Source organism: Vicugna pacos, chromosome X, assembly GCF_048564905.1.
Source record: "Vicugna pacos chromosome X, VicPac4, whole genome shotgun sequence".
Classification (NCBI taxonomy): domain Eukaryota; kingdom Metazoa; phylum Chordata; class Mammalia; order Artiodactyla; family Camelidae; genus Vicugna; species Vicugna pacos.
The window spans coordinates 17,387,158-17,531,336 of record NC_133023.1 but is presented as its reverse complement, the minus strand read 5'-3'; the positions used below and the strand labels follow the sequence as shown (position 1 = coordinate 17,531,336).

At 41.3% G+C, this 144,179-nt stretch overlaps 1 protein-coding gene across 1 annotated transcript; it reads right to left on the bottom strand.

The window, feature by feature from the left end:
* Nucleotides 1-49,910: 49,910 nt before the first annotated feature.
* On the bottom strand, nucleotides 49,911-99,678 carry PTCHD1 (patched domain containing 1). The gene is made up of 3 exons (XM_072956445.1): nucleotides 99,128-99,678; nucleotides 62,980-63,640; nucleotides 49,911-51,565 (listed from the first exon to the last, which is right to left on the bottom strand). Exons 1-3 carry the CDS (start codon nucleotides 99,476-99,478, stop codon nucleotides 49,911-49,913), a joined length of 2,667 nt encoding a protein of 888 aa, XP_072812546.1. The 5' UTR covers nucleotides 99,479-99,678.
* Between the last annotated feature and the right edge of the window lie 44,501 nt (nucleotides 99,679-144,179).

The following is a 144,179-nucleotide window of genomic DNA, read 5'->3' as shown; positions in this document are numbered from 1 at the left end:
GATGTGTATGTTCTCTGAAATCTCTGTCTCTTAGCTGAGTTCAGCTAGTGTGTTAACATATTTCTTGAATGCCAGGAGCCAAAAACAACAAGCAAATAAGAAAAACCAAATCCCAAACTAAACAATATAAATGAAAACATCTCTCCAAGCCTTTACACATTGGCTTTGTTCTGTGATTCTCTTTCCACACTTAACCTGGCTTGCACTGAGCCTAGGGATTGGCCCAAGGTGAAAAATTAGAGTCTTCTCAGTTCTTTTCTGAGCATGCATCTTGCCCTGGGCATGTGCGCAACTTACTAAATTCCCCCATATACACAGGAAAAAAGGCAGTATATGTCCTAATTTCCAAAAAAAAAATTCTCTCACACCTTTGCTCCTGGTACTTACGCAGTTTATTATATATTTCAACATTAATCTTTAGTCCTAGGTGTCAGTGGGTTGTTAGTTCGACTTCCAGTGTTTCTGAGCAGTACCTTCTACTTTTCTGGCCTTAGTCTAAGTTACGTGAAAGGGAGATAAATACCTTGTATCAGTCCTTTGGATAACCCCCAGACAGATTAGAACAGACATACACAATAATTCGTAAATAGGGTCTGCTTTGTTTTCTCTTTGACCAGGAACCAGAGTCCCACACTGAACATGGGCTAAGACTCCTGCTATGCCAGAGATGGCTGGGGGTAAGGATAAGTAAAAACTCCACAAAGCTTTCTTGGCTCTTTTGATACTACCTTTTTTCCTGATTCAGTGTCTACTTAATTGCTATAAACCTTTGACTGTTTTACAAAGTCCTGAGATAATTATTTTTCATAGTTTCTGCTTGTTTTCTGATGTTTCTATTGAGGAATAAGAGATTGGAGCTGCCTACTCTGCCATTTTTTTTCTCTAAATTTTATCATGAAGTTCCTTTTAAGAGAAACTGCCCACTCATTACCCCTAGAGAAGGGATATTCTTACACAGATCAGATGACTCCACCCTTTTGACCATAGTTGTTGGGACTGTGGAATGTGTACCTGGTTCATTGTTTGGCTTGAAAATATTTTGTTAGTAAAATAGATTACCTCTCTTGGGAATCTGAACTGAGAAAATGAAGCAAATAGAATCAGGAGCTGAGGCTAAAAGTATCTGTATGGGGAGGGCTCATGATTTATAATCAGCAGCCGGGGGGCCTCATGGCAGATTTTGAGGAAGCAGATATTTAGGAAATAGATACTGAGAGCTACAGAGAAGCCATAAATAAGAGAACATGTGGCTGGTGAGAGATGAGATAACAGCTAATCCCCAGATTTCCCTTGGCTCCCACTGTCTTTCCATTTCCAGTGTTGTGTATCCTTACAACAAACTTCAGTTATCAAAGTTCCTTGTATGATTTCTGGTTTTCTCACAACCTATAGAGCTCAGTTGGAACATGGCACCATCCTCAAAGGCTTCCATAACTACTCAGACTTTTATGAAATGCGTGTGAGTCATCTCCCTAACATGGCTTATATTTCTCTTACAAGGCCACCAACATTAATAATAAAAAGGGAAACATCAGAGCAAATGTCTCCAATGAAACCAACTCATGTGAAAAATAGTTCCAAACACCAGATATGACTGGATTCATTCATCCTTAAAAAATAAGCAATTGCCCTCTGTGTTTTCTCTTTTGCCAAGTTCAAAGCCCAGTAGAAATTTGAGTTTATCTTTGGACCATGTAAACTCCTCTTTTCCTTACAGTGGAATACCACAGTGGGAAGGCTCTATGTGAAAAGATGGTGGATGCATCTCAGGCAAGCTTCTCCAAGAAGAGTTACAACTGTATTTACTCAAAGGAGGCATGAAGAAGCACACAAGAAGGGAGACAACTGCCTTCTAATAGGATAGTGAAGACAGAAGGCAAAATAGGCACTAAGTCAGACAATTGTTCTGTGTTTGTTTTTTGAGTAGAAGAGGGAAATGTGCTCAGAGCAGCTGTATAGTGAGGATGAGTAATTATACTGTCTACAGAAAGCCCCTGCTATTGCTGCTATAAGAAGCTTCTCAAATAGATGAGACACCAGAACCCAGTCTGCCTGCTTACATGCCGAGTCAAAAAAAAAAAAAAAAAAAAGGAAAATCCCTTGGGGAGATTTGAGCACTCAGTTGATTCTGGTGGAAGTACTGCTGATTGAAAAGTGGCAGGTGGCAGGTGGTATGTTCTTATTGGAATAAATACCTTTTGAGTCTGTCGGCAGGCACCTCAGGGGCTCATGTTTGATTCAAGCTAAATGGACACAAGGGGTATTTTTCCTCTTATTTTATTACCAGAAATACAAATTTAGGTAAGTGACATGGAGTAGTGTTTCTTTATCATTTTTCCAACTCATTTCTTTTTTTAACAAGCATTAAAAATCTCATGCCCTCCATTAATGTTGTTTGAAATTTCTAAGTAAATTAAAATGTGATTTAAAATAAATCAATATAATGAGACAAAGGAATACTTCATTTTCAAACTAAGGACTGATCCTTTTAAAGTCACTAAACAAGATAACAAAGTTACCAAGTTTCAAGTTGAACTTGAAAGTCAGTTTATCAAGTTATCAAGTTACTTAAGTTTCTTGAATGCTTTAAACATATTCTGTAGCTTTCACGTTTATCTCTTGTGCCTCTCTCTATATATACATAGGGATGGAGAGATATATCACATATATATCACACCTCTCTCTAGAGAGAGAGAGATAAAAGAGCACAAAATAGTTGTTAATACACTGTGAAACAAGACTTTCACATCTAAGTTAGTTATCAGTACAGAGTTATGATTCTATATTGAATCATAGAGAAGATGATGTAAGTACCAGAAAAAAGGCATAAGCAAGTACTATTGGAAGAGAATGATAATGGTAAGTTATTTATGCCAGAAAGGGCTTCTCAAGTTGGATTAGAGTTATCCTGAGCCTTGAAAAATGAGTAGGAATTAGATAAGGGGAGATGGGGTAGAGTTGTTCAGTGTTTGAGGATCCTGTTTTTTTTTCAGAGAACACCGTGACTCTGAAGACCCTGAATATAGTATCTCCTCGTCCCAGTGTTTAGCCTCCAAAACTTTATTGAGATCCCCGTGAAACCCTCTCTTTAATGCCAGCTGGTAATGTTGGGATCTCACAGGAGGACAACTAATTGTTTTGGGTAGGCCAAGGCATAACCAGTGACATATATGAAAGAATGTGAATAGAGTGATTGCAAAGAGGAACCAACTGTCTAGGAAAAATGGTAACTAGCCCGTGGCTGAACTTCATGATAGAGTTGACTGTGGGCAGTGATGTTGAATTCCTGTCTTGCTATTACATGGGAAAGTAAGGTAATGTGCCTTCTAAGATGGCTTGTAGTATCTTTGTCTCACTGAGATATTGGGTCCTAAATAGAATGGATAGACATTTTAAAATCTTAGCCTTTCATATATAATCACTGCCTAATATGCCAAGAATAACCAACAAGCTGCCTCAATTCAATGGGCAAAACTTGGTGAGAAGCAGACAGTTTTAAGGACTCTTAGATAGAGTTTTTATTCAGAAATAAAATAGAACAAGAAAAGAAAGAGCTGTTACTGAGGCGAAGGCCTGAAATGCAGCACAAGCTCCTTTTAACTGTGCCTGTCAGCCACTTTGCTCCCCCCCCACCTTGCCCACCCTGTTTTTATTTTCTTCCCCTGCTTTGCATTCAGAGCCAAGTGTGGAGTGTGTTGAAAGCTCATGTGCCCTGAAGCTCTTTTCTCTGGAAATGGTACAGAACTGGCTACTTAATATTGTTTCCCTCCACTATTTTTCTCTTTTGAACTGAGTCAAGTGTCCTACAAGTCTGTTTGGGCTCCATTTCCACCTCCATTGCTTCATGGGTATATCATTTACCCTCTTTTCAGTCTAAGAGGTTCTAACCTTGAGGGAACTCAAAAAAGCCCTTAAGATGTTTTCTTTGTCAAATTTCAGTTGACTTCAGCCTGATTTTGGCTACTAACTAAATCATTCAAGCATCATCAGGATTGGCCTACTCCTTAGCTTTCCTTCTTGTCCTACCTCTAGTCCTGGGACCCCACAGTTATCTCTGTCCATGCTATTCCTTGCCTAGAGCATTATAGATAAAAGCATCAAAAGATAACCAAGGCTTTATACTTAGAATCCTTAAAATCTTTTTATGACTTCTAAACAACAGCAGGGTAAAATTAATACTCCTTAGCATGGCCAAAGGATCTTTTATGTGACTGTAGCATACTTTTTTATAATTTGGTGTGGTGGGTAACTTGCCTACACGAGATATATATATACTTCCACACCACTAGGTCTTGGCTCACACTAGAAACTCTGCCCCAAAGACCCTTTCCTAACCTACTTTTACAACCTTCAAGGTCCAATTAAATATGTCACTACCCTGTACATTCGACTTATACCCCACTCCCAAATAAGTTTTTCTTAAGAGTTGTTTCAGTCAAGCTAGGCCAGGTTATACTGCAGTAACAAATGGCTTCGACATCTCAGTGACTTAAGTTTATTTCTCATTTGTGTTACATGTCCATCTCAAGTCAGCTGTGCCTCTCCTCCTAATCATCTTCACTCTGAGGCCCAGGCTGGCAGAGTAGCCTTTATCTGGGTTACTGCTGTCAGTTGGCATAGGGAAAAGCTATGGCTGTTAGCTCAGAAATGGAGCATGTCCATGTATAACTGAAAAATTGTGCCGTATACCAGAAACAGACACATTATATACTGACTATAACTCAATAAAAAATAAAAAGAAAAAAAGAAATGGAGCATGTCAATTTTGCACATATTCCATTGGCCACAAGAAATCTCTATGTCATTAGTCGTTGGAATGAGGAAGCATACTACATGCCCAGAGAAGAGCAGCTGGTACTTTTTAAATTGAAGTATAACTGGCATGTAACATATATTAGTTTTAGGTGTACAACATTTGATATTTGTATCCACTGTCAAATGATCACCACAGTAAGTCTAGTTACCATCCATCACCATATAAAATTACAGATTTGTTTTCTTGTGATGAGAGCTTTTAAGGTTTACTTTCTTGGCAACTTTCAAATATGCACACCAATATTATTGGCTATAGTTACCTTGATATACAATATATCCCCATGACATACTCATTTTATAACTGGAAGGTTGTACCTCATGACTCCTTTCACCCATTTTGCTCACCCCCAACCCCTCTCCCCTCTGGCAACCACCATTCTTTTATTTATAAGTTTTGTTTTGTAATATGTTTGTTCATCTGTCTTCTTTTGTAGATTCCACATATAAGTGAAATCATTCAGTATTTGTCTTACTCTGCCTGACTTATATCACTTAGCATAATTCCCTCAAGGTCCATCCATGTTTTTGCAAATGGCAAGATTTCATTATTTTTTTTATGGCTGATTAATTCCATTATAAATACAGATATAGGTTTATTTATTTATTTATAGCTACATCTATATCTACATACACACACCACTTAGGTTTTTTCCATATCTTGGCCACTATAATAATGTAGAATGTAGGGGTGCATATATTGAATTATATCTAATTAGTGTTTTTGTTTCTTTGGCTAAATGCCCAGAAGTGGAATTTCTGGATTGTATGGTAGCTCTATTTTAATTTTTTGAAGAACCTCCATACTATTTTCCATAGTGGCTGCATCAATTTCTATTCCCACTGGCGGTGCACAAGGGTTCTCTTTTGTCCACTTCTTTGCTACAACTTGTTATTTCTTGCCTCTTTGATGATAGCCATTCTAAGAGGTGTGAGGTGATATCTCATTTTGGTTTTGATTTGCATTTCCCTGATGATTAGTGATGTTGAACATCTTTTCATGTGCCTGTCGGCCATCTGTGAGTCTTATTTGGGAAAATGTCTATTCAGATTCACTGCCCATTTTTCAGTCAGATTGTTTATGTTTTCTGCTGTTGAGTTGTAGGAGTTCTTTATATATTTGGATATTAGCCCTCTTATTGGATATATGATTTGCAGATATTTTCTCCCATTCCATAAGTTGCTTTTTCACTTTGTGGATGGTTTCCTTTGCTGTGCAGAAGCTTTTTAGTTTTGTGTAGTCCCAACTGTTTATTTTTGCTTTTGTTGCCTTTGCTTTTAGAGTCAGATTCAAAAAATCATCACTAAGACTGATGTCATGGAGCTTTTACCCTGTGTTTTCTTCTAGGAGTTTTACAGTTTCAGGTCTTACGTTCAAGTCTTTAATCCATTTTGAGTTAATTTTTGTGTATGGTGTAAGATAGTAGTCTAGTTTCATTCTTTTGCATGTGGCTGTCCAGTTTTCCCAGCACCATTTATTGAAGAGACTGTCCTTTCTTCTTGTATTTCTTGCCTCCTTTGTAATAAATGAATTGATCGCACAGGCATACCTCATTTTATTGCAATTGATTTTGATTTTTAAAATTTTTTTCAGACATTGATTTCTTTCTACAAATTCAAGGTCTGTAGCAACCCTGCATTGATCAAGTCTGTCAGCACCATTTTTTCCAATGGCATTTGCTCAATTTGTGTTTCTATATCACATTTTATTAATTCTCATGATATTTCAAGCTTTTTAGTTGTTATTACATTTGCTATGGTGATATGTGATCAGTGATCTTTGATGTTACTGCTATGATTTGCTGAAGGTTTAGATGATAGTTAGCATTTTTAGCAATGAAGTATTTTTATATAAGGTATGTGCATTTTTTAAACATAATGGTTTTGCACATGTAATGGACTACAGTGGAATGTGTACCTAACTTTTATATGCACTGAGAAACCACAAAATTTGTGAGACTCTCCTTATTCTGATAATTTGCTTTACTTTAGTGGTCTGGGAACCTAATCTGCAGTATCTCCAAGATATCCCTGTATATGCATGGGTTTATTTCTGGGCTGCCTGTTCTTTTCCATTGATCTCTGTGTCTATTTTTATGCCAGTACCATATTGTTTTGATTACTATAGTTTTATAGTATAGTTTCAAATCAGGGTGCATGATGCCTCCAGGTTTGTCTTTCTCAAGGTTACTTTGGCTATTCAGTATATTTTGTGGCTCCATTCAAATTAATTATTCTATTTCTGTGAAAAATGCATTGGAATTTAGATAGGAATTGCATTGAATCTATAGATTGCTTTCGGTAATATGGACATTTTAACAATATTAATTCTCCAGTCTATGAGCATGGGATATCTTTCCATTTATTTGTCTCTTCTTTGATTTCTTTTATCAGTGTCATAGTTTTCAATGTACAGGTCTTTCACATCCTTAGTTAAATTTATTCCCAGATATTTTATTCTTTTTGATGCAGTTGAAAATGGGATTGTTTTCTTAATTTCCCTTTCTACTAGTTCATTGTTAGTGTGTAGAAACACAACAGATTTTTGCGTATTGTTTTTGTACCATGCAACTGCTTTTGTTTGTTTATTAGTTCTAACAGTTTTTGTGTGTGTGTGCAGTCTTTCGGGTTTTTTATATATAAAATTATGTATTCTGCAAATAGTGACAGTTTGCTTCTTTTTTTCCAACTTGGATGCCTTTTACTTCTTTTCTTGCCTAATTGATGTGGCTAAGACTTCCAGTACTACGTTTAATAAAAATGATGAGAGTCGGCATCCTTGTCTTGTTCCTGATCTTAGAGGAAAAGCTTTCAGCTTTTCACCATTGAGTATGATGTTAGGGGAGGGCTTGTCATATATAACTTTTCTTATGCTGAGATATGTTCCCTCTATACCCACTTTGTTGAGTGTTTTTTTTTTAACATTTTTTATTGATTTATAATCATTTTACAATGTTGTGTCAAATTCCAGTGTTCAGCACAATTTTTCAGTCATTCATGGACATATACACACTGTTGAGTGTTTTTTATCATGATGGATGTTGAATTTTGTCAAATGCTTTTTCTGCCTCTATTGAGATGATCATGATTTTTATGTTTTACTTTGTTAATGTGGTATATCATGTTCATTGATATACAGATATTGAAACATACTAGCATCTTTGGAATAAATCCCACTTGATCATGTTATATAATGTCTTTGACATATTGTTGAATTTGATTTACTAATACTTTGTTGAGGATTTTTGTATCTGTGTTCATCAGGAATATGGCTGGTAATTTTGTTTTTTTGTTGTGTTCTTACCTGATTTTGATATCAGGGTGATGCTGGCCTCACAAAATAGACTTGGAAGCATTCCCTTCTCCTCAATTTTTTTGAAGTGTTTGAGAAGGATAGATATTAAATCTTCTTTCAGTATTTGGTATAATTCACCAGTGAAGCCATCTGGGCCTGGACTTTTATTTGTTGGGAGGTTTTTGATTCCTGATTTAATCTTACTAGTAATCAGCCTATTCATCTTTTCTATTTCTTCACGATTCATTTTTGAAATATTGTATGTTTCTAGAAATTTATCCATTTATTCTTGGTTGTCCAATTTGTTGCTGTATAATTTTTCATAGTAGTTTCTTATGATGCTTTGTATTTCTTTAGTGTCAGTTGCAACTTCTCCTCCATTACTGATTTTATTTATTTGAGTCCTCTCCTCTTTTTTTTCTTGGTGAGTCTAGCTAAAGTTTTACCACTTTCACTCATTCTTTTCAAAGAACCAACTCTTTTTTTTCCTAGCAGCAAATTCTTTACTATTCTAAGAAATCTGCAGCCATGGGAATTATAAGGTGATATATCTTAAAATTCCACTGGAAAACATTTTATTGACTAGCATAAGGGGAGAGGGCCAGGTTGAAGAAATCTGAGAACACTGATTACTTTTTAATTTACTGAAGTAAAAAATGGTAATGTTAGTCAGAATTTGATGGCCAAGTTGAGTAAGAAGCTTCAGAAAGATGAGCTAACATTTTCAAATAGAGTCAAGTATTGGATTTATTTCCTGACTAAAATTCCAGTGTCATTAAGAGCTGTGTACTGGCTGCCTCAAAAATTATAAAATACAACCTTTTCATTGTTTAAAGTGGCAGAGGACATGGAGTGCATAACATTGGGATTAAACAGATTTGTTTGCAAATCATAGATGCCTTTCCTTTTTTTGTATATATATATTTTTTATTGAAATATAGGCAGTCTACAATGTTGTGTCAATTTCTGATGTACACCATAATACTTCAGTCATTGATGAACATACATATTTTCATTTTCATATTTTTCACCATAAATTACTACAAGATATTGAATATAGTTCTATGTGCTTCCTCTGATAGATACAGTATGAAGTTGTTGTTTATCCATTTTATATGTATTAGTTAGTATCTGCAAATCTTGAACTCACAATTTATTCCTTCCCACTCCTTCCCCCCCAATAACCATGTTTGTTTTCTGTGTCTATAAGTCTGTTTCTGTTTTGTAAGTAAGTTCATTTATCTTAGAATTTTTTTAAATTTTAATTTAAATTTAGAATATATTTTTATTGAAGTACAGTTTACAATGTTGTATCAATTTCTGGTGTATAGCACAATACTTCAGTCATATAGGAACATACATACATTCATTCTCATATTCTTCTTCACCATAGGTTACTAAAAGATATTGAGTATGGTTCTCTGTGCTATACAGTATAAATTTGTTGTTTATCTGTTTTATATATAGTAGTTAGTATCTGCAAGTCTCAAACTCTCAATTTATCCCTTCCCACCTCCTTACCCCCCAGTAACCATAAGTTTATTTTCTATGTCTGTGAGTCTGTTTCTGTTTTGTAAATAAGTTCATTTGTCTTTTTTTAGATTCCACATATAAGAGATATCATAATGATATTTTTCTTTCTTTTTCTGGCTTACTTCACTTAGAATGACATTCTCCAGGGACATCCATGTTGCTGCAAATGGCATTATTTTATTATATTTTATGGCTGAGTAGTATTCCATTGTATAAATATACCACCACTTCTTTATCTGGTCATCTGTTGATGGACATTTAGGCTGTTTCCATGTCTTGGCTAATGTAAATAGTGCTGCTATGAACATTGGGGTGCAGGTGTCTTTTTGAAGTAGGGTTCCTTCTGGATATATGCCCAGGAGCAGGATTCCTGGGTCATATGGTAAGTCTATTCCTAGTCTTTTGAGGAATCTCCATACTGTTTTCCACAGTGGCTGCACCAACCTGCATTCCCACCCGCAGTGTAGGAGGGTTCCCTTTTCTCCACAGCCTCTCCAGCATTTACTGTTTGTGGACTTTGGAATGATGGCTATTCTGACTGGTATGAGGTGATACCTCATTGTAGTTGCCTTTCCTTTTTAATGAAATCTTGAACAACTTATTCTCCTGGAGCCTAGATTTTACGTATCTATGAACTCTTTTTTTATTGAAGTAGAGTTGATTTACAACATTGTGTTAGTTTCTGGTTTATAGCATAGTGATTCAGTTATATATATCTATATATATATTCTTTTTTCGTATTCTTTTTTGTTATAAGTTATTACAAGATAGTTAATGTACTCCCTTGTGCTATACATAGGACCTTATTGTTTATCTATTTTGTATATAGTAGTTTATATCTGCTAATCCCAAACTTCTAATTTATCCCTCCCCTCTTTCCTCTTTGGTAACTGTAAGTTTGTTTTTATGTCTGTAGTCTGCTTCTGTTTTGTAAATAAGTTCATTTGTGTAATTTTTTTTGATTCCACATATAAGTGATATCATATGATATTTGTCTCTCTGACTTCACTTAGTGTGATCATCTCTGGGCCCACCTATGTTACTGCAGATGGCATTATTTCATTCTTTTTTTATGGCTGAGTAGTGTTCTAGTGTGTGTGTGTGTGTGTGTGTGTGTGTGTGTGTGTGTATCACAATTTCATAACCTAAATGTCCATTGGCAGATGATTGGATAAAGAAGAACCAACTCTTAATTTCACTGATCTTTTCTGTTGTCTTTTTAGTCTCTATTTCACTAATTTCTACTCTAACCTTTGTTATTTCCTTCCTTCTACTAACTTTGGGCTTCATTCATTTTTCTTTTTCTAGTTCCTTTAGGTGTTAAGTTATATTGTTTATTTGAGATTTTTCTGTTTTCCTGAGTTAGGCCTGTATTACTCTGAACCTCCCTTTCAGAACTCCTTTTGCAACATCCCACAGATTTTGGTATGTTGTATTTCCATTTTCATTTGTCTTAAGGTATTTTTTTTTGTCTTAAGGTATTTGATTTCTTCTTTGATGTCTTTGTTGATCCATTGGTTGTTCAGTAGCATGTTGTTTAATTTCCATATTAATTGTGATTTTTCCAGTCCTATTTTTATTGATTTCTAGTTTCAAGCCATTGTGGTCAGATAAGATGCTTTATATGATTTCAGTCTTCTTAAATTTATTGAGATTTGTTTTGTGGCCTAACATTTGATCTGTCCTGGAGAACTCCCTTGAGGAGAATGTGTTATTCTGCTGCTTTCTAATGGAATGTTCTGGATGTATCTATCAGTATTCCAAAGGAAGGGATCTCATTCAGCACCTAGTTTCAGGCTGATTGGAAGCCAGATACTCATGTGACAGCTTTCAAAGTATGTGAATATATACAGTCCTATGGGACCACAGTTGTAAACTCTGTTGGCCTCCAGACCAGGAGACCTGGAGGTGACCTTTGGGTGACAGTTGCAAAAGTTGGGGCTCCAGATGAGTGTATAAGCTCCTTCTGTGTGAGGTACTGGTAAGCTGTAGCATGGCTGAGGGAGAATGCAAAGATGGCATCCCCTTGCCTACATTCCCTGAGAGCACCTCTGTAGCCTCTAGACGTGTGGCAGACCTGAAGTCTGCTCCTGAGGCTGAAGCTCCAAGACAAGTAAATAGGCCTTTTGCATAGAAACTGGGGATGTGTTTCAGTTTGTTGTCTGTGCAGTGTCCTGAGGATGGTAACCTGCTTAGAACTGTCTCTTTGATTGTCACAGTCTTCTGGGACACAGGAATGCAAGCCCCCCTGGCCACCAGAGCCAGACAGTTAAAGAGTGTCCCCTGCATGCACTGCATGTACCTACCAGCTTTATCAAGGCAGAGGGAGAGCATAGGATTGGTGCTCACCAGCTGGTTTTAACAAGGCAGTGGGAGAGCTCAGGGCCATGGTATGCTTGTTGGCTTTAGCAGGGCAGCGGGAGAGTGCAGGGAGGAGGGGAGTTTATGATCTTGGACCTGAAATGAGCAGCTGGCGTTTTGAATATTAATATAATCAACTCAACACTTCCCCACAACACTTTGACCATGTCACTGTTATATTTGTTATATATTGTTATTATTTGTATATCTTGTCCCTCTGACTTATGAATTCATTAAGAGCAGGGAATGCATTTTATTCATTTGTTTATTTCCGTAGTTTACAGTGTACCATCAAGGCACATAAGAACTGCTTAATTATTGATTGTTGACTTGCTGGATAGATAAATGAATAAATAATTTTTGGCTTGAATCTAGTTGGGACATTTGGGGAAAAAAAACCTACCTTATTTTAAATTGCTCAGTGTCTTGGGAAAGTATATTTTTGGTGAAATATCCTTATGTGTCTTTTGGACCTTATGCCTCTGAATTATTTTCACAAAATATGAAATCTTTGGGAGCCAGTTGGCATCATCATTAGTCACTGGAAATCATCCATTTGACACCAGCAACAACATAGGCATGCCACATTTCTCACAAGGGCTCTAAGTTAGTGAAACACCCAGCAGTGAGAATACATCATTGTCCTTTCTGTTCTGAGATGACACAGATAATGCTCTTCCCTTCTCCTGTTTAGATATGAAGGAACAGTCTTATACAAGTGAGCCTTTGAATATTGAATCACATTTGTCAATAGGACAGGGCTAGCCTCACACAAGTGACTGTATAAATGATGTTGCTTCAAGTGACTCCAAGAAGCCCTTCCTGCTCCCAGGTAATCTTTCCTATAGTGTTTCAGGGTCCCAAATTTCCCTGTAAGAACTACTACCATGTTGAATTCAGTGTTGAGTAGTTCCACCTTGTTTCTGCCCTTTTCTCTGTGCCCCTCCTTAGAGGCAGCAGTTATAGCTTGGCTCTTTTCTCCTATTTCCTAGCCCAGGCACCAGGCATTTTTATAATTTAATTTGGTTTGAGAAATGTAATTCATGCAACAAAAAAAATCTGTGTAGTGTATACTGGGTGTTAGGCACCGTGCCTTTTCTTTGTAAGTTTGTAATCTAGAGGGGATGGCAGACAGGTAAACCAAGAATTAAAGTGTGATGTGATAAATGCTATGATAGAGGCATTCCTGGAGTGCACAGACATCTGTAAGGTGGAGGTGGTTAGGAGAAGATGATAGAATCTTGAACGATAATTGGGTGTTGTGTAATTTGGCTGTAGATATTTGAGACTGAGGAAATAAAACCTGGAATGATGATTCTAGAAAATGGTACTAGACAGGTGGAGCAGGGCCAGGTCATGGACAGTCTTGTTTAAGACATTAATGGATGCAGTGGGGCTTTAGATTTGAGTTTTAGGATATTAATTTCAGATGAAAGAATAGAGCAGTGAGTTTAAGTGGAGAGAGGGCATTTCTGGTGGTGAAATGTGATGAGGACTATAACCATAGCAATTGGCACTTTGAAGTCATTGTGATAGAAGGAAGTAGAAATAGTAGGATCTGACTGCTTTCATGTGGTGGCTGGGCTGAAGGGAAGGAGGGAAACAGAAGAGTCTAGGAAAACTGGCAGGTTTTGCATTTGGGTAAATAGATAGTAGTGTGTCTTCTACCCAGATGAAGCAGAGTATCAGGTTAAGGGGGCTGAAGGGTAACAGAGATTAGAGTGAGAGATGAAAAGACAGTTTTTAAAATATTGAATTTAAGGAGCTTATATGACACTTAAATGGTGATATGATGATGTCTAATAGGTAACTGAGTTAACAGGTTTAGAATTCAGTAAACTTATAGTAAAGAAAGGAAGTTGACAACTACTAGTATCTAAATTTCAATTAAATTCAATGGAGAGAGGGACAGAAAGATTGAGAGGCAGTAAGGGGAGGAGGGAGGGAGAGAAGAAGGGCGAGAAGGAAGGATAGAGAGAGAGAGAAAATGAGAAATAGAGCTATGATCTGAAAAGAGAAAACAAGAGTCCTGTATTAGCCAGGGTTTTAGTTACAAGTAAAAGGAATTGAGATTGAACCCTAGTTGATTTAACTAGAATCTCCAGGTAGGCAGGAGGACCAAGCATGGAGGTTTCATAACCAGGATAAATGCTCCAGTTCCTGCCATATGATTGGTACGCTGCAGATCCCATTGCTGCTAGTGTCATAGATTTCACCAACTCTTAGCCACTTTTACCAGGATAGATTTAGTAAGGTTCCTGCTTTGTTCTGTTATTAGTTTTTATATGAGGGAGGGTTCTGACATGAAAGAGATGGCATGCTCAAAGGGGTCACAAAAGAAAATTTGAAGAAGGGACTACGTATTTTCAAAGGAACAAGAAGGGATAATGAAGCACCCAGGACCTAGCAACAGAAGGAAGACTTTACCACCCCTAGGTCTGAAGAGGGAAGGAAGGGAGCTTTATAAGAACGCAGCAAGATCTAGTATATGGCAGAGAGGCTGTGGCCTTACCTAGAGGAATGCAGCCATTGCCCAACTGCATATCAGCAAGGAAGAAGCAGAGGGAATAGTTACCTCAGCCTCACTCTCCTCTGGCCCTCTTATCTCTTGCCAGTGTGTTTCATTGGCCAAACACAATGGGGAGGAAGCTGGCAAGGGAAGCCCAAGGGATGTGGTTTGGTGTCTAGAGGTCAGCTTCCTGATCAGAGAGCAGGGTGGAAGATGGATCCAGAGAGGTAAATAGGAATACCCAGCACAGCTTCCAATTCAAATCATGTTTGGCAGAGCCTAGATTATGTGACCATGGCTCGGTTTCTAGGGAACTTGGAGAAGCAAGCCACTGACATTTTCAAAATGCATATTTGGAATTAGGCTATATTCTAATGATAGGGGAGAAAGATCAGCCATAAAGAATAATAACTGTCCCCTCAGTGGTCAAGGATAATGCCCTGGGAAAAACATTCATGATAGAGGCATGTAAAGAGCACACTTCGAAGGCAAGTAAAATAGTGGGACTAAACAGGATGGAAGGAAAACCAGAGAATTCCAGAGTCTGATAAGCAGAATCACCAGTGTCAGAGGCTCAGAGGGGTTGATTGAAACAAGAGCTGTTTCTTTTCAGCTATGTTTGTTTTTTGTATTTTCTCTTTGTTAAAAATGTTTAACTTGTCATTCTGTTCACCCATTCTTCTCCAAGTTCTTTGAGCATCTTTATGGTCATTACCTTGAACTCTTTATCGGGTCGATTGTTTATCTCCACTTCACTTAGTTTGTTTTCTCTAGTCTTAATCCTTCATTTGGAACATATTTCTCTGTCATTTCATTTTGCCTAATTTACTGTTTTTCTTTCTATGTATTTGGTAGTTTGGTTACATTCCCTGATCTTATAAAAGTTGCCTTTTTTAGAAGATGTCCTATGCATCCCAGCAGCTCATTCCCCTTTGGTCACCACAGCTATATGCTCTAGGAATGCCACCTGTGTGGGCTGCATGCACTCTTTTGGCACAGTGGGCTGACTTCTGTGGGCAGTCTGGTGGGCATAGCTGGCCTTTTGTCCAATTCGTTGCTAGGGCTTGCCTTGTATAGAGGCTGCTGTTTGCTGATGCATGGGGCTGGGGCATGAGGCAGCTGGACCCCAGCATGGGTCCTAGGGCTAGTGCTGGCTCATTTGTGGGCGGAGCCAGGTTTTGGGGTGTGTGGTTTCAGGGCCATTGGTCCCTAACCTAGTGTAGGCCTGCTGGTGCATGCGGCAGGTTCCTGACATGGCTGGCTGCAGAGTCTGTGGTGTCTCAAAGCTGGAGCCAGCCTGCTGTTGTGTTGGGTTGGATCTTGGGGCAACTAGCTGAGGGTTCAAGGTGTCTTAGAACTGGTCTTGGCCTGTTGGTGGTTGCGACTGGAGTCCAGGGGGTCCTGGGGCTGGTGCTGGCCTACTGGTGGATGGGCTGGGTCCTGACATGGCAGGCTGTAGGGCTGCAGTGGTCCTAGGGCTGGTGTTGGCTGGCTGGTGGGTGTGGCTGGGGCCTGGTGTATCCTGGGACTGGTGTTCACACACTTGTAGGCACAACCTTGTCTTCGGGTCTTTATCTGCAGGGCCCTGGGTGTCCCAGAGCTTATGATGACTTGCTGGTAAGTGAGGCTGGTTTCTGACACTGCTGGCTGTGGAGTCCAGGGTATCCTAAAATTGATTTTGGTCTACTGGTGGGTAGGGCCACATCCTAGGGTGGTTCACTGAGGGTCCCAAGGTGTCCTGGAGCTGGTGTATATCCACTGGTGGGTGGGGCCAGTTCCCTGGGGATTCCTGGGTTAGTGCCTGGCTGCTGGTGGGTGGGATGGGTACTGACATGGCAGATTGTGGGGCTGTGGTGGTCTTGGGTCTGATGTCTGCCTTCTGGTGGGTGCGGCTGTATCTTGTGGCTATTGCTGGCCCACTGGTGGGTGGGACCAGGTCTTGGGGTCTCTGGCCATAGGGCTCTGGGCATCCCAGAGTTGGTGTTGGTCTGCTGGTCAGTGAGGCCAAGTCCTGTGGCAGCTGGGAGCTCAGGGGTTCCTAAGGCAGCTGGCCTGCTGGTGGGTGGGGCAGTGTCCCTGCCTGGCAAGCTGCTTGGCTTGAGGCATGCTAGTATTGGTGCTGACAGGCTGGTGCATGTGGCCAGATATGGTGGTAATAAGCTGGAGGGAGGATTCCAAAATGGAATCTAGTACCACTATCCTCCCCAAAATGGCTTCTTCCAGTGTCTACTTCCCCAGGGTGAGCTCCAGTTGCCTCCTACCTCTCCAGGGGGCTCTCCAAGACAGGGAGATGGGTGTGACCCAGGGTCCTTTCAAATTACTGCTTCTTCCTTGGGTCTCGGAGTATGTGAGGTTTTGTGTGTGTCCTTTGTAAGAGTGGAGTCTCTATTTCCTGCATTCCTCTGGCTCTCCCAAAAATAAGCCCTCCTGGCCTTCAAAGCCAAATGTTTTAGGGGCTCATCTTCCAGTGCAGGTCCCCCAGGCTGGGAAGCCTAATGTGGAGCTCAGACCTCTCACTCCTTTGGGAGAAGCTTTGTAATTGCAATTATCCTCCTGTTTGTGGATTGCCCACTTGGAGTTATGGGTCTTGACTATATCCCATCTTTGCACCTCCTGACCACCTCATTGTGGTTTCTTCTTTATATCTAGTAGAAGATCTTTTCTACTAGACTTCAGTTATTTCTCATCAGTAGTTGCTCTGTGCCTGTGCTGTGGGAAGAGATAAGCTCAGGGTTTTCCTACTCCACCATCTAGGCCACACCCTATGAAACTCACTTTTAAGAAATGAATCTGTATGTAAATGATACCATACAATATTTGCCTTTCTCTGTCTGGCTTGTTTCACTTAACATAATGCCCTCCAGGTGGATCCATGTTATCATAAATGGCAGAATTTTCTTTTTTAAGGCTGAATAATATTCTGTTGTATCATATACCATATTTCCTTTAGACATTCATCTGTTGAAGGATATTTAGGTTGTTTCCATATCTTGGCTATTGTGAACAATGCTGCAATGAACATGGGAGCACAGATATCTCTTTGACATACTGATTTCATTTCCTTTGCGTGTATATTAAGGAGTGGGATTGTGAAATCATATGGTATTTTTATTTTTAATTTTTTGAGGACGTTCTATACTGTTTTCCATAATGGCTGTACCTATTTATATTCCCACAACAGGGTATAAAGGATTCCTTTTTGTCCACATTTTTACCAACATTTGTTATGTCTTGTCTTTTTGGTATTGACCATTCTAACAAGTGTGAGGTGATACCTCATTGTGGTTCTGATCTACATTTTCCTGATAATCAGTGATGTGAGCATGTGGTGCCTGTTGGCCATTTTTATGTCTTTTTTGAAAAAAATGTCTATTTGGGTCCTTTGCCCATTTGAAAATCGGAGTATTTGCTTTTTTGCTATTGAATTGCATGATTTCTTTATATATTTTGGATATTAACCTTTTATAACATATATGGTTTGCAAATACTTTCTTCCATTCAGTAGATTACCTTTTCAATTAATAGATTGTTTCTTTCCTTGTGCATAAGTTCTTTAGTGTGATGTACTCTCACTTGTTTGTTTTAGCTTTTGTTACCTGTGCTTTTTATGTTTTATCCAAGATATCATTGCCAAGATCAATGTCAGGGAGCTTTTCTCGTATGTTTTCTTCTAGGAATTTTATGGTCTCAGGTTTTACATTAAGTCTTTAATCTATTTCTGATTAATTTTTGTAAGTGGTGTAAGATGGGGTCCAGTTTCATTCTTCGGCATGTGAATATCCAGTTTGCCCAACATCATTTGTTAAAGATGCTCTGCTTTTCCCATTGTGTATTCTTGAAGTGCTTGTCAAAAGTGAATTGACCATATATGCATGGATTTATTTCTGGGCTCTCTATTCTGTTCCACTTGTCTATGTGCCTTGTTTTATGTCAATACCATACTATTTTGATTACTATATCATTATAATATCATTTTAAATCAGGAAGCATGCTCCTCTACAAATGAGTACAACCATCAGTACTGGGTAGATCTGTGGTTTTTCTGATCGAGACTTTCATTGCTTCAGTATGGCTGACCTAAACCTGGGAAGGAGGTGGATGGGTAGGGAATAGGGTATGTAAGTTAAGATTATTTGGTATCAGTTGAAATCAAGATATATGACAGCTCCTAATCAGTAGTAATTATATGTGGTTGATTAAAGATGTCTTGAAATTTTTCGAATCTTTTCCATTCAAGAGTTGGAGTCTGTGACCCTTGAGTTTAGGCAGTTTCTATGACTGATTGGCCAATCAGTATGGTGGCAGTGACACTGTGCAAGTTTCAGTTCCAGGCTTTAGGAACCTGACAGTTTCCATGTTGTGCCTCTTGGAACACTGTCTCTGGGCACTCTAAGCTACCATGTATGAAGTCCAACAACCCTGAGACTACCAGTCTGGAAAGGCTGCATGTGGGCACTCTGGTTGATAGTTCCAGCTGAATCCAGCCTTGAAGGCATCCTGCAAAGGGGCCAGATAGATGAGTGAAGGTATCCTGAACTCTGCAGACCAGCCTACTTGCCAGTTGAATATCACCATATGCCCTATGTTGACACCACATGAAGCAGAAGACTCACCCAGATGAGCCCTGCTTGAATTTGTGACCCAAATTTGTGACTCAAAAATTTCGAGTCATTTTTTTAAAAAGTTACTGTTTTAGACTGTTAAATTGTGGGATAATTTTTTATATAGCAATAGATAACTAAAATAGAGAATTGAAATAGCATGTCCCAGACTGTTAAAGGGTGAAACTCATTTTAAAGTGAAATTTATTAACAATTTTGACATTAAAAAGCCATCTGAATTTGTTAATTAAAAATACTTAATCCCCAAAGCTACTATAATTTCACAGTTGCTTTAAAATAAATCTGCATTTTGTTATCAAAACAGCATTTACATATATTGGAAAAAATACTAGTTTCTATATGTATGAGACATGTGAAAGTATTTAGATTTGTGAAGCTTTGTACTTATTCCTCAGAACACCAAAGATCTATGGCCCATTGGTCTTAGAGACCAAACTAATTCTACTTGTCTTAATAGATGTAAAAAAAATTGGACATGATTCAGGAGCTAGTGGGACCAGCCCTTTGAAGTCCACTGATGATTTATCCTTGAAAAATTTTCTCTGTAGACCTGAGTTCAAATATGGACTGCAAAAATATTGGTATCTAGGCAATGGGTAAAAAAACATATATGTATATTAATTTCTCACATACACTTTTATTTCATGATGTTCAGAAATTAATACTGATTATTTTCATTATATATTTCCAGAATATTATTTTATGAATTATTATTCCAGGAATTATTTTCTGAATACCCTACTTGACCAATAAATTTATTATAGGTACTTGTAAATTCTCATAGTATCATTTGACCTTTGACCCTTATTTGGATCAAATTTGCTTTAAAATGTCTCATACTGAAGAATGAGAAGTCTTATATAGAAAAGTAAGTTAAGGAAAATATTAAGGTTTTTTTCTTAAAGATAAAATGTCTGATTTTAAGCTAGTTCAGCATTGCAGTTGCATCCAGTATCAATGTAATTTCTTTTACATTACTCGGTATTATGTATCTGGTATATTTTCAGAGCAGCTTGAAAAGCAATTGAGTAGACTATGTAAGTGTTCTTTCTAGTGAGCATTACCTGGTACAAATGGATTATGTAATACGACTGTTTACCTCTGTGGAATTCAGTGTGTGATAGATAAATCTACTAAATTTACTCCTGGCCTGCCATAACCCAAAGGATGTACGCTTAAATCTAGGGGGAAAAAAAAGCAATATCCGAGACTAAATCTACTGATGTTGAACCCTTACTTACAAGATAAATATAGCTACACATATGAACCTATCTGAAAATAAAAGGAGAAAAGCTTATAAAATAATTTTGGGACATTTGACTATCCATTGGAAGGAAAAAGTTGATTTCTTTCTTATACCGTTAACAATAGTAAGTTTCAGAAAGATTAAATATTTAAATGTGAAATTATATGCACCATATAATTATTAGAGGAAAAATAATAAAAATCGTTTTGAGTTTTTGAAGGGGTGAAGGATTTTCTTAGTTTTATCACATTAAAGAAAAATTGAATCAGTTTGACCTTATAGTAGTAATAATGGTAGTAATAATAATAATAATCATTGACGTGACAACACTAAAACAAAATTAAAAAACCCATAACAAAGATGTCACAGGGTTAGGAACATATCCTTATTATGTAAAGATGTTTTAGAAATCAATAAAACAGTTAAATGCTTAAATAGAACAATGGACAAAGGATCTAAAGAGGCAAGTTTCAAAAGAAGAAATTCATGTAGAGGCCAATAAACAAGAGAAGACACTTAATTTCACAATAATTAGAGAATTACAAATTAAAATGACAATATGGTGGTATTTTGTCCAGCTACCATATGTATGTCAAAGATGAGAAAGATTGCTGATAGCCAGAGTGGATGAAGATTCGAGGAAACAGGCCATTGTCTGCACTCTGGAGGCAGTCTAAATTGACTAACCTTTCTGGAAGACAAGCTTGTGTTAAAATGTGTTTACCGTTTTTGACTCAAGAATTCACTTCTAGGTAGTCTAAAGAAATAATCATATAAATATCCCAGAGATGTTTTATTTAAGTGTTGTGTATAATAGCAAAATTGGCATGAACCCAAATGTCCATCCATACAGTAGAAAAATAGCTGTTTAATAAAAGACAAGCTAAGTGTCCACTGATAGATGAATGGGCAAAGAAATTATATCTGTTTATAGTGGAATATTAGTCAGCCTTGAGAAAGGAGATCCTGACATTTGCAGCAATGTAGATGAACCCGCAGGACATTATGCTAAGTGAAATACTCCCTCCCACTCCCCCGTTTTTCCACTTCTTTTTTCCTACCCTTTTAGACAGTAGCATTATAACAAGAACAAGAATACTTCCTCTCAAGGACCTCTGGACAACACCTTGTTTTGCATATTCAGAGAAGCAAAATGAATAAATTACCCACACCAACTTCAATTTAAGGCAGCTGTAATGATAGCAAGCCTCATCTGAAATATTGGTGAGCAGAGGCCTTTGGCAGGTTAGCCTTTGCTGCAGGGAAGATCTGTGAATATCTGCCGTTAGAGAAAGGAGGTCACCAAAATCTTGGCCTTGCCAAGTCCCTCTGTCTCCCTTCCCTCTCCTCTCTATCAATAATTAGAATGCTGCTTTTTACTTGGAGGTGTAAGGTCTATGCAGTGGTTCTAAGTCAGGGATACATATCAGAACTTTGGGAAGATTTTTAGAAATAAAGATGCCTGGGAAGTACCTCTAGGAGATCTGTTTGGATCACTGGAATCTATTTCATTTGAAACATTCCTTTGGTGATTCTCATGGTCAGCCAGCACTGGCAGTCATTGGAAGCCATAGCTCATTGCATAAATATGCAAAGCTTTAAAGACCTGCATACTCATTAGGCCCCTAGAGATGTCTTTCAGGACTCATTTCTTTATAAATCATATAAAATACATTTTTGGTCTTTTCTCCAGTTAGCAGTGAGCTCTCCCTTCTCTGACTGCTTATAATAATTCTTGTATGTCCTACATTACTCAGACGGTACCCTGATCTGACATTATGTTACTGGTTCATGTATTCAACAAATAGTTATGTAGCACTTTCTACATTCCAGGCTCTCTTACAGGGTTCAGTTATTATTTATTGTTCCTGATTGTGTGTTGCATCCATCCCTATGTGTTCATCTCAAACCACTATAATAAAGAATTTACATATGTCTGCCCATCCCACTATTGCTGAGTTCAGTGATTGTGTCTTATTTATATTTGTGTTTCTAGTGCTTAGTACTTCCCTTGGCATTTAGTGAGTGCTCAGTGAATGTTAGCTTATGTTATTATCCTTGAGGGAGTGGAGAGAACAGATGGTGTGTTCTAGGACTAACAGGTCATTGATACCTATTCAGTGTGGCTAGTATATAGCAGGCATGGGAGGAGGTGGTGAGTGTTGAGGCTGAATAGGCAGGCAAGGCCGGATCATGAAGGGTCTTAAATGTTATGCTAAGAAGTTTTGATTTTATATACAGTGGTGAGTGCTGTGATCTGAATGTTTGCTCCCCGCCCTCAATTCATACATTGAAAACCTAATGCCCAAGGTGGTTGTCTTAGGAGGTGGAGCCTATTGGAGGCAATTAGAAATGATTAGTTGCTTTTTTTAAACTCTTAAATACGTATTTTTATTGAAGTATTGTCAGTTTACAATGTTGTGTCAATTTTTGGTGTACAGCACAATGCTTCAGTCATACAGGAACATACATATGTTCATTTTCATATTCTTTTTCACCATAGGTTACTACAAGATATTGAATATAGTTCCCTGTGCTATACAGTATGAACTTGTTGTTTATCTATTTTATATGTATTAATTAGTATCTGCAAATCTCGGAATGAGATTAGTATCTTTGAAGCCCCATAGAGATCCCATTTCCCTTTCCGCTTCAGGGCGCAGCGACAAGTCAGCAGTCTGCAAACCAGACCAGGGCCTTCACCAGAATCTGACTTGCTGGCGCTCTGATCTCAGACTCCCAGCCTCTGAGACTGTGCGAAGTGAGTTTCTATTGTTTATAAACCACTCAGTCTATGCTATTCTGTTATAGCAGGCCAAACAGACTAAGACAGCGAGACACTCAAAGTTTTACACACTAAAGAAGCATGATGAGAGTTAGCTGGGAAGTTAGGAGAAGAGCCGGATTCGGCCATGGTTGGTCAGTTAGGGCTTGTTGCAGTAATCTTGATGAGGTATGACACAGGCCTAAACACAGGCTCTGGTAGAGGGATAAAGGAAGAAAGGATCGAATAATTCCTGATGCATTTCCAGTGGTTTGCTGGAGCTAGTTTGTACTAGTTTGTGACAGCTGATTCTGTACCGCTCTTCCCAGTCCACGATCCGTGTCTTCACATTAGTAGCTTAAAATTGGCCGTGGTGGGAATATTTACTTTATGGAAATAGGCAAACACTACAAATCAAGGGTTTTGCTCTTTTTCCTGAAAGATATTTTGCCAACACATCACTGGATTTACCTCGGTTTAAAGGTCATTCCACCTAGAAAGCCTTACCTTATTGCCATGCCTGGGTAAGGTGCATCTTCCGTATGCTCTCATTGCATCCTACTCCATCCACGTTAGAATACTCAACACTCTGTATTTTAATAACCCATTTACTTATTTGCGTATCATGCTGGGTTGTAAGCTTTGTGATGGCAGCGATGTGTCTGCCATGTTCACAGCTGTACCCCATGCTCACCATATCAATAAGTGTTCAAAGATAATGATGTGTGGATGAATAATGTTTTATCTCAGTAGTTCGTGTGGCAGATATGTTTCTACAGCAATTCCAGAAGTGGTGTCTGTACATGGTTCATACTTTTTCTTCTTTAGGATAAGTTGAATGAGTCAGAATTACAATGTAATTATCAAAAAAGCCGTATATGTCCTCACCTCTTGAAAGAGAATGGAAAGAATAGATCATTTCTCTGATCATAACATAAAAGAAATATTTTAAAAGAAATTATTTTTCATTTTGTTTTAATTTTCCCCTTGTGGATATGAAGACTGCAGTTTTCTTGGCATTTCTAAGTGTAGCAGGGAAAGAAAGAGACTTTTGAAGATCTAAGCCAGCATTTTATAATAGCTGGGAAAGTATCCTTTCAGTATTTTGGTTTGGAGAAGAAACAAAGGGTATCAGGAAAAAACGGAGACTTTCTTTAACTTTTTCATATTGTTGACATTACACCTGTCAAAATAGATAACTTCCTGTCAGAATAGATATGTATACTTACATGCACCTATAAAACATATATAAAGCACAGTTATTAAACTAATGCTTGTGAGACATTTGTAACATAGCTGTGCTCCTTATCTACTGCTGCATAACATGGCCCTAGAACTTAGTGGCTTAAAATAGTGCACATTATTGGACTCAATTTCTGTGGGTCAGAAATCTAATAGCGTCTTAGCTGTGTGATTTTGACTTAGGATCTCTCTTGAGGTTGAGGTCAAGATGTTGACCTGAGCTACAGTCATCTGAAGCCTTGAAAAGAGCTGGAGGATGAACTTCCAGGGTAGCTCACTTGCATGCATGGCAGGTTAGTACTTGTTTTGTCAGGAGACTTCTCCATTGGGCTGCTTGAGTATGCTCATGACACGGCGTTTGATTTCCTCCAGAAAGAGTGATGTGAAAGAATGAGCAAAGAGAAAGCCACAGTACCTTTTATTGACCTAATCTACACCTTTTGTTGCCATATTCTCTTCCTTGGAAGCAAGTCACTAAATACAGCCTACACTCTAGAGAGAGGTTGTGGTTAAGCTCTGTCTACCCTTTGAATGAAAGAGTATCAAAGACTTTGTGGACATATTTTAAAACTACCATGATGGCAAAATGCTTATGTTGTGTTCTGAGTAAAAAACCAAATTGAAAATTACTCATGTAATATCAAAATTGGGTTAGAAAAATAGCATAAAAAATTAAAGAGAAGCAAATTATGAATAGACCAATAATCATGTAAGAGGTGTTTGAAAAGAGAATTAAAAACTAATGGCTAAGAAGGAAAAATAATTGTAACAGAGGACCTTAAATATAAAGAGTTCTTACAAAAAAGTAAAAAAAAAAATTACATGACTTAGGATAGCAATCAGGGCATGGGGAATGGACAGGATCCAGAGGTGTACGTGAAGTGCCAAGACAGCAGATCAGACTATAATAAGGAGATCCTGGAACGAAAGCAAATTGTGCACCAGCCAAAAAGCTGTATGTGCTTTCTTAAGGGCAAAGGCTTGTTTCAGAGCAAGCCAGATTAGGTTCTGCAGGAAAAAACAAGGTGACTTAATTAACTTACGTGGAAAACAGTGAGTGAGGCTGGAGGTACGGCCTAATTCTGGCGTTAATGATTTGTGATTAAATGAGATCTTTCTCCTAGATATTTGACCTGCCACACCTACCCTATCTTTATTTCATGTATGTATGACATAATGTTTTCATGCTTTCTTCTGCCGTATTGAGTATTGATTTTCTGCTCCAGCCACTTGGGACTATGGTAATCAAGTCTACCGCTTCCCAAAGCTGGACGTTCCCGGTTACAGGATGGAAATATTGTAGGTGAAGGGAAAAAGATAACTGCCCCATGAGGACTCAAATGAAACTAGAGACCACATCCCTGAGGTGTAAATTAGGAGCTGTTGGCAAACAATGGAGTAAAATGACTTAGGGAAATCAGTGCTTCTCAATAGTCAAAGCACTAGGTCCCAAAGATAGACAATGACACTTGATGCTTCTTCTGACAAACTGCTTTGCAGAGCTGAACATTTAGTGTGAGTCTGCTTTTGTGGAATCATGCAGAGAGCATAGCATATTCTTAACATATGCAGACTCTTCTAAGTGGCCCCTTAGGAAAAGAGAGAAGAAAAGTCTTTAGAAAGACAAGTTGAGTGGTGTCTTTCCCAATAAGCTATTGTATGTATTGAAAAGTAGCTTTGCAGTGTAGACATTGGCTACACCTCAGTGGAATGGATGCAGAATGTTTTGTTTTTCATGAGATTTGATAGTCTTAAAATATTTTCTCCTCAAATGCTGCGATGATGTATTCTAGTCCACTTCATATCTTTCTGATGAAGCCAAGATGCTTCCTAGAATTGTCTTCCCTCTATAACCATGGTTCTTTACCATCTCAAAATCCTTCCTCTGCCTTCGGGCCTGGCGCCAACCACCCTGTCCTTCATTTCTTTCACAGCCCGGCCAGAAGCTTACCTCTTCAAAAAGTCTTCTAAGATTAACCTCCTCTCTCTTCCATCACTGCCAAACTTAGAGTTCTAAGTCTCAAGTCTTTAGTTGATTGTATATTATTGATAACTGTGTTTTTAAAATTTAATTTAATTTTTAATTTTTAAAAATGTATTTTTATTGAAGTACAGTCAGTTTACAATGTTGTGTCAGTTTCAGGTGTACAGCACAATACTTCAGTCACATAGGAACATACATACATTCGTTCTCATATTCTTCACCATAGGTTACTACAAGATATTGAATGTGGTTCCCTGTGCTATAAGTATAAACTTGTTGTTTATCTATTTTATATATATTAGTTAGTATCTTCAAATCTCAAACTCCCAATTTATCCCTTTCCACTCCCTTCCCCCTCTGGTAACTGTAAGTTTGTTTTCTATGTCTATGAGTCTGTTTCTGTTTTGTAAATAAGTTCATTTGTCTTTTTTCTTTTTAATAATCCACATATAAGTGATATCATGTGGTATTTTTCTTTCTCTTTCTGGCTTACTTCACTTAGTGAGTTTTTTAAAAAATAATTTCCAAGCTGTGCCTTTTCTATAGTCCAGTGTTGCAATACAGTAGTAGTTGAGACTGTGGGCCTTGATCCTACATCCCAGCTCTTCCACTCATTAGCCATGTGACTTTGGGCAAGTAACTTCTCAGCATCTCAGTTTCCTTATCAGTAAAATGAGAATAATATTAGTGCCTATCTTGTAGGGTTGTTGTGAGTACTGGAAGATAATATATATCAAATGCTCAGAAACCACTGAGTAAATGTAAGTTATTAACATAAGAGAAGCTGCATTGGCAGGACTAGTATGTGTAGAGGAAAAGACATGATTTTGTTGAAACCCAGATCTGCAGTTTAGTAGTATAATGACCTTTGGCATGTTACTTAAGTTTTCTGAGCCTTAATTTCCTTACAGTAAATGGGAAAAATAATAAATTTACCAACTTCTGGGCTGAACGGCTTATGGAGTGAATGCAGGGCTGGTACTTAGAGGTGCTAACGAATGTTTGTTTCCTTCCTCCCTAACAGCAACAACAACAGCAACAACAGCAACACAACTATTGCTTATTTTAATCAAGCTCATATCTCCTTTCCTAATCACTTCCCATCCCTGCTGATCAATTAATTTAATGGAACTTTGGTAAAGAAAAAAATTAATTTACCTGTGTATCTAGCATCTTGGAGAGTGTACACTCAACTCCTTGAATTGTTCACTCTGCAACCAACGGGATTCACATTGCTTGCTTTTTTATCTAGGTTTGTTTACTCCTTCCTAGGGACCATTCACATTCCCAGGTAATATTCTTGCATCCACTGAATTTCCTGCCCTGAATTAAAGAATGGGAGTTTGTGAATTGGAGGCAGGAAGGTAGGTGGTTAAAATTGACCTGACCCAAGTGTAAACTGTTCCTTGGGGCTAAGGCATTAACCTAAATGTCTGTTTCTGGAACCTGATTGTAGTTGTGCCACTGTTTCCATATCCTCAGTGGATATGGTCGTTGTCTCTAGTTGCAAACCTGTAACACTCATGACAATGACAATGAGAGCAAATATTGCAGTTGATTTTTTTGGTCCTTATTATACCCCATGAAAAAAGGTAAGGAGTTTGGAACTTCATCTTAACACATAATGTAGACCTCAGTTTTGTGAAGAAACCTTTTGAGCCTGTGATCCATGGGCGGGCAGCATCAGCATCAATGGGAGCTTATTAGATATACAAATTCTTGCACTGCTCTCTAGACCTGCTGAAGAGTCCCTGGGGGTGAGGCCTACCCATCTGGTGTTTTAACAAACCCCCTAGGTCATTCTTATGCCAAAGTTTGTGAAGACCAACAATCCAGAATTTTGTCAAATTTGGGTGATTTGTAGCAAAATGCTTTTAAAAAGATCCAAACTCTATTTTTAGCCATGAAAACCTAAAGGTTGTTGGCTTAGTTTAAATTTATGTTGTTTAATTCTTGAAACTCTGAATCACTGATTCTCCACTTCAGATATTATTACAATCCTGGAGCTTTCAGTGACCTTGAAGGTAGTTATGGAATTATAAAAAATTAAACCTCAAAATAAAATTAATTTTAATAGTTAAATAAGCCACTCTGGAGCAGAATATGGAGCCACTGGAAACAGAACAAACAAAAGGATGGTGTAGCTTTGTAAGTTTGCGAATCACTGTCCTCAGTTTTGGCCAGGTATATTTTTGATTATATCACTAATTGTACATGTAAACGTGACTTGTGCTGTTGTTTTTGCTTTAAACCCCTGCTCAGTAGTAATCTGTAGAATTATAGTTCTTAATGTAGAAATGTTTCCTCACAAACCACACATGATAAATAAGTCTGAGTGGGACCACATAAATATGCAGTGTGCTGGACTTCCCTGGTGTAGATCCCTCTTGAATTAGCTTTCACTCCTTTGGTGCAACACACAATATCAGGTCAGCCTGCTGTAATGCAGCCCAAACAAAAACAGCCCAACAGCTGCCAAGCACACCTCTGTTGCAGAGGTGAATGATTCAGGCAGACTTCAGCATTTCATGAGGCCTGTTGTTTCCTATAAATTAACTGAGTGCTGTTAAATATTGCTGATAGCAAATAACTGTTCTGACCATGAGCCCCTCCATTTATCAAGCTTGAAAGGCAAGCAAAGATCTGGAGTGACATAGACAAGACAACATAGAGAAAATCCCCTAAAGGAAGTAATCTTTTATGGCCTTGTAACTTGTTGGCTTTCATATAGAGAGATACTGTTGGTGATCCACTCACTGCCCTAGGACAGGTCATTTGAGTAGTTTTTCCAGTGCTAGGGGCAGAGAGTTACAGACATAAATTATGTCTTGGACATTCACTGCCAGCTGGCTTAACTCCTTTCAGAGAGAAGTATTTTAGAAGCAAGGCCTGGTATGCATTGTGGGCACTGCAGAAATGACAGAGGCAGAGACCACAAGAGAGGTTGGCTTCCCCCTTCTTGCCAAGGAGGTATTCCTATGTCCGGTTTTATAGCTCCTTGCTTCTCAGTAACTTCATCTGTTGATGAAATGGGATACCTGTAGGTCCTCCAATTTTTGCTTGAAAAATAAGTAAGAGGATTAAAACGTCTAAGTGAGGCCATGCCTGATGAGAGAGCAGAAGAGCGGTAGGACATTGTCCCCTCTGTTGATGTGTGTGCTCCTGTCCTCCTTGCTGCTGAGAGGTGAAGCCTTAGGAGCAGGAAGGGGTGAGGATGACATTGAAGTAGAGAATAGTTGGAAGCCACAGATGAAAGTGATGGGTTCCCAGACAAGCCGTGCATTTTGGGAATTACTCTTCAAGGGTCCTCTCCTCCCTCCTTGGTTATGGTATAGAACTGTCCTATATTCTTGCATCCTTGGGCAGCTCTTTTCTGTGTGCTCCTGCTGCCCGGATCACTGGTGTGTGGAGTTGCCTGGTGTGCTGGATGTGTCAACCAGAGTCCTGTGGTAGCTATAGCCCCTGCTGACACTGTCTAGCCTGTGAGCCGCTATTGACTAAATTATCTAGCTTTAAAAAGTTGCTCATGTTGTTAAACAGGAAAGGAATATTTCTGAACTCAGGCCTGTACATACCATGCTCTCGCCTATTTCTTATCTTTCAAGACACAAAACACCCAGTCTGGGCTCCCATGATGCTTATAGTATGAGGAGAGCAATGAGGAGGGACAGAATGTGGATGGTGGCTTCTCCTTGTAGGGAAAGATTGCTCCACTATGGTCTTCTTTCTTCAGCCTAGTAACCACAAGTGTATTTCTGCCCAACTTTTCCTCAACCTTCAGAGTTTTGGTTCTGTTCTCCCAATTGCTTTTGGGGAAACTGACCCTAGCCTTGGCACTAGGGGTGAGATCTGTCACTTAGGCCTGAGCTCCTCAGAGTAACCCCATTTTTTGGTCATAGGTTTTGGTTCAGGGATAGAATTGTGACAGTACTAGCTCTCCCTGGGTAAGACACTTCTAGGCTTTTTAGAGCTAGATTGACTCTCTCCCTGTCTTGAAAGGGATGTAGCTCTGGGAGTCTCAAGAGCTGTCTTTTTTTTTTTTTTAACAGAGAAGTGACAGTGATCTTTATATTTTTGAAATGTTTGGTTTCAGTCTTACTATTTTTATTAAAATCCTTTTTAGGTGACTCAAAATATATCCAGTGACTGGTCTTTGTGGAGAATTTTCCTTATTTGTCTCTTAGCCTGTGTAATTACAACAGCAATTCGAGTACTGTAGTGTGCCTGGTCAGTAAAGGGGGAAGTAACACTGCCCCCATTATTATCCATATACTGCTGGATGATGGGGAACATATAATAAATACCCCTGGAACAACCTCATTGCCTGCTTTTCAACCTGAAGTCACCAGTACAACTACTATAATCACAGCAAAGGTACCTACAAGCACCACAGCAGACAACTCCACTACTTCAACTGAACCTATTACCATAAAGCAGCCCACTACCACCATGTCCCCTGAACCTACAACCAGCATAGTTTTGACTGAACCTATAAACACAACCACCACAACCTCCACTTCAACTGAAGTTACTATCATAATGGAAACAACCACCAGCATTTCAGCTGAATCATCCACTATAATGGATACTACCACCACCCTGACTGAATCTACCACTTCAACGGAGTGTAGTACCACCACAACAGTTATAACCATGTCAACAGAAATTATACCTAACATTACTCCAACAGACCTTACAACAAGAACCACTTCAACAGAACAAACAACTCCTGTACCCACAATTGAACCTACCACAACAGCCATCCTGACTTCTAATAAATCTGTAAATATTGACTCTTCAATTGATCCTGGAACCTATTTGACTACAGATACTTTAACCGAACTTATGAGCACAACAGAAGCCATCACTTCTACTGAACCTGAAAATACAACAATTTCTACTGAACCTCCTATTACATACGTAACAACATCTTCAGTCGAAATTACAACAAATGCAGTCGATACCACCTCACTCACTGAAGCTGAAAGCACTACAATTTCTATTGAACCTACTATAATACTTAGAGATATAATGACCACTTCAGCTGAAACTCAAACTTCCACTTCTACTAAACCCTCCACCTCAGTACCAGCGATCCTTTAACTGAACTTGAACCTCCCACCAATTCCATTGAGCCTACAACCAAAAAAGCCAATTAAACTGAATTTCCAAATACCACTAAATGTACAGATACAAAAGCAAGAACCAAAACTTCATTCATAAACACTCTTAATTTTTTCAGCAGCTACTATTAAAATAACAGTAGCACTTCAGCAGAATTTATAATGCTTCAAATGACTCTCTAACCCTGTGGCTTTAAGCACTTAAAATGAAGCTACATCCACAAGGGGAACCAATACTTCAGCTGAATTTACAACCACTACTATCCTACTACCAGGGCAGTCACTACCACTCCCACTTTATCTCAACTCTGTCTAGTCAGTACTTGAAGTAAACCTATAATTTTTACAACTTTGAATTTGCAACCACATCAGCCACTACTGCTTATTCAGTGAAACTCATCTTTTATAGAGCTGTCTTGAGACCAGAAAGGGGAAACAGCCTGAGGAGAAGGTTGATGCATGGGGGAAAGAACCTAGGACTTTAGTTTTACTGTTGAACTGCTGAATCAAACCTGCCCTGAAACATGCACACCCTAATGCTGGACTTTCAGATGACACAGCCTTTTATTGTTTAAGCTATTTTCAGTTGGTTTTTGGTTATTTGAAACCTAATTCATCCTAATAATACAGTGTGTTGAAATGGGATTTGAGGGGTATGGTTAAATTAAGGCAAATTTCCACCATGCGTCCAAATTAGCAGAGGAGATGTCTTGGGAGTAGTAGAATTCAGGGGTGGGTGGTGGAAGGCATTGCAGACATGAGTGAGGCTCTTGGATGCTATTATTGATGTGCGTATCTTCTTTTTCTGTTTAGGCATAAGTTCCCCTGTAGGCTGAACTTCTCCCATAGCACCTGTAGTTGAGCAGATACTCAATGACCGACATATACAATTGCAGGAAACCAATGCTGTGCTACTGAGAAAACATGTGCATCTCCTCCATTCTCTTCTCAGTTTATTTAGTAGTGTCACACAGAGGTCATATTTCCACAGTCCATCAGATTCTGAGTCATTGAGGTTTTTTAGTGAAGGGTAGATCTTTGGGATTATGAGTGATGACCCTTTGCAGGACACCGAAAACAGATAGTGCTACAGAGCAGAGGAAGGGCAGGCAGCACAAATTAAGCCTTCATTCTTGCTGTAGTTGCCTCCAAAATGTTTTGTCACTCCCTTGCCCTCTTTAATTCTTTTCTAAGCTATATTGACCCCTGCATCTTTCAGTGTCATTTGTACGATATGACTATATACTCATTCCTGAATGAGTGTGTATCAAGGAACTTCCACTTTCCATAAAATCAGTCAAGAACAAATAATACGCCGTTCACTCCTATAACATGCTCACAATACATACTTGCTGCCAGTAAGATGACTGAGATGTGTTTCTTTTGGGTGAGGGGGTCCCGTGTTACCCTTCACACCCTCTTCTCACTATGGGTTCCCTCACAATTCATGCTCACCATAACATAGGGCCAGTGGTTGATTTGAGTAGAATTGCCTTTTAAAATAATCTACTTACTATCTGTTGCTGAAACAAATGGTATAGTGGGTCTCCAAGTTAATGCTGCAATGAATGTAATCCAATTTATGGAATCACCAGGTTAGAAGCAAGCAATAATTTTAAGACTTTTACTATATAAAGTATCCAAAAATTCCCCATTTGGTTTGAACTCCTCATAAATTTATTTCTAGATAAGATAGACAATATACAAAATGTAGCAGAGAAAGCTTTACACAAGATTTAAATAAAATTGTTAATGATTCATTTGCTGTAGCATTTATTTTAACTTCTTATGTTATATTCATAGCTATATACACATGTATCAAAAATGATGGCAGACATGAAAGTTAACATTACTGCAATTAAATGAGCTAAATCTAGAGTTTTCCAGCAGTGCCAAAATTTTACAACTGCCTTTTTCCATGAGATGTGAGAATTTCTTTGATTTCAGAGAATTATTTCTCACCTTTCATCATCTGAAGCAACTTGTTATCTTAGTAGTAAATTAGAAGCTAGTATGGGCAAGAGAAATATTTAAATCCCACCTAATTTCCCACTGCATTTTGCCACATGGCTCATGGATTTGGAATATCCTCTGTGTTTTCTTTGGTGGGTGATTTGATGAAATTAGGTGATTTTTGTGTAGGAGGTTGGAATGTTTGATGGGTGAGTGGATGTAAGGCGTTTAAGAGGAATTGTGAATTAATAGTAGCATGAAATTATGTTTTGTGTAACAGCTAATAATCAAGTTCATTTCTTATAGAGGACCACTTTGCCAGAGATACTATTTTTTCACATGGACCAACTAAGATACAAAATTCATAATCAGCTCAACAAAGTTTTTTTTTTAACCTTCCTGTCAGTTGGGGGAAATAACCTTGCTCTGTAAAACCTCTCTCTTATAGTTGATATATGTTGTGATTCCATTTAACCAAGGGGGTCTTTGAAATAGCAGGCTCCCTAGTTCATTAAGGAATTTTTCTTGCAATCATTAGTGAAAAAACAGGTGGGCAGAACAGTTTAAACCCAAGAAAATTGTTGAATTAATTGAAAATTAATTTGAAATTAAGAAAAAAACCTTCTGGAATGACAATATAAATAATTAGGATTTCAACAGAAAAAAAATCTATTTAGGTTTTTTTTTTAATTGAAGTATAGTTGACTTACAATATGATACTAGTTTCAGGTGTATAAAATAGCAATTTAGTATTTTTTAGATGATATTCCATACAAAGTAACTATAAAATATTGACCTTATTCCCTGTACTGTACATTACATCCTTGTAACTTACTTATTTTATACCTAGTAGTTTGTACCTCTTAATCCCCTTTACCTTAAAAAAGGTATTTTATTAGTAAATAAATTTATTTATTTTTATTGAAGTACTGTCAGTTATACCATGTCAATTTCTGGTATACAGCACAATGTCCCAGTCATGCATATACATACATGTATTTGTTAAAAAATATATATTTTAAAATAATAATATGTATTTTTAATAGATATTCTTCCATCATTGTTCTAAGGTAGAAATGACAGCTCTAAACAGCCAAACACTTGATGATAAACAATATTGTAAAAAAATACTGTGTTAAGGAAACAATGAAGTTTATTTAGATACAGATTAGGCTCTCCACTCTTCCTCTTCCCACTCCCACCCCCTGTCTCATCTCCCTCTTGCCAATTCAGCTACTCTAATCCTGCAGTGATTCCTAAGTGACAGCCTGCCATCTTGAATCCTATCGCTGTCCCTGGAGTTCAGTTCAGTTTTGAGATGAAGCTGAGGGTTTAGAAATGTTGCCTTGGTGGCATGGGAGGGGATAAATTTGGGAGTTTGAGATTTGCAGATGTTAGCCACTACATAAAAAATAGATTTAAAAAGTTTTTTTATATAGCACAGGGAGCTATGTTCAATATCTTGTAATAACCTTTAATAGAAAAAATATTAAAATGAATATATGTATATATATGCATGACTGGGACATTGTGCTGTATATCAGAGATTGACACATTGTAACTGGCTGTACTTGAATTAAAAAGAAAAAGAAATGTTGCCTTGAGACTTAAAGACGTTGGGAATGTTAAAGCTGACCCATTCTTGCTACCTGGAAGCAAGAGTGAGTACTGGGGAAAGATATATCAGGCAGTATTCCTTATTGTTCAAAGGCCAGTGTTTCTTGTCTGATTATTTGTTCCACTAATAAGAATTACTATCTGGCTGCTGTGGACAAAGGACAAGAGAGATGTAGTAGAAAATGAAGTATTTCGTAGATCACAATTGCTCTAAAGGAAGATCTACCAAGGAATAATAAAGAAATACTTCTCTTGGAATACATCTTGAAGAAATGTTGGAACTTTATTGAAAAGTTCTTGTTGTTGACGTTGATATTTTATGCTGCTAGGCTTCAGAAGAGAGCAGAAAATTATGCAGAGGAGTTTAAAATCATAGCTTTGATCAGAGCCAAGGGGAAGCTACCATGAAGAGAAGCCCCAGAAAGATAAAGAATTGTGAACTGGATGGTTCCTTCCTTTGCAAGCCTTCCTTGAAAGGCCTTCTGAATGCTAGAACTTCCAAAGCAGCCGTGTAAAATAATTGGAACTTTGTGCTCTTTTATCATATAATAGACATAATTTAAAAGCTCTTTGTCGTAAAACATGGGAAGAGAAGAATTCAACTCTAATTTGTCACCTTAGCAGAAAAGAGGTGTGGGGAGAATTTCCTGAGGTGCAAAGAAATCTGAAGAGTACGTGAGAGGTGTCTTAGTAACCTGAACTAATGTAAGACCAGAGAAAGATAGAGGAAGTAGAATCATTTACTTGGAAAGTAGATCTTTCTTTCTTTCTGAATACAGAAGAAACAGTTCAGCATGAATCCAGAGCAGTACTTCTGTGGCTCTCAGGGAGTTTATAAAAATGTAGAACTTAATAGTTAAAGACACATAGAACAGTTGGAAGGCAATAATTATTTTCAAAGTTGAAGGTTATGGTGAATGCCAATTAGTGGCGTGCAACTGTTTGAGCCATTGCTTGGAAAGTGGTTGCTTCTTATAGCTATGGTTAACAGTGACTCTGTTAGAACATGACAGGGAGAGACAGGGAACCCTGACCTTGGGGTGAGGTGAAGCTAGATGTTGTGTGAACGGAACATGCCTCTCTGTTGAATTGCACATGCGACATTTTGTTCATGCATTAACTAAAATATCCAGAAGAAGGCTGTGGAGTAGTAAGCGTTCATTAACTTAAGTACTCATGACAGTCCCAGGCTCTTCTGCTTTTGGATATGAGTTTAGTTTGATTGTACTTATAGATGCATGGTACAAATGTTAGGGAGTAAGCTCTTGGAGTAGAGGTGGAATGGAATAGACACATTGTAGATGCTAGTGTGCAGGTGGAGTAAAGGAATGCCGAAGTCTTCAGAGATGCTTCTGCCAGCATCTTAATCCTGGACACACAGGGCTTCACAGCCTCTAAGGAAGATAACAATGAAGGGGAATTAGAGGGTGCCAAGAGGTCAGTCTCCACTGAGTAACCCCAAGACCCAAATCGGTACTGTCGTCCACCCACTCAGGTGCTGAACTAGTTACGGCATAACTTCTGACTTTAGGATCTGGATATGTTGTAGTGGTTAGCTCTTAGCCTTTCAAACCCCAAACAGTCGCTGGATGTTGGGTGGAGAGCTACAGGAGCAGTGTGCTGGAGATGGCTCATGCCAGCTTGTGAGACAGTTATTAAATTTTTAGGAGTTTGTGAGCTAGGTATTAAACTGTGAGTAATTTGAAATTGGCTATGCCCCCACTTCCCAAGAAAGCCCGTTGTTCAGGTTTCTCAGCATACCACTAGCTATGAAGCTTCTTGTATATACAAAGATAATCCTAGAATTGGAGCTCTTCTTGGTCCTAACACTGAAGACCTGGTTTTTCTGGAGTCTCCTGGTTTCTTAATTCTGTTCATCCTTCAGAGTGACCTAGCTTTCATAGCTCCTGGTAGATTGGGCCATGATCTTTATCTGTGTCAACCACCCTTATAGCCTGAGTTCTTCCATATCCTTAACCAGTTTTTAGTTTTCCCTTGGTGGTGTTACTCTGCTGGGGACCTTAACTAGTCCTTAGTTGCCTGCCATGATGTCTCAGAGAATTAAACAAGATTCTCTTCATTGTCTGTATATATGTTGAAGAATATTCCTCACTGTAGTGGACACTGCTGGTGCTCCGTCCATACCCTTTGGCGCTCATCATTTTAGTATATGCCAACAGAATCTGCAGAACGCCTGCACTTCTCTCCCCAAGGGCTCTTCAGGTCACGGGTGGGACTGGCTGGAGGTGCTGGCAAGTTAATGCCTCATGACAGACACTTATCCAATGTCTGATGGCGGTTGTAAGGTAAGTATACTTCAGCTCCCTCATTCCTCAGTTAGAACAACTCTGCCACATTTTCCACAGCCATCTTCCAGAAGTCTCCGGTGGGATTGAGCCCCAGTTGCCCATAGAGATAATTAATTCATTAGCATATCCCCTATTACCTTCCTTCCCTTTCTTACATCACTTTCCCCCTCCCCTGCTGGTGCTCCTGGGATTACCTCCTACATAAACTACCTACACGTGCATCCTTGTCTCTGGGTCTGATTCTGGAAAAGAACCAGCCTTAGACACTCATCACCCTCATTTTTATACCAACAACGGAATGGAAGGCACTTATGAACCACCTTCTGAAAATACCTGAATAAAAAGATATTTGGTTGGCAGATAATGTATTAATAAATGTTCAACTAGGCATCTCCTTTTTTGAATGCTCTGTGATGGCCAAACATTTTGCAGTGGTGCTTGCTGTTTTCCCTTTGCCATCATCAAAGTAACGCCAAAAGAGCACATGTAGATGGCTTTAGTCCTGTGCTTTATTTTTAATTCTGTGTAAATAAATACAAAATGACAAAAATATACATGTTTACTGGACATTGCATTTGATTGTGTGGCATTACATAGTGTGTCACAATATTTCAGCTTGTAATTGTATCTTTCACCTATTGGTGCACAATTCTGTAACTTCTAGAATACAATTCCCCTGGAACCTTTAGTGGAACCCCTGAGTGCTTAGACTTGCAAAAGTTTGTTTGGGGAGTATTTGAGCCACACTGGCTGAGGTCTAAGGATATTTTTGGAAACATCTAAAACAGTAAAAGAGTAAAGGATGGAGAGGATTTTCTTTTTGCATTCATGAGAAGCATGCAGGGATACAAATCTCAGAATACCACACTATAGTTTAAGCTTTGGATTCGGTATGTGTATCTAGAAAAATTATTCAACAGTAATGATTATTTCTAGAATTTGCTTTTTATCCTTGGAAGGTCAATTGCCAGGGCCTGTTAAGAACATTCAGTACTACTTTCAGGGTTTTTTCTTTTTCTTTTCTTTTTTTTTGTCATTTTTCTGTAATACAAGTCAACTGAAATGAAAAATTAAGTGGGCACCTTTGCCAACAACCTTATGTTTCTTGATTCATGTAAGTGCGGACAAATATGGCAGCCTGTCTGATCTTTTATTTGATGACCTTCAGTTCATGGGACTCAACATTCTTACAAATTCAACACCTGTGTTCCTGTTCAAGCTGTTGTGATAAGTATTTACTACACATTCTTTTAGGGCTCCCTCTCAGTGGATGCTTTTGAATTTGGTGACTTCAGCTATGACTCAAGGGAATTTTTGTTTTGATGTTGTGAATCAGTGATGCTCTCTGGAGAAATGCAGATTTTCCTGTAGGTGATGAAATGTCATCTCAGTGTAATGCCCTAGGGACGATAACACTTGCCCCCAAGAGGGAGAGGCCTGGCTTCTTGAGCCATGCCTTGGTGATAAGAAATTTTAGTTTTTCCACCTCTTACTCTTGTTTTTTTTTAATTCTAAGAAATGACTTTTCCATTTTATAGAGTAAAATCATTGCCCACCCCGCAGGTTTTGAATACAGACTGTCAGCACCCATGTCCCTGTATAAGACTATCTACCCATTCAAGTAGGACGCACAGATGAGAATATGCTGCAGTGAGTGTGTTTTTGTCAAACAAAAGTCTCATGTTTAAGATCTAACATGATTTTGTCCTATTGCCCTATTGATCTTTGCCAGCTAAAACTTACAGCTCTTTATCCCATTTTGGATTCCAGCAAAAGCTAAATACTTCATGAATTGCAAAACTCACCAACTTTGCTGAGGGGTGTGGTAAGAGAGTCTAATTTAAGATCCAGAATTATCATCTACAATCCATTTTTAAGTGAATTTCTTTTAAAAGAAATTCCATTTTTATCTTTTCTTATGGAAAAGAAAAGGACAGAAATAGAAAGTAAAATATTTCCCCCTATCAAAAATTATCCATGTATAGAAGGCATCCAGGTTGCCTGATGACGTCGATGGAGGAATATGGAGAGGAGCAGTGTTCCTTCTTCCAACCTTACTGGAGGTTTTAGCAGTGCCCTTTTATAGGCAGCAACTTGAGTGTTGGCCTATCTTCAAAGGAGATTTGGACTAAGATGGAATGATTTACTAAATATCTCCATAAATCTGGAATGTGCACATACTATTTTGCCATTGGGATGGAAACTTAACTAAGTATGTTGAAATATTAAAATGTACTCATTCATTTTCTCTTTTCCCTTGGCCCTTATTTTCTGGGCTATTTAGGGAAATGTCAGTGCTCGAGAGTAAAGCAAAGTGGGCAAAAATCCAAGGATTAAATTTAGTTTTTATGTATGTCTTCCTACCGTAAAATATTTCCAAGTTAGTTAACTAAATTAATTGAACATGCAGATATGAAATGGAATTGGGAGTGAAGGCCTGGTGTGATATGCTTACTTTTCTGACCTGGGTTTTTTATCTGCACTATAGTTTGGCTTCTGAAAAAGGAAGTCATTCTGACCTTTCTTCTATTTGTTAGAGAGTTATCACTGATGAGAGGGTGTCCCACTGCAAAATTATCCTGTGGATGTTTATACACCCCCCACAAACTCGAGACAGCTTTTTCCCCGTGTGTGTGTGTCTGTGTGTGTGGGGGGGGGGGGAGAGAGAGAGAACTGATTTCAGTTTCCATGGAAATGGGCTAAATAAGGACTTTAACAAACAGGAGTATGAGTGCAACTTCTTTGCTATTCCAGCTCAGAATTATTGAGACAAAATCTGAAATCATTCCAGTCCTTTACATTGTGAGATCAATATTGTAATTTGGTACCTGTGACATAGAATTTTGGATTCAAACTTTATTGGTGACAGTGAAATCGTGCATCCATTAAGTTAGCCCTGTGAAATAAACTAAAATGGCCCGCCCTGAACAATTGATTTGACACTGTAGGCATATGTTACTGTGGTGTTGTTCCCCTCAGGTTTTTCTCCTCTTTCTCCACACAGGTGTTGACGTATAACTAAAACACCCCTAATTTCCTCTCTCCTCAACTCAAAATGCCTGTGGAAGGTCATAGTTCTACAGGAAGGGGAGGCCAAACTTAGACTTTTCTTAGCCCTCTGTTGACTTCCTTTAAGCCCAGGCATGTAGGTACATAGGGTTCTTCTTGCTACCATTTTATCCCCACGTTTGTGATCACAAATTAAACTGAGGCCAGGAAATCATTTTTTGTTTTCTTTCTCCGGAGACAGAGATGTAACATTGTGACCATTACCAAAGAAGGTACCATATGCAAGGTTTTACAAAAAGACATCTGCTGCCAAACAAACAAAAACCCCAAACCTCTGTCTGCAAGACATGAAGTAATAAGAACTTTTTTGATTGCCCATCTGGAAAAAGCAAAACAACAAAAAAGAACACATACTAATTACCATTACTGAGATACCTGAATGTAAAAAAAAGAAGGGAAAGGGAAAATAGTAAAACTGAAGATACTCCCCTGGCCTGCTGTCCTGTCACTCTGTGATGTTTGTCTGTCAGAGAGCTAGAAACCTATATGAAAAAGTGAAAGCTGTGAGTTTGAAATCTTCTTTACACTTGAAATTTTGACATCACGATTAAAAACAGGATGCTTTATTGGAAGATAGGGGTTTAATATGAAAAGATAGTCAACTAAGGACTCAATGTATTTGACATGAGGCGTTTCCAAGGTTTAGTGTGCTAAGTGGCTTGAGGGTTGCTACTGCCTATAAATTCCTTGTGCAAGCCTGAAATGTTGCCCTCTGGTGAAGGCTGGTCAGATGGAGAGGAACTGTGGGATTGCCAATCACCAGTGGGATGGTTTTCCCTGCTGATTTTGTTTTTGTGTAGGTGTGGGATGACATAAATACATATTTTAGGTGTCAGAGAAACTCAAGTGGTATAAAATGTAGGACATCATTTCTTTCTTGAAAGAGTTGGTCATTTTTTATTCCTGGTTTTCCTTAAACATCTTTAAAATAAAAAAGTAGAGTTTATTAATGCACCTTGATAGACCAGTGTTTTAACGCCAAGTGGGAAATCTTTCTGGGCAGGTTTTCAATGAATTCCACGTGAGCAGGTGTTGCCTGCCATGGATCAAAGTGGTATGACTCACACTCTGTCAAGCTTGGGGTACAACTGTGGAATTTTTCCCGGGAGGATTTGATGCTTATCTGTCTTAAAGCTGACCAAGCGAAACTAATTATGTGCTCTAGGACTTGAATATTCCTTTTTAGTTTAAAAATAACGTATTACTCCCAGAATCACCTACTTTCCTCTTGTGAAGAAACCCACCTAAAATATGGGGGAACCAAACCTAACACTGAGGTCTCTGTTGGAGAAATAGATAAGCTTTCTGAATGCTGCATTGAGTGAGTCATCTGACTGACAAGATGGAATCGTATGATCAATTGCCATGAATACAACTTAAAAATTCACTGTGATTGAACCCAGAACTTTACAGAGTAATATGCAATTTTGGGAACTTCTTTCATTAGCAATGACAATAAGAGAGGAACCACATTTTGCTATCTAAACTATTTTATGTCTAGGGTGATGATCTTTTGCAACATTAGTAAATGTTTGAGATAGACTCTCTTCCCTTTTGTCACTCACTGGAATTGGACTTCCAGAGGAACATTTAACTATTTCATTGCTAATAGTTATTAGCAGGGGTTATCTTTGATGTTAAAAAATTAAATGCACTGGCTCTCTAGACACACTTTTTATAGCTTTGAAACATTTGCACATTTAGAAGAATGAGAGAAATTTGGCCAAGGAATTACTAAACCCAAGTTGACACTTTCCTTGTTTTTCCTTGTTTGGGCCTAGCATTCAATAATTCTGCTCACTGCTTCTAAGCTGGTGTGTGAATACACAATCGTGGGTGGTTGAATTATGGGATCATAGATGATACAAATAGAACCTGAATGTGCTCTGCCCAAGTTACTAAGGGCCAATTATGAGTTGAGAATTCAAAAGAAAATGTGGAATCCTTTTACTTTTTTAAAAAAAGCCTAGATTCAGGCTCGATATCTTTATCTTACAGAGATTCCTGAACGACTCCATTATTTTCCATTCATATTTTCAGTCATTCCACGCAAATTTGATTTATTTCACCTTCCCAGTAATTACTATTTTTCCTGCCACTCTCTGTCTAAATCTTAGGAACTATACTAGGGCTCCTCTCCCCAACTTCTCTTAAAGTCCACTCTGTGCCGTGTGTGTGTGTGCGCGCGCACGTGTGTGCATGTGTATGTGTATTAACTATATGTTTCTGGTCTTGGACAGTTCTTTCTGTCACTTGTATGACTCTTCTCCCAAACTGATGTTTCTTATCACTAGGCTTCTCTGGATGGCACCTTCTTTCCTTGGAGTGGATGAAAGGCACTGGCTTTCCCATTGAACCAACACTAGTGATAAATGGAAAATGCCCACTCCTTCTTAAGACTGGGAGTTGGCAAAACAGAATGACACCCCCCCCCACGTATGTCCTTCTTCCTTCCTCCCCACTCCTTTTCTCCTTGTCTGGATTGCAAAGCAAAAATTCTAGATTAGTTTCCACACCTCCAGACTTTGAGAGAGATCTCTGTGGTTTTGGGTCTCTGCTGTTCTCACCTATGACTTAGAAAAATTACATCAAATGCAGTTTCCCATTATAAAACTGTTAGCAATTTGTAAATTCCAAGAAACGTTCACTTCCTAAGGTTTCTTTCTTTTTTTTTTAAGTGTACTGTTTGGTTCATGCACAGGAAACATATAAAAAGGAAAGATAAAAGTTTTTATGGTTCCCTACAGATAGCTGAAGCCTTTGGCCTGCCAAACCCCACAGAACCAAAGGGCTGGGCCTGCTAAGGCATTTTAATGTGCTTCAAATGTGTCAGGTATGTTACAAAAGGTAGTGTGCATGTATGTAAGTGTTGTAGGTGTGTTGAATGTACATGCATTATGTATGCATGTGTGTGTGTGTGTGTGTGTGTGTGTGTGTGTGAAGTAGAGCTAATGGCTCATTACTAATTTTGGCCAGTCATGCATGGTCTTGGGAGGCATCATGGAATCTGCCTTGGTGCTTGTGGATAGAAGGCAAAGATAATTTGGGCAGGATGTAATTTAAAGAATATAGATCTGAAAGTCTCAGCCAAACATGCTGAAGGTTCACCCTGGAAATCAAGTATGTTGTTTTGCCAAAGAGAATCATATAGGTTTTCCCAAGGATGAGCCTGGAATTGGTAGTGGAAATGGGCCAAGATATTGCCATTTTGTAAGAATTAAACAAAACACTGTATAGGTCTCAGTGAACAAAGTCTTCAAACTTTACATCAGATACTGTAGAATGGGGCTAATATTCCTCCATCTCAACAGAAGGCTTCCCTTGTCATGGCTGGGCAGGGGCTTATGTAAATGGCACTGTTCAGTCACCAGTGCCTCCTTTGTGCTTCCTGGAGGGCTGAGCAGTGATTCCCTCGGGTTTGCCCTTGGTACAGCCCAGGTGTATTCCATTGTTCCTAGAGTAATGGCAGAAGAAGCACAACCCACAGGTACAAGAACAGTCATTTTTTCTCCAGCCTCCTCCATCGACGTAGAGCGTAGCTAGTTTATGTCTCAGAGTCAAGAGAACTGGCTTCTCTTTGCAGACCTATGTCCAAGACACGTCTGTCCTTCAATGTAACCAAATGTCCACAATCATGATTTCTTATCTGCCCACTATGAATATTACCAAAATGAATGAGACACATTCGCTCCCTCCCTTGAATAGGGATCTCCTGGGAACACCCTTTCAATGATGTGGTTTGCTGCGGCCACAAGCACATCCCTATATAACTTGGGAATAGGCTGCTCCTCCCCCGGCTCCTTTATTAGGGACCACCTCTGCACGTTGCCTTTGTTGGCTGCCCTCTTCAGGTGTCTGTGTGTGGGAAGTGGTTACTGCAAGTCTGAGGCTATAGATACTTTGTTGCCACAGTCAGAACATGGTAGCGGCCTGGTATTCTTTCTGCCAACAAGAGCATGATGCAGAGGGGTCCTTTACCCAGTCTTCCCTGGGGAGTATGTTTAACTGGTGCTAGAATATAAATTGGACAGTGAAATCCTGTTTGCAGGATAAATAAACAAATGCATGAAAGGAACGGAAGTAGGCACTTGGCTCGGCATGAAGAGACCAATATTTAGAAGCAGTTTTGGCTCCTTAGAGAAAAGATTGTTGGGAAATTCTTGGTTGCCCATTGGCCACAATGAGGACACCAGGATTACACTCCCATTGAGGTCTTTATTAATTTAGGACAGTGGTTCTTCACCCTTTTTGGGTCACAGACCTCTTTTGGGATCTGACAACTATGCACTCTCTTTAGGAAAATGCACATATTGAACATATACACACATGTTTGCATATAATTTAATTTGAGGGAATTCAGAGCCCCGCCCTCCCACCAACTCATTCATGGTTAAGACCCCAAAATTAGATACATAGAATTTGGCAGTAATGTGGCAGAATGGAGAGAGGACTGAGGCTAGGAACTAGGAGACTTCAATTATAGTCCTGTGTCTGCTTCTAACTAGCTCTGTGCATGTAATTTCACTTCTCCAGGTTTCAGTTTTCTTAAGTGAAAAACAAGGGGGTAAGCTTAATTCCATGCAAAGATTTCCATCTGGTGGCAACATTCTGGCAGGAGAGGAGGCTGGCCCAAACCACAGGGACAGCATTCCTTCCACCAAGGTCCCTCTGTGGGTTGCCTCCTTGGTACACATTGCTTTCTTTGTACTTTGAAAAGGTAGGCTCCTCCAAACCTTTGCAGTGCTAATTTTAATCTAACTTGAAAACCTACACAGAGGCCATAGCTCTGGTCACCTCACATCCTCTTCCTTGCGTGGCACCCTCACAGACATCACAGAGGACTTCAAAGAGATCACCTGGGCAGAAGAGGGGCAGGTGAGAGGCTGGCTGGGGAGGACATCCTGACACTGCCTATTCAGGTGAATGGATTTTAGCTCATTCAGTTTCCTCTTTGCTTTCTCCTGGACTGGCATGAAACAGAAACAAACAGTTGTAACCACCACGGGGAGGAACTCCGCAATGTGTTGGCTGAAGCCATTCTCAGTTCTTTGCCAGAGAATCCGGTAGTACTAATTTAATATTTTCCTTCGTGTTGCAGCTTTACCATGCTTTTGAAAAATAGGAACTTTGTCTTCATATACCTGGTGCTTTTTATGTCGCACTAACTTAAAAGCAGATTACCCCAAAGGAATGTTCAGATGTCTTCAGGCAAGGCAGGCGTAGTAATTAAATAAGTGCACTCCCCTCCCTGCCCCATCCCCAAGTGCCTGTGTCCCTTTCTTTTAAGGGACATTACAGTCCCGCTCCAGCATCTTAGGGCTTGTGTCCCTTTACACTCGTGCCACTAGGTGGTGATCCAGCCAATTTTCGAATGTCCTAAAATGACTGGGACAACTCCTGGACTCACGTCTGCAAAAACCTACTTCTTTGTAGTTTTCGATCCTGAGCCATGGTGTTACTGTGTGGGATGGACAAATTACAGATAATGTCTTGAGTTCCTTCTCTACAGCAGGCCTTGCACGAGTGCTTTCTGAACATCTTCTCATTTAATCCTTACAGTGAATCTGCAAGATCAGTCAAATGTAGGCTCTCTGAGGGCAGATATATATATATATTTTTAAATCTGCTTTGTTTACTGCTGTCCCCAGTCTCCAGAACAGTATCTGAGTGATATGAGGCACTAAGTATTTGCTGAGTTTAAAGATTGTTACTATTATTATCCCCATTTCACAGATGAGAAAACAGAAATTCACAGAGATCAAACATTACTATAAGCTGCAGGACTACTTTAATAGGATCCGAAGGAATAAAAAGCCATTATGAGGAGGATATCATTTGTGTCCAAGAGGCTCTGCCTCACGCCACAGCCCCAAGGCGGCTGCCCAGCCCACCCGTTCTTGAGATAGACACAGCCAAGCTCCATTGCTGGGGCCAGAGGAAAGTCGTGTCATGGTCCCAGCATGCCACTCAGAACAGTTGGGTGGTGGTTCATTAAAACAAAAGGGTTATCAAGGGCCTTACTCAGAGCAGTATATTGCACAAGTAACTGTAGCCATGGAGGATGGCGTCTGATTATCTCGCTTCTACCTGAAAACTGAGGTGGTAAAAATAGGAAAGGTGGGAGCAAAACAAGCAAACACAAACACACATCACACATGAAACTGAAGCAAAAACAAACTCCCCAAACCTAACCCCCCCAAATCCCTCAAACCCAAAACAAAACTGATGAGCTGGAACTTTGGAGAAGGAGTTTCATCAGTGTTTGTCTTATTTTTTCTGTGGAACAAATGTACTCCTTTTAGCCTGAGGAGCCCTCATGCTATTCATTGAGCCATTGCTGTCAGATTTAACAGTAATGTCCTATTTCAAGTATCATTTTCTTTCTTACAAACCCCCAGTTTCTTGTGAATTTACATCATCTGCTGAGTTTCACTCAGTGAGAGAATATCACCCTTACTCTGACTTTTCTTTTTTTCTTTATGAATGGCCAAGAAAGCCCTAGTATCACAGTTTATTTTTTTTAGTTGACCAGGAGCAATATTTTTGATGAATGGAATATTTTCTTTGGTAAACAAATAGCAAATACCAACTCAAAACCAACCAAGTAAAAGTTTCTTTGGTAAAGTGAACATTAATGTCTTGGTTGGAATTAATTGAAAAATAAAACTTGCGAGTGTTTGCTGGAATCGTTCCTTCCCTCTTTATAGCAACTGAAAAAGTAAAACTTCATGAAGTAAAGACTTCAATATTATGAGGATGTGATTCTGAGTTACTTCTAAAGTGTCTTCTCCATGGTGGGGCTAAACCAATGCTATTAGAGCAATTATTAATAATCAATATTAACAAATAAGTAAGAATGATCTAATAATAAATAATAATAAGTAGTAAATCTTGGCATGCAGAGTCCCCTAGTAAAAAAATTCATTCATTCCACAGTCAGAATTCCATAAGCTTTGATTTCAAGTGCTGGAAAGAGAAGCTGACAAGTTTGAAAACGCCCTTCGTTTAAAAATACAATATCCCAAGGTATACAGAGACACAGTCAAGTTGGAAAACTACTATCTGTCATAAAACAAAGTTCCACAGAAGTCACTCTGGTTGACCAAACTGAATGGTTAAATTCTCACCAGAATCCACTTAACTGGGGGGGGGGAAGCGATAGAGAGAGAGAGGGAGTGTGTGTGTGTATGTGCGCGCACGCACTTAAATCAATGGCTGATTTAGAACACGCTCTTCAGAAAATGAGTTAGCAACCTATGATTTAAGAATAAAACCAATCCCCTCTTCAGCTGTGTTTTATAAATAATAGCCTAGTTGCAGGCCCCTTGGAGAGGGAATTGATCGCAGATCTATTATGCGAACTTGCCCTTTTTCGAGGATTGTACTTGTCCTTAGATTAAAGCTCATTATCTTCTAGCTGAGTGCATAACATGTTGGTATGATCACTTGGTGTGTTTGCAGGAGAGATTAAACAAGTGTGTAATGCACTAGCTATGATCCCCTGCACATATATTTAGAACTGTGTGAACAACAGTACATGAAATAGAAAGCACAGGTTTGCACTTGGTGTGGTTATATCTGAATCATTTGGGCATTTTTGCTGTTTGGAAAGACAATGGTAAACCTAAATCCCAAACATTACCCAGACATTAAAACAAAAAAAAAGTCTGCCTTGTGGTCAATAAGTCCTGTGTTTCTTCCTTGGAAATGTACTTTTAAGGGAGTAATAGCCCTCTTATGAAAAATCTAAAATTGGCCTGCCCTGTCTTGGGCATGCTAAAGTGATGGAACCCCTCCAGTGGTGTGACCCTGGGTGAGTCGCTTCATTCTCCTAGGTCTCGGTTTCCTCCTCTGCGGGGGGTGGGGAAGTTGCACAGCACATCCGCTAAGGTCCAGAAAGGGAAGGTGCTCTGGGGAAATGCTTACCACTACAGATGTCTAAATAAGCTACGTCTCTAAAAGGGAAAAATACTGTAGACGTTTGCCTCAAGTGTGACCAGGTTTTAGCTTCATTTTTATAGACTTAAAGAAATGCAGGGGTCTGGGGCAACATACACAGCCTCTTCAGAGCAAACCCTTTCTGTTTAGAACCTGTAGAAACTGTAAGTCAACAGTATAAACATCTATGCTCGTGAAGGTACAGAAAGGCCGTGCAGTGAGGGAGTGGGGGCACTAACGAAGGTGTGGGGAGGGGACCAGGAAGATGAAAGTGCAGCCAGTTTAGCAGGAAAGCTTGACTGTCATCACTGATAGATTTATATTGGTGGTTACATCTTCCAGTCATGTCCATTTACTTTCTTTCAGCCCTTTATCTCCCTGCCTGAAGTTTCTCAGTTTCAGGACTTATACTCACCAAAGAACTTTCTTTTCTCCTCTGTATCTCTGAGCAGGGATATCTCCTAAGCGAAGGCAGAGTGACACTACAAGTGGGAAGCTTTGGCAGATAACCATTTCAGTGTTCATTTCTCCTTCCTCAGTGATGCGTGGGCAGATGTTTCTGGGCATCCACGCAAAAAATGCATGTAGGGCCAAACCACAAACAGCTGTACCAGCTGGCCATTGCTTTTTGTTAAAATAGAAACACTGTCTCTGGGTTCAAGTAGACACCTGCTTTTCCTCCATCATGCCAGGTATTTGGGTTTGGTTCTGTGGTTTTTGGTGCTCAGAGCCTCCTGCCAAGAGCTGTAACTAATAAAGCAGATCCATTTGGTGACAAGCTACAAGATATTCCAAAATAAAATCGCCCCAATTCTGCAATGCTGGAACTGTCATTGGTTTAAAAGGTATATCAACCAAACCATACAAATGTGAAAAGTATATCGATGAGGGGATATGATAAACTTGTTTTAGATAACAAAACTGCCTCACCTGGGTGAATTTCGAGGTGACTCAATTTCAGCCCCTGGGTGATGGCCACTCTACCATGTGTCTGCTTCTGAGGTTCTGGCTTGCTTTTGCTGGCCAGAACTTTTACAGGCATCTCCTTGGGGTGTTGGGGAGCTAGATGAGATGGCTAAGACCTTAAACCACAGACCTAGCTTGGAGCTACTGCTCTGCAGAAGTTCTGGAAGCCTTATTGTTTGAACAGTGCTCAAAGCTATTTCTGCCTTGGAAGCTGACCTTTCAATCAGAAGGTTTTTGTCACAATACCAGCAATATCTGCAGTGTGAATAAAATAGGATTCTGCTTGCTAATAAGCTTTCTTCTATTCGATCTTAGTTGGAGAGACTATGCGTCTCTTAGGGTGTGTGTGTGTGTGTCTGTAAATTTTCTCTGATGACAACCTTTTGTTTTAAAGATTGAAAATATGCAATGCCCATTTCCCCGCCTTGTCTTTACTTTTTCTTTTTTTTTTGTTAACACCTATTTCTTATCCCTAAAAACCAAAGAAGAACTTTAAATTTGTTTCATTAACGTCATCTCTCTGCTCCTGATAAGACCTAGGGTGAAAAACACAATAAGCAGACCCTATCACACTGTTGTAATTTGGTCAACCACTCGGGTACTATCAATATCCACCATTTCTACACACTCAATTTCCTCCCGGTTTTCAGGGTTTTTCTTCTCTTTCCTTTTTTTCTTAGAGGGTGGCAAGAAAGTCAGTATCACAGGTAAAATGGCAAAGCAGTGAAAGAAGGTGACAAATGCTATTAAAAACAAGCACCTGAACAGTGTACAGGTCAGATTTGAAGGCACAGCTGCAAGAGGAATCAGGCCAACAAGATAGCAGAGGTAACTCTGTAAAATAGCTACCCCATGCACTTCCAGGGCATTTTTTACCCATTTAGTTCTCGTGAAATCCTTGCCCAGAACAAAGGTGGATAAGAGTGGAGCACAGTTGTCAATTGTGTAGTTAATTCCATAAATTAAGCATAGCACAGAAATGCAGTCCAGTTCTACTTTCCATAATGTCATGAAACCTATAACTCCAAACTCCACGGACACGACCGTTAGAGTGAGCCAGACATTAATCAGAGAATCTGCCACCAGGAATGCCGAGAAGAAGAGCAGGAACAAAGCACTGATGCAGGAGTTGTGCAGGGGAGCTCCCAGAGAGGAGGCGTATCGATCCATGTACACGAAGGATGGGTTGAAGACGATAAACTTCACCTTGGAGGTGACAGAAAGTCTCCTCAGGGTCTCCAGGAGATCGTAGAGTTCTTCTCTGTTTGTTTCCATGGTCTTGGCCACCAAAAACATTCTGGAGGCCACTACGTCAACCTCATCATTGTACTTTTTAGAGAAGATGATGTCCTCCTGAAAATGTGAAAACTGGGGGGCTTTCAGGAAGGAATTCCTCAACATGTCTGTGAAATTTTTCTTAGGCAAGCCAGTGGACACGTTGAGTTTCCGAAGGTAATTTAAATAGCTCTCAAACCAGGATATTCGCACAAACCCCTTGGTGTATTCTAGCACGTCTTCTTGGACACTAGTGTTCCAATATTCTATGGACTCGTATATGTAAAACCCAATCACCGGACTGTAGTTGCTAAAGTACTTTTGCTGGGCAGTAGTGTACTCAATGGTTTGCGTCGCAGTTGCTACGATGTTACTAAGGTCTGACCCTTCACTGACCTGCAGATAGCCCATTAAGGCAAAGGAAATATAAATAAGGTAAAAGAGAACTACAAAAGGCTTGACATAGGTGTTGGTTATCCAGTCACAGTAATAGCGTTTGAGGAAACATACCAATAGGTGACTCTCGTAAGTGTTCGCTTCCTCGCCGTCAGTCGTGTCCTCGCTGAATCTGGCTGTCAGGAGAAACCTGTACCATGCCGGCTTCTCCTGCAGTGCCTCAGGCTTTGGGACTTTCCTACAGAAGATACTATGCTGGTAATTGTTTTCTATGTAGCCAGTGAATACCAGGCTGGAACCGTAAAACGAGAGTACATAGAGGTAGTTGAAGAAGATTGCAATACAGGAATTGCAGCAGAAAATTCTGGCTGCCTCAATGTTCGTGAAAGGGCTGGCCCCTATGCCAAAGGTGACCAGGTACATGGCAGTGGTGAGAGAAAAGGAGAGCATGGAGTCTGCATAGACTTCTGCAGTTCTCTCTTTCACGTGTTGGTCTTCTCTAGTTTTCCTCCAGGAGGATAACATTTCAAAGGTCCCATATAATCCATGACCTGAGGAGGCAGAAAAAGACCAGATCAAAAAGTTAAAAGACCCATCTCTATAAAGAGGGGAACCAGCCTGGTCCTGGGGAACTCTGAGGTCAAAGGAAACAGCCAGTCCTAGTGGTGACAGGTGACAGGTGAATGTCAGTGATTTCTCCTTTGGAGAGAGGGAGACTCCTGTTTCAGTGAATCATAAATGTTAATGGACAGAGGGCAGATAGAGGAGCTAAGATCTTCATGCTTCCTGCTGCCTTACAAAAACTACGTGGACTTTTGCCTCTAGAAACCTGAGTAGACTTGTGCCTGTGTTTCTTGGGGATATTTATACACATTGAGAGTTTAGGGTTGTGGACGCAGTTTGCAGAATATTTGTTTGCCTTGGTTGTGGACCACTCCAGAGAGGATGCCTGGCTCCTCATCATTTTGTTTGTCATCCCCACAAGTCTGGCCTGAGGTCAGCACAGAGGAAGGCAGTGGGCAGAGGGTTCAAGTTAATGTCTCATCACCTCATTTAAGTTTGGCCAAGTAGAGGGCTTTAGGGAGAAAAAAAGCACTATATTTAATTTGAGCCTTGACAGGAACCTAAATCACAGCCTCTTTTTTTTTTTCTTCTTCTTCCCCAAGTATCAGTGCAGAAAGCAATAAATCTGAGAAACAGAGGGAAGCAAAATAAGTAGGAACAAGTTTGAGTGAACAGGAAGGATGGAAGGAGGAACAAGATTCATGTGAACTCTCCCTGCAGTGGATAAAAATTAAAACTCAGAACGAAGGTTTAGGGCTTGTCTTTTGTCTTCAGGGATCTGTTGGACCAGTTTGGGTTGTTCATCAATGACGTATCAAGCAGGCAGTGACTCTGCTGGCTTCTTTGCACTATTTTGCATTGGTCTCTGAGGGACAGAGCCAGACCAGTAACCTCTCTCCCAAGCTCCTTAGTGCCTTTGCCTCCTTGGCTAGTGTGCCAGTAATGCGGAAAGAGCAGAGGTACAGTATAGTTGCTCATGTTCTAACTTGATGCTAGTGCCTGAGACCAGATCTTGCTTAACTTCTCACACCTCACCTGGATGGAGCCAAACACTTCCTGGATGGGCCTCCCTGGGATTCCAGGCCACTCAGCGTTGAAAAGCACCCTGCAGACTGACCTGTTGGTGGCTTTCAATCACCCTTGTCTTGGCACTGGGATCAGCAGATCTCATTTTCTGCTTCTATGCCTTGGCATAGTCAATCCCATTATGGAGGATAATGAAATCTGTACCCTGTGGTACAATAGTCTTGTTTTTAAAGAGGAACTTAAAATCTCTAGCCAAGCGTAATGCTGAGTAAAGTGAGTCACTGTTCTCTTGTGTGTACACTAACTGAGCGCTCGTCTTCCCTCGTGCCCAGGCTGGTATTTATATACTTATTGTGAAGTCTTGGCCTTGAACTTGAATGCCCATTTCATAGTCATGATACAGGCCTGTTTCCTCAGAGGGATTTGGCATTTATCTTAATTTACTAGGCATCGTTTTATAGCCACTTTTAGAGGTCAGGTCAAAACTGTCAATTTGATCACTAGCACTGTGGCCCTTATTAAATTGGAGGCACCTAAACTCCCTAGACATGAACTAAGAAGTGCACTTGTTGACTGGCATCCTGTTGTAATTATGTTTTCGATAGTTAACGTCTAGTCTTAGGAAGGAAAACTATTTATTAAATCTGTTTCCACTGCGTTCTCAGGAAGGATTGACCCCTTGATGATGAGGGTAAAAACAGTACCTCCGAGGCATCTGCACCCGGGGGAAACCATTTCATCTGGGGTCATGTAGAATAAGTTCTGGTGGGCAAAACACATTTTAGAGTTTCACTAAAAATGGCAAATGGAGTTTTATAATAGCATTTTCTTGCTAGAAACAAAAAAAATTTTATAACAGGGTTTTAAAGTTGACTCATTAAATATGGTAAGAAAATAAAGATGCATATAGCAGGATTAGAATTAGTCATATAGTAGGATTTAAATTAAATCTGTTTGCAGTCCTTTTTAAAAATTGCTGTGATGTTTTATAATGACATTATCTAACCCTGACTCTTATTGGAAAATACAGTAAGAATCCATTTCTTACCTTGGTGTTGAATGATCTTAGAAGCTACTTGAGAAGAGGAATTTGAATTAACAGAGCTATTAGGTGAAAAGGGTAAGGACTGAGGGTCCAGAATGAAAATAATCGAAGTCAAGGAAAGGTGGAAGTAGGCTGTTAGCTTGTCTCTTGAGTTCTGTTGCTGCATTTTAAATGCCTTGTCCTTCTATAGTTGGATCATTTTTATTGAGTCCTGATTCTTTTTTGCACATCACATGTTCTTGGTTCTGGGGGGAATTCCAGAAAGGATTCTCATATTATTCATAGGGGCTTTTGGAAACTATGCGTCTTCTCCGTTCCTCTTGCTGCAGGGGCACGCATGCAGACACTCACAAAGGCCAGGAGAGGAGGCCCTGAGGAAGAACCTGTTTTAATTGATCACTCAGCGTTTGTTGCTAGTCATTGTTGGCCTTGCCTGCCAAGGCCCCCACCCTTATTCTTGATAAGCCAGATTCTTGTTTCTCCAGCCACCCTACTGGAGCAGATGCCTACACTCTGACCCCCAAATTGCAGTTGTGCACTGACTTCAGAGAGCTCTTTGGATTTCAGGGGCAACTGCTGACCCCATAACTGGGCCTCCTCACTGAAGCTCAGTCAAGGGGGGGAGGAATAAGTGCCAGCGGAGCCACGGGTGCTGCCCAGGGACGAGCAGCCTGGGGCGCCTCGCCGGCACCAGCCCTGATTCACAGCCGAGTATTTATGTTGAAGAGGTTGGTCTGTTACCCTCAAGAAGAGCTGAACTGTGGGGCCCCTGTTTCCAGGCCTGGCTGGAGGGGAGACATGTCCCAAGAGCCCAAGGACACAAGTAATGCCCTGCTCCTTGAGAATGTCTGCTCTGCCCATAATCACAGCTGAATTCCCTTTGGTTTTGGCCTTCAAGGGTGTTCTTTTAAACGCAGCCCCCTCTGGGATAGTGTGTCTGCTGAAGCAGCGTCCCTTCGCTCTGGGCTGTGGGACGGAGAATGGCGATGGGGAGGGTGCGCAGAGGAATCACAGGGAGGAGGATTTCACAGGGACTGACTCCGCCACAGTTTTCCTTCTAGCCAGCCCTGGTCTTATCTCTTACCTACTTCAGAAACTGGGCCACTGCAAACCAAGGAAAGGTAGGGAAGAAAGATTTCGGTCAGTTCTGTTCTTCACTTTCCTCTCTCAGCAGCTACCTCCCTTCCTTATTGTCCCCACCATCCATTGCTCTCTTAACCTTGGGGCTGGGGTCCAGCCAGCAGGACTCAGGCTACCTCTTACAGATGTAGGCAACAGATAAATACTGCTTGTGGATTGACCATACCTTTCAGAGGTTTGCCTATTGTTTGCTTCCATTTTAAAAATGTGCTTTAAAAGCAAAGGTGTTGCTGTCTGCTTTGTACTCTAGTTTTTAAATTTTCTCCATGAAGTCGGAACACAATAAGTGTCTCTATTAAATCTGACCAAGGGGACTGTATCATTGGCAGAAAGCATCACTTTGGCAGGGGACCGTTTTCCATTTCCAACGTTCCAAGCCTGTTCAAGAGGACACCCTGGTAGCGGGGCTCACGTGGGGAGCTATGTAAACATGAAATTCCAAACAGAAAGAGCCTTTGGTGACAAGAGGCCCTGCACATAATGGGAGCCTGGGCTCATTAACAGAGGGGCAGCTCCAAGACCTGGGGCAGCCCAAGACTAGAAGTAAAAGACTGTGTCGTGGTGAACATGCCAGGAACTGACCAACATTCCCAGGCGGTCCGTCTCTTACAGCCACAGTATTTAAGGCTGAAGAGGTGCCAGAGGGAATTGTTAAACAACACATACTGATTCTACCAACTTCAGAAGATAAAGACGCTTTTAAAGTATTCACTTGTCTTTTAAAAGCACATTCAAAATATTTGTTTCTGTTATTGGCTCATTGCATGTCTGTATAGTTACATGCATATGAGCATGTACATGTCAGCATGTGTCAGGACACACACACACACAGGCCCCAAGTTCTAATTGTTCCTGAGTGACTGCTCGGAGGCGGTGTGGGCTGTGAGCAGGGCCTGGGAATAAGGACAGTAGAGCTCTTCACCGCTGTTCAGATACACTTTGTACCAGGAGTACAATTTAAATTTTATTAGCAGTATACTTTGGGATTGTCATCCAGTAAAATCAAATATTAAAGGATTTAGGCTAATAATTTTTCTTCTTTTCTAAAGAATTTTATATCTTTATGTGCAGTTAACTTTCAGGCTTTGGAGCCAATGAAGGGAAAAGGCAGCACAGATGATAAATGACACTAATGGTGGAAAAACCTCAACTGGCTAATCCTCCAGTCACCTAGGGTGAGTCTCAGGATCACTCAGAGATTCAAACTCACTCTCACCCAGACTCTTTCCTGGGGCCTGATCAAAGCCTTCAAGGGTTGTTTATAATTCACTAAGGCAGGAGTCCACAAATGAATAGTTGAGAGTTAACTTAACTCTATCCAGTAGATACACTTCTGGAAGGTTGTTCATCAAGTCAATCATATTTTAAATGTGTTTAATGGTTTTGCTATCAGAGGCAGTCTGGGTGATTCGTTTATTTTTTGGTCAATGAATCACAGACAAATCGATCTACTTTGAACCTCTGGATTTTGGAAGGCAAATTTTTCTTAAAGATTCCTGCCCAGATTCTCCTGCCTGCCACAGAACAGAGGCTAATGCCTTTGGGTACACCTCACATTTTAGTCCTTTAATACTAGCAGGATTTCCTCATCCTGAGTTCTGAAAAGTAAGGAATACCTGTGAAAAGGAGGAGGTGAGATGGGATGGCTTGCTGATGAATGATCTTACAGTTTCAATGTGAAAACATTTAATATCAGGAGAAAGTGGAGCCATTTATAGCATGCCTGGGCAGTGCCAGATTTCATATACGAAAGTGAAATTACTACATTCTTCTAGAAAATCCATGGAGTATAATGAATGCATGAGCAAAATCTGCATAAAACATATTTTATTCTTAGATGAGCTTCGCTAAGTAGCTCCTGTTTATAAAAAGCTTTTCTTTCAATGTCGTCCACATAAATTGATGATTTTTGTTTTTTGGAGAAGAAATTTAAAGTGTGTATATGTCTGGGTTCAGTAACATCTGTTTTCTGGGAGAAGTTCATTAATTGGGTTACATTTACACTTTGCCTGTTATAAACATTTACTTTCTATGCTGAATTGTTTGGTTTATCACAGCCTGTTTTGTCTCACAGTTAAGAGTGAGAGTAAAGATGTACTCTGCTTAAGTTAAGACGGATGCTCACATCAGGGCGAGTACACACATCTTATTCTTTCTACCAGAGACGTGTCATGTTTTGGTAATTCTGATCCCAGCACTGGGTTTTAATCTGAGAAATGATTTTCCTTCACTAGAGAGCTGCAAGTAATAGTCCAGGAAATAAATTTGCTAACAGCTCTTCCTTGTTTAAAGGTATTTAGATACCATATGTATGTGTACTATATAAAATCAATGTGTACAACTATGGCCTGTAGTATATGCTGTGGTCATTCTGTAGTATCTTTTCATATAGAAGATATGTAATTTATAAATATATGTATATATGTCATATCCTATTCAAACACATTTCACATATTCACATATAAGATATGTGAATTTCTATTATCTATATACTATATATAGAGAGAAATGTATAGTACTTACATTCAAACATTCAAACAATATATGGTACATATGTTACAAACACATAAAATATATGTACAACATTAACTTACTGCATAATATATCATATTACATATTACATATGATATATAGGTAATGTGATATGTAGTATACATTATGCACCCAGATTATGCACACACACACACAAAATGAATAGTAGGTTGATATGAAATTTATTTCAGTGGTGAGGAAGAATGATGTTAGTGCTGCTACACCAGTCAATGCAGAGAAGGAGCTAGAATCTGTCTCTTAGGTTCCATCTACATTTTGGTTCTTGGCTGCTGAAGTAGCCTAGGTGAAGTGTGCAGGGTTTCCTTGATAATAACTATGAATCTGCTTGCATTGTGAGCTCCTGTAGACCCACCTGGTCAACACTACCCAGCCCCAGCAGTGACTTTGTGAGATCCTAATCCAAATGCAACAACAAACGTGGTGTTTTGCCTCATGGTTTGTTGTTGTTGTTGTTGTTGTTGTTGTTGTTGTTGTTTTTAAGCAGCTCAGTGACCTGATGCTACTTCTTGCCGCCTGACTTTCATGGAATCTACCACTCCCCTATTCCCTAGACTAGTTGGCTAGACCACCCAGAGGATACCCAGGAGACCTGGGTCAGAGACAAAGCACCCTTGCACTCCTCTGCCTAATGAGCTATGCCCTTCTGGACCTGTGCTCCTAGTCCCTCCTTGTCTTCTTTTATGGTTAAGAATAGAACAATAAAACGGATTTGTACCATCCCCTCAAACCTATTTCTCCCCACCCTCCCTTACTGTACTATGACTGGTAGAGCATAAGAATAAAAAGTGAGAACTACCCACAAAACTCGTTTACACAATCTTCTTGTAAATTAGTCCCACGATGACCATAGGCCATTACAAAAAAAAAATATTCAGGAGAAAACTTTGAAAATATTGTATGGAGTTACTCTCTTATTTTAAATCAGATGTAAATAAAAAGGGGAACAGAACCTCTATTAATCAAATTTCTCCTAGAAACTACTGAACCTATTCATGATTTATATCTAAGCAGAGTATTTCCACAGCATTCTAACATACTTCAACTCCATCATATAGATTGTTGTATTGCTGCAAATAATCAACTTCTACAATAATGTCTTAGGTTGAACCATAAGAAATGACCACTTTTATAGTTCAGAGATGGTCAGATACTGGTACCAGTTTTGTAGGTCAAAAATGGTTGTATCTGAGCAGTTTTGTATAGTTTGAAGTTTATTATCATCTGGCTGATTTTCCCCCCCATTTTTCTCAGGACTTTAGAAATAAAAATACACAAGAATACTCAACAGGAAGGCAAAACTTTTCAGGGTTGCCTAAGTTTAGAGCAAAAAATAATTAAGAGCTCCAGTTTCTCAGTTAGAACTAAATTTCTCGCACACAAACTTTTACCTCTGTATAAGCCTGAGCTCTGTATACGTCAGAGTCCAGGTGGCAGCAAATGAGAATGAATTCTTGGAGAACTGAACCCAATCTTCTGGTTTCTACTAAATACAGATCATCTTAGAATATATGCCTGAAAGAGGCCAGACATGCCTGAAAGAGGCCAGATATCCCTGCTGTGTTTTATTCTCCACCTAACACTTACATCCTTTCTTCTTTTCCCATCCTTGAATTGGAATGGCCTGGCTGGATGATTTAGAAGGAAGAAGGCACCCTAGATCTGACATTTGACCTTCTCAAAGTCCCAAACATTTGAAAGGGCTTGAAGAATATTTTTCTTGAAGAATTTTTTTGTCTCACTCGATCTTTGAGGCTCTTGTATCTTGATACATGTGAAGCAACCCTTATAAATAAGATAACCACATATAAACTAATATCCAAAATATCTTTCACCACAACTTCAATTCTCCCATTTTAGCTGAACAGAATGTACGTGAAGCAACAAACCTGCCAGATGAAGAAGGAAGAAAACCTTCCTTCTGTTCCCTTCTATATCCTCTCAACATTCCATTCCTTTCCTGATTTGTGTCTGATCAGCAAAGCTGTGGAAATATTAAGCCTGTAGGGAGAGCTTGCATATACAAAACCTATGCCAATTTCTTAAATCATACCCAACTGCAGGACAGCCTTGTAAATCCTCATCCTTTAAAGGAAATTCCAAAACAGATTAACATGTGTCAAATGTTTACAAACGGCAGTTGTACCTCAATACCTGGGATTAATATGGTTTGGGAAGAAAGGATATTACTTTATGCATAAGGGGTATGGATGAAATAAACTCCTCTCCAAATTATAATAACTAAAAAATGTCAATGAGCATTTAGGATACTGTGGACCTGTAAGAATCTCAGCTCTAAATAAAATGATCTGAGTCATATGGACAAGGGTTTTGGCAGAAGTGAGGTTGTCTAATATGCATGACACTGATTAAAAACATTCTAAATCCTGATGTATCTATGCTTACATCATTGCCAAAATGATTCATCTGTGTAGGATATATTCTTACTGCCAGAAATGTCACGTATCATCTTGGCTAGAAGCACACAGTCACATCCCATTATGGTGAACTCTCAGAGTTTATCCAAATTCTTTCCTATTCTGGAATTTTGTCAGGTTAATACTGCCTGACACACGTGGTCTTAAAATTTTCCATTCTAAATCTACTGCCATTTTGGCATTTGGCTGGATCTGGCCTTATGTGACCGGCAGCACACTGAGAATGTTTAGTTTGTTGAATTTTAAATCTATAATGTTTATCACATTATACACTGATTGTCGGCCAAGGAAATGTCTGGAAAGGAAAAAGAGGCTTTTTCTAAGACACTTTTCCTTCTAAATGAGGCCATATATTTAAAATTTTTTATTCAGTAGTATATTAATATAACAGAAAATCAAGCAATTTTGCTTAAATCTGCTTAGTTTAAGCATAGCCATTTTATGTTATAGACAGGCAGATTTAGAAACTGGACAAGCAGTTTATTGACTCATAGTGCAAAACCCTTAGCACCGCATTTCTTCTTGGTCATTTGAAATATTTATTGGCATTTTAGGACTGGTCATCAAAAATCCAGAATTAAACATTGGCTCTGGATGCAACATTTATGAACGTGCTCTGGCTTATATTTCATTTTACAGTCAAACTCTGAGAATGAAGAGTTTATCTGAGAAATACAGGAGGGCAGCCATCCTAAATCCAGACACTACTGGCTTTACGAGCATATTAAGCACCCATTACATGGTGCAAAGTATTTATTGCAAATGGGCCTTAGCTACTAAAACGCGCAGCTTTCTTTCATGTTGTGACTAAGTAATTTGAAATCTCTTTGAGCTGAAAATGTACAGAAAGGTTGCATACTGACTGTCAGCGGGGAAAACTGCGATCAAATCAATACATGTAACATTCCTCACAAATTACAAACGAGGGTGTATTGGGTACCTGCGGCGCTTGGTCTCTTTCACTACAAATGCCAGATTTTGCTGAACTGAATTCATGTCAAGTTCACTGATACTCGCTTTCTACGGAGTTGTGGCATTCCTCTTTCTGGATTTTTTTTTAAGATGCTATCTTTAAATTTTAAGTATTGTAATTTATTTTACTTAATAAAATTAAAGACGTTTTGAATATTTCCTTTCATTTTACTAATAGTGAAATAGATTTTTTTTAGTGAAATTCGTTTTAAGAAGTTTTGAGTATTACTATTTGGTTTTGCTTAAAAATGAATTTTAAGAAGCTCTAAATACTGTAATTTTATTTTACTTAATGCAGGTAGTTTTTAGAAAGTTTTAAATATTGTATCATTCTTTGAGCATACTGGGAACTACTCAGAGTGTCATAAAACCAGGAATGATAGTCCTTTTTCTAGCCCTAACAACCTTTTTCCTCACCTTGAGAACCTTACTGTCTCCCTTCAGTTTCCCACAAACCCTTATCCCTGTTTATCTTCCTCCCACAAAAACAATCACAACAAAAAACACTGTATTTTTAAAATGAAAAGCTAAAAACAACAACAGCAACAAAAAAATCCCAAACCACCCAAGCATGTGACTAATCATGAGCAAAACATCTTAATTTAAATCTTGACTCAAGCCTCTGTGGAAGCTACTAATCCCCAGTCGTTACTCACTCTTCAAGGAACCGCCCTGTATTCCACAGCCAACACACATCATCTGGGGTCTATTTTCAAGAGGCAAGTTATGCTGCCATCTTAACAGACTGCATTCAGGAGGAAATGCAGCAGCCCCTTTCTCTGTTGTGTTCAGCAGTGATGAGTAAACCGGTCTGGTAGATTCACAGCATGCTCAGTCTCCATGTAGTGCCCCACTTTTCCACAAATGCTCCTCGTATACGTTTATTGCCTGGGTCTAAATTCCCGCAGGCCACAGAGCATCGAGGGCACACGGCATTCTGCGGCCCTGCCGGCCCTGCATATTATCGCTCACCATCAGGCCTCTGAGATTTCCCGAGGATATTCTTTTCTGTTCTCCTACCCCCAAACAGGGCATAAGGCATACTAATGAACTCCACCAGAGTTACTTCTCAGCCAATGAGAAATGCCACTTCATTTGTCATGTCACTATCTGATTCCAAATGACATTTTAATTTTGCTAAAGTTAATTGATGAGAAGTTGCCAAAGAAAAGGGGGAAAGCTAACTGTTGGAATCCTTGGCCCACGAGAACCCTGCCATCCAGCTTGCTGGGCATGCCATCTTCAATACCAGATGGGCAGAGTGACTGATACTCTATCATGATGACTCTGGCTTTATTTTGAACATTATCTCTATGAGCAAATTCCTGCAGCCCCCCCCCAAGAGAATATAGTAGAATTCTCAAACCATCATTTTAAAACATTCTCTTGAGTTCAGATAAGGATGGGGAATAGTTACCTTCCTGTTAATGTCTCACTTGTTGCCTTCAAAGTTCTTGCCCGTTTATCATATGCGTGATGTTCACATCGACTCTGTCCATCGAGTAGGGAAACTGAGGGTAGTGAACACTGTCAGAGTCCAACCCGTGTGCCCTCCCATTCCCCATTCTTGAGCTCATGGAAGGCTTCTTACTCCAAACACTGGTAACCTGAGGGGTTTTCCAGATGCAGAAATGCGCCCTGTCTTCCCTGGGAAGTGCTGGGGAACTCATGACCCTGGGGAGAGCCCTCAGTGACTCATACACCAGGTTTCTGATACAGAGTGCAGCTTCCAGCTTCCTCACCCCTCAAGGAGACCTCTGAGGTCTCTCAAAGGTCCCCAGTGGGACTGAGCTCCAGGTGCCCACAGTAGTAACCTGCTTGTTAACATACCCTGAATCGTCTTCCTTCCTGGTCCCTTGTCCTCACTCCCATACTGGGGCTTCCTGGGCTTACCTCCCAAACAAACCACTTGTAGCTAAATCCTTGTCTTCTGGGGAAGCCCAGTCTAAGACCCTGCGGCACAGAGAAGATTACTGTCTGCTGAATACCACGCAGCTACTTAATGGAGAACCAGGACTAGAACCCAGGATTTTGGACTTCTGGCACATTTATCAGATAAAGTTGCTTCTTGCCAACCACCAGCATCTTATAGAATTGGTCCCAGGGCTTCTGGGCAAAAGAAAGATGCTATAAATGAAACAAAGTTGTTAGACGGCTACTCCTTGGCTTTTAGGAACCCAGTCACCACCAGCAGCAGGAGGAAACAGAAAAAAAGAAGGATAGTAATTACCTAGCATGACGAAAGGGACTCCCAGGAAGGTGGAATTGTATTTCCCACCGGTAAGGTTGATGATTCCGGCCGCAGTGAGAGTGGCCAGGCTTATGGTCACCAACCCGAGCAGACCCAGCCAGGGCTTGCTGCGGACGCAGTCCTGCATAGAGCAGCAGAGGATGGCCATGGTGACCACCAGGATCAGGCTGGTGACCAGGTAACGTTCCGATACGCGGCTGGTCTTCTGGAAATCTTCCCTCAGGGACGAGGACGTGTAAGGGTACATTTTGACTTTGCTGTTGGATTTCTGGAATAGTCGGACGGTGTCACAGAAGCTGGACTCCCACCTCTCAGCCACCATGTCATTGAGACTGTTGATTGACTGCAGGTAGTAGGTGAGCTGGACGGCCTCTGCGGATTTCACCCGGTCCTTGCTGTGCACAGTGACACCTCCAAGCTGGTGCCCGTTGTACACTGCCCTCCCGTCCTTTAAGTGAGTGATTGGGTATGTGATAGCAAAATTGGTCCGGTTGGTAGCCCGAGCATTCTTTAGCTCTTCCAGAACATGCACTATGTCATCCACGATGCAAGTCTTATCGTTATTCAGGATACATATGTGGGCGAACGTGTAATTAAAACCAGGCCTCGGAACCTGGATCCTGGTCACAGCAGCATGCAACTAGGGGGAAAAAAGTGAGAGTAAGCATTTATTACCAAAAATAAGACATTAATAAGTGTCATTAGCTCTGTGGATTCCAATGTCTATTTTCTTTTTTTGGCTGGGGTGGGTGGGAGAAGGGAGTCACTCATGCTGTCTCTAAGCAAGAGTTCAAATTAAATGTCATAACCTTACATCAGAAATGAGTAGTCAGGATGTAAAACACACATTTGACCAGTGGTCCTCACAGTGTGCTCCCTGACCCAGTGGCATCAGCACAAGCTGGGAGCTTGCCAGAAATGAAAATCCTCAGGGCCCCCGCCTCAGACCTGGTAAGTCACAGTCTCTGGGACGGGGGCCTAGGAATGTGGGTTTTCACAAGCCTCCAGGGGATTCTGATGCAGCAAGAGTTTGAGAAGCACCAGCATTATTTCTCCATGTTGTGTTCTTTGTGACTCAGTCGATCTATAAATATCTGAAAATCTTATATAGGTCCGCCATTCAGTCTCCCCCGGAAACGGTGATGTCCAAAGTGAACTACGATGCAATTCCAAGTGCAGAGGTCCTCTGCAGGCCCATCCCTGGCTGCAGATTTTTAGGGCAGAGAAGTGATTTCTCCATTCAGTTCAGTCACTCTGTGACATAGAAGACAAGGGGTTGACTTTGAGGGCCCCCGACTTCTCTCGATTTCCTCCTTTGCTTCTCTGGGAAGGGAGCTGTAACTTCAGGGGCTTGGCTGAGATACAGGGGAATCACACTCAAGGAGCCCAGTAGGATTTACTCTGTACACCTTGCCCTGAATCAGATTTGCCATGCCTAGTTCTGAGTGCCTGTGATTCAAGCGCACAGGGGAACACAGATACCCATTTAATAGCCCCTACTATATGCCAGGCACAGTTAGGCCCTTTATACATATGAATTCATTTAATCCTTGCAAGAAATTCTGAAGAAAGTACAAGCACTAGCTTCATTTAACAGACAAGGAAACTGAGACAGAGAAGCCAAGTCACTTGTCCAAGATCACGCATATAGTAAGAGAGAGCTGGGCCATCCCAGGTGGTCTGGCTCTGGAAACTGGGCTCCTAGCTCCTCACCATACACCTGTGGGTTGGCGATGCCAGGCACTGGATGAAGGTCCTTCTTTAGTCTAGCAATCTTGAATTTATGCTTTCACTGCCCACCTGTAAAAGTTACAAGTGCTCAAGTTCAGACATGTAGGGGTATGTGTCATCTACAGTGTAAGGTGAGAAGATAAGGCCTTCTCACTGTGAAATGAGGCCAGTTTGCCAAACGATGCCAGTGGTAGACGTGGAGTTGAGTGTTAAGGAAATGAGTGCATCTAGGACCGTGCCTGGCACCAGGTGGGCTCTGCCAAGAGCGGAGCTAGCCGCTGTTACATATCTGCTGAACGGAGAAGCGCATTTCATACATAAGGGGGATAAAAGCCTCACATCTGGAGTTGCTGTGCTGTGGCTATTCCATTATAACTCATAACCTTCTGAGCGTCTCCATGATCCTGGGAGATTTTTCTCTGAAATCTGCGGTAGATGGATTATTTGCTAAGACATTTTGCTGTGCAGGATGAGTGGGGTATTTATTAAGGTTTCTGAAAATGTCTGAGGGGCACCAGCTGTCAAAGTCCTTTAGTTTGCACAGAGCATGAATTGTTAATCCTAATTCTCAGTGCCTCTTCCCTCACATCTCTGCATGGGCACCAATGCTCATGTTCAGGAAACACTTCCTTGTATGACACCTGGCTGAAATATTTTGAGTTCTACACACACACACACACCCCACACACCCACACACACACAACACACACACACACCCATACCCACACCCCCTACCCTCACACACTCGATCTCCCAGAGATACCTAGGAGACTATTTTCACAAAGCTCTCACCATATGCTAAATTTTTGTGTTGATGCTTTGGGTTTGATGATGAGTAGAATGTCTTTAATGGCTTTAAGCTCTGAGAGTGTGTTTTCATCCATTCTTCTCTAGGCTTGGCCCAGTGAATTTTGATTAAAAGAACTCCTAAATATAAAAACATTTCCAAAATATGAAAGGTTACTTTGGAGGAGAGAAGAACCAAGAGGAATTTAAAGACAAGAGAGGGTTTTGATACGAGTTAAAAGAAAGACTTTGGGGGAAAGATCCAGAATAGGCTAGAAAAGGAGTGGTATTGAAAGCATGCATATGTGTAATATTTAGTGCATTGTTTGTTCCCATGAACAGTCTAATAAATCTCCCTTAGAGTGATTACTAAATATGTCAAGAGAAAAAGATTGCCAAATAAGATGGTGTTAAGCCACAGGGCTGAACCCAATTATAGCAAGGGGATATTTTCCATCCATTCTCTAAGGCGACCGTGCTGTGCTGGGTGGGGAGTTGTAAACTATTTAGTGATCTGCCAACTCTGCAGATCTACTGCTGTGACCCCTGGGACCACAGACCAAAGAAAGCAGACACTGTGTTAACCTCTGGGCCACAAGATCATAGGAGGGAGACTTGGAAAATGAGAACCTTACTGAAATTTGGGAGGGAAGGTTTCTTAACTCTCAGGACCAGAGCTGCTGGGAGATTAATCTGCTTTGAATTTCCGAAGGAAAGGTGGGTAGAACGTGTGTCAGTCTTGCTTCTGAATGGCAGGGAGATGCTGAGTGACAAAGCAGCCAGAGAGGGGGTGTGTTGGCTGAGGCCACCCACCTGGCAGGGGGAACCTGTGGGATTCTACTGTGGGATAAGAGGGGAGAGGATAATAAGAGGCATGGGAATGGAGAATTGAGAGTCCCTTCTGTGACGTCTGGAACTGCTCTGTTCTGACTTTTGGGTCTTACACCTACACATCACACACACATACAGTCTACCCTTGGCTGTCCACGGAGCCACGGGCAGACACACTGTACCTGCTACTTGGACATCTACCTGTATAAAGTTTTAGAATGCCTTGACTTACATCCCGAAAGGAGCCCGCTTTGGACAGCAGAGACACTAGTAGGTGTTCTTAGATTGTATTCACAGAGGGAAACAGAAGCCAGAGATCCAAGCTATGCTTTTTTTTATTTGCTTTATACTTATTTTTAATTTTAATTTCTGCACTAAAAAAGAAAAGGAAGGTAAAAATGACGACAAGTTAGTTTACAGTGACTTCATCTTTGCTTGTACATTAATCTTTGCTCTTGAGGGCAGAAGGGGAAAAGAAAGACAGGAAAACATCAAAGCATGATAGTTAAATGGTGACCGAGACACCTCAGTCCACAGAATGGACAATCTCAATTCACATAAGCTTATTATTAGTCAGAGACCCTCAGAAAAGAAAAGGAGGGTAACAGGACACAAAGTAATAGTCCTGACCCTTCATATAGTCTGAATCTGTCATGGGAATCAACATAGCATCCATGTTTCTATGCCTATGTATAGAGTTTGGATTACTCACTCAACATACATTCAATAAGTACTCACCAAATCTACTGCATTGTCAATAATAGGGTAATTTCCCTGAATTTAGGGTACTCACACTTACACATGGAAAATCACAAAGGAGATACAACACCCAAACAAAGGGAAGAACCTAACAATACACAACACCGAGCGCTCTGTCATAATCAAGCCTAATTTGGTGTCAGTCTCGATCACAGTATGTTTATTGTTACTGTATTTGCTGTCAAAGAGGCCAGACTGAATGTTGAGATTGAGATTCATTCTAAGGCTCTGAACATACTGTTTAAATTGTTAGACTCTTTTCTTTCATCACCCCTCAGGTTAAGAATGATGATAGTAATAGTAACTAGTCTGCTAAGTACTTTCTATACAGTTTAAAAAATTTATTCAGTACAAGTTTCTATGGAAATGGTTAAATCAGTATTCCCACTTTATAGCTGAAGCAAAAGACCAGGACGACTTCAGAACTGTAGTGAGGATGAAGAGGAAGTGGGAAAGGAGGAAGAATTGTCAGGCCACCTGGTTCAAATGACCAGCCTTGGTGTGACTGGCCTCTGCTGCTTAGGTAGGAGTGTCAGAGACCCTGGGAATGTCAACTCTGCTTCTTAAGGGCTCAGGTTTTTCAGTAAAAAAGGAGGTTGGTCTAGCTAATCTTTACGGACAGACCATTTGGTTCTAACATGACATAATTCTAAGATGAGTGACAGCCACAAAGTATACAATCAGATCCTGTGTGAGAGAAAGTTAACTTCATAAATATCAATTTGAGATTTATTACAGCGGCTTGAAGTACGCTTTTCCAACACATTGAAGTTCTTTTTAGGTCAGTGACAGATCCGATAGTAGATGAAACCCAGAAAGAAAACCACAGGGTAGAGAAAGTAGGTTTACCGGGGAAAAAAAAAAGATTTCCTTCTCTGAGTGATTTCCCGTTCTGGGGAGGCACTGGCTCTTCTAATCCCCTTCTGCCGGAGCCTGGGACAAAGCCAGTGTGGGCTGCTGGTCACGACGGGCCAGAGTCTAATTTCCTCTCTGCCTCTCCTTGGCACACTCAGATCTTCCTCAGAAGACAGCAGGGGCACCTTGTAGAGGAGAGTACAGAAGGGATCTGGGAGGAAGGAAGTGTCTGCTCCGGCGTGGTAATTAACATAGGAAAAATACCTGTGGGTTCAGAAGGTCTTTTACAGTCCCTTCCAGCTCTTTTTGTATTTGTTCCTTTTTGCAAACGGGGAGAGAGAAGGCAGGAAGACCACTCTTGACTGGCAGGGCAATTAACACCTCCAGCTGTCCCCCAGCAGCCTCAGCTGCCACGGGAGACTCAGAGGAGGTGGAGGTTCCCCGTTCCCAGGGGGAATCAGCCGGATGACACCACCGTTATCGGCTGCCTTCCTTTCCTTGTCTCACCTTCCCACTCCTTCCTCTGCGTCTCCCAAATTAGCTGTGCACATTAAAACAATTTAAAAAGGGAGGTTGTTGGTTTGCCTTTCTAACCTCTATCATTTGCCCCCAAATATTACCTTCAAATGGACACTAAACCCAAATTACTTAAAAAAATGCTTTCAAGGAATATCTGGTTTTCCCTCCCAATTGAAAGGTTTTCTTCACTGAATCCCTCCGCATTCCAGGTCTTGATCAGGGTCTACATTCTGCCACTTGACTGTAAATGGGTAGAAACCAACTGGCAGGGTATCCTCACCCAGGACACAAGAAAACACCTTCAAGTGGATGGATCTGGGCTCTGCAGTTCATCAGTTACGCAGGCTCCCCCGGTGTTAGGTTCTGTCTCTGCATGATCTCACTCTCACCCACTCTCTTTCCTCTTCTTTTAATAGAAATGCATTACATCAGAACATCAGTCGCAAGTTGGGGATTGTTACCATGATTCATTTGTAGTGCAGCCAAAAGCAAGTTAGTCATTCCTTAATAAGTGAACAGAAATATCATTCTGCCTTTGAAACATAACATGTTCGGAGGACACCAAATTTAAGCTGTGGATATAGCTAAACAAGTGACTATCTATTATCTATCCACATGCTTCGTCTGTACATGTGTGCCTAGTGTCCTGACAAACAGTTCCCTTTGTCAGTACTGTCGCACCACTGCAGGTCTGGGAAAGTGGAATGTTTCTGTTTTTCTCCTTGCTTTACCGGGGAGTAAACACTCTTATTGCGGGTGTTGACACTGAAAGCCCCACATTTATAATTCCCCAAACAGATTGTGTGTTTTTGTAGCCTTGACTGAAAAACCATTGCAGCTTTGGATTTTAGAAGGAAAAAAATAGTAATGATGAAGGAAAAGGCAACTGCATTATCTCATTGCAGCCTTTGCCTGATTTCCATGTTGGTCTAGATGAGAAAGAATGCAGTGAACCACAGGTCCGGTACTCTCTTTTTTCCCATAGTCTGAGAGAAAGTTTTACTTGCTCTTAATTACCAAAAAGAAAAAAAATTCCTTGATTTGAAGACCCCTGGAAATCTGTAAAGTTAAACTTTCTGATTAGAGTGATTATTTTTGAATCTTGCTGTCCTCACTTGACTTTCATGGTCAAGCTTAAACTCTGCTTGAGCAAGTTTGTGGGTCATGAGTTGTGCTGGCTAACTCTACGAGAACAGGATGCTCTCAGAAATGGGAGAATGTTAAAGCTCATTGGCTAAGGCAAAGAGAAGTCCCAAGGAGCCAAATGCCTGGGGAACTGGCAACAGCCATTTTAAGATTTGGTCAGGAGACCACAAATAACTCTGCAAGGGACAGAAAAAAAAAAAGGATCCCAAGGACATCTAGGTCTGGAGAAAAACCATGGATCTGAGTGGGAAAAGCACTGGATCACAAGTCAGAAGACTTCGAGTCCTGGTTGTGGGTCTTGCTGGCTACATGAGTCAGAGATAAATAAAAAATGAACCCTTGAAAACAAATATCATGCCACTTCCCTGCTCTAAATACCCCAGTGTTTCCCCATCGTGCTGAGAGCAAAAACCCAAGTCCTGACGGTAGCCAACAAGATGGTACATTGCCCTTGCTGCTCTCTCCGCATCCACGTCTCACCATGCCCTCGTCACACAGTCCGGCTTTCTCTGGATTTTGCCTGGAATGTTGTCCCTTCATACATCCTCACTTCCTTCATGTCCCTGCTCAAATGGAATCATCTTCCCTGACCTCATCCCCAATTAAAAAACTAGCTCCCTTGCCATCACCATCATCTTAACTGATTCTAAGTTTTTCATGGAGCCAATTATAATATGGCATTACATTCTATGTCTGTCTCTATTCTTTTGCCCCCACTAGAATCTGATGTGTTTTACTGTGCTGGAGTGCTTGTCTGTTTTGTCTGCTTCTACATCTCCATCACCCAGAACAGTTCCTAGAATTTATACTCAACAGTTACAGAGTAAACACGTGAATAAATCTCATGAGGGGATGGATTTTGGTCTGTCTCATGGGCATGATGAGGGCCAAATGAAGTGATGGATGTGTATGCATTTTGTAAACTCTAGAGGGCGACACGAAAGCAGTTATTGTACAGCAGGGAAGCATGGAGTGGTACCTTCTTTGGTTAGTGACTTACAGCTGTCCAGATGTCACCCTAGAACTGAGTCCCAATTCTCCTGGAACCCCTGATCTTTTCCAGGATTTGACAGCATCTTTAGTGGGAAGACATGGGTTGTGAGGTCAAAATGCTACCAGTTCAAACCCTGCCTCTGTGAGTTCTAGCTGTGGGACTGGAGCAGGCACAGTGGGGCCCTACCCCTGTCTCCTCACCACTTCGGTGCACACCAGCCCTCTTTCCAGCCTGATGTGGAATTACTGAGGCATTAACATACTGTCTCAATCCCAAGCGGCCTGGACTGATGACTGAAAACAGTTTGTGTAGAAATTGCCCAGCTCCCTTGTCCCCATAGTGAGAGGACTCTGCAGCATGCATGAGTTCCCCAGTGGGATTAGGCTCCAGCTGCCCACAGAGTAACTGGCTGGACAGTGTCCCCATAACTTACTTCTTCCCGTCCCTGCCTCATGTTGCCATTTTCTTACCTGTGCTTCCTGGAGTCGTCTTCCAAATATACTACTCACATCAGTTCCTTGACTCTGAATCAACTTTGGGGGGAACCAAAACTAAGACAGTTCCTTTAGGCTGTTTGTAACATGGGGATAAACCTGACCTTTAGGGTCATTATGAAGATCAAGTGTGATAACATATAAAAAGTGTCTTGTCTGGCATTTAATATTGGGTTAAAATATATGAAATTGTCATTCCTATAGGTTAAAAAGTGGTTCAGCATAGGCAAGTTTACGTGATTCACCTAACTGACCTTCAGTGAGGGTCGGTTCTTTCCCCCTCTTAGTTCTCCTCCTTCCCAAGAGTCCTGTCAGAACCAGAGCTCCCCTAGGGGTGCGGGGTGTCAGACAGTTTTATTTGGTTTCCAAAGGACAGTTTGGTGGTACCAGAATAGGGTTTTAGGAAAAAAGATAATAGTATCAGACTAGGAAATATCCCACAAATCCACTCATTCCCTTTTCCACAAGCAGAAATAAGACTGCAGATACTGTGGACATGAGTCCTTGCATGCAAATGAAATTCACACTTTAAACAGTTTCAGCTTAAGGGAAAAAATGCTGTATAACCCACATCCCTGAAATATTTGAAACAGCAAATAATTAATGACAATATGAAACGTACCAAATTATGAACAACTGTCTCCACCAGATGAAATCTTTGGCATTTTTTTTCCTCCAAAGGATTTACTAAATTTCTAATGGGCACTGAGCAAGAAAAAAAGTTCCACTTAATGACATAGTGATGGCGCTCCTGAATGATGGACCATGAGCTTTACAAGGACGACTGCTTGATATAATTCATAACAGCATGTGTTACCTGATAGTGCACTTTTTCCCCCCAGAAATATATATATATATTTTCTGTTCACCAAACTACTGACCTTACAAAGCTTGAAACCTTAAAAATCACAGGAGGGTCTCAGCTGCTGCCCTCTTTTTCCAAATCTGAAAAGAGGTCTTCTAGAGCAAATGGTCAAGGCTGTGATCATTTCTGTAATTCGGCTTGCTAGGGCCATGACCCTTCTGGGAGGTGCTAATGTTGGTGGCATAGTGTGGGGTAAAGGAAACAGACTGCCTGGACTCACTAGCCAGCTGTGGCTCTTAGGAGATGCCTGATCCTGAACACTGAGCTGTTACTTAACAGTTGCTTCTGTATGTCAGCTTCCTCATCAGTAAAATGGGGTCAATAATAGTACCTATCTCATTAGGATTGTTGGAGGCGAAATGAGAAATTGAATGTAAACTGCTCAATTTAGTCTCTGTCATGCTAGTGGTACCCAGTAAATGTTGTTAGCAAAACCGAAATGAACAAAAAACCTCCATTTCTATCCTGTTTTGCCTTGTCCTCCTTAATTTTTTTCTTTAACCCATAGAACTTCCTCAGTTGTTCTTGAAAAATGTATTCTGTGACAGGTAAAGGTGACTGTTGCTCACATCTTTACTGAGAATCTAAAGAGTAAACAGGGTTAATCACATGCATCAATACAAATATTTAAAGAGAATAGCTGTATGGTATGTGTTTACAAGTTGGCACTCCCTAATTCTAGGATAAGCTCCCAGGCTGAAATCATCCCACCCTTTCCAGGTTAGCTGCCCAGTTAGATTACCGCGCACATCCAACTAGGCGGGGAACTAGGATGGGGATGAAAGAAGGAAACTAAAAGGTGTTAATTGCCTACAGAGTGTTGGGTTCTGGTGCAAAGAATTCTGCATCTATCATCTCATTCAATCCCCACAGCAGTTCAGGGAGATAGATGTTATATTTGCATTTACAGATGGGGAAACTGAGCCTCAAGGAACTTAAATAATTTGCCATGGTCACAAACTTATTAAGTGGATCAGCCCAGATTTAAATCCCAGGTTCATAAGATTGTCCCCTAATGGGAGTTCCTTTGGCAAAGTGAAGACTGTACACCCTAATCTCTCTGCTTTGGCCTTTTGGATATTGAAGACCTTGTTTTGGGGTACTAGGCTTAAGCACAGTCAAGCCACAGAACGACGTGGCTAGCAGCAGTTCTGAATTAACATTGGTGATGACATAGCAAAATCAAGGGGTCACACATAACAAAACAGCCTAGGAGAAGCACAAGACTGACTTGTACTGAACAGCTAGGCCCAGCAAATGCCAGATATCTATGACAGAGACCCCAGAGAGAAGCCACAACCGTGTTACCAATGACAAACGTGCTGGAGACGAGGAAAACAGATATGTGAAGAGATGACTTTATCAGTCCAGATAGCATCCTTTCTATATCGTATATTTTCTATATGACTCTCCTCCCACCCCGCATATACACACAGAGAAGGAAAAAAAATACTTTCTAGAACATATTACTGGAAAGCGCCGGCAATTTGGGGATTTCTTGCAAAACATCAGATTGAAGTTGGGGTGCTAAAGGATTTGAGTATCACTCCTCCCCAAGGGCAGTTTAACATTAGAATATATATGCTCTATGAGGGCAGGGACTCTGTTTCACTCCATGCTGTGTCCTGGCACATAGAGGAAGCCCAGCAAAGCTGTACTGACTGAACCTTCAGTGTTTGTTCCTTCTTACTGATTTATATTTTCTCTGGTGACATTGAATGATACTTCATTTGTACCCAAAGGCTACTGTGCTACATGCATATCATTTCCATCTTAAATAAACAGATGACATTGAATTTAGTCCTGTCACTTACACACTGCAGACAAATGGCTGACCTCATTAGACAAATGGATATGGTTAGAATATAATCTTAAAAATATAAGAGCAGAGAAACAATTTAGGTAGGAGATTGGGTACTGAAATAATTATGTGTTATGCTTAATTATAGAGTAGTTTGAATTTTTCTAGTGTATTTGTTTGTTGGGTTTCTTTTTTTGGAGGGGAAAAGTTTTTTAAAAATACAGAAAAGTTGAGAGACTAATACAAAAACTCCCATGTACCAACATCCAATGTCATGTCTATTTGAAGATTCTGTCCCTGCTGTTAATGCTGTCCATGTGTAGGGTGACCATAAAGTTTATCATCCAAACTGGAACACTTTTGAGAATGCAAGAGGGCACTAGTAATTTCACAGGAACATAGGCAGAAAGTGGGACCATCGCAAGCAAAGCAGGATGTTCTCCTTATCTGTTGGTGTCTCAGAGTAGGTGAGAACCGATGTGACTTCATCAGTTTATGCCTCACAATGGGCATGAGATGGTGGTCCTTTGGTTTGCAGACCCATCACCACTGACAGAACCTAGACTGTTGCAGGTGATGCTATCCTGTCATCAGACGGGCGTCTGGGAAAGGAATCTGGAGAAATTCTTGCCGTCTCTAACTACTTCCAACCCCACTCACGTTCCCACCATTGCAACCTCCATCCATGTCAAGGCTCTGATGTTTTGCAGGATTCAGCTCTCAGGTAGCTCAGTTCTGCTCACTGCAGTAGAGGCAAAATGCATCTGCAGCACACTTACAACATTGCGTCTACCTACTCTGAGCACATTGGCCTTGCTGGAATAGCCAGATAGCTTCCACTTGGTTTTCTTACTGAAATGTGGCTTCGTCCAGCCAAGAGCAAAGATTGCTTGCATGTCCAAAGACGTCACTCTGGGTGTTTCTGTCTTACTTTAATGATGACAGTGGCTCACAGACTTGGCTGATGAAATTTTTCAAGGCTCGCAGATGTGAAGTCTGTGATGGGTCTCAGACAGGTGGTAGGTGGGAGACCAGAGCATGTTTGCTTTGTTGAGAGTTAGATGTCATATAGAGAAAGTCTGCATTTCATCATCAATTATAGCAATGAACCATTTACTCAGTATATACTAAGTGTCTATGCTATGTTGGACATTAATATAAGCCCTGGGAAGATAAAGAACATTATGACATAGTTTTACTCTCAAGAAACTTAGAGTCCAGTGGAGGGACTTAGGCAGATTCTCAGAATTGGTTAGCACAGGTGAACCACAAAGTGAAGTAAAGTGTTACAGTTCTATGATAGGAGTAGCTAAAGGATGTAGTGGGGATACACGGAATCTAGTATGTTGGGGTGTGTGTGTGTGTACGTGTGTGTAGCAGTGGGGGGAGCAATGAAATACAAAGTTGGAGAGGAGAGAGGGGCCAGATAAAGGAGGAGCTTCACATTCACCCATTATTTAGTAGTAACTACTAGTAAATTTTAGGTCAAGCCATGTGAAAAAGATAGATATGGCTCTCCCCTCCCAGAGCATTCAAACTGTGGGAGATACAGACAAGCAACAAGGCAATTACAAAATCTGCATGGAGTTCTAAGATGGGAGAGGTACTGGATATTCAGGGACGGGCACCTACACCAACCTTGCTGGCACCAGGGAAGACTTCTTGGAGGAAGTGACTTCTTAATTAGCATCTGAAGAATGAGAAAAAATTAACCCCAGGCAGAGGCTTGGCATAGGGGTATGGAACTGTTCGAGAGGGTGTATCAGGTGGAGGCTACAGCATGGGCAAAGTCTCAGAGGCACGAAACAGCTGTTGGGGGAAAGAAAGTGATTCAGGCTGGTCGGGGAACTGAGAGAAAAGCTAAAGAGTCAAGCAAGGTCCAAATCACACAAGGCCTTGTCTTCTGAACTTGGAAGACAGACTTTGTTCTATGGGCACCTGAGAGCCAATGAGGGGTTTCAGACAGAAGATGAGATGATCAGAACTGTGTCTTGGGAAGATCTCTCTGTCTGCAGGTGGTAGCTGGAATGGGAAGGCTGGAGATTGTAGGTGGGGAAATGGAGTAAAACATTAATACAGTAACTAGTTATTGGTGAAGTGAAGATCTGAACCAAGGTGGCTGGTCATACTGACTTGAAGGAGCCAGAAGGCTGATGCTTTTTTTTTTTAACATATCTGGACATCTTAGCCCAAGGAGTAAGCCAGGTAGTAGAATCTGATGACTTTTTTTTTTTTAATGGAGGTACTGAGGATTGAACCCAGGAGCTCGTGCATGCTAAGCATGCACTCTTCCACTGAGCTATACCCTGTTCCCTTGATGACAACTTTTAAATCTGCAGTACTGATTAAACATTTGAGCTCCATTTTCAGGTTTGGGTCTTAATGTGTCATCTATGAATTGCAGATTCGTTGATGTGCAGATCTAGCCAATGTGTGGCCTTTCACTTTTCTGTATGTATGATTCCAAAGTGCAGTCATAGACCATACAAGTACAGACATTCTTGGCCAGTTGCTTCAAGTTCGTCTGTGGCAGATGTGGTTGGCACCTTGGTTGTATCCTCCATCCCTTACCTCTTGAGAACATGCCTGCCTCACTTTGAATGCAAGCACCCACCCCTCTTTGTCAGAGAGCCCACTTTGCCATCTGCTTGGCAGGCCAAAAGTTCTGGGGAATTAACATCCTCTGAGAGCAGACCTCAACCAATGACAGATGGGAGTTGGCACAGAAATACCCAGCTCCCTCCCCATGGGTGGGATTACCCACGGCTGAGTGTGCTTCAAACTGGTTCTTAGAGCTTCCCCAATGGGTCCTGTCCTGGTTGCCCACAGCCGTGGCCTACTCAATCACATACCCTTTGAGGCTCCTTCTCCTGTGTCTCACTGCCCTGCTTCCCCTTCAGTTGCCTTTCACCTCACGAATAAACTACCTTTATTTGCTTTCTTGTTTTAAGGTCAGCTTCTGGGGGAACCCAAACAAAGATGTCTAATAATGTGCAAAGCCTCTGAAATTAGTTTCCTAGTGCCCTCAAAACCCTCAACCATTCTAAAACCAACCCCTCAGTTTGTTGTAGACTCAAATAATGGTTATGTCGAAACTCAGCCCTTAGGGAGTAAAGTTACGATATTTTGAGCTTCTCTTCATATGCAATCTTTTGATGGTGGACGTTTCTTTCATGTTGCCAACTTGCATGCAGTGGGTATGCAACAAATATTTCTCAAGTGGCTCTGATATGTTCGTGAATATAAATGTCCAGATGCTATCAACTGCACTTCTCCCTGATTTGGGGCAGAGCCCAGTCTTTCATTAAGGTTTAAAGCTAATCACCTGCTGGGCCCAGGGTCTACTGAAGACAAGAATGAACCGTGACTCCTCAGGAAGGGATGAGGCTTGCATCCCGCCAGAAATGGAGAATTCTGAGCTGACATGATCTCTCATCCTCCTTTTTGCTGATGGTAAAGGAAGCAGGCATTTCTTTGGCTTTTCTTTATTTGAAAAAAAAATAACACTCAGAGACACATTAGCCTTTTTGCATCCTTCTGGAACATCTCAGCAGGTAGGGTCTCAGGCTTCAGTGTTCTCTGTTGACAGCAAGTGCTGGAATATTGCCCAAGTTGGATGAGAGTCCCTATCTTTACATTTCTGGATTTCTGCTGTTATGGTGGTAGGTGTGTGGGAGAGACAGCTGATGTGTTCACTGGATCCCTTCCCAGGCAGTGATGTGCCTGGGGAGAATGTGCTGGTGGAGGCAAATTCTTCATGCATCGGCCGTGCTGCCAGTACAGGTGTTGAAAGTCTCCATGATGGCGGTGTGTCGGATGTCAGTAAAACTGAGCTGATTTGTCTGCCAAGATTCAGACTGCTTTTCTTCTTGTCGGTACTCACCTTTGTTGGATGCTCTGCACTGCTGAGATGGTAGTCTAACTCTTCTGCCGTATTAACAGGGTCACTGAATAGAATGTAAGTGTGTGTGCACAGTGTTCATTATTGAGGTATAACATGTATACAGTGAAGTGCACAAATCTCAAGTGTACAGCTCAATGAATTATATATATATATATATATATATATATATATATACACCTATATGATCATTCCTCGGGTCAAGACACAGAACATCTACAGCACCCAGAAGGCCCCCTTGTGTCCCTTCCAGTCAATACCTCCAGAACCCTCAGAGGAAAATTATTCTGACTTCTATCAACATTGAGTAGCTTTGCTTGTCTTGAGTTTCCGATAAATGGAATTATGCAGTGTATACAGCTGACCCTTGAACAACATGGGTTTGAACTGCGTGGGTTCATTCATTTACATTCGGGTTTTCAGTAAGTACGTACTACAGTACTACATGATCCTCGGTTGGTTGAACTGGTGGGTATAAAACTACAGATTTGGGGGGCAACTGTAAAGTTACATATGGATTTTCGACCACACGGAAGGTCGGTGTCCCTAACCCCCGTGTTGTTCAAAGGTCAACTGTACTCTTTTGTGTCTGCCTTCTACTCAACCCACAGCCTGGGAGATTCAGCCATGTTGTGTTTCTCTATAGTTTGCTTTTATTTTTGTTGTGCAGCATTTCATTGCATGAAGATACCAGAGTTTATTTTTTCATTCTCTTGCTGGTGAACCTTTTGGGTTGTCTCAGTTTGGGGTTTTTATCAATAAAACTGCAATGGGCATTCTTGTACAAATCCTTTTGTGAACATCTGCACTTATTTCTCTCAGGAATTTACAGTGGTGTGTTGGCAAATGTTAAACAGTAAGTTCTCTAACAAAAATAGCTCTGACTTGTAAGAATTTGTAAATACCCCCACCATGGCCAATTTTAAGCTACCAAGGGGATGTGGGTTAGGAAGAGATGTGCCCATTGGGCTTTCAGGAGCCAGTGGGAGCCAGTCTTAGCATACCACTGAGTACAGAGACCCAGGAGAGGAATTTCAGAATCAAAGAGTAGGCACATATTTAGTTTAAGTTTTCCAAAGTGATTGTACAGTTTTACATTCCCACCAACAATATACGAGAGATCCAGTTGCCCCATATCCTCAACAACACTTGATATTATCAGTATTTCAAATTTTTACCATTCTGGTGGGTGTGTGCTGCTACCTCATTTTAGTTGAATGTGCATTTTCATGATTCCTGAAACCCAGTAGCCATGCAGCTATCCTCTTCTCCAAAGTGCCTGTTCAAGCTGTTGGTCCCTTTGGTTATTGGGTGGTTATGTCTTTTCTTTATTGATTTGTCAGAGAATATCTAAGTTCAAGACAAGTGAGGCTGACTGTAAAGAATGAAAGAAAGAAGAATTCTAGAGGCAGCCTGGCGTGCTAAAAGGGGTTCACACAGACTTGGGTTCCTAGCCAACTAAGCTGGTGACCATCTAATGGTGTTGAACAAATCCCCTTCTTAAGCCTCCATTTCCACACCATCAAAAGGGATTACTGTGTAGAAGTGTTGTTGATTTCTGAATGAGGCAAAGTAGGTTCTTAGTAAATGCTGGAACCTCACCCCATCTCAACCAGAATGTACAGTGGGCATCTTCACCTATGTGTTTCTATTCATGAGACCCATGATGGTTTTAATTTAATGCCTAGACATCCCATATTCGTCCTGGCTGTCTAGTGGTGTTCTTGTCATAGAGCTAATGCCTGTCTTGTGATGTGAGGGTTTTATCCTTGTGAGAAGTAGCATTTCTCTTTTTGTGGGAGGCACAATGGCAAGGTTTACTAAACTTGATATTCTGCAGTGCCTTATGTGATGTCAGGCAGGGTGTGCAGGGTACTTTTTAGAGCCCTGTTCTCTATCTGTGGGGAGAAGCCGCTGTAGATCCGAGCTGATAAGAAACTGGGGCTGCTTCAGAAAGGGCTGCATAGTGAGCAGCCCAGTTGCGGACTCCAGCCCTCCCTTCTAGGAGTTTGGACTTGTGACGAGTGATGGGCTCAGCCCAGGCATCGCCTCTTCTAGGAAGCCTGCCCTGGAAACGCAAATGAGGTTCTCTCTGGTCCTCTGTGTGTGGACACATCTGTCTCATCACTTGCCATATTATAAGGACATCTTCTTTCAGCTCTTTGAGTTTCATTCTTTGTTATAGCCCCACTCCCAGCACAGTGCAGGTACACAATGCTCAAGACAGGAACATTCTCCACAAGCCAACACATTCTTGTCCAATTGCCCTGGCATCACCAGCATGCATTAAATAGCTTCTACTTGCATGTCCTGAAACATTAAATACTGAGAAATGATCAACCAAAAGTACTAGCTAGTTATCAAAGACTTGGGAGCGGGTAGGGGTTGGGAGAGAGGAAAACAGACAAGAAAGCAAACAACCAAGAGGAACCAGAACAGGTGGGGAAAGATGATTGCTACAATGAGCATACATACTTTCATGTCTAAAAGTAAATATGCTGTGACAGTTTAAACACAAAACAAAACAGCATTGTAGTGCTTTTCCAGCCCAGCTCTCAAGGGAATCCACAGGCAGCTTTAATATATGCAGTTCTAGAAAGAATGGGACATTGGAATTAGGAATAAAGAGATTTAAAAATTCTCAGTCTATCATTTCCTCTCTCTTTTTCCAAGCTGAAGGAGTTTTATCAGAATCAATATAAACCAGCCTGCAGATCTCAAACTAAGTTTGGGTTCATTTAAGAAATGGATGAGTTTAGGCGTGACTCTGTTACCTTGCAAATAACAGAGCAAGTAGAAAGCTGAGACATAAACACTGAAGTACCCTGTAAGTGCCACCTTGATGTTTTCTATCTCACATTAACCTTTTAAGTAATTGTTAAAACTCTGCAATGTGCTTATTATATATTGTGAGGTGCTTCTGCATTATTATAATAGATACTAGTGGGCTTTGTAACTTCTCTTTTTAAGTTAAAAAAGGGTCAAAAATATCCTTCATGGGGAAAATTGAAATGCTAAAGAACAGACTTTTGAAAAGGAAACATTTTCACGAGGGCTTCGCATACAACTTTATAAACAGAGATCCCAGTAGACAGCAAGTAACTCTCAGTGGGGAAACCCCAGATGGTTTTTATGAGGCAGAGATTGGTGGCTTTGGTGGCTTACCCTGAAAAAGATAAGCCATTAGCCATCGACGGCTTCTCACTTGATGCTCTGAGGGTGTGGTGCACGCTCCCAGACCCCTTCCATGGAATCTGGGGGTTTACTAGGAGTGTGGGCTGACTGCCGAGGCTTCGCTGCGCCTGCTGTTCTGCTGACCCAGGAGATGCGGGCAGCAGTGACCACACTGCACCTGTTAGATTCCAAAACACAGCCTCACAGGAGCAAAACCCAACCAACCCAAAAGGAAAGACTTGCTCGGAGGAAGATGGGAGTCGTATCTGGGTGGATTTAGGAGAAAGGTTGGGAGGGGCTTTCCAGAATATGCAGAGGGGCCAGTGGTAGTCACAACAAGCATTTAGCCTCGCTTCCTGAAGATTTGTCTGTATAAATCCTTCAAAATTTGGGGTTAAGAGAGAGTTGTTGCTTTGTTTTAAAATAAGCTAAAGTTACATTTGGATGGCAGAAACAATTGAACTAAGGTTTTATTTTCATTGAAAACTTGGTTTACATAAGCCATGGGAAGATAGCTAGGTTGCAAGGATAATGGCTTTCCCCATTTTAACTCAGGGTTTTACAGTTTTACTCAACATAAAACAAATGGAAGAGGAAGGTCTACCTCCCTAATTTATCCTGGCTGTCTCTCTGCTGCCTCCTCCTCATGTTCTGTGGGTTCCAGCACGGCTGGATTGAAAACCTGTGAGGTTTACCCTGCATTTCCCGCCTCCTCAGTCGGGGCCAGCTGCTCTCAGCCCTGCCCATTTGAACCACCTGTAGAACTCTACAGACTCAGATGCTGGGGCTTACCCTCTCACACCTTTAAATCAGAATTCCTTGGCGAGGGCTCTGGTATATGTATTTTAAAAAGCTTCCCAGGGGCCTTGACAGCCCTTGAATCATTCATCCAATCCTGTTGATTTTACGTCCAGAATCTCTCAAATCCATCCTTTCGTGCTCCATTTCCATTGCGCCTGACTGGGTTCTAGCCCTTACGATCTATCCAGATGACAGAAACAGGTTCTGAACTCATCTTTTTTGCTTTTAGTCAGTCCTCCAAACTGCCACCAGATTTATTTTTCTAGAACACAAATCCAAACCTGTCATCATCCCTCTGCTTTAAATCCTCCAATGGCTCCACTCCGAATGAGTGATGGAGCCTGTTTATTTCTTAGATGACGATGGAGAACAGCTGCTCCTCATCTTAGACAAGCTTTCTTGTAGCTTAAAATGTTTTATTTTTAACTTTTTACTTTAAAGAAATTTAAGACTCACAAGAGGTTGTAGATAGAGTTCAGAGTTCCTGGGTATCTGTCACTCAGCTTCCCCCTAATGGTAACATCTTACATAACCAAAGTACATGATAAAAACCATGAAACCAACTTTGGTGCAATACTATTAACTCAACTACAAGCCAGCACACACTTGTGCAATCGCTTTGGCATCACCATTGTGCATTAAACAGCTATTTAACTCTGTCCAGGCCTTATTTGGATTTCACTAGTTTTTGCATGCACTTTGTGTGTGTGATACTGTGACATTTTATCACATGAGCTTAATTAATAGTTTGAGAAGGATCTAGTGGTTCTCAAGTCTGGGTGCACTTTAGAATTTCCTGGGGGAGCTTTCAAAATGTATCCATGACTGGCCCTTCTCTAGACCATGCTTTAGTCCAATGCTCCTCAGGCTAATTTGCACACAGATCAATGGGAAGTCTTGTAAAGATACAGATTCAGATCTAGTAGGTCTGGGTGGAGCCTGCAGTACTAGCCAGGTCCCAGGGGATGCTGCTGTTGCTGCTGCTGCTCCCTGTGTGAGGACCACATTTGGAGTAGGCCACCCCATTTTCAGACCAATGGAATGAGAATCTATGGGTGTGAGACCTAGCCATGGTATGTTTGAATACCTCTAGTGATTCTACCACGTAGCCAGGGTTGAGAACCACTGAGATATGTGACAGAATGCCAAGGCTGTATGTCACTCTCGGAGGTCACACCGTCTCCAACCTCTGTTTGAACCATTCTAGGTCATTTCAGTCTCCTCTGGCATTCAAATGCCAAACAACCCTTGGATTTAAGAAATCCCTGCTTCTATTTGTTTGCTTTCTTTTTGAAGGGAGGTAATTAGGTCTATTTATTTATTTATTACGTTTTTTTTCAATGGAGGTACTGGGGATTGAATGCAGGATCTCGTGCATGCTAAGCACTCTACCACTGAGTTATACCCTCTCCCCCAAGAAATCCTCACTTCTATATAATCCATATTCTTCTCAAATTTAAATATATCCAGTGTGAGCTCTCAACTTGCCTCTCCCTTCCGCTTCAATTTCTTCTCTATACTTTTGCCCATCTTGAGACAAAAGGGAGGAAGAGACTGTCTCTTGACTTTCATACCCAAATTCCAAGATTACTTCCAATTTACCACCTAGTCTCTTTTCATTCCCTTAGCAGTTGGCCTCCAAGCCCATAAATATTATAATGACAAATGCATACTTTCTTCAGCACTTGATAAGACTTTCAGCTACTGATCTTGTTTTCTGTCTTACAGAGAAAACCCCAAGCCATCAGATGGAAATTACCCTCAACTTGCTGCCACCATATCTATAAAAATACCCACAGTCATCTGTTTTTATTCTCCCTCCTGTGAAAATCAAGGCCATGACTCTTCCTCTGAGATCAGTTCCTTCCATTGGGTCTGGCTTTCCTTTCCTTCTTCCTAGTATTATGTATCCCCTCTTTTCCCATGTCCTCTTCTACTAGTTCCTTCCCATGAGCTTTGAACTATGCTTATGTCTTTCCCATATTAAAAAAGGCCTAACAGACACCACTTCCCTTCCAACTTCTGCCCTATCTCCCCTTCTTTAAGGAGCTCTTTACATTTGCCATCTCCAGCTACACTTCAAAGAGTGATTCATGCTCGCTAACTTCATTTCCTCACCTCCCACTCACTTCTCAAACCACTCCAGTCTGGACTTTATCCCAGCACTCAACCACAACTCCACAATGACTTCTAAGCAGGTAAATCCAGTGACTACTTTTCAGTCCTCATTTTCTGAAACTCTCAGCAGATACACACAGTTAAGTCAATAATGCAGGGTCAAATAGTACTTTACAAGTATCAAAGAGGGTTAAATGTTTTGAGATTTTCATGAGACTCCACTAGGCTCCATGAAGGCATAGGTATGGTTTTTTTGTTTTACAGCTGCGTCTTTAACTAAGTGCCTGGCAAACAAAGGTGCTCAATATGTGTAATTTGAAACCCTCCATCTCTCCCATGATGAATTCCGTGAAGCAACATTCTCCTCTCCTCCCACCTCTCAACCTGGCTCTCCACTGTCTATCTAACTGCTCCTCTACCTTCACCTACCTTGTAAGTTTGATATTACTCAAGATTCTGTCTCTGGCACTTCTGATCTTGTCACATTCATAAACTCTTCATGGGCAGTGAGTTCCGCCTCCATGGTTTGGCTTGTCATCTTTATGCTGACCAATCCCTAGTTCACATCAGTACCTCACTTCTCTTCCAAACTCCTAATCTGAATTTCTGTCTGCCTCCTGAAGATTTTTCAAGTACAAATTTGGCAGTATTTCAACTGGCATATATCCAACAGCTGAATCTTTCCTCCAAATTTGTTCTTCCACCTCATTCCTGTTATGGTTAACATCCTCCTCTTCCTTCTACATACCCAGGTGGGAACCTAAGCCGGTATCACTCTTCTCCCTTTGTTTACTCACAGATCCAATGACCCTCAAGTCCTATTGATTCCATCTCTTGATTTTGGGGATAGTATTTTCAGTGTGGATTCTGAAGCACATTAGTTCCCTGGGATGTTAATAGGGGTCACCAAAAAAGTAAAAATTATCCATGATCAAATAAATTTGAGAAATGCTGGACTGGACAGAGTTAAATAGATTTCTTTACAGAGGAACTTTTAGAAGTCTTTGGTATGCTAATATGCCTTCAATATAGGGATCTGATATGGGGACACCACATACATTGTTTCCCAAAGTTGTTTGGTCACAGAACCCAGTTTTTTTGTAGCATCAAAGAAAATTTTACTAAAACACATTTCGGAAAATGGTGGTCTAATCTAGCCCCGTTTTTCTCCTTCTACAGCTATGCTACTCAAAGCCTCTTGCTTACAAACTTGTATCAGTTTCCTGGGTGGAGAAGGGGATCTCTCCCTCTCCAATATCTTGCCTCTCCAACTTAGCGTCCATATTTCTATAAGAGCAATCCTTATAAAACTTAGGTATGTCTCTCCCCAAAGTATGAGACATCCTCCTCCTTACTTCTGTCCAAGTCATCTATGTCCTTACTGATTTTCTGCCTGCTTGCTCTCCCAGTTACTAACAGAGGAATGTTGAAATCTCCAACTATGGTAGTGTGTTTGTCTACTTCTCCTTTCATTTCTATCAGTTCTTGCCTCATGTTATTTTAATGCTCTGTTTGTTAGGTGTATACATGTTTAGGACTGTTATGTCTCCTTGGACAATTGATCCCTTTATCATTATGTAATGCCCCTTTTTATCCCCGCTAATTTTCCTTGTCCTGAAGTTAGCCATATCTGAAATTAATACAATTACTCTAGCTTTCTTTTGATTTGTGGTAGCATGTTACATCTTCCTCTATCCCTTTATTTTTAACCTGAGTCTTCATATTTAAAGTGGGTTTCTTGTAGGCAACGTGGAGTTGGGTCTTATACTCTCTTGATCCACTCTGATAGTCACTGCCTTTTAATTGGTATATTTATATCATTTATGTTTAAAATAATTATTGATATGGTTGGATTAATATCTACCATAGTTGTAACTGTTCTCTATTTGTTGCAGTTGTTCTTTGTTGCTTTTTTTCCCTTCGTTTTCTGTCTTGTCTGGTTTTGAGAATTTTTATTATTCAATTTTATCTCCTCTCTTGGTATATCAATTATACATATTTCAAAAAAATTTCAGTGGCTGCCCTAGCACCTACAATATATATTTATACCTAATCTAAATCACCTTCAAATAATACTGTAATGCTTCATGTGTAGTACAGTTATAACGGAGTATTCCTAATTCTTCTCTCCTGTTCCTGGTGACATGGCTGACATTTCATTCCATTTATCCATATGTTATAGTCACTCAATATATTATTACTATTATTGCTTTAAACAGTTACCTTTTAGCTCTATTAAAAATAAGGAAGATTTTATTTTACCTTCATTTATTCCTTCTCTAACACTCTTCTTTATGTCAATCTGAGTTTTTGAGCTATATAATTTTCCTTCTGAAGAGAATTTCTCGCAGAGTAGGTCTGCAGGCAATGAATTCTCTCAGTTGTTTGAGAAAATTTCTGCTACAGTTTTGATTTCTAGCTTTTCCTTTTGATTTATCCTGAGAGTTTCCCTCTCTCCACGTACATTATCTGTTCTTGATGTTATCTACTTTTTCCATTAAAACCCATAACATATTAATCATAGTTATTTCAGTGATTTTACATTTCTTGTCTAATAATGCTAACATCTGTGTCATATCTGAGGATGATTCTGATACTTTGTCTCTTCAGACTTATTTTTTTCTTTTTTGCATGCCTTGTAATTTTTTTTGCCAAAGCTGGACATGTTGCATCAGTCTATGGGAACTGAGGTAAATAGGTTTTCATAGTAAGGGCTTATGTTAATCTAAGAGCTTGGATGTATATAATGTTTATTGTGGCTATAAGTGCCAGAAGCTTTGAATATCTTTATTGTCATTGTTTTTGTCTCTCCTCTTAACTTTGACTTCCCTAAGTACTCTTCCCGAGACTCTGTCTCTTGCAGCTCTTCAACTGTAATCCACTGTTGTTATTATGATGTGGTAAGGTGTAGGGAGGGGAAATGCTACATAATGTTCTGAAGAAATCTCAGTTTTCAAGTGGGCCTGTGCCCTTCACAAATGCTTCTCCAGTGGTGTAGTTTTCTTCCCCTGCCTCCTACTCCCTTCCCTGGCCGTAGCACTCCTAATTTATTTCGTTGAAGTCCTGACACCTGTCGATTACTCACCCCCAACTTCTGTGAGACAGAACAGCTCAAGGAGGTCTCTGTGGGAAGGAGGAGCCCAGGATAAAGTTTCAAAATTGTGTTCTGGCCAAGTCCCCTTCCCTGGAGGGTAGCCCTGTGTTACAGAGAAGACTGGGTGGGTTTCAGGAGGGCTGCTCTTCCTCCTCTCCAGGGCTTGTGGACGTGGCATCTTCACCTTGGGAATCTGATAGGGTTTCTGGAGGGGAAACTTAAGAAAGTATGAGCTCTCCCATCCATCTGCCTACAAAGACAATGACTGCAGCCCCCAGGAGTATCTCAGTCTCCTGTTACTCCACACTAAGCTTCCAGCAGTTTGTCAAAATTACCATTTAAGTGTTTCTGCCAGAGACTTCTGCTCCAGGTAGGCAGACTGTATCTGTGTCTCTATGGATGTGTGTGTGTCTGCAGATTTGGGGATTTTAGTTTGCCCTGTGACCTCAGTTCTCTGATGTGTCCAAGAAAAGCCATCGATTTTCTGTTTGTCTAGGTTTTACATGTTGTAAGGATGGGAGTGACAGCTTCCAAGCTCTTTACATGTCGAAGCTGAAACGGAAAATTCCCCCTTACTCTGTTACTGACTGAAATACTACTTCAAGGCCATCAGGCACTGGGGGCCATGCCTTAATCATCTGTTTCTGTATTTCATGGAGGCAGTGTGGTGTAGTTACTTTTTAAATGATACTTTAGAAGCTAGATTTGTGTTTGAATCTTGATTCCACTGCTTATTAGTTAAGCTATATGATGTATCAGTTATTTGTAAAAAGCAGCACTGTAGAATAGAACTTTTCTGGTGATGAAAATGTTATCTGTTCTGCTCATTACAGGCACATGTGGCTATTAAGCACTTGAACAGTGAGGCAACAAATTTCTTATTTTAATTAATTTAAACTTACATCAAATAGCCACATGTAGCTAGTGGCTTCTGAATTGGACAGTGCAAGTCTAAGGCTTTACAAGTGTAGACAATGGCTATGCTATTTTAAAATTCTCCTTGGATAATTCAAAGTAAAAATATAGACTGATGTAATATTACATCTTCTTGGAGCATAAAGCCATGTCAGCAAAGCGTCTGGTTAGTAAAAGGTGGTCACTGACTGTACAGGCACTATTTATAAAAGGAGATGGTGATGTGAAATGTGACATCTGGGTGACCAACGTGTTTAGTCTTCTCCCCTGGGAATCCCCAGGAGCTTGTTCTCTTGCCCCCGACGAACATGTGTGTGTTCAGTGCAGATACTGTGAGATATGAGTGGCTTTAGCAGGCTATGCTTTATAAAATTTGTTCACACACATTATCTCCTTTTATCTTCCAACACCTTGATGATGATATTGCTGATCCCATTTTATGGGTGAGGAAATTAAAACCGCACAGAGGTTAAATGACTTGGTCACGGGCGCATTAATGGTTCACAGCCTCAAACACAGAACTTTGGGGCTCTGAAACAATGCTAATTCCACTATGCCAAAACAAGTACTCAGTGAACTTGACTCCAGGTCTACTGCACCTCTCTCTAACAGCACTGATGTCAGTCAGTAGTTGAAACTGAACATGAGCTGCCAGGGCCCTCTGCATGGACACCTCACCTCTGGCAACCACAGAGCTGTGTCCTTGTCTCAGAAACACAACATGTAGCTCCTATGTGTACCTGCTGTGCCTTCTGGTCCGATGTAAAGAATGTTTCTGCAAAGGCAAATGGCAGGTGACCCTGTGTGAGAAGCCTTTGGAAGAAAGGAAGCTTTGGCAATCACGTAGTGACGGTAGCAACAACAGCCACAGTGGGTGTGTGTGGAGCGGGGGGCTATCTCTCTCCCCCCTCATCTCAGAGTGTACTTTCTTCTACTCAGCCCCTTTCTCTTAGAATCCAGCACCTGGAGACAGGCAGCAGGGGCATGGCCCTCTGTCCAGTATGCTGGCCTTAAATGTGAATTTGAAAGGTTCAGACTTAGGTAGCACCCTTTGCACAGTCACTATGACAGCATCATTCAAAATTAATGGCTGAACAAATAACTTTTCCAGCAGCAGCAGCAGCCCTGGGAGCTTGTTAGAAATGCAGAAGCTCAGGTCGGCTATCCCAGACCTATTGAATCAGAATTGAACATTAATAAAATTCCCAGGGAATTCGAAAGCATATTCAGATTTGAGAAGAATTGCTAATCTTCACTTAAACTGAGGTTAGTTTTGTTTGAAGAGTTTAGGCATAGAGAACTAGGGAGGCAGAAAAATCTTCTTTGGTGGATTTGATTTTGATCCTAAATAATTATAGATTTCTTTTATAACCCTATGAAAAGAAATTTTAGAAAAGGGAAGGTGGGGGAAATGCACTGACCTACATGATTAAAACCCCTAGTCAGCAAAATTTGACATTTCACGGCTTCAAAGGGCTTTACAATTATCACTTTGCGTGGTTCTCATGATCTCCAGCAGTTCTGACCCACTCTTCCCTTTGAAGTGCTTGCAGATATACTTATGTTGGCAAGATTTCTCTGGGAAACACTGGAGTTATGTAAATTCAGTGAGAGAGAAGGGTTATCACCTTTTTCACCTAAATTGCTGGAGAATCCCTTTCTGGCCTGCCACATTGTGAGGAGGGGTGATGAGAACTTTGAAACAGGAGCCCACAGCCTCCCAGAGCTTTTAATTCCAAAGACACTTCTGCACAAGAAGTGAATGCTTCCTTTGTGTGCAGAGCCCTGTCGAGCATGAAGATGAGGTTCTGAGCCCTGAGAAACCACCTTGATGAGCGGAATGCAATCTGCCCATCGCCGCTGACAGCTCTGCCTGGCTAAGAAGTTAGGAGCTGTATGCTCAGCGTACGATGAATCCAATCGTCTGTAATGACTGAGATGGAGTCATTAAAGACCAACAAATTGCCAATCTGAGTATTGAGAATGTAGATTGAGCACCCATTATTGCCTCTTGGATCAAAATTTAAAAATGCCTACGTGTATTTACTCAACAGGCAATAATGGGTCTGAAAGAGCTCGCACATATGAGGAAATAATAGTCACTTTCAAAGCAAATGGCAATAATGATAACACACCTTCCAGAAGGATATGGTTACACAGTGCCTTCACATACCTTATCTCACTGCACCCTTACTGCGGGTGGATGTGGGGGATGCTGTTACATCCAGTCAAATAGGAACTTGCTTCTCAGGGAGGTTAGGCGACTTACCCAAAGTCACCTCCTTAGGAGAACTGGGATTTGATCTTGGCTTTACTGACTTCAAGTCCAGTGTTCTGTTCACAAAAGCTAAACTTGAGCCTTGCTAGTCAAAAGTGTGCTCCACTGACTGGCAGCATACACCTCACCTGGCAGCTTGTTCAAAATTCAGAATTGCAGGTCCCACCCCAGCTGAATCAGAATCTGTGCTTTTACAAGATGCCCAAGTGTTGTGTGGGCACATTAAAGAGTCCAAGAGCAATCAGTCTTTACTCAGTATGACTACTTGCCTACATGCCATACCCAAACCAGAATCAAAACAAAAGGCAACAATGCAAACATCACAAAATTAAGGTAGAATATCACAAAGATTTTTTCTGAGCACTTATGATAGTTCTATAGCAGAAATACAGTTTTTCTTGAGACAATTAGAAGGAATTGACAAAAGCATGGCATTTGACAAATTCATTGAGCCCATGGAAGAATGGGCAAAGGAATATCACCTTTAATGCTAAGAAATTAGCAGCTCTCGTGTTTCCATTAAATTCACCAGAGATACACTGATTTTGTACCAGTATCATTTTTAAAGTTCACGTCTTAGAACAAGTCTGTTATCCTGGGCTCTTAAGAAGAGCGAAGCTGAGTAACATCAGAATGGTGATCTCTTGAACATTGATGCTACATCTAGGAAAACCACTTGTCCTTGACTTTTTAAAAATGTGTTTCATGTTTACATTTAAGTAATCATTTGACCAATGTTTTGAGACTTTACGTCATGCAAATAAGGACGTAGTAGAGAACTGACTTTGAGGGTGCTTGCTGGGAACTGCAGATTGCTCTGCCCTCCCAAATGGGAATGGACCACTGGAGACTGAGATCAAGTTCACATCTTTCCAAACTGTACTTGAACCAAAGGAGGTGATCAGGTGTTTGTTTTTCTAAGAGTTTCTCCTCCTATTAAGTAAATGTCAGCAGATCCTGAAGCAGAATGGATGCTTATTGCTTATCATCAAGTTTGAAACCAAAATTTGTCAAGGATAAGAAATGATGACAGATCTAAAGAAATCACATGGTCACGCTACCCGGCAAAATTATATTTGACCAAAATAAATCAACAGGGAAGGGAGAGAACACTCTCCATCCTACAAGACATCAACCAGCAACAATATATTAAGCACCTGCTGTACACTCCACATTATACTAGTTTCTAGGAGAGATATGGGAATATAAGACATTGTTTCTGCCCTTGAAGAGCTTATGATCTTGCTTAAGAAAAACTATCAAGTGACAAGACAACAAATTATATAATAGTGTGGAGTTAAGCATTAAGAATGTGGATACAACTGAAAGCCAGATAAGCCAGATAGATTTAAGGGAGGAAGGGAGCCATGAGTTTGGGAAGGTCTTATAAAGTAGGAGACATGTGAGTCTGACCTCAAAGGAAGGAATGAGTGCATTTCTAGGGGGGAGAAAATACAAGTAGATGTATGAAGATGGGGCTGTGAAATGAGGGCCTGTATTCATAAAGGGAAGAGGGGCTGGACACAGGCCACTCAAATGTAGGGGTTTAGCGTATAAAACCCCAGGTCCGTGTAGTGTCCAGGCCCTATTTGGAATCATCTTTACCACCATCCAGTGGCAAAACTGAAAATGGAAGTTACTTATCAAATTCAAGAATAACTGAATGTAGACCATTCTTGCCAAGGTGATGATGGCCATCTTGCTGCGTGAAGAGACAAACATCCTTTAGCAATGTGGGCCCCAAGCTCTTAGATAAATATCTCTAGATGGAAGTAAGACCTTAGTGCAGATGCTCCCAGGGTCCCACCCATATTCTCTCAGTTCACACTCACCTCTACTTGTCAGGCTACTTACTGCAAACACCTGCTGCTCTTTGCTTCTGGCTTTTATAAAACAACAACAAAAGCAGTTCTGATTATAGGGACACATACGGCATCTGGAATTGCTCGAGATTTATATAATGTTCTAGGATGTAGCCTGATCAATTAATTAATGATGGCTGGAGAGCTGGGGAATGAATAGCCGGCTCCTTCACCCACAGTTGGGATAACGTGGGTGATACGTGTTCTCCAGTGTCTCCCTGAGTTCCCCAGTGAGACTGAGCCCTGGGTGGACACTTGCTTGAGAACACTCCCATGACTGGCTTCCTGCTACTCCCTGTTTCACGTCCTTACTTCCTTACCAGTGTTTTCGGATATCACCTCCCAAGGTAACTGCTTGTATTCCATCCTCATCTTGGCTATACTTGAAGCCCATGAGTTAAACCTAAAGTGGAAGATGGGGATCTTTCAAAACACCAGACACAATATTCTCGAGAGGATTTTCTTAGAGAGCATGAAGATAAAAATAGCTTCCCTATTCCCCCATTGCCTTCTTTTGTTCAAAATTTGAATTCTGAAGTTGCAGGAACGACATATTATTCAAGGCTTCCCATATGAAATAACAACTGGTGTTGATTTCCTTTTTTTTTTTTTTTTGGTCTTTTAAAGGTTAGAGATTACTCACCTCCCCTGCTGGTCATTAAATCAGTCTGGCAGGATTCCTCGGAAGTTCTGTGGCCTTCCGGGCATGTGGCGGCAGCACAGGCAGTGCTGCAGACAGGCCTGCTTGCTGTGATGTGCTACCAAGCAGGTGACTGCAAAGGCCTGCTTCAAGCCCATCTCAGGTATCCCTTGGGGCTCACACTGAGCCCCAAAGTCAGGTACCAGATGGCAGATAACACAAAGTCAAAGCTGATCAGATCCCCTGGCTCTTGTGCCAAGGGATGCTGCAACCTCTCAGGCAGGAAACAAGTAACTTCTTTTAGCTTCCTTCTCCTTCTCTTAATTATCCTAAGAAGTCACCAGTTTGGTGCTCAGCTGTTTGTATGAGGTTTCTAAGTCGGGTGCATCCTGAGAGGTTCAGTCTTCCTGTTCATTAAAAAACATCATCCTTCTCTAACTCTAACATGGCATCTATCAAGATACTGAGTCATTAAAAAGGTGCACTTCCTCTCACACTACAGCTTTATATTTAAATTTCAGTTTATCTTTTGAAGAGGGTGATGTTCTGTTGGAGTTCAGCAGGTGCTCTGGTTGGCTGGGTGGGTCCGTGGATGTGAGTTTTGGTGTATTTGTGGGAGAGGGTGAGCTACGAGCATCCTTCTATTCCGTCATCTTGGCCCCTCCTTAAATTTCAGTTTAAATTAGCAGTTTACCCAAAGTTTGTCCCAAATGCTTATCTACATGGGGGAGTAAAAGATTGTTCCCGAAGTCTAAATGACACAATACACAGTGGGCATTTGAGGATGCTAGTCACACAAATGAAATGTGTTAGAAATCAGACAACCTTAGAATGATATTGTACTTGGATTATCTGGAAGCTGTTCCTATGAAATGCCAGGGGAATGAAAAGCCATCTCACTCTCCTTACTTTTCTCTTAGTGCAAAAATAAAGTGCAAAAGGCAGTTGGCTTGTCCACCGGATGCACGAATGCTGCTCTTTTAGGCCTGGCCTCAATCATTTCTAAGAGTACCTACCACCTGGATAACTCATAGTAAGGACTGGGCTACCCAAGTCATTGTAGCACCTGTCACCAGACAAAGCACCCTGAGATGCTAAGAGCATATCCCAGTGTCTGTGGAGATGATCTTTAAGGTGCCTTCCAAACCCAAGGGTCTTTGATCCCGTTTCTTGGATGGAAGTTCTTCTTTTGTCATTTTATGCTCAGGAAAGCAAAGCAGCTGGACTAGGCAACAAAGCACTGCCTCCTGCCTCCTGCCTCCTCGGCAGCTCACTGCATACAGTGGGGTCTTAAATCCTGTCAGGAAAAGCCCAGCCTAGTGGGTGACTGCTACGGATTGAGGGTCAGGCCTGCCAATAACGGGCGCTCTGACAAGTCTCAAGGCCAGCATCAATTCAGCAGCCTTGCTACTGAAGCAGTTAGACTGTTTTCAGTTTCTTGGGTTCCTCTATGGTGGGATTTAGACCATAAAGGACAGAGCTATAGGAGAACAAGATGACTGCATCTTGGGGAAGATTACGCAGGAAAATCTTGTCTTTGTCTGATTGTTCAACCAAGCATCTCCTCAGAAGTCATAGTATTTGACCCCTGTCGAAGTTCTAGAAGATTTTTGGATGTGAACTTCTCTTTGGCATTTTTACATTTTACGTAATCAGTGCAGATGAAAAAAATCCGAACAAAAGAAACAAAGAACCCCTTCAAGCAGGATTTGGGGCCAGATAATTCTTTGTTGTGCAGGGCTGTCCTGCACGCATAGGATGTTGAACAGCATCCATGACCTCCACCCACTAGATGCCAGTAGCCACCCACCCTCAGTTGTGACAATTTAAAGTTTCTCCAACCATTGCTGAATGTCCCCTGCAGGGCAGAGTTGCCCCTGGTTGAGAACCACTGGTTATTAAACAGCATTAACTTCCTGAAATTGCTCCTGGAAGGGAGTTTTGGAAGACTGTATAGGCACTTCTTTATGTAAAGGACCAAAGAGTAAATACTTTAGGCTTTGAGAGTCACAGGCCATCTCTGTCTCATATTCATCTTTGTTTTTGTTTTGTTTTGTTACAGTCTTTTAAAAATGTAAAAACTCCTAAGCTCAAAAATAGGCTGGAATTTGCCCATCCTTAGACTGTAGAGAAAGAAATGATGGCAATTCCTGTAATGACTGAAATTGCTGAGACAGTATTTGGAAAAACCGGGATCTTGATCCAGCTACCAAGTCTCTGTGACCCTGAGCTAGCACTTATGCTGCCCTTCGTGGAATGCTTGAATTAAATAGTTCCAAGTTAAATTCTATTAATCTCATTTTGCAACTTAGTTCTCCTTCATATACTTAAACATAAAAAGTTTAAATAAATAGAAACTCAACATTTGAACAAAGTGAGATTCCCCAAGTAAGTAAGAGTAAGAATGTCTGTGTAGTGAGGATGTGTCCTTCCCTTGCTTTGGAATAAAATATCCTATGTGGTTCCTCTGAAGAAGAGGATGTTGTGCAGAGGAGATGCCTCTACCCAGTTTCAAAATTGGAGTTTTGATATGACTACACAGATGATCAAGGAAGGAAGAATGCTATCTTGGAAAAAGAAAAGCCTAGAAACTGCCTGAAAATTGTAAACATAAAAATGTTATTTTGAAAATATGTTTCATAGTAGTTTCTGTGGAATTTTCTTTGCCCATCACATAAATGTCTGAGTAAACTAGGGCAGACAGTCCATTGGACAGATATTTACTGAGGGTCTACTAGGTGCCAGGGACTGTGTGAGGCACTGGAGTTGAATCCACCTGGACCCGACCATGAACAGCACTCAAAAAGAAAATTGCTGCATTCAATCATCCAGAGACTTTTCCAGTAAAATATTTTGTCTTTGTATATTGCTAATTCCAAATAGCTTATGGTTTACTTTGGGCATGTAGAATTTCTATATGTGGATTTCCATTGAGATCAGGCAGCATCCGTCAAGAGAATCTCCTTATGATCCAGATGCAACTTTTAGAACAGTGGTATAGGGTGGGATGAGACTTTGATCAAACAGACTTCATTTAGATAACAAAAATGTACATTTTAAATCATTCAGGTAGTTTATCACATGGGAGGCAGTAAAGGAGAGTGAAAAGAGCACTGGGCTGGGCGTTAAAACCCTAGGTCCCAGTCCTGGTTCTCTTTGTCTTTCTTCTATGGACAAGTCAGTTAATTTCTAAGGAACACTTTTTACATCTGTAAAATGGAATAATACCACTTTTCCTGCCTACCCTGAGGTGTTCACTATATTTAAACACACTGTACATGTTTATAACTTAGAAGCTGTTATAAAGGTGATATCGTTATTATAAGCACTGGGCTAAACTGGCTCTTCACTCTACACAGATGATTCTGGAATAAATCAAGTATTGTCTCTGCCACAGCCAGATCAATTCTCAACTAAGACCTGCTTACACTTCATTTTAGGTGATCCAGAAGAAACATATCTATAAAATCTCATGAGGTACTAACTCTAAAATTTGCTGCAAGATGAACATCATGGATTTTCTGTTAAAATAGAATAATGAGCTAAATTTAATCTTCTAGGGAAATGAAGACTTTTAAAGATCAACATGTTTTTAAAGGGGTTCAGAAATTAGTGGTTGATCCCTTACCAGCACCATCAGGTCCCACCCACTTCCACTCCAAATTACATCCTTGCCCTGCAGCCTTCAGAGGAAAACCATTGCTAGGGAGAGTCACCCCTCTCATAGATGGTGGTCAGATTCTACACTGCCGAGGTCAGAGCACCTCTGCAATCATGTCACTTGTATAAATTTGAGGAAGCGCCTGCAAAGCAGATCAGCTGGATTTTCGAACATGGATTATTTTTTCTGTGATACCCTCAATTATACTTTTCAAAAATCAACCTGGATTTTCATTTTTTGTCATCATCCCTTCCCAGTCTGTTTTTGATAAGAAAGTAGTTGGACTGAAATCCTAAGAAGATCTCCTTCTTTGAAGAGGTACCACCCCCGAGCACTCTGAGGAGTAAATGACACAGCCCTGCAAGTTACTTCCTTCAGTTTCATAGTGAAGCCTCAGACCCTGGTTATGCTTTGTCCACTTTCCTTCAAATGTGATGTTATAAAATAGGCAGGGGCTGGTTGGTATCGTGTACAATGTCAACTGTCAGGGCTGTCCTTGATGCCAGCAACAGAGTATCAGAATAACACTAGTAAGGGCAGAAACAGTGACTCTCTCACTCCTAACACCTTTTGTAAAGGACAAATCTTTTCATGTCTCTAATAGGAAAAAGAAAAAAGATAAGTGCGTGTTGCACACTTTACATTACCATGACTACCGAGGGTCCATTGTTTTTTCTGTCCCCTCGGCTCCAAACCTAACAAATATACGGGTTGGATATAAGAAAAAAAAATGGATATATAAAATTGAAGGCAATTCCCTCAGTTTCATAAATCTGGGTTTTCGTAAGTGCTATGAATTCATTTCACCAGAGAGCCATCAGCTATAAATGAGTTCTGACCACTCTTCCACTTGATTGTGGTTTTCCCTAGATACCTAGAACATGAAAAAACATCCCATTTCTTAAAACAATTCACTGACAAGACCGCCGTCCTTTAAACTTGCCCTTTAGATCCAGAGGCAAAGCCAGCCTCCCTTTCCCTCCTGACCCAACTTTCTCTTCTGATACGGTTTTCTGTCCTGAACAGATCAAAATCAAATAGGAGAGAAACAATCTAGTTGAAAAGAGATCTGATGTGCCTGTTGATGTCTCATTAACCTTGAGAGTGAATATAACTGGTGGCTGCCCGTCACAGTGGCGTGATGGTTTGTTAGGGCGGAAAGAAAAAGCCAGTGGGAACAATCACCTCAAAAAAAAAAATACAAAAAACATCATTTAGTAGATCATCTATCAGAAGATGGGACAGCTTTCTAACTGTCAGGACTGGCTAAATTATAGTTTTCTTAAGCCTATGATGAAACTACTACATGTTTTCTTGGGAAAGTATCTGGAGCAGTATTTATCTGTGTGTCAAAATACGTTACTTAAAGTATTGGGGAAAAAAACCACTCCAGTGTTGGAAGTCTAATCATGAGAAAAACAAACAGCTTGGGATTAATGTTATGAAGGTTCTGTGATGAGTATGGTGATAATGTGTGTGCCATTAAAAATATCACCTGCCACCCAACGTGGGAAGGTCCTAATTCCACTAAGTCCCTAGTCAGATTCTACTTATTACTAATTGCTGATTGATAACATGTCAACAAATAAAGGGAAGAAAATAATAGAGGAAAATTGGCTTGTCTCTAGGGATCAAGGGTTACCTGTAGAGGAAAAAAGAAGGAAAGCATTTCCCAGGTTCACTGGCTGACTCCCCGTGGAATAAGTAGACTAGAAATCTAACCAGCCTCCAGATCTGGACCAGAGACTCACCCAAAACCAGCACCTTCCATCCCTCCGCCCCAGGGCTGCAGCTGGGACTGGTTCCTGTCTGCCCTCCCCAGAGGAGAACCTTAAGTAAACAAGACCCATAATCCCTACCAGGACTTGGATGGAACATTCTCCCCTATTTTTGCTTTTCTCTGAAGGTCTCCACTTTCCCATCTCTAGCCCTCACTCCTCTGCTTTTCTTAGGAACTTCTTGAAAGTTATCACCATGAACCTCACTTTTTACATCAGTTTCCCACCTCGGGCTGACGGCACAACCTGTTTCTGCCACTGTCACCCTCTAACCAGCTGCTCGGTTTCGCGTGCTCTCCTCAGGGCCACACAGACTGGCTTCTGTCCTCATCTTTCTGTCTCTGCCCCTCACCCTCACGCCCAAATGCACCCAAATAAAACTAGATCAGTCGAATCCCTCATTTCCCAAAGAAGTTTTTGCATTTCGGAGGAGAGGAGCTACTGTGAAAGAGGAAACATATGCGAATTACACACATCACTTTCCACCCTAGAAGACCGAGATGGCTACCTCGCTGGGGGAAGAGGGCAGCAGGGCAGCCCCGGTTCTCGCCAGTACCGCACTTCTTGCTAGTGGGTGGGAGGCATTTTCTTCACCATCCCGCTTCACATACCTCTGCCGCCTCACAGCCCCTCCTAGCAGCCTTTCCCAAAACACTCCGGGGCCGGAGGAAAGGGAGAAAAACTGAGGACAGGAGAGAGGGGGGTCTCTGAATTCCCCCAGTATAGTATTTTGTTTTCAAGTAGCAGGACTTTCTAGAATGTCTTCTCTAGTTCGGCTCCTTCTGGCCCAGTTACCCCAAAGCCTCCCTGCCCCCAAGGCCAGTGCATCCAAAACAAGCGCACCGACCAAAGCGCCGTGGCCGCCGCCGCCCCAACTGTTGCAGCGGCTGCCGGGGTGGCGGGCGACGGCGGCGAGGGCAGGGCCGGGCCCGCACCCGGACGCTCCCCGCCCAGGAGGCTGGGAGGCTCTGGGCGGCCTCTGAGGGGCGCGCAGTGCAGGGGAGTCCCTGCGGCAGCCGCCTGGGCTAGGAGAGGTGGCGCTCTCTGCCCGGACCCCCGCGCACAGCCAGCCCGACCGCGGCAGCGGCGCCGGCAGAGGCTGCCTGCGCCCGCCCCCCTCTCACCTTTAAGATCAGGTCGGTGTGATGCTGGTCCAGCATGTTGGCTTTCTGAAAGGAGGTGACGATGACCCGGCCGTAGCGCCCAGGGGTCTGCAGGTCCGAGTAGAGCCGGTGCTTGGAGCGGTTGACCGGGAAGAGGCTGTTGACGAGGTTGCGCTCGATCTTGGCCAGGCTGTGCTGGGGCGCCAGCAGGTGCTCCACGCTCTCCTCGACCTGGTAGCGGCTGAAGCTGGCGCCGAGCAGGATGGAGATGAGCACCGGCGCCGAGGCGAAGAAGACAGGGTGACTGGCAATGAAGTGGCCGAGCCGGGAGAAACACGTCCTCAAGCCCCTGTGCAGAACCTGCCGCAGCATCCTAGAGCAGAGCGGGCGCGGGAGGAGGGCGAGGCGCACGCTCGGCGCGGGCTCGGGCGGCGGCGGCGGCGGCGGCGGCGGCGGCGGCGCCCGCGGCGGCGGCGGCGGCGGCGGCGGCGGAGGCGAGACCCGGTGCTCTCCCGGAGCCGCGGCACCACCATCGGGGAGTCCCGCGCCGCGCCTCGGGAGGGTCCCCTCGGGCCGGAGACACGCCCTCCTGCCCGCGGCCGCGCTGGCCCGGAGAGCCCCCCAGCTTGGCGGCCAACGCGCCGCCCCCACCCCGCCCTACCCCGTGCTCCCTCCCCACCCTCTGCTGCCTCCCAGCCCGAGGGGCTCCGCGCGGCGGGGCAGCGTCCCGGCTCAGCGCGGGAGGGGCCCGGGGCAGCCCCCGCGGCGCGTCATGACCCCACTCACCCGACCCCCGAGGCCAGCGACGGGGTGGCGCGGGGAGCGGCGGCGGCGCAATCGTGGGGAGACTCTGCGCGCCAGCCTAGGAACACGAGGACGGAGAATTCCAGGCTACACCCAGTCCCCTCCCCTCCCCTCCCTGCTCTCCCCCTCCCCCGGCCCGGCCCGCCGCGCACGCCCTCCCCTCCCCTCCCTCCCCTCCCCGCCTCTGTCCTCCTCCGGGGAGACCCAGAGATGAATAAAGAAATGGCCCCGATTTTCCAAACAAAAAGTAAAGAGTTTTCCCGGGGGGCGTCGGGCGGACCGGCTCAGAGCCGAATCCCCCCAGAGGCGGAAAGGAGGAGGCTGAAGATTGCGTGCGCCCTGGCTCTCGCCAGGCTCAGGTGGTGGCGCGCACTGGCTGGTGCGGAGAGGGGGTGGGGAGCGAAGACGCTCGAACGTGGAAATCACGCCTCCTCTCAAGTAAGAGCCATTTAAAATATTCCCAACACTGCAGCTTCCGCGGGACCACAGAGTCCGGGTGTGCGTCTGGGGCACGTCCACTTGAACGGCGCCTGTGGAGAATCTTTCTTCCCGTTTTCATTTAGGGTCGCTCCAGAGTGGGTTGGACAGTTCTGCGGCGCGCCCCTCAATTTCCCCACCCCGTCCCCCAGTAATAAAAGTGCTGATAATGATGGTCAGTCGGTGGAGCCGCCGGTCACCAGGGCTCTGAAGCTCCCGGACTCCCGCCTCTCCGCACTGCCGCCGCCGTCGCCGCCTCCGCCTCCTCCTCCTCCTCCCCCCCTCCTCTGTCGTCACTGGCGGGTCTGGGGGACCTGGAGCGGCGGGGCTGGAGCGGGCGCCCCTATGGGCACAGAGTGTTTGTGAACAGCTGGTCAGGGAGTCGGTAGCGTTACTCCCCTTCTCTCCTCCACCCCGACCTCTCCTCCTCAAATGAGCGAGTGTGGGAGTGGGTGACACCTTATCTCAGACCTGGAGAGATACTGGTCTCCGAGAGTGCTGAGCCGCAGGGGGCGCGGGGGAACCCGGGGGGCGCCGACGGCTCGGCAAAGTTGGGCGTGTGCTTCTGCGCGCCAGCAGCGAGCTAGCAGGCATCCACTGTGGTTCCCCTCGCACTCTCCCTCCAGAGAATTCCCCGAGAAGGCGGGCGCCGGCTTCGGGCCCGGGATAGACCTGCGGCGGCGGCGGGAACGGCCACGCACAGGTACAATTTAGCGCGGTTCGTTGCGCGCTCCAAGCCCCGGGGTCCATCCATTGCAACGCAGACCGAGCGGAATCTCGGAGTCTGGGCCACTAAGGCGCTCTGTCCGGCCAGGGGGGTGGGGACCGGGGCGCGGCGAGGGGTCCCCAGGCTTTGAGCTCTGAGCGCTCGGCCTTCCCGTCCCACGCCTCCGGTCGCTCCTGCTTGGCCTCTTAGTGCCAAGGGTCAAGCGAGAGGCGGCTGTGACTGGAGGCGCGGTCCCTGGAGTGTGGCCCGCACTACTGAGCAAGGGCATGCATATTAATCAAAGCTGAAGGAAGACGGGATAGGGGGAGGAGGAGGAAGGGAGGGAAAGAGGAGAGGGAAGAGGGAGAGGGAAACCGGTGGGAGAACGCGACTAAGGGAGGTATTTCCCTAACGTTCCCATCCCAGATTCCCAGTGCCAAGCGGCCCTCCACTTCTCAAACTGAACTTGGGAACTTACACATTAGAAACAGGAAGTCGTGGGCCGGGAAATCCTCCTTTTTTGGTTCCTCGTCTCCTTTCCCCCACACCAGACCCTCCATCCTATATTCCCTCAGCAACACCTGCAACTGCTGCGCTGCTCACCCCGGGGGCGCAACCGCTCAGCTCTGCCTGCGCTCCCTAGGTCCTTCTACCCATCCGTACTGTGGTCCAGTTTCTCTGCTCACCCTCCCTATTCCCCACACCGCTGTTTCTAAAGGCACCCTCTGGTTCACCAGCAGCTTCCAGCGACATTGACATACCGCCCCTCTTCCCCGCTCAGAATTCCCATTCCTGGGAGGGACACATTGGGAGAGGCTAGAAATTCCCCTGCAACACTCCACTTGTGCCCTTCCCCCATCATCTTAATTTCTGCTCGCAGAGACGCCGCTGTTCTGCAGCGCTTTGCTGATTCACGATGATCGCGGAGGGAAAAGCCTCATTGACTTGTGCCCCTGCAAGCGGCAACGCTAGCGCGAGTGGCTGCGAGGGCACACGCTTTGGGAAACCACCCACCACTGCGCAGCCGAGGTGCTAAATGGCAGGGTAGATGCTTTGCGTGGCTCTTGGCCGGGGCAGACGCAAAGAAGGAAAGGGCCGGGGGAGGAAGGGGAACGCGGTGGCAGTGAAATTTCTGCGAGCCCAGTTCTTTGCGACTGAGCCGGAGGCAGCTGGTGGGTGGGCATCTCTCAGGAGGCCCAAAGTCGTCGGCTGTGCGGGGAGCAGAGATGTTTCGTGTGCCCTGATGCCAGCGCAGCGACAGAAGTAAGCCGACACGTCTGCTTGGGAGCCTTTAACGTTTCGGCGAAGCTTTTTTCATTCTGAAGTCTTTGTCCCTCCAAATGGTTCCCTCCTAACCTTGGTTCGCTATCGTCCCTAGAATTTTCTGCCTTTTTGGTGTAAGCCCTCACGCAGGCTGAAGAGCACGTGTGCCCTATCTCAGTGCCTGGGCTGAGTCTTAGAGAGGGGCAAACCCAGAGTGCTCTACTGGCCGGTGGGAGTGTCGTTCTCCCACAAGCAAAGGGCCTTTCCTTTGAGACCGAGGCTTTTGCTTCTAGTGTTCCCAAGCCTATCCCTAATTGTCCTCATGTATATTTGGGGGAACTTCCACCCTACCGACTTTAATTCAGAGACTCGGAATGGCCTGAGAAGGGGTCTCCCTGCCACTTTTTAATGCGGGAAATCCAGTTAGTATTGTCTAAATTGAGTTGGAGTGAAGGAGAACGAGAGAGCGAGAGCGAGAGAGGGAGCGAGCGCGCGCTCGCACGCGCAGAGGGCGTTGCCTCCTCCTGATTTGATTTTTTCTTCTCTTTTGATTCAGAAGTTCAGGGGAGCATTGACACCACCAAAGACTTGGGTTTGCATTTAGGACAGTGACTTTGGGTACAGAGCTTCCATAAATACATTCGTAAATCATTTCTTTTTCTGATTAAAAATTAATTCATATTAATTGTAGAAAATTTAGAAAATAAGAACAAGAAAAAGAAGGAAACAAAAAGACACCTGTGTCCCTGTACTTCCACCACCTTTCAAAGGTAACCTCTGTTGATAATTTATTGTACACACAGACAGTATAATTTAGAGGTAAAAACTATTGGTCTATAGCCACTAAGTAGAATCCTTGCTCTACTACTTACTTTGAGTAACTTAACCTCTGTATGCCACACTTTTCTCTTCTGGAAAGTGGGAATATTAATTGTACTTACTCCATATAATTGCTGTGAAGATTAAATAGGTTAAAAGATGTAAGGCACTTAAAACATTGCCTGGAATAACAACACCTAGTAAATGATATTTGTTACAATTCTAGTCTTCTCTGACTGAATTGTGTGTGTGAAAAGGAAAGTCAGTCCCTACCACGCGAAGCTGGCCTGGTATAATCAGCTGGGACCTGGCGCTGCTAGGACCTGCCCTGGAACTCACAACTAAGCTTTGGTGTTCTCCCATTGAGCAAAAACCATTCCCCAAAACACTAATGGCAGATAAGGTCATTCTGTAACTCTGATAAATTCGGACAAAACTAGGAGCACCCCATAATCATGTCTGAACCCAGACAAAACAGGAACCCTGTCCAAATGACAAAATGACCAAACATGTTCCTACCTTGGCTAATATGAGTGAATATTATGGTGTCTTAGAAAACAAATTACAACTTTAGACTTGGTCTAGTCTTCTCTCCCTCTAGATAAAGATTTAGTTAGACACCCAATCATAAAACTATGCCTGTTTCCCAACAGCATTTAAACCAGAGCAAGCCCCACCACGTTAAATCTTACTTAAAATTATTAACATGAGCCAAGTCCTGTGATAAGTCCTTCCTAACACCTTTTTGAGACACCCCTCAGTTCTCTGTGGTGCATGTTCTTCTTGTCTACAATGAAAAATAAACCTAGCTTGTTCAATTACTGCCATGTTCCTGGTGGTCTTTAGCAGGAGGGCTTTGGTAGTGCATATACAATGTTGATAAGCTTTCTTTTTCTGAAATTGAGGGGCATAATAAACGTTCTGTTTGGTAACCATTTTCTCCATTAGATAGATTATGAGCATTTTCTCATGTCAATTATTATTGCTGTAAAACATTTTAATGGCTGCATAGAATTCCACTATATGGCTTAACCTTAATTTATTTAACTTATCCCATATTGCTGGACATTTAGGTTTTTAAAATTTTTATTGTTATAAATATGACTGAGATGAACATCCTGTAGATAAATCTCTGACTACATCTTTATTTTCTTAGGGCCAAATATCCATCACTACATTTTAAGTGGACAGCTCCTAACAGATGCCTTTCTAATTATTGTTAAATTAGAAGGGACAAGGGCATTCCTTCATGGGGATTAAATTTCTTGGTCAAATAAATGAAATATTCCCATTTGGGGGGAATTTCTATCATCTGTTACATTTGGAATCAGTCTCTTGGCTCAGTATTACTCAGAGATGCTGGAGGGATTGAACATGGTGTAGAGGGAGTATGGTCCCAAAAGAAAGCTTATTTGGTTTGAAGAGGTTAGAAACAAGAGTCTTCTGTGGTCTAGCAAGTACATCAAGCATTAACTTTCAATAATCAAACCACCATTTTCTTCCTGAGAAACAAGACATTTTCATGCATATATCTTAACTCTAAACTGTTGTATGTCAACTGTGAAATCACTGTGCATAGTAGGATCATGCTAGAGGATATTTGGGTGGCTGCAATTTAGGGTGGTACTTAGTATAGTGTGTTTATCATCACTTCATGTTATCCTAATCTCAATAACCCTGATATATTTCTAAGTAGTAGGCGCTTATGCCACCCTAAAAAATGCCATCTAGGTAACATTTCTTGGAGAATGGAAACACATGCAGGGAAGGGAAAAGTATAACAAGGATTTTCCTTTCAGAATGGGGAAGATACCCTGGCAAACTTCAGTGTTTTAAGTGGCGATGCCTCAATGAACTATCTACTGGGACTCATCCCTGTTTTGATCAAAAAGCTGTTTTATGCAGAGCAACACTGTATTCACAGAAAGTTTACACAAAGGAAGACTTCTGAAGATAGCTTAAACTTGCAGTTGAAGAGAGAACACATGTGTGGAAAGTCCTAATAGGTTGCTTAAGATAAAGAGGCACACTGCTGTGTGTAGATGATCCCCTTTCAAAAGTGTGCTAATTGGGTATCTGAATCTTTCAGGATATTCTGCCAACTCAGTAGGCTCTCAATATCTTCATTAGTCTTTCAGAAAAATAATCATTCATGACATAAGGAAAAAAGTCATGCAAAATCATTTTCCTGAATAATCATGAGACTTAGGGTTAAGAAAGGGATATTTCATGCATCGATTCAGGGAGAAACATTTTGGAACATGCTATCTGGGTGTCTGGTTTCACCACGTCACCAGTTGGTTGAGGTGGCCAGGTCCAAATGTTTGCTTTGCTTTTTTTCCTCCTAAAAAGCAGAAAACATGGCTTTACCTTCTTTCCATCTTTCAAAATCCTTCCATCCTTCATGGCTCTCTTAAAATCCTAGCTCACATATCTAATAAGCTTTCTGACTGCCAAACCAACATTGATTAATTTAACTTGATTGAGCAAGTTTATTTGAATTATTTCAGTGAGCAAGTTTCTACTGTAGTCAACAACTAGGGAAAACTGAGCGAGGAATTCTCTGTTCTGAAGAAATTTTTAGTCTAATGGAGTTGACTAAATATACTGAGTATTAAAGTATGAACCAGAGTAAGGGAAACGTTCAGAGGAGAGGTTACAATGATGTAGGGGTGCAAAAAGGCATAGATGGTATTTGGTTGGTCTCTGGTCTTTGAATACCTTTAGCCTAGGGTTAGCATCTTGCTGTTTTTAGTTTCTTTGTGATCTAATGTTATAGATATCTACATGTTGATGATATGTAAATATGATATATCAGTTTTTGATAGACTTTTGATCACTGGACTGGGTTGTTAGAGGTCCCCATCTCTTTTCCCTAGGGATGGTCCTAAAGTTTTGAGCTTAGTCAAAGAAGATGATCACTTCCTAATTCTGAGAATTTCTGAGGAATGCCACTTTCTCAAGCTAAGTGCAACTCAGGTTTTTCATTAAGTTAAGCTAGCTTTCCTTCCACAGTATCTAAATAAGGAGAATTTAGGCACTTTACTCACTTTCAGCACCAGGGACAGATCCATTTAAACCTAGCTACTCCTTCCCCTTCCAGTCCCCATCACTTCTAAATTGATTATAGGAAATTTTTAGAGCTAAAAACTAATACAGTCAGGGAGTTGATCTTTTTTTTTTCTAAGCTAGGCCAATTAAAATGGAAATAAATTTAAACTGGTGGACCACTAAATCCAATATGGTTACATTTAAAATTGTGCCCAGTAATTTTATGCCTTTATAATGTGTTTGTATTGGGGGAAGGGATTTAAAGGAAGATGTTAGAGCTCATTCTACAATATAATCTCTTGAATTTTAAAAGTGATTGTGCTGAAAACTCACACAAATGATAGAAAATGGGGGAAAAGAACATTTTAATGTGTTTTATGTGCTAAGTTTAGCCCTAGGCATTTTCACGTATCTTAGCCTATGTAATTTGCAAAATCACTCTGTGGGCTATAAGTATTGTCAAACCCATTTTAAAGAGAGGAGATTGAAGATTAAGGAGATTAACTGTCTTGTGCATGGTTACACTGTAATGGAAGTATAAATAGAATCCAGGTCTATCTGATATCAAAATCCATGTTTTTCTGTTCAGTCATTATTTTAAGCAAAAAATTACTTGATTCCTTTTCTAAAATGCCTTGACTAGATACCAAAAAATGTCAAAAGCATCTTAATCAGATAACATAATATGCCATGAATATTATAAACAATTTAGTGCTATTTCCATATTTGCTATTCATTTAATAGTGTTGTAAAGTGGCAATATCATGATCTATCCATTAATCAATTTTTTAGTGTTTGGATTCATTTCTGATGTTGGTGTTCCTTAGAGGAGTTCTGTGGCCCAACAAAAATATTGTTATGGAACCCAAAGTGTTTGCTGATCTAATCCAACCCACTCTTTTTGCAGATGGCAAAACTTCTGCAGTCCTTGTCTGGATTCTACCAAGAAAAATCCCTCAAAATGTTAAAATGGAAAACTGTCAAGTGGTTCTAAAATACATAGCAGAAAAAGCAACCAAATAGACTCTGACCTTATGCCTGTTGAAATTCTTCCATTTTTTAGTGGTTAGCCAGTAGTCATTATACTGCAAAGAGAAAGATTCTTTAATTCTCTTCCTTTACTTTACTGTGTAAAATGAACAGATACCATTATAATCAGTAGATCCGTTGTCTTATGTATGAACATAGGGGGCATAAGAAAGCAGAGGGTTTCCTGATACAACTCTTAGCTTCAGGGCAGTCTTTCTTTGATGTTTATATATTTAATCCCTTTAAAAATTGTACTCCAGAGCATAACCTAAGAACAAAGCACTTCATCCCTTCTGTTATTAGAACTGTGTACTTCTTGCTTTGACTTTAAAAAATGACAGAGCTACAAGGCATTCTGTTCCCCATGGCTGATCACTTCCTTCTAGTGAGTGGCGTTATGTTGGTGAATTAATTAATAGTAAAATCTGAATACATATTCACAAATATTAGAATTGTAGAAAAGTTACATCAAGAAGGGGCTCCTGGGAGAAGCTAAGTGAGAGAAGAAAAAAAAATCAAAGATTCCTTTTTCAGACAAAGCACAAGACTTGGCATTTCTAGGGCTGCTTTGCTTCCACCTTCAGGCATCTTCTGAATATTGTAAAAGGGATTATTCTAGATGTGAAAAAGTCTGTTCTACTGTGAGTTGAAAGGTTTAGCCTCAGGTGAATGCCATTACCTCCTGTGGTCCACCAAGCAGCAGAAACTAAAGTAGTTTGGCTAGCTATCAGCGCATATGGTCCTCCATCTAGCTCTGTCTCATCATTATACTTCAGACTGCTATTAATAAAAATCAGAATAATAAGGATGATGATGATGTCTCCCAGGTAAGGAGATTTTCGGGTGTAAAATATAGTAATGAATGTAAAGTGCTTCCAAACAACCATACCTATTATTGGGCTTGATGAGTCCAAGGCACCTTGCACATGCTACACATGGAGCATGAAGATGTGTAAAGACCTTACTTTTGAGGTGTCCAAATGCAGCGGACTGAGGCCAACAAGTGAAACAACGAAATTGTGTGTCATGGCAAGGACATTGGTGCTGTGGGACCAGTGAGAAGGTTTCCCCTAACCTGGACTGAGGAGCAAAGGTAGGGTTTGGAAAAGCTATGAGGAGCATGTATAGAGGTACTGTCTGGCGCTCCATCCTTACCCTCTTGGCCCACTCTAGCAGTTCACTCTAGGTAGTTCCTATATATGCTCATGGCTTCCTGCCTCTCTCTCTCTCTCTGAGATATTCTCTGTCCATGGGGGATAGGCTGGAAGTGCCAGAGAGCTAACACCTCCAGGAGTGACCCTCAATTAATGAGGGACAGGAAGAATAAATGCCCAAATTTCTTTGCCTCTCTGTAGGACAACTCAGAGAGGTGTTTCACACAGGCTTAGACATTAAAGACTTACAGCAGAGTTGACCCCCCCAGTTGCCCACAGTAGTTACCCACTCTTGAGCACACCCTTTATTGGCTTTTCTCTCTTCTCTATCTCCCTTCTCCACTTCCTCACTCTGCTTTCTGGAAATCCCTCCCAAATAAACCACTGGCACCCACATTTTGTTTCAGGATTTGCCTTTGGGGGAATCCATCCGAAAAGGAGATGACATCCAAATGGAGTCTCAAAGGTTAGCAGTTAGTCAAGCCTAGTGAGCTTAATGGTATATAAATTATACCTCAGTAAATGTGTTTGAAAAAAAAAAAAGGATTGGCCAACCCGCCACGGAAGGAAAAGACTATTCCAGGCAGAGGGAATAATGTTTGAAATTATAAGGATAGCCATAGAGAGCTTAGCTTGTTTTGGGAACTACAAATACTTCAAGATGGATAGACAGTAGTTTGAAAAAGTAGACAGGAGCTGGGTTAAAAAGAAACTTATAAGCCCAGATGAAGAACTGGGTGTTTATTCTGAAGGTGGCAGGGAGCTATTTCTGGGCTTTAAATGGGGGAGTTTATGGTCAGGTTTATATTTTATAAAGTTACTCTGGTGACCATGTAGAAGATGAACAAAGAGAGGGCAAGACTAGAGAGAAAGAGACCAGTTAGGAGGTCATGATAATAACAAGGACATGAAGAGTTTAGGTCCTGAAGCAAGGTAGAGGCTAGTGGGATGGAGAGAAACGGAAGGATTGCTAAGTTTTTAGGGAGATACAATCTACAGGACTGAGATGATTGCAGAATGCAGCTAAGATACTGCATCATGGTTTCTGCAGACACAGTTCCAATCCAAAGAATTATGCTAAACCATATCCAACCTTAGAGATATTAGTTTATTTTTACCAAATTCTACTTGAAAACAGAGCTTCTTGTCAGGATGAGGAAGGAGGAAAGATGGACTGTGTTAAGCTCTAAGCTACAACAAATGGGGGTTGAATGTGATAGTTTGAACATGAGAGCTGGACAGGAGAGGTCAGTAGCCTGGGGGAGTCCACAAGGTGGAGGCTAAAATCCATTACGTCAAATCCATAATATGGTGATTCATGTGGACTAATAAATGTCCTTGCTCCCAAGGGAATTGAGTTATATCTTAAGGTCAGTTGCTTAAATGAGATGACTTTATTTGAGGAAGAAGGAAAAGGAGATAAATGAGGAGGTGGCAGGGGTGAGGCAGAGGGAGGAAAATGAAATGTATGGCTTCATGGGTGAGATTTCCCAGAAACCTTCCTCTTTGGTTCATCTCAAGTCTCTTCATCTTTATAATGCTTGGGGATTTCCCCTCTGATGACCCCCTAGAACCCATCCCTGAAGGTGATCCAAGACTGTACCCTCTATACATAGGGCCCCCATTCCTTGGTGGCAGCTTATACTTTTGTTAGGACACACACACACACACACACACGCCACATGTGGCTGCTTCAATTTACACAATTAGTAATCACATTGAAGAAAATAGACACTGACATTTTATAGTATGACACTCATTCTTTTACTGACACCTGTATGGGGGCGCTGTAAACATTAGACCATTTTAATGAAATATTTTTAGTCCTATTATGAATTGTGCTGCTGTTAACATTTGCATACAAGTTTTTGTATGGATATATGTTTTCATTTCTCTTGGGTATTTGCCTAGCAGTAGAATGGCTAGGTCATACCGTAACTCTATGCTTAACATTTTGAGGAACTACTGAACTGTTTTCCAAAGGGCTTGAACCCCTTTACATTCGCACCAGCAATGGTTTTTGTTTGTTTGCTTCTTTGTTTTAATCATTATTTATGCTAGTTTTTTCTCTACTTATTATTAGATGTTAGTTTCACAAAACCTTTGCAACCTCTTTCTGGATTTATCTATTTTTAAAATTCTCCCTTTTGGTGAAAGACTTTTTTTTATGCATCTCAAAATGTTACTTGAAAATCCCCATAATATCCTAATAAAAATTCAGATAATGAGATTGTCTAGAAAATATACTAGACCTGACTAGCATATTACTTAGATACATGTGGGAAGCTCACTGCTTGGGGATTTTGAATTTCAGATTGTGATGTCCACATCTTACAATGGATGTCCAACCTTCCACAGAATCGAGAGGATTCTTTTAAGCAATGGAACAGCAAAGATGGCATATGGGGACCACTATGAGGCTCTCTCATTTTGCACTCAGAAGGGGAAAGAGAGGAGGGGGAGGCCAAAAGGAGGTAAAAGACTCAGAGAGAGTTGTGGGAAATCCATGGAGACATAATATGCTGACTACTGTTTATAGCTCTGGGAATAGCCAGAGGGGTAGTGCCTGAGGTAGAATAGTGGGTCTGATTTGGACCCACTTGGAAGCTTGTCAAATTCACTTCTTTCTCCTTTCTCCAATTCAAACTACTCTCCCCAAGTTACTCCTTCAGTTCCATCCAGTCCCCATCACTCTGGCCAGTGAGTGGTGAGGAAAATGAAGGAATGAGAAAAAGAGAACAATAAGAACATATATGTTCACAATCCTTCCCCCACTTCTCCATCTCCCTATCTGATATCAGTCCAGTAAGCATTCTGTTTAATTTGCCTCACCTGCAGCGATAACACTGGTCTCCATAGAGAAGTAGTATCACTTAAGCCATGGTAATGAACTCCCCTACAGAACAATAAAGGTGAAATAAGGTGGTGACAAAATCCCACAGGAAGGACTATTAACTAATGTTATTAAGTGATACTTTCTTAGTGAAAATTCCCTCCACTGTAATATTTCATTATTAATAGTCCTTGGGAGTTTAAAGAAAAGAAATACCTTTTAATTTCTCTGGCTTGGTCTCCTGGTACTCATAAAGGAATCTGAGCTATGCTTTATGATGCCAAAAACCACCGGTCAATCCAGTCAATATGATAATACAACAACAACCAACCACATTATTTGGCGTTATATAGACAAAACAGCTAATTGTTTGACTGAAGTATTCACATGCAGATGAGTTATTTTGACATCATATGGGCACAAGCGAAGTCAATATTTAAATAGTAATTTAAAAATCATTAATTGGAACCATATTTGTTGATTATCTCATATATACAGGAATTTTTCTCATTTAACAGATGGCTTTGCATCAATCCCATCTTTGAAATTAGTAAACACAGATTTTTCTAACTGTGGAAAGGAAGTAAATACATAAGAAGGGGCCAGAGGCAGAAGGCAACTTAAAGATAACTCCGCAAACTGTGGCAGTGGTAATTCTTTAGTGGTAGTAAGATAATCTGTGGAAGAGATGGCACTTGGGAATTTAAACATTGGAGGCTGCAGTTATTAATCTGATGTGTTAGATTCCTGGGGCTGCCATAACAAAATAGCTCAAACTGGGTGGCTTACACGACAGAAATGTATTGTCTCACAGTTTTGGAGGCTGGAAGTCTGAGGTCAAGGTGATGGGGGTGTTGGTTTCTTCTGAGAACTATGAGGGAGAATCTGTTCCAGGCTCTTTCCCTCCCTTCTGGTGGTTTGCTGGCAACCTTTGGCATTCCTTAGTGTAGTCTTATCACGTTCACATGGTGTTTTCCCTGCGAGTGTGTCTCCAAATTTCTCCCGTTTATAAGGACATCAGGTATATTGAATTAGTGGCCCATTCTACTGTGTATAAACTTACCTTAACTAATTACATCTGCCATGACCCTAGTTCCCACTAAGATCCTGGGGGTTAGGACTTTAATATATGAATTTGTGAGCTTGTTGGGGTGCAATTCAGCCTGTTACATCTGGTATAGATTACTGTTCTGGTATAGAGATTAATACCGTCTAATAGAGGCCCAGAAGTCTCTGTGAGCTCTGGCAAGAGTCATCTTTGACTGGATGTTGTGGGGTGAAGATAAGGGCAAAGTAGAAATCTACTGTCAACTAGACACTGGCAACATAAAATACAATTTTTTCACTTAATGCCCTTTTGATGCCTTCTTCCCACATTTGAGAGCACTGGGACTAAAAGTTGCTTTAAGATTTGGAGTCCAAGAGAAGCTTGAGCTTTGGTGAATCACCCACATTTTTTGAGGATGCTTTAGGTCTCCCCTTGGCTTGAAGATTACAGTGCAAGAAAATTCCTACTTGGGTATTTTCCAGTCCAGTTTGAAGTTTGTTGTCAGAAGACTCATGGGTGTTTTCTTTCTTTCTTTTTTTTTTTCACTTTTTATAAAATTACTATCTCCCAAAAGAGGTATTCTCCCCAAGAATTTTCATATTTTTTATCTAACAGGTGTGCTTTCAGAGTCTTCCCTTCTACTTTATTTGAAAACATATGCCTTAGTTGCCCCATTTACCTATCAGCATCCCCTTCCTCAGGCAACATCTTGGCCATCTCTACCCCATCGTCACCCTTGTGTGGCTTTCTAGTTGAATTTGTGAGACTCTCGGCTATTTACCACCTGGAAGAAAGGGGATTGAGGTCATCCTTTTAAATATCTTAAACCCCTAGGTTTGAACCATCATGTCTCAATGGTCAGCCCTTGGTGTGAGTGATGGATTGTGCTTGCAATGCTATCTCTTTCCTGAGACTATCACTAGCAGTGCCTTGGTAGACTTTTTCTGAGTCATGTCACAGAATATTTGTATCAGTGTTAAACTGGCCTTAGAAGGAACCTTGCTCTTGCCTGTGATAAACCCTCATCTTTTGAGAACTTCTTCAGAAGTGGCTCCTTTTAATTGTTGGTGATTTCTGTTGCAAAGCTTTTAGTAAGATAATAATAGAGGCTACGAATGCATGATAGAGGAGCAGTTGGAGGGCTGAGTCAAACCACCATGCAATTTGATGGGGAAAAAAGTTGTCAGGCGAAGTTTTCATTCGGCACCTCTTGACTAAATGTTGTTTATACTTGTATATACATATTTCATGATTACGTGTTTATATATGTGCATACGCAAACAAAATCATGTTCCTTAGTTGTCAAGTAGAAGTTATTGAAGTAAAACATGATTGTCTCTCTATACAAATCAATGACTAATTATCTATTATAAGCCCACTATGTGTATCACTGGGGGGATGAAAGGAGGTAAAAATCCAGATTCCTGTTCTCAAAGAGCTTTATATCTTGGTGGGGAGATGAGATTCTTCATTCATTCAACATAAATTTAATAAGCACCTAATATATACTCTGTCCAATTCGAGAACAGATATCTGTTGTAAGATATCATCTCTATCTAAAGAAGGTCATACTTTACTGGAAGATGTAGGCGAAGTGACAGAAGGTGACAAAGGAGGAACACATAGGGCATTGCAAGAGTTTGTATGAGAGGGTTGGGGAGGCTTCCTGAATGTGGAAGATAACTAAGACTAATACATAACAGCATCATAAGTGTTCGGCCCTAAATGAGTGGTCCAAGTGTATGTGATGTGGATGGACTTGGAGGCCATTATGCTTAGTGAGAGGAGTCAGACAGAGAAAGACAAATATTGTATGATATCAGTTATATGTGGAATCTGAAAAACATATAACAGCTAGTAAATAGAACAAAAAAGAGGCAGATTCACAGATACTGAGAACAAACTAGTGGTTACCAGTGGGGAGGGAGGCAGGGGGAGCAAAATATGGGTGGGGAATGGGGAGCTACCAACTATTGGGTGTAAGATAAGGATGTATTGTACAACACAAGAAATATAGCCAATATTTAGTAACAGCTATAAATGGAAGGTAACCTTTAAACATTGTATAAAGATTTTAAAAATTGGACAAATGAGCAAGGTCGTATGCATAAGAAGTTCATTGTAGTATAATTTATATTAATAAAAATGTCTATTAATCTAAGTAAGTTAAAGCACATTTATATGTTGGAGTACTATGCACCTCTTAAAAACAGTGACTTTCATCTATTTTATTCCCATGGAACAATATCCAAAATATATGTAGAAAAAACTCAGATTGCTAAATAATTTGTAAGACTTTTGTAAAAAAAAAAAAGAAAAAGGACTGAAGTCATAAATATTACAAGATAACTGGTGGTTAGTTTTTTCCAGTGGTGAGTTTTGCAATGATTTTTTACTTTTTTCTTATTCACTTTCTGCATTGTCTAGTTTTTCTACACTGATAGTTTGTTACTTTGAAAATAAAAATGTCTATTGCCATTTTGAAACATAAAAAAATTAAGATGGGAGGTCACTTCATGCTGGGTTGATGAGGGAGGACTTCATGAAGGAGTGTGATTTGTGTGAAAGTTAATGTCAAAAAGTACACGTGCCTGGCCCCTCTGCTACTGTGCATCGTGGAAACTCTTAGTAGAGAGTTGAGTGAGGAGACAAGCCCAGGATCTGGTATAGGTTGGAGCTGGATGTAATTAACCAAGAGAGAAGGATTTGACATTGAATCTGAACCCAGCTAGTAGTGTATTCAAGGGTAGTCACCTGTGGCATCAGCATTTGGATAGGCTAAGTGGTTGCTAGTGGGGAGTGGGCCTCATAGCAGATGGATTTGGGAATGGAATAGGGTGATTATTTTGAGTTGGTGGATAGATATTGGAAGGAGGAGGCTATTCTGGTGTATGAGTTAGGAATGATTTTGTCTACAAGTTACAAAACCCAGCTAAGAGTGGCTTTAACCAAAAAAGGACTGATTTTTCCTGCATAATTCAAAATCTGGAGGTATCCATTGGGCATTGGTTCAGTGGCTCAAGAACATCAGAGATGGCATCTCTGCCCTTCTGGTCTTCCCTTCATGTTTGTTGCCTTATGGTTGAAATATGACTATTACAATTCTATATATCAGATATGCATTTCAGGCAGGAAAAAGGGGCAAAGTTATGTCTGTTCCTTTAATAAGGAAAGTAGTATTTTCTCAGAAGCACCGCAGCAGATTTCCTGTTGTGTCTGAATGGCCAGACCTGTAGCACATGGTCACTCCTACAAGCAAGAGAGAAAGAGATTAGGGTTTTCAGTCTGTCAGAAAAAGGGAGAGGGGATTGGAAATGAGCGTTGGGAGGACCAAGCAAGAACTCAGGTGTGTGTGTGTGTGTGTGTGTGTGTGTGCGCGCGCGCGCGCAGGCTTAGGCAGGGCTATCTGTTCCCTTGGCTGGGGTACAGGACTACATGCAGTACCAGTAGTGGCCTCAAGGGGGAACCAAAGAGAAGGACACGCCACTGGGCCCCACGCAGAGCTCATTTCAGGACTCTTGTGGTCACTCCTCCCCACCATTGTGGCTTCTATACTGCTCCTCTGAATCCAGATCCTCACCCTGCCCCTCAGATGTTGGCTTTCTCTTCGATTCTGTCATTGGCCCCCTTCTTTTCTCACTCTGCCCACACCTGGAGAGAAGTCAGAAAACTGACATTGGCAGGGCCTGACTCCTGCCAGGCCTAGAAACTGTGCCAACCATGAGCTCCCTCTGGGTAGAGTTCAGAGTTGCCAAGTCTCACATCCCAGCCAGCCAGAGAGGAGGAAAATAACAGGGACTTGAGTGCCCCATGTTCGATGCCAGCCCAGTCAGCATGAAGCCAGATTGCAGTCACCCTGGAATAAAATATCTGTTCTCTGAAGACAAGTTTGATTCTGTACTTCTGCAGTTTCTACCTTTCCCTTTAGTGTCTTGGTAAACTTTTCCAGAAACCCCACGCTTGTCATCTCAGAACAAAAAGAAAAGGGGAATTGCCCATTGAGACCCTCTCCCTTACATCTTGGGCCAGGAATGGGAGAAGCCAAACTGTCCTAGCCTGTGAGTCTAGTAAGGGTAGAGTGGTTAGTGAGGTAAATACCTTGGAGAGGGTAGCCAAGGACAAGGGTGATTTCAACTGTCCTCTCACAAGGGCATTTGTTTAGAAGTGATTCTCAAGCAAGGTTGCTGGTGAGATTGGGAATTGAGAATTTCTGGTGAAGCTGAAATGTGATGGTTTAAAACAAAGCAGCACTTTGCCCTATTGAGTGGTTTTTAATCACAGTGTTTAATTTGTTTTGCATTGCAGAGAGCATTAAAGGTGGTCATGAATGTTTATTAAAAGGTAGCATGGCCCACAAAAGCTGAGAAACCCTGCTGGGAACAATGACGCAGGACAGAGTGGGGCGTGATGTGGAGACAAGTAAGACATACTTATCTATGTTGCAAAGTTATCTAAGACAAAAACTTCTCTGCAGTATCAGTGAGAGGATTTGGCCACTTTAATGCACAATGTGTGGTGGGAGCTAAGCTTTGGAAGTCTGGCTAAGCCTGTGAACTCCCTCTCAGAAAATATTTTTAAATGCATAAAGTAAAACACATAGGGTAACAAAGGAAATCAATTATATTGAAGTACAGCTGTTAAAATACTAAATACTAAAACAAAATACTAAACACTAATACAAAATACTAAATTCTAATACAAAACACTAAGAAAACACAGATTTGTGCTAGAGTAATCTGTGTGCTGCATTATTAACGTGTCAAATAACAAGATCTAGCAACAGGTCTAATAATTACTGTGATGTTGAAGCAGTGATGAGTGTTCCCAGTATTTTGAGCTCCGCAACAACTGAAATGTAATAAAACAACAACCTTGAGTTTTATTGGTGATAAAGCCACAGGCACTGGTAGTGCTGCTGAGGCTTCTTGCCCATGCTGAGTTGAAGGAAATGCCAAATTTCAGTTAAAGATTGAAAACCAAAAGGTAAAAAATTTCCCATTCAAGTCATGGACCCCCTGAAATCTACCCAGAGATCTTCTGGAGGTCCACAGGTTTAGAAATGTGGAGCACAAAGATGAGAAAGAGAGGACTACACAGCAGCAGGTTAATGTTGCTATCAAGGCGGGCAGGAAGAAGCCCAGACACTAACCATGGGGGCAGCTCCGTCATTTGTCCCAGGTAGTATCTATCCTTTCGTGAACGGCCTGGAGCAGAAGCTGCATTCCATGTTCTGGGTCTGTTTGACCCTTAGATAACGCCAAGTCCAGGAAATGGTGCTGTTAATTTTTTATTGACAGTGGACTTGGTTATCTTGCTGGAGATGAATGGATTTGGAATCCGGTCCAAGCCTGGGAGGGTTTCTGGTGACAGTTTGCTACCAGCCTTCCTGCCCTGACTGAATCTGATGAGTGTTCATGCAGTGTCAGCCAGTGTAATGTTTATTTGCCTCCTCGCCGAATGTGCTAAATGCAAATGAAAAGCCAACATCAGACCAAAGAGAAAGGTGCAAGAAAAAAATTTGGCTTGAGGTCGTCCCTCTTTCTGAACATGGCACTGGGAGTCTAATTGCTAACACACATTGAGTCCTCTGTCAGAGGTCACCTCAAGACTCTTGTTAATCATTCTTCTCATTTTGCAAATGGAGCACTAGGACTGGCAAGGAGTTCAAGGCTGACGAGCATGTCAGAGTGTGATGAACAGAAATTTCCAACCAAAGAATCACAATCCTCTGGCCAGGGACACAGTTAGCTACACTTCTAATGGCCTGGCCACCAGTAAGCAAGTCGTTATTGAATGCCTGGCACATGGCCAGCAAGGTGGGGATGGGGGCCTCTTGAGCTCCGATGGCTGGACGAGGCTTCTCTGAAGAGGTGACAGTGGAGTTAAGAGCTTAATGAGGAGAAGCAGGCAGTTGTGCAACGGTCTGGGTAAAAGCACTCCAGAGGGAAGAAATGGTATGTGGCACACCCCAAGAGGGCAGCAGGTGTTGAGGGAGAGGTGGAAGGCCAGTGTGAGTGAGAGAGAGCATCGCAGTGGGTGGAGCCAGAGACATAGGCGGGTCCAGAGCTGGGAGGGCCCTTAGGTCATGGCGAGGAGTCAGGATTGTGGTCTGATTGAGGTGGGCAGCCCCTGGAGGGATCTAAGTGGAGCAGCCTGCTTGGCCAGCGCCACAGGTCTCTGGCTACCAAGTGAGGACAGCAGATGCAGACTCCTGGTGCAGAGTTGTGATGACTTGGACTAGGGTCGTAGCTATGCAGATGGTGACAAGTGGCCAGATCCTGGAGATATTTCAAAAGCATGGATAATAGGACTTAAGTGATGAATTCCATAAGAGGTATGGGAGGAAGAGCAGTGTTGGGGATGACTCCTCAGTGACCTGGGGAGAAGTTTCTGAGTGAGGAAAGGCTACCTCAAGGTCGGCCATACTGGCAGCACTGTCTGTGGGGAAAATGGTAAATTATGTAGTTTGTCTTGTGCCCTCTCATACTTTCCCCCACCCCGTGATCCTTCTCAATGCCCCAATCTTCTCAGACTCTTAATTTCCTTCTTGGCTTCTCAAGACTTGCAACCGCACACCTCTTTCTTAGAAAGCATTGTGTGGAGTAGATAGAGGGGAGGGTTTGGAACACAAGGGGACTAGAGCTTGAATCCTGCCCCTCCCCCACCCCCATTTACTTATTGTGTGACCTGGGCAACTTGCTTCTGTTGTGTGATCTCGGTTGTTTGTCATCTGTGAAGTGGGATGTAATAAGTTGTGTCATCAGAAGTTTTTTTGGTACTGAATAACACAAGGGATGAAAAATGCCCAGCTGAAGGCAGGCTCTCAGCAAACTCATCCTAACTTCAAGTTCCCAGTTTTAAAGCTGGGGAGCTTTAAAAAGTACTCAGGCTCATGCTCCACCTCTTAGGGGTTTTGATTTGATTGATTGAAAGATGTTGAAGAATCATTATTTTTAAGAGCTCCCCCAGGTATTTATAATGAGCAGCTAGGTTCGAGATCCCCTGTTAAATTAATGGATAGTCTTAATTTAATTAATGACCATCAAGTAGGTACTAGCATTTCTAGAAATATGTTGAGAGCTGTAAAGATTTACCCCAAGCTGGAGTTTTCACTTGAGGAACTGAGGGCTTTTCTATTAAAAGAAAAGAGTCCTTCAATAGCTAATATTTATTGCATACTTACTATGTGTCAGTGTTCTGAATTCCCTTTCTCTCTCTCTCCCCCCATCTCTGTCTGTCTGTCTGTCTTTCCCACTTTCTTTCTCTCTCATCTACCTGCTTCAGTACTGGGACAGACATTGGCGAGGACCCCTTCCTAGGCCCTGAATTCCTCTATGTGGAACTCCCATTTAAGACCTTTTCAGTGGCTTCTTACAGTGCTTAGGTTGAGGAGAAAAACTTGAACAAGGTCGCTGTCTCTCTGTCTCTTTCTCTCTCCCCTCACACCCTCTCTCTTTCTCTCCCTCACGTTAGCTAAGGGCCTTCTTTCTGTTCCTTGAAGATGCCACCTTCCCTGCCCCCTGAGGGCCTTCACACATGCTGCTTCCTCCAGCTTGCTCCCTTTACGTTCCCTCTGCTCTGAAATTCTGGCTCCTGATGTTTAGATGCACGTTTTGTAGGTATCTACCTGTCTGCCTGCTTGTGGAGTGTCTGTCTTCCATGTTCTGCTGTAAGCCCTACAAAGGTGGGGGCATGACTCTTTTGCTCACCGTTGACTCCTCAGTGCCTAGCCCAGCACGGTCACATGTGCTGAGTAAGTGCAACAGTGAATACACCGTCCCTCAGTGTTAGACTCAATCAGGAGTGGACTGTGGGTGGAGACAGATTCCAGCGCCAGCCTCCCAGAGGACTCCAAGGGACCATGCTCTCCCAACTTGAGTCCTTGGTGCTAAATCCAGTCAAGTGGTCACTCTTGGCCACCCTCATGGCCTCAGTGCACTTTTCTGTTATCTGGTCTTGGTCGAGGCCATGAAGTGGTTTTAATAATGTTGAGCCCCATGCAAAAAGATTTGGAATCTTAAACTGTTCTTTCCAGTAGACTCCTCTGCTTCTCTGTTAATTCCTGGCTGTGAATTGATCCATGTGCTGACTATTTATCCGGCAGTATTACCAATGTCTGTGCTAGGGGGCTTGATTCCATTCCACTGGCCCAAGGTGTTTCCTTATCAAAATGCTTCACTGGCCTAAGGGTCAAAAGCGAGATTATACTACTAGTAATATAGAGTATGATTTTGATGCCTGTCTACACCTCCTATGGGGGAATGTGTGGTGTATTTAGAAAACAAAGCTCCAAAGTCATTTTTATTCCCCCATCCCCAAATATGAGACCTTTCATTTTTCAAATTTGTGGTGCTGAAAACCCCATGCATATCACTGACAACATCTGCTGAGTGCTTTTAGCCTGGGGTCCCTCATAAGCAAACTTCCAGATAAGATATGGATGCAAATGGTTTATTTGGGAGCTATCCCAGAAAGCGCTGGTAGGAAAGGGGTGAAGTGAGACAGGGAAGGGAAGGAAGCCAATACAGACACATGTTAGTGACAGCCTTACTGTTGGGAGTGACTGACCGTCGGTTCTGCTGCGGGCCTCAGGAGGACCGTGTACAGTGTGCCTCAGAGTTGTCCCATCTAAGGGATGAGGAAGCGGGGCTGTGTATCCACCCACTCTCACCCTTCACTGGTTGACAGCCCCTGGGGGTGGTGTTAGCCTCTGGCCCTTCTGGCCTTCCCAGTGTCTGGACAGAGCATGCTCCTGTGGCTCGAGAGGCCTTTCAGGCAGGGAGTCCACAGGGGGGCCCTGAAAGCCACAGGCATGTAAGAGAATGGTGGGTGGCCAGAGGACTTGGGCACGGTGCCAAGAGCTTCTGCCGTAGCTGCTCTACCAAGGAGCTGTGTGTGTGCCATGTTGCTTGGAGTGGCAAAAATAAAAGTTAAAACATTTTGCTGGAGGCTTATAAGGTTCAAACTGATGATAATTAAGGCAGATATACAGGACATAGAGAGTAGATGTTCAGGAGGTACCCGTATCTTCAGCAAATACAAACAAGTAAACAAATCAAGAAAACTTTCTCCCGAATGCAAAATGGTACGTTTTACCCATCAGCACCAGCCCCCTTCCCATTCTATAGATGAACTTGATTTTTTGCGGGAGTTGGGGCCAGATTGAAGAAATATCAAAGAGATCACAAAACAATTGTCAGAAAAATGTTCATCCTTACCTTGATATGCTTTCCATACAACTTTCCAGCAATTAACAGGGAAACTGTGGATGGATTTAAACTGACATATTTATCAAAAAAATTTTTCTGCTTGTTTGATACAAGTTTAAGAGCTGTTACACTGAATGTAAGTTGTCCTATAAGTTAGTGTTTATGATACTAGCCTGAGTCAAAAGGCATATAATGATGAAGAATTGAGAAGAACTGTGATAAATAATGGGCAAAAATATTGATATGCAGAGCTGTCACTGTGCGAAGGTGTCCTGTGTAGAGGAGGCTAGGTGGGGGTAAAGACTAGAGTTTAAGGTGAGCCAGCAGCTGGCCTACGAGATTGGCAGAAACAGTAGAACTATTGTGAAACATTTGTCTTATATTCTTCATTTCCTTTATAGAATTTCGTGTGTTTTTCCCCCACTGAAAGGTAAAGTAAAACAGCGGCTATTAACTCAAAACATTGTTCATCAGGGGAAAGCCTTATTCTGCCACAAAAACGTCAACTGGAAGTGTAAGAAAAAAAAAACATTTATTTTGGCTGGCTTGTATTTTGCTTTGGGTTTGACTGAAAACCATTAGCATTTATTCCCAGCTCCCCCCACTACCTCTAAATCACTGAGCCAAAGGCTGGTTTCATTTTCTTCAGGTCATATTAGCTCTGGGCATGAGGGGCTCCGTGATGCTCAAAAAGGGAAGCTAAAAGCTTGCAGTCAACATCTGCCTGAGCTCCGTTTTAAAGTGTTCAGCTCGATTCATTGCATTAATAATTTGTCGAAGTGGTCTTTTGAAAACCAAAGTTATTTATTTAGGGAATCATCTTCTTACATTTCTTGAAATATTTGTTGCTTAATATTTAATCAAAATATAACATAACCCAAACACTAGAGAAATAAAGATACCCTACAGATATGACAACATAATTATGGCATTCATGTGTAAAAACCAATATTAAAGAGTTTCCAGTTTTCTAAATGATTTTTTAAGCTTGAATTCATTTCTGGGCTATGATTCCTCTGGAATGAAAGATGTTCGTCCAGTTTGAAAGTACAGTTACTGATGAGGTTGTTAAATATCAAGGGTTGGGAACCTTTTTCTAAGCCTTAGTATAAGGTTCTGTTTACCTTTTTCCTTTGTGGGGTTAACTGTGTCCTCATGCCAGAGTATAGGCACAATTACATGTGTGGTCTAATTCTTGTGAGGGTTGTTATCTTGTAGGCCCCTCCCATGACTGGCTGGTGAGGGCAGGCTTTGAAAGGAGTAATGACAGAGGTGTAGTCCTACCTGGTCTAGCATCGTCCAACTCCCCACTATTGACTCCTGTGCAATAGGTGGATTTCCCTATGGGGTTAATGGATAAAAGGGCTCCTTGAAGACTCCCATAGATCTCTTCCATCGGAGCTACCTTTAGATGTACACAGTATGCCCTTGTAAAATGGCCCAGAAGCCCACATGACAGTTGAAGGAGGAAGAAAAGCAGAAAGAATAATGGTGGGGAATGGTGATATTATCAGAATCACCTCTACAGCTTCTAAAAATAACATATTGATCCTTTCCCCAATCCCTCACTAGCGCTGGAAAAATCCACTTTCTTCCTTCATTGACAGGCCCTGCTTGGTGAGAATATCAATTAGGATCTAGTTGAGAAAAGAGAAACTACACTAGGAATTTAAATGGAAGGGATTTAATACAGGAATTGGTTCCGCGGGTGTTGGAAGGCTCCCAAGCAAAAGGAGAAGCCTAGCCAGGCCCTAGATGAACAGCTGCAGGAAGCAGTCACCACCCTGGGCTGGGAGGATGAGAGGGAAACGGGGTGTTTCAGAACCCAGGAGCTTGGAAAAGGAGCATGTTGGGATTGGTACCTGGACCTCTGTGGGGCAGGTGCCCTGCCGCTGGTGCTGGAGCCAACGATGGGGTGATCCAGTGCGTGCTCTGATGGCCTAGTAGCATTGCCCAGTGAGTGAGGGAACACAGGTGACTGATCCTCCAGCCACTGCTGGCAGCTCTGAGGGTGCTAGGTGAGGCTGCTGTTGGAATGATGCTGACAGAGACCTGGAAAGAACTAGGAAGTCCCTCTTCCCCTCCTCCCACATTTCAGTTTTCTCTCGGAGATCCTCCGTGTTCAGTCTCCCACTGGTAGAACTGGACAGGAAGGCAGCTAGTAAGGGAGCTGGGAGAATGTGGTTTGCAGAGTTCTAGCTCAAGGTTCATAGAAAGATGAGCTTAGATCTGAGGGACAATCACAGTAGCCCTCTGTCACCAATAGGAGTGGGCCTTTGTCCTTGACCCTGGTCTGTGCTTTCCATTCTTCCCTCGGTCCTGGCCCTGAAGAACTCCCCAGTCTGGTTTGTCCTTTGCTCGGCCCCCCTGGAAGGATGTTGCATAAAATGAAGATGTGAGGGCTTTGGTTTCTGCTTCATGCCAGCAGTATTTTCTCCACTCTTGCACTTCTGGAGGACCTACTGAAGCATTGGATGTTTAATTGAATGGAATAATATAAATTTGATTTGACTTTAAAATATATCATTAATTTGAACAAGATTCAAGAATATTGAGGCTTGAGAGAGACACGGAATGAAAACGAACACATCAGAAAAGTTCAGCTCAAGCAATAGATGGCTGCATCTCCCTCATAATCCCTTATAAAGTACTTTGCTGTTTACAAGTCAAAACATTCTCATTCTGATTAATTTGAGGGCTCTAATAAGGTCTCAAAATTGTCCTGGTTCACTTTTAAGTGAACCAGCAAGCTGTAAGGTTCCCTTTGATCCATGTATGCAAATTAGTCTTTGAGGCTGATGCAGGTGACAATGGAATTTTCCAACTGCACAGCAATATATGCTTAATTATACATGGTATTGTTAGAGACACCCATTTTTCATGGAATTATGAAGGTTTCATAACTTTGGCAAAGTCATTTAATGAAAGCCGTACTGAGATTGCGGCTCTGATATTCTAAGTAACATCTCTAGTCATCAGTGATTGGGCTTTCTGGGGGTTTTAAATTTGTGATAAATACCTCCTTTTATGTCTAAGGGTATGTGCTTTATTAAACACATTTTCTACTTGTTTGTGAAAGTTTTTGGTAAGATAAGCTGACTCGGTGGCTGATGTCATCACGTGCCCTCCAGCAATTAGCATGCTTTACTTTAGGAAATATTTGGGGAAGGAAGGAAAGAAGTAGAGAAAGTGTTTATAGGAAGAATGATAAATATTTAGGTTGATTATCTGTTTAAACAATTATTTGTGAAGTGCTGGAGCTGATAAACAAATTCTTTTTTTTTCTTTTGTGTCTGGAACTCATGGACTTTCATATTAAGGAAATTGGAACCAATGTCCAAGTAAGATCACACCATGCTCTACTTTAATTTTGTAGGTTTATGCCCCGAGTTCCCTCAAATTATAGGATTTTTGGAATGTTTACTCCTCTTTTCTTATCTCCTGTCCTGGACACATACACTTCTTCAGTATTCTTTTGAATCCTCAAAGACTGTCACTTTTCTGCTGGGCTGGCAAGCATCATTCTTTTTTCCCCCCCTTTTTAATTAGATTTTCTCAGAATGATGGAAACAATGGTGGGATATGATTTGAGGTCAGGGTATCCCTCCATCCACTTCAAATTGTCTCAGCACCACAGATTTCTTTGTATATAAATTAGGCACTTCTGAGAACAGGATGAGGTCTTTGAGACCTACAGCTATGCTTAATTATAATACCTTATATTTGCATAATGTTTTAAAGTGCATTGTCTCCTATAAAGGCTCTTACCTCATTGTATTTTAATTGTATTGTTTAGAGGTCTGTCTCTCTTAAGAGAAAGTGAGCTTCTGAAAGGCCAGAACTATATATATTTCTCATGTGGCAGGCCTGGTACCTGGCATATAATTAGTGCTTTAATAATCATTTGTTGAATATGGGGAACTTTTTCTACTAGTTTTACTCACAACATTATTGTGAGTATTAGATGAATCATTAGATGGAAAAACCCTGATCACTGAGCCTGGTACAGAGAGTGGAGAAAGGCTATTCCATTGGTTCTCTAAATAAATTCAGCTATTTACCTGAACAAATATATCATATGAGACTGAATGATATATGCATGACAATAGAAGGGGAGCAGTGGTGAAAGGATTTCAAAATGATGAATAATCCCTCAAAGCACTTATTTCTCTTAGAATGTAAGATATGTTAGGGTAATAGATTTACATTCATTATTAAATTTTGATTACAGTTAAAGCAGACTGCAGTGGAGTTTGTGTGGGTGAATGTTTAATCATCAGTTTTTGACTGTAAACTCCAGAAGGCCAGCTTCTGTCATGATCAGCACTGTTTCCTCTGTGCCTAGCACAGTGCCTGGAATACTGTAGGTATCCTGCAGCAGGATTAAGGAAAATGTCTCAGAAGTCCTCAAAAATTCAAGCGGAAGTTTTTAAATCATCGGAGTCTAATGATTGTAACAGTTTAAAAGCAGTTGTTCTCGAGACACGTTCAAGAAGACTGCATTAATGGGCCCAGTTCTTCCCTCCTCTCATGTCCACGTCCTTTGCCACCTGACTTTGCAGTTTGTCCCATTGAAGAGGAAGAATCTGTTTTCCTACCTCTTGGCTTTGAGTTTGGCCACGTGACTTGTTTTGGTCGATGGAATATTAGCGGGTCAAAGGCTTGGAGGGCAGACCAAAAGCTTGGAGAGCACTTGAAAATGAGGCTTATCTTCCTGTATCTCTGCTGTTGCCATGAGAGGTACACATCTGGCCTCGCTCTCCAGCCCCAGGAGGAGGATGAGTGACATGTGGAGAAGAGCTGTACCAACACAACCAACCCAGGACCAGGTCAGCCAGTCCACAGCTGAGACTAGCAGAATTGCCCAGTGAAGTCCATTCTATATTATCTGCCCCTCAAGCAACACATAGAGTTGTGAGAGTATAATGACTGTTGTTTAAAGTCACTTAATTTGGGGTGTTTTTTGGCAGTATTTTTGTGGGAATGGCTAACTGATTTGTTGAAATAATGAATGCTTAAATGATATTGCATGGCCAGCTATTCTTAGGTACCTATTTCTTTTTCTAGCATCACTCCTCAGAAGAAACCATCAGGCAATAAAATATGGAAGAAAGTGTCCAGAATTGTGAGTTAGGAGACCCAGGTTTTAACAGTGGCTCTGCTAACCTCACATGGCTTCACTGAGATAAATCTTAAAGTGAGGATAATTGTAGCAAATACATATCCCGACAATTTCATAGGAAGGGTATGAAGATGAAAAGAGATGGTAGACTGAAAAACTGAATGTCCTCTGCTAATATTATTACTAAGCTTTATCATAATGACCAATATATCTGACCTCATCAGTGAATGAACTATTTCACAAAAGAGCATTTTTCAGAAAATAAAAGTTTACACGTGTAAATGCCATTATGTTTATTTTTACTTTTTGTAGCCTTCTTAAACATGGTATTTTGACATGATCATTACTTCTTAATGACTTGGGACTGTAATTTTGAATAGCAGTGGTTTTGCCACTTCATCAACTCCATTGTAAAATTATTAGGGGGGGGGTCTCAGATGACCTCTGATAACCTCCAGTGTCCTTTCTTGTTCTAATCTTGTTTCTTTATTGTGCTGCCATGCAGCTGAATATCTTTAGGGGCTATTGAAGCATGGAGGACTTAGTAGTCCACTCACTGAATGTCCACCCTCACCCAACTGCTCTATGTGAACACTTCCACTTCTTCTGCCTGCTCTGTTGATCTCTTGTTCCTTGCCACTGGTGCACTTTATTTAGTTCTCAGTGTGTTCTGTATCTAATCCATTGCTTTTTTCACACACATGGTTATCTGGAGGAGACCAAACTATCTGTACATATTTCTAATATTATTACATTCATAGCTCTTTGGGGTACCTGTGCTGCACAAAAGTCCTTTAAGCTAAATTTGGAGTCCCATGGGTTACAACTGGCTGAGGCTGCTGCAAGTTGGACCTCTGGGTAGACAAGGTTTTCCTGAATTGTTGGCCTCCCATCCACAGCGGTGTGTTAGTGTAGTCTTGAGTGTGTACCCCTTCATCTGTCTCCCTTCACTACACATTGTTTTATATGCTTTGCAGGGGAAACAAAGGCAACTTTTCAGACACCTAGTATGCATTCCCTCTGCATGTCTCCTATTCAGCTTTCAGATGGAGAGCAACATTTTACATCCCGCCTCATGAAAATACACGTGGACATGTTAATCATGCTTGAACCGCTTCTGATGTGTGGTCCAGCAAAAGTTCTCCCAACATCAGTTATATCACATGGGGTAGTGGGAAGAATACAAATGTACATTCAGATAGACATGGACTCATGTATTGAGTTTGCCACCTGTTAGCCATTCCATCTTTCCAGCTGTGCAATGATAAACCTCTAAGTTGTAGTTTTTCCCATCTATAAAATGAAGTTAATCATATTCCTCCTTTTTGTCCTGTTTTGAGGTTTAAACAAGGTATATGTAAGGAAGTGTATCACAGTGACTGGCAGATATAAGAATTTAATAAATGTTATCATTATTCATCTTATTATTAGTATTATTAATTGTAGGAATTTGTAAGATATGCAACAGCACAAAGAAAACTTAAAAATAACAGAATTCTACCACTTAGAGAACTATTGTTAATATATAGACATATATATATTGTGTATGTGTGTGAGGGAGGAGTGTGTTTTTACCTAGCCCATTCTTTGTTATCCTATGAAATGGGCATTTCCCTAAGAAATTCTGATTAGAATTTTGCACCTCATTTGGGATTTCCCTGACCTGATTTTGGAGCAAAATATTAACATATTTTTTAAGCAAGTATCTTCCCAAGAAACTAGGGGGGAAGGGTTCACAGTAAAATTATATAGAGCAATTGAAGGCTTCATTTCTTCGAATTATTTAGCTCAAATCAATGATATTTTCTAAACATGTGCTACATGGAATACATATAGCCATTTTATGTTTATCCTAGATAAAACATCAAGAGTAAAAATGCTCTAAATTTTGCTTTTGGCAGGGTTGTATGTCCAAAGGTCAGTAATTTTCCTGTGTGGGATGGTAGGGACTAGCTGTATGGAATAGTTAGGTTTTTTGATTAGGGACTGCTGTCTTTCTCTTGGAGATACCCCACAGATTAGGCAGCCAGAAATCAAGTTAAATGCTCCAAAATGTCAAAGCTTCAGTTGACAAAGAAATCATTTTAGAATCCTGGTGTGAAGTGCAAAGTAGACTTTTTCCTGAAATTTTGACTAGAACTCACATCTGAAAACAAAAGACGCCAAAGTCCCCTGCGTTTTGAGTCCAGAGAATTGACAATTTGTAGGAACAGTCACCTCCCCACTCAGTCTGCCTACTGCGAGGCATGGTTTCAGCAGAACAGGTACCAACATTCCTCCCCTATTTGCTTGCTTCTCCCTCCATCAAGTAAAAAGTGGCTATAGGATGTGAGGCCATCTTAGGAGGAGATTAGCAGTTCATGAAAGGGCAGCCACTCCTTCCCCTCCTCCCCTTCCTGTGGGGCGTTCAGCTTACTCCTGTAAGACGGAAGGTGGCAGGACTGCCACAACCTCCTCACCTTGAATCTGACTGTACAATTAGCTCCTGGACCCAGATTACTGAGCTAGCAAGCCAGCAGAGTGTGCCGATACCCTGGGCTGGTGTTTCTGGGGCATAGGGTAATGGCAAGGCGGAAAGTCAGAACTGAGACGCAGAGTGCCAGGTGCTGCAAGCATTCCCACCCTTCAGCATGACAAGAGTGTGGAACTTTCCTGTGCCTGTGTGGATACCACAGAAGGTGGCTAGAATGTAAACTCTCTTGTATCCTCCACGAGGGCTGCCAGTTCAGTAAGGAAGTCCCATCAGCAAGTCACCGTGGGGAGGATACTGGGGAGGGGTGAGAAAGAGGCCAATTCAGCCAGATTTCCACTCTAGGGCACTCAGGGGCAGCCTCCCCTGGAGTCCTCTGAAGAACCAGTGTACTGTTTCCCTTCAGAGAGCCAGCATTGTAAATTGCTGCCTCATGGAGAGAACCCAGGGCAGTCAGAGTTACACAGGACAACAGTGACACCAATAGAAAAGAGATGCTTACCTCACCACCATCACAGAAGGGAACTATAATTATAATCAACAAGGCAGAGGGAAGGCATTTCTCCCTTCTTCCCTCCACCTCAACCCTGAGGAGTCTGGGTAGAGAAGAGGGCAGCGTGTGAGAGCAGTGTCCCCTTATTTTGATATGACCCCCCATTCCAAGTCTCTGGAGCCACTAGTCAGCCTCAGTGGGAGGAAAGTTTGAATCAAATAATGAGATTGGATTTTTAAAATAAGTTTTAGGCTGTTTTAATATTAATTAAATATTAAATGAAAAAATATAACATAGCATATTATATATAAAATATAAATAATAAAATGATCTTTCAGTGATTCACTTCCTGACTAGCAGCATTCACTCAACATTTTATCAAGTGTCTACAATGTTTGTTAGGTATTGAGCAAAAGTGTTAGGGATTCAGGAATGATAAAACATGTAAATGCCTACCCCTTACAGTAGAGATTACTGGCTGTTGAACAAAATCTTTTTCCTTGTCTTCTAGAACACAAAACTTGATTACCTTTCCCAGCCTACCTCGCAGTTGAGTATGGTCATGTAACTAGTTCTAACCAATGGAATATGAATGGAAGGTATTGTCACTTCCTCCTCTAGGCAGTTCCATCATACTCTTTCCTTGTCAGCTGAATGCAGATAATTATAAGTCCCTGGGGATGCCAGAGCCACAAGATAGAATGTGTCTGAATCCCTGAATTGCCACATGGAGGAAAAGCCACCCACTGACCAGAAAACACACTTTGGACTATTATGTGAACAAGAAATAAACTTCTGTTGTGTTTGAATGGTTATGTATTTGGGGGACTACAGTTGATCCTTGAACAACATGGGTTTGAACTGCATGGGTCCACTTATATGTGGATTTTTTTTCAGTAGTAAGTATTATAGTGCTACATGATTCACGGTTGATTGAATCTGAGGATGCAGAACCATGGATACAGAGGAACTGTGGATACTGAGAAACTGTGTATGTGAAAGACTGTCTATATTCAGATTTTCAACTTCATGGAGGATCGGCACCTCTAACTCCTGTGATGTTGAAGGGTCAACTGTATTTATTATAGCAATTCATCCTACCCTAGTTAAAATACCAGTGCAATAGTAATTTTCCTTTTAATAATTAGAATTTTGGTTCTTTCCTGATTTGTGGATAACACTTAGTTGCTTGACTCCTTTTTCACTTTCCTGCCTTTCTTTTTGTAGCTGGGAATAAAGTTACTGTGAGATTCTCTGGAGATATTGTAACAGAAGAGAACTGTATTTAAGTGAAATTATTAGAATCAGGTTCTGAACAGATCATTGATCTTTTTTTGCTATGGCTGAACTCTTTCTTAAGGCAAAGTAGCAGTTATCAGTAGACAAGAATGTCTATGATTAGGAACAGAGATCACTGTAGAACCTGATCAAGGACCAACCTTGACATGGCTAACTCATCATAGGTCCTGGGTTTGACAGTCAGAACCTCTCCCTATTTTTCCCTTTTATGCTAAAAAATCCCCAGGAGTGTAGTGTTCCACTGGCTTCAGGAGAGGAAAATTGTGGAATAAGGTGGGGGAAAAGGGAGAGAAATTTACTTTGCCCAGGAAGGAAGTCTCTAGCAATCGACAGATAACCCTAAGGAGCTTGGAGGAAGTTCATTTATGCTTAAAAAAATTCACTCAGGTCTCCCTGATAATAAAATGAATACAAAGTAGATGAGAATTTTTAGGTTGGAGAAGTGATAATTTTTTAAGATAGGAACTTTAAAATTGAATCAATAAATACTGATGTGTGTATGTGTATACACACATATATGTAAAGTTCATACATTTAGTTGATCGTTGCTTGACCTATTATTTTAAAGTTCACTCTGAAAAGAAAAGAAAAAAATAAAATAAAATTACTCTGTATGATATTTAGCATGTGTCTACATAGCATTTTTCAAGAACTCCAAAGCACCTGCTGGGAAAATGTGTACTATGCTAAAATATATTTCATGAGAGAAGTTCTCAAGAGGAAATCACAAAAGAAATTAGAATAGCCAAAGTCTTTAAGAGAAAGAAAATGTCATAAATAGAGATACCGCAAAATCTTTTCCTCTTGACTCCCTAGTTCCGATTGGCATTTCCCCTTTCTCTACTGCTCCATCAGTGATTTATTTGAGGCTGAAGGCAGATGCCTGGATGATTTGTGAGGCCTCCCTAATGCCACGGTGATAGGGATCAATGATTTGCTCTAAGAAGTAGTAAAATGCATCATCTCTATTGAACAAACGATATTTCTAAAAATATTTTGCTAAGCATAGGAGTAAAACTTGAGATTTACTGTCAGGAAAGAAACATTAGAAAGTTAATCCATCTCCTGCATGACACGATTGGCATTTCTCTCAATCAAACTTTATCTGTCATTCCATGTTGAAAGGAAACAGGTGCCTCAAAAGATGTTTATTTCTAAACAGTTTTCTCCGGAAGAGGAAGAATTCTGCTTCATACAGTGCATTTTACTGTATTACTCCTCTTTAGTATGAAGTTGAGGGCAAGAGACTACTAAGACTAAAATGAACCCAAACCAATAATTATGTACCGAAGCTAAGTGGCTAAAAGAAGTACTTTATGTGCAATTATTTATTTTTTCACTTTTTCTCTGATTATAAAATGAATGATATACTCAGTGCAGAAAGCTTGGAAAACCCAAATAAACACAAATCAAAAAGCAATCACACCACCCAAAGAAAACCTTCTCATCTGTATTCACTTAATATATATTTTTAATAGCTCTGCTTTACTTAAAACATTTGCAGGCCGTGGATTTCAAACCAGAGCCCAGAAACCTAGCAACTTGCTACTACTGGACAAGAGAATGGGGACATATTGAAAATGATAAGAGAAACAAAAGATTTAAAGAAATAAATCTACAGAAATCTGGTGAATGTATTTTAAAAATATTGCAAGTTAACTTGTGTTAGAGCTAATTGATACTTTTGCTCTCCTGGTAAAAATACATCCATATTTTACAAACAAAATGCATTATAATGCATCTAACTCCTGTATATAGTAAATATGGCTGTGATCACCCAGGAAATATTAGGAAGTTGGAAAATTACAGTGTTACAAATGTGACACATGGACTACAGAAAGAAATGGATTATTTATTTATTTATTTTTGGAAATGGATTATTTCGAGTATTACCAATTATTATAACTTGCTAATGGCTGTGAAAGCTTTTTGTCAATTTTACTGTGCCCTGCAGATGCTATTATTATTATTGCTGTTAATTACTATTATTCTTACTAACTATATGGAGAGGAAGTTAAGGTGGGAAAAGCTGAATTTACACAGTAAAATGTCCCCTGATTTCTTTTTTTAAAACACCTTTATTGTGATTTGGTTCCTGTACAGTAAACTACACATATTTCAGATGTACACAATCCTGATAGATGGACACACTTATGAAATCACTGCCACAATCAAGGTAGCTAACATTTCCATCACTCCCCAGGAGGTGCAAATTTTGAACACCCAATTTATCCCTTCCCACCCACTTTACCCCCTGGTAACCATAAGTTTGTTCTCTTATGTCTGTGAGTCTGTTTCTGTTTTATAAATAAGTTCATTTGTGTCTCTCTTTTATGGATTCCACATATGAGTGATATCATATGGTATTTTTCTTTCTCTTTCTGGTTTACTTTATTTAGAATGATGATCTCCAGGTCCATCCATGTTGCTGCAAATGGCATTATTTTACTCTTTTTTATGGCTGAGCAGTATTCCATCATATACCACATCTTCTTTATCTGGTCATCTAAATGTTCCCTGATTCTGAGGAAGATATAATGGCCTGAATATACAGTATTAGCAAGAAATATTTTAGGGTGGTCATGTAGGAGAATGATTCAGTTTGATCCTATGAATCCTCAGAGGTCAAGATAAAGACTTTGGGCAGTTTCCTTAATTAAAGAAATCACTTTAGAGAAATAAATATTAAATTAAATGATAATTAATAGCATTCTACCTTCATGAGAAAATTTCCCCTAAATTTCAGCAATTTTACTTTACTTTGGATGTCCCTCTGTTAAAGCCCAGGCAGGGCTTTGGGACCATATTGAGTTGTTTCCCTGTTTGGAAAACACTTTGGTCTCTTCGTGTTGAGCTTTTCCCCTAAGTCAGCCTGTTAAGGTATTTCTTTCATGTTTTAGTTAGAATCATTTCCAGCCCTTGAAAAGCAAATACAGTATGTTATGTCATCTAAGAAGCTGCTAGTTTTTTGCTTGTCACCCACCGATGTTAAAATTACATAATTTGTAACAGCCCAAAATGGCTGAAATTGCAGAAAGTTGAATTGTCTCTCTTTGAAAATGTAACATTATTGTTATCACAGGGCCTTTATTTTATGCCTCTGTATAAATCAGAGTAGGATAAGTGTCATAACAAACCATTCAAAAATCTCAGTGGCCTATTACAATGAGAGTATATTTCTCATTCATGTCACATTCAACTCAGGTAGGGAGTGTAGGTGCTTCTGCTCCACTCATTCAGGAATCTAGTCCCCTTCTATCATGTGGTATATAGATCTCTTCCACTCACATTTCATTCGTCAGAACTCAATGATATAGCCCGTCCTAACTGTAATCCACCTCTATGCCCAGGAAAAAAAGAAATGTTTTGTGAATGCATAGAAGTCTCTGTGTCACCTCAAGAAATTGGAATAATAGGCAATAGAAAGTCTAAACTCCGGTAGATTTTTTTCTTAAAGTAGAAATTTACCATTAAAATGAGACAAATGGTTCTGTGGTAAACATTTTGGTTTTGAGGTATTCCCAATATACATCAGTGCCTCTCAAGTTGGTTTTAGAGAGATTCTATCAATTGCTGGGCTGTAGGGGCCCTTACTCATGATCATACATCATTACATGGCATGATATGGGGCAGTGCTTTCTGACCTGGGGTCCCCTACCCCTGAACATTTTCAAAATGGGTCCATGAACCCATACATAAAAAGTCATTTTCTAAATTAGCCACTGAACCAGGTTAGAGGACATTATATAATGCCCAAGAGTGCCATGCTGTTCTTTGCTAATGATACAATTCTAAGAATTGAGTTGTATTTCTTGGAGCCAATTTAAGAGGACTTATGGAAAATTGGAGGATGTTCAGAGAAGAGTGACTACGGGAATGAAGGCGTTTCAAATCATATCATTCATTCAACAGCATTGAAGGCTTACCATGTCCCATTCACTATGGTGCTGGAGATGTGGGGAGAACAACAGAAATAGTGTTTCTGCCTTCATGGAACTTAACAATAGTGATAATGAACAAGGAAATAAGTGTATGAGCATGTTAAATTTAGCTAGTTATAAATGCCTGAAGAAAAAGAGAGTGATGTGCTAGGGAGTGTCTAGTAGGGATAGGACTTCATTAGATTGGATAAGTCAGGGAAGGTCTTTCTGAGGAGGGTGGGATATTCCAGTGGAGATCTGAGTGATAAGGATCCAGCCACTCGGGAAAGAGCATTCCAGATAAAAGCCCTTATGTGGAAAAGACTTTAGTTTTCAAATAACAGAAAGGCCTTTGTGACTGGAGAGCCTGAGCAAAGAGGAGGAGTGACATGGCTGGGTTTACATGATTAAAATGGCGTTCTGGCTGCTGTGTGATGAGTGGGATATTATGGATGCAAGGGTGGAACCAGAGAGACCCCTTATGGGCTGCTAACTATCAAGGGAAGAATGGTGGAGCTTGTAGAAACTGTTAGCAGTAAGAAGGCAAAAGAAGTTGATGGGTCTTTTTTGGAGGTTGGCTGTTGTTAGAGAAAGAGGAATCTACATTACATTACTCCTAGGTTTTTAGCTTGGACTATTGGGTGGAAATCTTTTGGGGATGTTGAATGGGGGTTGATCCAGATAAACTTTAGGATTCCTTAGAACTTAAGGACACATGATTTGATGAAAGACAAAACAGAAGCTGGGTGGGGTATTGACCCCAGTGATGGGGACATGCTGAGCTTGCTCCTGGAGGCTCTGTCCTGTCATGTTTTAACCACAGGCTCCCATAGGTACCATGGGCTCCGCACCTGCAGTACTGATCTGTAGGAGGCTGCGCTCTCTGCTGCATTAAAATAGAAAGTGGCTGTTTTGTAGATTGGAACACTCCTTCCACTTTACCCTCCTTTTCTGAGTCATGTGGCTAATTGCCATTCTTTTTCCTTGGTTCAAAAAAAGCTTAATCTCATGAGAAGTCACATTCTGACTGAAATACATTCCCTGCTTTTCTTATAGCTAGGGGTGGCCAATGAGATGTAGGCAAAACATATTGGGTGGGACCTATGAGAAGACTGTAAGAGGGAGAGTTCTGCTTGGAACACAAGTGTGATGGCTGGAGATAAAGCAACTGTCTTGGCATAAAGCAAGTGTGAAAATGGAAACAGGGAACTCAGGGACTCAGGAGGGCAGAGCAGAAAGGTGAAAGGAGCCCAAATCCCTGATGACAAATGGCCTATCCCCATACTTCTTTTATGCAAATGAAAAAGAAACAGCTGTTTTGTTTAAAGCACTTATATTTTAATTACTAGCAGCCAAATGCAGCTCCTCCCTAGCTGAGACTACTTTTTAAGACAACCTCTTCTAACTTCTTTGAGCTGCTCTGTGACAGGTTCCTTGGGCAAATGAGTTCGGTCAGTGCTGCCTGCTATATCCCTACTAAGGCGTTCCTCACCCACTCTGTTTCAACATGCAACCCGCTCAAAGTGTATTCCTCATCCTCACTTCCTGCTTCATTTTTTGCCACGTGACTTATCCTTATCTTGCATGCCATGTGATTTATGTATTTTATTTATTGCCTTCTCTTGCATCTCTCCCCACAATTTAGAAGTAAGCTCTATGAGGATTTTTGTCTATTTCATTCACTGCTGTATCCTCTGATCTTGATTCCTCCCAAACTATTCAGTTTGTAGAGAAATTAACAGGGAGCCCGACAGTGACCGTGACACTTCTATTTCTCTTTCAGCCTGTATTCTTTCTCTCACTGTCACACACATACCTACGAACACACACATATTACATGTGTACGTTGTTACAAGTTGGCTTCCATTTTCTTAGGCCCATGTCTTACTGGATTAAAACACATCTTATAAATAAAGTTCAAAATCTAATTGGTAAGGAGGAGAAAGGACACAGTTTCCGATATTTCCCTGTCTCTTGTCTTGCCAGAGCTTCCTATGTGATGTGAACTTGTTGGAGAATGGTCCTCATGTTCCTGCACTGGGCACTAATGATGACCTCGAAGATTATCTTGGTAGAGGTCAAATGATGAGGGGAGATAGGCTGTCTGGCATTCTCTCTCTAAAGAGAGCTGGCAGCAAGTGATGTTGAGATTTGGGGCTGAAATTAATAGAGAAACTTGAAGAATCTTGTTCATGCTGCCTGCCCCCCATCCCATGTTAGCTGGTCTTGACATGTTTTCACTGCCCAGACTCTCTCTCTGTTGCTCTCTTGCCTCTGCGTGGCGTGAATTAAACAAGAATGAAGGTTTGCTCAATAAGACAAGGGACATTACAGAGATCACAAATGACCTCAGCTGGGGCACTACATCTCCAGCTCCAGGGAAAGGACGACGTGCTTACCTGGTCTGGGCATAGTGTGTTCCAGGGGTTGCGGAACCCCATGCAGTCAGGGCATTTCAAAACTGCCCTTGTTTGTTAATGAGGCAAGATGGTTGGGAGGCAGGGCCTGGATCTAGCCCGGGGTGCTGAGGCTTTTGTTTGGGTTCTGCAGTCTTCACCCCTCCTCAGGGGAAATCCATTGGCCTGTCCTTGCCAGTCTCCCTCTCGTTCCTACTTAGGACTCAACTTGTGCAGCTGTAAAAGGGAGATGAAAAGGTCTGCGATCAGCCCGCTCCACAGCAGTTTGGGGAAATGAATAAAAAAAAAAATCTCAAATTGACCCATTTCAATGATATATTGCTAGCTTAACACTCTTCTGAGATGTAGTAGCTTAAAAGAAAGCCACTTATTATTTCTCATGATTTAATGTGAGTATAAAATGAGTTAATGTATGCAGAACCCTGAGCCCAGTGCCAGGCACCGAGTTGGCACCCCATAAGTAAGTGTTACCCCTTATAATGCAGAGGATGACCTTGCCCATGAGAATGTCCTGAGGCTGTGTGCCATTTCCACATTACACAGTGGAGCAGCACAGGAGAACTTTGGGCCTGCTTGGCGCTAGGGCCTCTCCTAAAGTGTGTGGGGCCCCTGCCAAATATTTGGTGTGGGACCTCTATCTATGTAAGCAATTCAGTGAAAAGTGGATTACAAAAATTCATGGACCCATGTGAGATATAGCAGTTTATTGATGAAGATTGGGGATAGTGGGTAGAGATGCAGTATATACATATTTGTTTATTGTCAGATCAATACATGTGAAGATTCTTTCTTATGTCCAGCTATAATCTCTACTTGCTCTGGTGGCTCTGGTGTAGGTACCCTCTATTAGTGTTTTTTATTGCCAGATGCACCACCATTCCTGGATAATATCACTTTTCCACCCCCTCCTTCCTTCATGGGAAAGAGATAGACTCAGTATCATGGCTCTTTGGAACCTGTTTATATTGGAACTGCAGAGATCTTACTGCCCTCCAGGTCCCTAGAACCCTTTACTTAAGGCTGACTATTTCATTACCTCTGACACTGCATCAGCCATCATACTGCCATAGATACTGGCTTCCAGTGACTCTCTCAGATGTTGTTTACTGTACTTTGTTGATGCTGGACAGACTTATTCAAAGTATACAGGAAAGTGTGAATGATAAATCATTTTCTGCTCATGTTAAATTTACCTTTCAGAAGTTTATAGTATAAAGGCACAAAGACAAATTGTTCAACTGTGTGTTCTCTTGAACTCTTTAGGCCATAATCACTGCGTTCCTAGAGTGATCTCTTTCAGTGTCGATTAGCATCCTGGGTGTCAGTGGTGGGGGTGGAGAGGGTAAATATGCCTGCTGCTACCCCTGTAAACCAGAGGGGGTGGTTGACATATGTACTCACACATGTGGCTCAAGCTTCTTTCTGCTCTACCTATAATTTTCCCTCTCCTCTTGAATAGACTTATTGGCTGGAAAAATGAAGAAGGTTCTTATCAATAAGTTACAGCATTGACCTGGGATGTTACTAAAGTATAGTGAGGGAGTTGGGGAGGGAGTAGTTCAAGAAACTTAAATGAAAGGGGTATGTGTTTTTCTTATTAGCATTTGACTGTATTAGCTATCTGAGGAGGAAACTGGTTTATCCAGGGACTCTGGTGGTATAGCTTCTTAGAAGTGGTCTCCATTGCTGAGCATGGGGAAAAAAAAATACTAGAACTCCTATTTGTATTTACATTTGGCGAAAAAAAGTGGGAAAAAAACCAAGAAGAAGCAAATTAAGCTTTTCTAGTATTTAGGGTTGCCAGATAAAATAGAAGATGCTCAGTTAAATTTCAGTTTCAGATAAACAACAATCCTTTAGTATAAGTATGTCCCAATGGGGTATACTTATATTAAAATAATTGTGTTATTTGTCTGACCAAATTTAACTAGGCAGTTGATAGTTTTATTTTCAAAATATGGCAACTCTACTAGTATTTAATATCCAGATGGACACAGATATCCACACTCAGCCTATATGTTACTTGGTTACCTCTCATATATCCTGAAGGAAAAGAGGAGTTGACAGTGGTCCCATGACTCATGTATGTGTTTTCAGGAAGCTGCCACTTACTGAAGCTTATATGTACCTGATTAAGGGCCTTATGGATATCATTTGTTTTCTAAACATTATTATTATTACAGATATTTAGTTAAAGGTACTAGATTTTTTACAGCAGGTATTACCAAGTTTTAAAATGACCCTTACTTCTTCCATTTGGATCTATGTATCTCTGTGAGATCTTTCTCCTTCTCTCTTGTTTTTTCACTGCCATAGCAATTTAGCACAAGACTTTTGAACTAAGCTAAATTAAAAAATAAAAAAGCATGCTTGACCATATTGCTTTCAAAATTTTCATATTTTCCCAGTAAGAGCAAAAGTGACTTTTGTACTTTTAATAAATTAAGCAAAATTCAGCACAACTTTAAATAATACTGCATTTTCATTTTTAATGCTTTTAAGATTTTAATTTTGGGAGCATGTTTTGTAATGTGATAATATATTAGCCTAAGTACTTTATAAATAAAGGTACAGATACTTGGGGGTGTGCAAAAGTATTTTATATGGGTAGGATGCTTGATCCAAATAGTTTGGAGACCCCTGGCTTAAAGTACTGTTTTAGAAAGGGGTGGTGGTGGTGTGGATTTGTCTTAGTGGAAGTACCAACTCGCCTTAAGAAAAATTGTTTGTTTTTAAATTGCTATCAATAACACTATTGCGATTGGACAAACTGAAAAGTTTCACCAGATTTATATACTTTGATGCTCAAAGGAGAAAAATTTGGAAGCCCTTTAATATCTATGTAAAATCTCCAGAAGAGTGGCCATGTTTCCTTGGGAGAGTAACTCAGAACCCTTTGTTGCAAAGACCTGGTGGTTTACAAGAAGACTTCATTCCTTAGTTCCTGGATGCCTTGCATTCATAGGGAATTTACCCAGTGCACTGTGCTTTTATACACATAAGGATACAAACTTCTAGTCATAAAATGAATCATAAGATGAGTAAGTTCTGGGGATTTAATGTATAGCATGATGATTATAGTTAACAGTACCGTACTATATACTTGAAAGTTGCTAAAAGAGTAAATCTTGTATGTTCTCATCCCTCCTCCCCAAAAGGGTAACTATGTGAGGTGATGGAGGTGTTAGGTAACCTTTCTGTGGCAATCATTTCAGAATATGTACATGTATCAACTCATCAAATTGCACACCTTAAACTTATACTGTTATATATCTATCTCAATAAAGCTGGGGAAAAGAAGTGGGTGGGGAAGGGCAAATCTCAATAGGGGGTGAAAACCAAGTATGTTTCCAGAAAATCTCTCATGGGAGCATTTGCATTCTGGGCTCCGGGGTTCTTCTGTGGAGTGGGAGGTTCTGGAGGACACAGCCCAACCTGGCAGCTATAGAAAGAAATGATCCCAGGGACTGTATTCATTGCTCTGGATATCAGTGGCAGGCATCCAGGAGAGGGTGACATGATTGACTGCAGTGTCCAGAGTGACAGGCATATACTCATCACAGCCAGATCCCCCACCACATGTCAGAGCTGGAGCAGCAATGCCCTCACAACTGCAGCAAGAGAGGAGCCTCACAGCACGGGTGGCAGGAAGCTTGGCAGCCTCACGGGATGTCTGCAGATACCTTTCACTTAGGCAGTTTGGCAGTGCAGTGGTGCATGGAGACAGCATCCTGGGTTTGCTTGGGAAATATTGGCCTTGGAAGCAGACTTCTCAGGTTGGAATCTTGAGACCAAGGCTTAAAACAGGGTGGGAAGGGCCATCGCATTTCCAGAAACCCTTCCCTTTTGCTGGCCAACAGATGGTGGCTCTAAATCCGCAGTGCAGTCAGGTTAGAAAAGAAGAAAGTATTTAGAGCGCTAGTAGAGCCATTATTTGAATAGTATGGAACATAATGGTTTCTTTGGTAACCAAGCCAGAGAGACACCCACACAAAGTTAGAATGCATTGGGCTCATTTCTGTTCCCCACCCCACCCCCTAATCCAACAAGATTAAAATAGTATAAAGAGAAAAATGAGATACAGCAGCATTTCATGCAAGAAGGGATTTGTTCCCTGTGAGAATCCATTAGTGACCCATGTTTTATCTTATGGACAACTAGGCATAGCAGTTTCTAGCTATGAAACCCTTTTTGTAGTCACTGAGACTGTTTACTCTCTGCCCAGACTTCAGCACTTTTATGTAGATAGGACACTGAGAAATAGGAGACAGGGAACAACGAGAAACATTTAACCCACTCTACTCTACACATAGTCTTAGTGCTGACCATGCAAAGGCAGCACATAAAAGGCAAAAGAAATGAGTTTGAAAAGCAACCCTTTGTCTTTCAAGAGCAACTTCTCTTCAGCTCTATGAGTAATTTCTCTTCTAGCTGATAAAGTTCCAAATCCTCCAGATGAGGGTTTAAAGGTGTCAAATAACAGGAGTCACATGCAAAGAGTTGAAAGGGAAAGACACTCTTAGATTCATGGCTCTGTCCAACAGAATTTTCTTTGATGATGGACATGCTCTAAATCTGCACTGTCCAGTGAGAAAGCCACTGACCACCTGAGGCTATTTACATTTTAATAAATTAAAGTTTAATTTAATTTAAAATGTAGTTCCTTGGTTTAAATTAAATGGCCATATGTGGCTAGTGACTACTGGATTGGGGAGTGTTGTTAGTAATTCAGAAAGAAAGGATGATTTTCATTATTGAAAAATCACCAAATGGCAATTTTATCTTTAATGCTTCACTTTACTATTTTTTTCTGGTGTCAGCCTTGCTCATCTGGAAGTCACCCCGTGGGTTACCAGAAGCAATGTTTTACTTAACAGTTCTAATAATAGTGTATCTGAGGGGCTCCGAGCACTCCACAAACATCATCTCATTAATTCCTCCAAACTCCCAGTGGGACAGGTGGAGAGTACAGATAATTATGCTTAATTTTATAAAAGAGGAAAACAAACACTAGTCTAAAATGTAAATTATTAGCAGTGAAGGCCCTTCTGGAATCCTACTGTTGTCTTTTTTTGCTTTCTTTGTCATTTATAGCAAGAACTTAGTGTTTTCTCATGTCAGGAAAAAACATTCCTCAAACATATTAGGATTAAGTGAAAAAAACCACCACATCCAGTTATATATAGAATATTGTTTGATTAGCATTAGGCTAAAGCAGCTAAATATTTATTTCCTTCTCATTCCCACCGCAAGACTTTGGATTGTACTTTACTTCTGAGTAACCAAGATAATTGGAATATGCTATTTGACTAGAGTAGCAAATGTTCCTCAACTTTTGTTTGCCTTCCTTCATGACTCTTGCAGGGATATAATATACTTTTATTTTAGAAATATATTTCTTTATGCATGGTTTTTGTGAGAGTGACCTGGAAGCATAGAGATACGCTAACCAAAGATTCATAGGAACTGATAAGCTCCATGAACCCTCTTTATTCATACCATGAATATTTGTGAAGCCCCTAAAATGAGTCAGTAAGTGTGCCTGGGACTACGTATACAAAGTGAGCAAAACCAGACAAGTTTCCAGCACTTCTGCTTAAGGAGCTGACAAATATTAATCAAATAATCAAGATAATATATGTATAACTTCATCTACAGCAGGTGCAATGGAGGAGGGGTTACCTGGGCTTGTAATGGGGAGAGCTGATACTGTCAGAGAGACCAGGGATAGTTTGTCTTGAATAGGGGGCCAAGAAGTAGAGGATGAGTAGGGATCAACTAGATGAAAGACAGAATGAAGAGAGCATTCTAGTTACAAGGAACAGCATATGCAAAGTCCCTGAGTTAACGTGGAGCATGGTGAGTAGGAGGGACTGAAAGAAGGCTGTTGTTGGGGAAATACACAGAGAGAAAGTGAGTTGGGTACCTAAGAGAGTTGGAGAGATTGGCAGAAGCTAGACCAGATAGCACCTGCAGACTAGTTTAAGTAGCTATATATTGTGAGCAATGGGTGCCATTGAAGGGTTCTTGGTGGGGGCTGCAACTCATGACTGAATTACACTTTCAGAAGATCATATTGGTTTATTGTGGTGAGTAGGGAACAGTTTGAAAAGTGATCATAACAAGAGGTAGTATGGAGCTGATTTAGAATTTTTTTTGCACCTGGATTTATTCTGAGGCTGTTGGGCAGCCTCAGAACTTGCACTTAACCATATTCTTCATCTATTACATGAAGTCTTTGGCCTAATGGGATGCCCTTACATTTCTGATAGAGCTCATAATAGCAATGGTAGGTGGGGGAGTGAGGAGGTCCTGGCCTACTGTGTTGCAGTAAAACCTTCTGTGACGGATGATTTTAGCATCTTAGGGTCTTTTCTTTTTCCTTCTTTGTTGCTAGTTTTCTCCAGAAAAGGTAAATACCATTATTTTCTTTTTCACTTTGATGTCTTGAATCCTTCAACATAGGCTGATTTGAAAGTACAATTTCAAATTCCTGTCCTGCAGGGTTTTTGTCTTACTGTGTTTCAGACTTTTGAGACCAACTACAAATCTAATACAAGGGTTTCTGGGTTCATGCTTGAAATATGATAATTTCAGGTGATTTATATAATAAAAAAGGAAAAATATCCTAAGGTTCTATTGTGCTTTTTTGTTTGTCTATTACAGTACTTGTTCATACTGATTTGCATTACAGTTATTTACACACACACACATTATGCTCTTTGTGCAGCCCCACCTGCCTTCCCTTTCATCTCCTACTCATCCTTCAGATTTCATGTTATTATCACTTCTTCAGGGAAGGTTTCTCTGACCTCTCTAACTAGGACACTTCCCTATTTTGTATGCTTTTGTGGCACTGTGATCGCTTATACTTACTCCTCTGCTGTTTGACTAGTGTCTGCCTGCTGGATGGGGAGGTTGCTGGAGTCTTGGATCTTGCCCTTGATTGTACTAACCAC

Bases quoted from the DNA above. Each gene is read 5' to 3' on its own strand.
- PTCHD1 (XM_072956445.1), bottom strand. From the start codon at position 99,478: ATGCTGCGGCAGGTTCTGCACAGGGGCTTGAGGACGTGTTTCTCCCGG. The intron at 63,641-99,127 runs GTGAGAGGGGGG...TTTTCCCCCTAG, and splicing joins ACACCGACCTGATCTTAAAG to TTGCATGCTGCTGTGACCAG. The intron at 51,566-62,979 runs GTAATTACTATC...CTGCCTCCTCAG, and splicing joins AGTCCCTTTCGTCATGCTAG to GTCATGGATTATATGGGACC.